The sequence below is a fragment of the Colius striatus genome, chromosome 3 (genome assembly GCF_028858725.1).
Source record: "Colius striatus isolate bColStr4 chromosome 3, bColStr4.1.hap1, whole genome shotgun sequence".
NCBI lineage: Eukaryota > Metazoa > Chordata > Aves > Coliiformes > Coliidae > Colius > Colius striatus.
Window position 1 is genome coordinate 21,269,899 of NC_084761.1, and position 140,677 is coordinate 21,410,575.

The 140,677-nt window shown below is 47.1% G+C and overlaps 4 protein-coding genes and 1 long non-coding RNA gene across 9 annotated transcripts; 3 read left to right on the forward strand and 2 right to left on the reverse strand.

The window, feature by feature from the left end:
• Positions 1-3,536: 3,536 nt before the first annotated feature.
• SOWAHB (sosondowah ankyrin repeat domain family member B) lies at positions 3,537-5,898 on the reverse strand. The gene has a single exon (XM_061993158.1). It carries the CDS (start codon positions 5,847-5,849, stop codon positions 3,537-3,539), a length of 2,313 nt encoding a protein of 770 aa, XP_061849142.1. The 5' UTR covers positions 5,850-5,898.
• A 125-nt stretch (positions 5,899-6,023) lies between these two features.
• SEPTIN11 (septin 11) lies at positions 6,024-65,489 on the forward strand. Of its 3 annotated transcripts, none has more exons than XM_061992029.1 (10): positions 6,024-6,107; positions 39,696-39,810; positions 43,384-43,579; positions 45,595-45,781; positions 48,017-48,178; positions 49,949-50,045; positions 51,800-51,968; positions 56,624-56,756; positions 57,794-57,981; positions 61,738-65,489. In XM_061992029.1, exons 3-10 carry the CDS (start codon positions 43,413-43,415, stop codon positions 61,751-61,753), a joined length of 1,119 nt encoding a protein of 372 aa, XP_061848013.1. In that variant the 5' UTR covers positions 6,024-6,107; positions 39,696-39,810; positions 43,384-43,412; the 3' UTR covers positions 61,754-65,489. The 3 variants fall into 3 exon arrangements, 2 of the variants coding, with proteins under 2 accessions (XP_061848013.1, XP_061848012.1); XR_009818385.1 differs by lacking the exon at positions 6,024-6,107 and adding an exon at positions 10,904-11,035 and having other exon boundaries at positions 57,794-60,153; positions 61,738-61,771; XM_061992028.1 differs by lacking the exon at positions 6,024-6,107 and adding an exon at positions 10,904-11,035.
• An 8,168-nt stretch (positions 65,490-73,657) lies between these two features.
• Positions 73,658-106,144, reverse strand: CCNI (cyclin I). Of its 3 annotated transcripts, XM_061992485.1 has the most exons (8): positions 105,754-106,139; positions 100,362-100,569; positions 89,692-89,848; positions 80,693-80,827; positions 77,197-77,271; positions 76,888-77,028; positions 75,896-76,126; positions 73,658-75,327 (listed from the first exon to the last, which is right to left on the reverse strand). In XM_061992485.1, exons 3-8 carry the CDS (start codon positions 89,803-89,805, stop codon positions 74,869-74,871), a joined length of 1,155 nt encoding a protein of 384 aa, XP_061848469.1. In that variant the 5' UTR covers positions 89,806-89,848; positions 100,362-100,569; positions 105,754-106,139; the 3' UTR covers positions 73,658-74,868. The 3 variants fall into 3 exon arrangements, with proteins under 3 accessions (XP_061848469.1, XP_061848468.1, XP_061848470.1); XM_061992484.1 differs by lacking the exon at positions 100,362-100,569 and having other exon boundaries at positions 105,754-106,138; XM_061992486.1 differs by lacking the exons at positions 80,693-80,827; positions 100,362-100,569 and having other exon boundaries at positions 105,754-106,144.
• A 35-nt stretch (positions 106,145-106,179) lies between these two features.
• Positions 106,180-115,137, forward strand: LOC133625111 (uncharacterized). The gene is made up of 3 exons (XR_009818421.1): positions 106,180-106,580; positions 107,051-107,189; positions 114,058-115,137. It is a non-coding gene; the product is annotated as an uncharacterized LOC133625111 (long non-coding RNA).
• Positions 115,138-121,373: 6,236 nt separating this feature from the next.
• Positions 121,374-128,263, forward strand: CCNG2 (cyclin G2). The gene is made up of 8 exons (XM_061993847.1): positions 121,374-121,649; positions 121,818-121,955; positions 122,930-123,067; positions 124,054-124,304; positions 124,479-124,557; positions 124,637-124,735; positions 125,443-125,648; positions 126,146-128,263. The coding sequence occupies exons 2-8, from the start codon at positions 121,845-121,847 to the stop codon at positions 126,276-126,278; spliced, it is 1,017 nt and encodes a 338-aa protein (XP_061849831.1). The 5' UTR covers positions 121,374-121,649; positions 121,818-121,844; the 3' UTR covers positions 126,279-128,263.
• Positions 128,264-140,677: the final 12,414 nt, after the last annotated feature.

A 140,677-nucleotide genomic window follows, 5' to 3' on the forward strand; every position in this document is an offset into this window, starting at 1 on the left:
CTAGCTGAAGCACTAGTCTTGCAAACTGGTTTAAGAAGCCATTCTGTTGGGCTTGAGGTGACAAAGACCCTATAGGCAAAGAACAGCTGGTAACAAAGAGACTTCATTAGTAGCTGAGCAAGCCAGCTCACCTGTGCAACTCCTGCAACATGAGTCTTACCAGAACCACAATTTGGGAACATAATTGAGACCTTAACACAAGCCTCATGAATGAAGGTCAACACCTAGCTCTGCTGTGCTACCCACTTCTAGCAATTGGATGAGTGGATGCAGAAGTGCCTGGCCTGGGAGCAGGGGAGTGGTAGGCAGCAGGCTACTGTGCTTTCAAGTTTACCTTCACGAGAGCTTTGTAAGGCTCAGAGTTCCCAGGCTTGATGGTAGGTGATGGGCAAAAATCCACCCCTCTCCTTTGTGGGTACAGAGCAGTTGGTTAGACAGAAGCATTGGCAAGCAGAGGGGTGGACTTTGTCATCAGCAGCCATCGAGTGGGAGGTGTATTTCCAAAAGCAATGAGAGGGCAGAGTCCAGCTGCGTGTTAATCCATGCCATGTCCTGCGTTTCAGGGTGGTGCAAAATCAGATGCCTGGATTGGGTGTGAGGCAAGGAGCCACGTTCACCTGCAATCAGGAAAGAGGAGCGTGCAAGGGTGTGGAAGGGGCCAGGCAGGCTGACAAGTAAGTAGAACGGAAGTCAGGAGCACTTTGAAACAGAGATGCACAGGCTGCATGTACGTGTATCCAGAAGTGGATTATTCCTGGGAGACTGGACCTAAGATGCTCTGGGGAAGCAGTGTGATTCTTCCAGGAAGTAAACTTAGAGGATGAGGTTTTCTGTGTGTTAAAGGAGTGATTATTCCCACAAGCAGTGACTGACTGCTCCTACAATGTGTGGTGTGGGTGCTGTGAGGTATTACTAATATTAGCAATCTAAGACCTCTAAAGTATCTTAAGGTAATAAACCAGAGTGAATGCTGGATCCAATAAGGAAAGGGTTTTTTCAGTTTCAGACTTCCTAAGAGTTACTTTCTAATTTTAAAATTGGAGAGAGCAGCTTGTCTGTGTCATCTCAACAGGTGAGCAAACAGTGGCCACAAAATGATTTACCAACTGGTTGTTAGACTGCTGAACTAAATACTACCAAGGAGAGAAAACTGCTCTGAAAAAGATGACAGACAAGGTCTGCAGTAGTGTACAGATAAGAAAGCACTATGAGGTTTTCATCACAGAGACAGGTCATGGAAAGGCTGTAAGATGAGAATCCCAAGGCAGCACTGTCCTTCTGCGTCTTTGTCTTAGCAACACTGGAGACAGTAAGGGAAAAAAGTCTTATTCTTTGGAAGCTGTAGGTGGCTGTGGAACACAAGTATGCACCCCAGCAGACCCCATTAGTCAGCTCACAAATTTCTTTCTTTTGGGGTTTCTTCCCTGAAGCTCACTGTATGTAAAGGCTCGGATGGCATCCCTGATACCCCCTGATACAGATTGCTTTTAACAGCTTCCATCTGAGGCTCATGGAAGGGTTTAGCAAGCTTTCTTCACAAAGGAGTCTGGTGCAAAGAATGAGTTGTGGCAATTCTACTGTGGTGGAAAAGACGTCAGTATAATACAGACAACAGTCAGTTTGCCTGTTGGTGCTGATCCAGGCTATAACCCCTGACTGGAACTAAGAGTGATAGGCAGGATTCCTCCTGCTGGGGGGCAGCTCTGAAAGGCTCTCCAGGTGTCCATGCCAACAGCTCAAGAGGCCATATCAGAGCTGAGTTTCTTGTGAGTTTAAGCTTGTCTTGTTCCCTCAGAGAGGATCATCCAATCTTGTATTGGTCTCGGTAATCATCCAGAGGGTATGCCTTGGCTTAATGAGCTTTTTTCCATGTAAAAGAAGAAAACCAGGCTGGGAAAAGGACACAATCTTTTGTGGCCACAGAGTCAGACAGAGTAGCTTCCCTTCTGCAGGAAAGAGTTCCTCCCTCAAATAAACTCCAGGCAAAGCCTAGACCTCAATTAATGCTTGAGCAAGGACTCAATACATTCTCCAGCATGCACGTTATGCAAGGGTCAGGTTCTGCTGCCCTGATTCCCGTTCCTCCCCGAAACTGCAGCCATTTAGGCACATGTCTCAAATACACGAGCAGTCCCACCTACTGGCCTGCTCTGCCCCGAAATGTGTCCTGCTGAAGCAAAGCCAGCAGCCCTAGTTTAACCAGCACTGACACCCACTGGTCCTGCATCTGGGGTTACCCAGCAGCAGGAGCAGCAACTACATAATGATGCATTGCTGTCTCATGGATCTTAGCTCTCTCCTTGCCTTCATAAAGGATCTATAGGAGAGATAAATTAGATGTAAGATTAATCTATTGCAATTTTTTACTGTTTAGAAGTTTTATGCTAAATCAGAGAACAGAGACATGACAGGACTCATGTAGTCCAGTAGTTTCCTAAAGCCAGCTTATTATTTGTAAGCTGTTGGGGGTTACTACTGCACTGGACATCTCTTCCCTGCACTTGGACCCCCAGTTCCAACCACTCCCATCACATAAACACAGATACGAAAATTTAGGGCTGAGGTCTCTGGGGAAATGCAGCTCTGGTTATGAAACCACCTTCTCCCTACAAGCTTGGGACCTGCACTGAGGCACAGCTCCTTTTCTGCCCAGCACAGATTTCTGCAGCCATGCCTTCTATCCCCAGGCATGGGAACAGGTCCCCAGGCATGGGAACGAGGCTCTAGCCACAACACAGGTACCACTTCCTAGTCCTGCGGTGTGAGGAAAGGCACTGGAGATGCAGGAAGGAGGGGGCGGTATCGGTGCTGCCGGGCAGCCCGAGGCAGCCGTGAGACAAGCAGGACAGTGATGCTGCCCTGCATTCCTTTCTGCATGGGCTGGTGGGCAAGGCAGGCTGAGAAACGGGCTGGGTGTGTTACATCCTCCTTTACTCAGGGCTCTCCTGCTGCTGCCCTCCGCCACAGCCAGTTGCTCTCTGAGGACTCTTGCTGGAAGGCTGGACCTTGATCAGCTGCATTTTTAAAAGCAGGACTCATCCTTAATCTGGTAGGATTAAAAGGGATGCAGTTTTAGCTACTGCCCAGAATTTAGTCGATGTAAACAAGTGTTTTGCAAACCCCAGAACCAACAAAAATCTGTTGTCGTAAGGAAAAACAAACACTCCACCCTGGTTCAGCGCCAGGCTGTGAGCTTCACACCAGAGTCTGCGACCCCAAACCCACAGTCTCACTACTGCTGGTGACTGTGGCTGTGCCCAGCAGCTGCTGCCTGCCCTGAGGGGTGCACAGGACTTGCCTATCCAGGGTTTCACCTGCTTCCAGCACAGCCATTACATCCTCTCACTGGTAGAAAAGCAAGAAATGGGAGAGAGGGCAGAGAAGCTCAGACAACAGTTCATTGGATTAATTTAAAAGTACATTCTTCAATAGGTTGAATCTGCTTCACAGCTTTTTTTCTGCCTGCCTGGCTTCCCCTTGTGGGATGCCCACCAAGGTCCCATCTCCACTGGCAGGGGATGCCAGGGAGCTGTCTCTCAGTGGCTCTTGCCGCTGGTTCGGTGGGATGCTGCCCCACGGCCGTGCTGGGGCCTGAGGCAGGTGGGCAGTGCCGCCCTGCCATGGGACAGAGACACCTTGCTGACAGAGGACACGCTGTGCGCCAGGGGCTGTGTGGGGAACATAATGGTACCCCGGGGTGCCTCCAGGAGCTGCCAGATCTCCCCTGAGGTGGAGCTACCCAGGTACTCCCAGGGCCGGCGCCCGCTGCTGTCCCGCACCTGCACCTTGCACCCCAGCTGCAGCACCAGCACCTTGATGACGAGCTGGTGGCCGTGTATGGCAGCCAGGTGCAGCGGAGTGTAGCCGCAGCCCGAGCGGGCGTCCACGTCCAGGGCCAGTCCAGCCTGCCGCGCTGCCGTCGCCAGTTCCTGCAGGCCTGGCCCGTCGCCGTGCTTGGCCAGCCAGTGAAGGACCGTGAAGCCTGACATGAAGTCCCGCTGCAAGGCCAGCTCCGGCTCTTCCAGGAAGAGCCCCCGCACCCGAGCCCAGCGCCCCTCTGACACTGCCACTAGCCAGGCGTGCTCCCGCCGCCCCAGAGGCACTGACAGACCCCGGTTTGGGACATTCCTAGGGGATGTCCTCTTGGAGGACACGGTGCGGGACTGCCGCCCACAGTCATTTGTCAGTGATGGGGGGATGCTCTGCACCTCCAACAGAGCAAGCTGGCACCTGATGCTCTTGAAGACAGGCAGTGATGCTGAGGAGCTGCTCTCTGGGGCTTGGGACCTGTTCCCTTGCTGTGCTGGCAGCAAGGACTGGGAAGAGGGTGACCTGGCAGAGGCTGGCTGCTGGGACTGTGATGACAGTGGCCGGTTAGGAGACTGATGAAGGGATTGGGATGGGGATGGTTGGGTGGGGGACAGCACACCAGGACCTGATGGCAGTGGCAGGGTTTGTCTTGGATACGGCAACAGGATTTGAGATTGGGTTGATCTGTTGGTGGTCAGCCCTCTGCATCCCTTTGGCAGGGACGGGGACGAGGACGGTTTGGTGGGGAGTTGCTGCAGGGACGTGGACTGTGCCGAGTGCAGCCCGGTGGAGGGTAATGCATCTGGGCCTGACAGACGCGGTGTGGATGAGGAGGGGCTGGAAGGGAGCTCCTGCAGCGACCGGGACAGGGGCAGCACCCCTGGGGCGGACAGCAGCAGCATAGACTGGGACCGCGGCGGCTCGGCGAGGGGTGGCTGTCGGGGCCGGGATAGGGGCAGCTCGTGGGGGGATAGCGCCCTGGGACCCGATGACAGCGACGCAGACTGAGATGGTCCAAGGAGGGGCCGCCCTCCTGGGCCTGCGGAGGGTGGTAGGGCCTTCAGCAGTGGCATCCTGCGGTGGGGTTGCGGCGGAAACCGGGGCTGAGACAGCCTGAGACAGTCGGGGGCCGACACCCCGGGGCCCGATGGCAGTGCGGGGGACTGGGTTGGGGGCGGCCCTCTAGGGCGTTGTGGTGGCAGGGACCCGACCGGGGCCGACCCAGCGGAAGGCAGCACCCCGGGCTTCGGGGGCAGCGGTGGGGACGGGGACCGGGACGGTCTAGCAGAGGGCGGCTGCAGAGTCTCGTATGGGGGCGGCTCGGCGGGAAGCGGCAGCGGCGATCGGGACGGAAACGGCCCAGCGGGGTTAAGTGCCCCAGGACCCGACGGCAGCACCGGTGTCCAGGAGCGCGGTGTCCCGGCAGGATGAAGCGTCCAAGCCCCCGAGGACAGCGGCTGGGTCCGGTACGGGGGCGGCTGCGCGGGGGGCGGCGGCGGGGAGCGGGAGCGGGGCGGCCCGGCGGGGGACGGCGGCCCGGGGACCGGCGGGGGGGCGGCGGCGGCGCGGCGCGCCCGGCGGCACTCGCAGCAGGGGCCGCCGCGGCCCCGGGCGGCGCAGCCCCTCGCGACGGCGGCCCCCGGCGGCTCCCCCCCACCGGGACGACCCTTCGCCGCCGCCTCCCCGTGGGGGCCGCGCCGCCGGTCGGGGTCGCGTCGGGACGGCGGCGGCTCCTGCTTTTCCTCGTCCCGCTGTTCCTCCGGCGGCGGCGGCGGCGGTAGCTCCTCATCGAGGAGATCGCGGTACCTGCGACGGAGGACGATGTCCTTGGAGGCGCCGGGGACGGCGGCCGGGTGGACGGTTGCCAGGGAATTGACGAGGCTCTTGAAGTATTCGCGGCGCTCCCGCCGCTGCTGCTCCGTCAGCGCCGGGTCGCGGAGGAAGCGCTGGAAGTGGCGGAGCAGCGCCGCGTTGGGCGCTCGGCCCCCAGCCCCCCAGAGGAAGTCCAGCACGGCCTCCTGGCTCAGCTCCCGCGCCATGCTGCGCGCCAGCCGGCTGTCTCTCCGTACTCCGTCTCGGTGCTGCACCTCGGTGCTCGGCGCTGTACCCAGGTGCGCGGCGCTGCCGCGGCGGGGAAACCCGCCTCCTGCCGCGCCGCGCCTCTCCGCCTCCTCCTCCTCCTCCTTCGCGGACGGGCCACCGCCCCCTGGTTGCCTTTGCCCGGGGTGGCGGCCCGTGGGGCCGCGCGTCTGGCGTGACAGCGGTGACAAACGGCAGCAGTGAAGGAGGAGAGCAAGGTAAAGGGGCCGGAGGAGCCTTGCTAGTGCTCCAAGAAGTGCGAGGCTAATTTGGTGGCATGTACCAAATTAGCTAGGAGAAAGAGCACTTTATCAGTCATGATGTCAGTGAATGGGCAAGAGGCAATGCGCACAAACTGAAATGCAAGAAGTTCCACTTGTGTATGAGGGGGGAAAAAAAGTGTTTTATAGTGAGAGTGGTTAAGTGCTGGAGCAAGTTGCCTGGAGCAGTTGTGGTCTGCATCCTCAGACACATTCAAAGCTCTGCTGGACATAATCCTGCCCTGTGTGACCCCACCTGAGCAGGGGCTGGGCCAGGCTAGATCCACAGGTGCCTTCCAACCTGAACTGCCCTGTAATTGTGGACTTATGAAAACACAAAGATAAAGATACATGGAGGTGATGTGGTTGAGGGTAGCTGTTATTGCAAACATATGGGATTGTACCGATGTACAAAAACCACATACAAATATTGAGTGCCTAAAGTCAAATTGTATCTCCTGTCATCTGTGTATTCACTGCATGGCTGAGGTAGGTTGGACACGCATTGTGTTAGAGTGAGGATCTGATGTTGCTCTGTATTGCTAGTGCTGTTACCACGTGTGTAACATTCCAGCTGAGAGGGATGGGCAAGATCAGAATCCTGGTGGGCAACGTGACTTGTATACACCAAACAAATTGCAGCCCCTGCCCCAGGCAGTTTGGGAAATGAACAGTGGGTGGAAAGTATGGGAGAGAGGGCATGCTGTTTTTTCTGTCAGGAAACAGACACATGGAGGGACTGAGCTCCATATAGGCTCACTGCCTTTAAAGAGGCCCAAATCAAGCTACAGAAATAATCTCTATTGCAGACTCCAGTGTATCCGTAAATATTTTTTATACTTACAGCCTTCACAAGCCCTGGCCAGAGATTGCAATAGATGGTGTGTACAGGCGTGTGATTTCTGTTTCAGTAACACAAAACCCTAGGACAGCTTGTTAGGTTCTGACCCTGCAAACATATGCAAGAATGGTGGTGTTGCACAGGGCTGTGCTTCTGGATCACTGACAACCCGTATTTTCTGCTGCAGTCCGTGATCCTGCCAGTTCACAGGAGGAATTGCCCTGTGTAGCTGCAGGACTGCTAAACTGTAACCTCCAGAGTGGTGGGAGCAGCCCTAAAATAAACTCTCGAGTTGCTAGGTTAGAAGTTACAGTTTATACACAATATATCAGAAGAGTCCTCCAGCGTGCCAACGTTTGGGCTGCTTGGGTGGCAAAGCAAGAGAAACTGTGCTGAATGCTCTGCCACATCTGGCTTTGGGTTTTCTCTGTGGTGTGTATTGTAGGAGAATGTGGCTACATCCGTATAGGGTTCTGGGAAGAAGGGAAGGTTGATGTTAGTATTTTATCATTTGCATACATTTTTGGTTCAGTTCTTCAAGGCATAAATACCTTTCTCCCTCTTCTTCCCATGAGCTCTGAATTGCAGTCGCAACTCTGCATTTGATAGCAGCACACTTCCAATGGAAGCAGTTGAGAAGAAATGAAAGCAGCATAATGTTATTATTGTGATCACAAATATGAAGGGAGGGTAGATTGTGAAGATAAAAACTCCAAGTAAATAAGTGGCAAATGATGCCACTGTTATGCAAGTGTTGTTTGGGTTTAATGGACTAAGACATAAGCAGGAGGCTTTCCATGACACTGTATTTTCATTTAAACGCCCTTGGAGGTGTTACCTGCTTACTATAAGCTTAGCATTGTGTTAGAAAAAAAATAGAGGGTTTTCTACTGAGAAATGTCAGCCTTCACTCTGTGAAAGATTTTTCTTGAAGCTAGTGAAGTGCACTCAGGTAACATCAAGTAGCTGCTGAAGTACATGCAGGACAGACTGGCACTGAGTGCTGGTGCTTTTACATTGCTGATGTTGGAAAAGCCTCACTGAGCTTGTTTGAGTGGAATAAGTTAAACAAACGTGTCTCACATGACAGTCACTACTGTCTGGGAGCATGTTGCTTACTGGAGAGCTCAGATGATGGACAATAATATAGCGGTGGGCTGTAATCCCTTTGGTTATGGCTGTTGATAGTCTTTGTAGGCACATGCAAAAATCTACTGAAAGAGTAGCAGAGGCAGACCAAATCTTGGCATGTGTCTCTGCCCCTATAGCCTGAGACAGATTTTGGAATTAAAGGGGTGTAGTGCTGCATGGACACAAGGAGGATCACAGCCCTGCTATCTGGGGTTGCACCATTGCCTGCTTCATGCTAAGAAGGTTAAAGAGACTCTTGTTTCCCCTTAGGCTGTAATGATTTACTGTGTCTGCTACTTGGTTGCTTTTGGTTGTGAGTAGGAGTCTTCAGAATGGCTGAATTTACCCTGGTCTCACTCTCTTTGGGCTTTCCAGACACAGCAGGTCTCTTGACTCTTTGGGTGAAATTTGGGTTGACTTTGATTAGCTCTAATCACAACGTGGAGCTAGGATCAAGCATTACTTCAACATTAAAAAAATACTTACCGTCACTTAGTCTTTTAGCTTCCTATTGTTGTGCAGGAAGATGTTGTCTTTAGAGAGTGATATACCTGTGCTTGTTTTTAAGCAGGAGGTAAATTAACCCCAGTTCTGCATCTGCTTGCATATTTGCTCATCCTGTGTAATCTGACAAATTGCCCCATAGCTGACACAAAAGGTTATGAGAGCAGTGATGTACTATATCTGCAAAATGATGGAAACAGCTTTGCAAGAATGGAAACAATTCTCATAGAGTCTGTAAAATGAGGGACTGGCAATTCCCTTTGCACAAGTACCGATTCTTAGGCGACTTTCAGGAGGGAGAGATCAGCTTCTTCCTACTGAACAGTAGGAATGCAGGGAATTACTCTAGCTGAGATCTAGAAAAATTGCAGAACGTTTCTTTGTCTTAATGGGCTTTTTCCCCCTACTCTTTCAGCATGAGCAGCCATACTCAGGAAGGTCTGCATGCATGAGTATCATGGAAAAACCTCAGCCACGGCTCTTCCAGCTTTGGGCCAAGGAAGGACACCATGAGTCACATCTGGGCTTTGCAAATGAAGATCTTTGTGTTAGTTGAACTATGCTGATGCAGGAGCATCATGCATTCCTCTCCTTCAGAGAAGGGGAAGCTGTGGTTGCCTCACCCACAGGGGCAGTGAGGGCAGCTCTGTACATATCATCATCAGAGGCTTTCCACTAGAGGCTGCACTGGTCCAAGCACATTTCACAGCATAGGCACGCTCAGCACCTTCTCACCTAGAGCCATGCTTGCAAGAGGAATTTGCTTACAAGAGCAGGTACAGGAGTCTAATGTAGCAGCCTCCCTAGGATATTACCAGTAACACCTAACGCAATAGTGTAATAAAAGCATCGTGTCAGCTGTGTTTGCAAAATATTCTTGGTAGGAACCCCATTATCATTTTTGGTATAGCAGCTTTGCTGGTGCTAGCTGCTGCAGTGCCCGGCTAAAGGCTGCTGCCCCGGGCACAGACTCTCCTCCTCAGGGAACAGCAGTGTCAGGTAGTGCTCCTGCCCTTCCCTTGGCTCCTGTTCAGCCTGGGGGCTGTGGGAGAAGCCATAGATGACCACTCTCATATACCAGTTCATGAGCCCTTCAAAACACCGTGAAAAGAGATGCAGGAAGGAAACACATGGACTTTGTAGCCCTTTGCAAACAGCCACATGTTTCTTCATAGTGGTATACAAACAGCCTTTGGAATGAAAAGGTGGAAGTTCTAGATTGAGGTGTATATAAATGGTGAGTGTACACCTGAGATCTATTTACTTACTACCTCGGGTAATTTGCTTGTAGGAGGCGCTCTCAGCTTTTATCCCATTGCCTTTTTCATTTTGATTCTGTGGATGTTCACATAAGGGGGTAGCTTTGATATGTCTAATTCAACCTGTCTTTCATGTGTGCAGCACATCAAGTCTGTCTTTTTTTAGCCTTTCGGGGGTTTATGTTTTGCAAAGCACTGCAGGACCTGACCCAGCAGGACCCTTCCTTCACTGCTCCCTTGGCTGAAGATTTGTGAGCAGATGTGTTGAATTTAGCCCCGAGATTCCCCACCTTTGCAGCAACAATGATCCAGCTGTGATTCACTTCATCCCTGGAAATCACTTACTGGAGTGGGAGAACAACTGGCCACCACAGCTGTTGATACTTCAACTTTATTTAAAAACAGAGGCTGGGTGTGTTTAGCTGGAGCAGAGAGCTCAAACAAATAAGAGGAATGTGGTGCCCTCTTGCATCTTTATAGGAGGGCATTAGGAGCTGCTGTTGGCAAACGGCCCCAGTTGTGAGGGGTCCTGCCTTCCCCCCTGTTACGAATATCTCTTTGCCCCATCCCCATCCACGTTCTTAACTAGCCTGGCAGTAGGAAAACCCAGCTAGTCCTTGCTTGACCGTTCCCTTGAAAGGGCTCCCACAGTATCTGGGTCTCTTTGCTTTCAGCTGTACCCTCGCTGTGGGGCTGCGAGAGCTGGAGAGAGTGACCCATTTGAGTGAAGAGAATGGGGACGAGTAATCGGGCTGGGAGCCAATGGACGGGCTGAGCTCTCCCTCCCCTGTTCCTCCGGGCTGGCGGGCAGAGCAGCGCGGCCCCTCCTCAGAGGGCTCTCCAGGAGAGGCGTTAATTGTGATTACTGCTGGGAAGCGCCCGCAGCCCCGCTGCAGCTCCCTGCCGCTCCAGCCCGTGGCGGGGCTTCCCCGGGCGGGCGCGGGGCTGCAGCCGGCCGGGGCGGTGCCGCCCGCGCTCCCCGGTGGCCCCGGGGGGTCCCGCCTCGCCGCCCGGCCCCTTTGCATTGCGCATGGGCCCTCCCCGCCGGGTGGCCATGTTGCAGTCCTAGCAGCCAGCGCAGAGGCGGCGGCGGCGGGTCGGGGAGCGCAGCGCACTGCACCGCCATGGCCGTGGCCGTGGGGAGACCGGCGGTGGGTGCGGCGGCGGGGGCGACGCCGGGGGCCGCCGTGCTGGGGGGCGGAGGGGACCAATGCGGTGCGGTGCTGGGGACGAACCGCTCGAGTGGGGCGGCGTGCGGCGCCGGGGGCGGCGGGGGGTGCGGTGCCGGGGATGCGGTGCCGAGGAGTGAAGGGGTGCAGCGCCCGGGCGGTAACGCGGGAGGCGGCGGGAGCGCGCTGCCCGCGGGCACGGCGGGCTCGCCGGGACACCGTCACCCCTGTCCGGGGCCCGGGGCGGCCCGCGCAAAAGTTTTTCGCCCCGATTTGGGGCCGCAGCTCTTTGTTGCGGCGAGGCCGGGCCCGGAGGCGGGCAGCTCCTACAGGAGCCCTTCTCTTCGAGCCGCTCGGGGCAGCGAGGGGACAGCGGTGGCTGTCTCCAGGCTGCTGCCGCGCTTGGCGGCTCGCCGCGAGTGTTTCTGTCCCGCCAATTCCCGCCGAGGGGAGAACTTTGGAATGGGGAGGGCCGTGCCTCACACAGGGTGGGCAGCCGGGAAGTCGCCGGAGCCCCTGGAGACGGGTTTTGAGCGCTCGGCTGCGGCGGGCGCCAGTCCTGGCAATCCCGGCGTGTTAGTCTGCCGACAGGCACGCGTGCTTTGCATCTTCCAGCGTGACCGTTTTTCTGAGGATGTGGTAGCCGGGAGTTTTTTACATCCATGTTGAGAAAGACAAAGGATTTCCCCTTTGTAAAGAGGAAAGGGAAAAAAACCCGCAAACCGTAAACCCACACAAACTAACAGATGCTGTTCCCCAAAAAGAAAGAAAGAAAGGTCTCTCCCGCATTGAGCTTGAAGAAACGTGAATGAAAGCAAGTCCACCGTGACAAGACTGAATGCACTTTTGTGTGTCGTCAGCCGGGGGAGGGAGAGAGACTTGACCGACTTCCCGGTAACTTTTTCAGTGCTTGCAAGTAAAACAGATGTTGCCCATGAGTGGAGGACTTCAGTGTGTCTCCTTCTCATAATAAGAAAGTAGTCTGTGTTCAAGATGTGACCAGGAGGAGACAGAAAGATTAATTCTTTCTGCATTTATGATGTGCTTATGGATCTGCAGGGCTATATGGTTCCTCTGATGTGGCAAAACAAATGTATGAAGCTAGAGTTAATGATGTTACTGGAGGTGGGGAAGTTGTGCTACTAAGCAAAATAAGAGCTGGTGTTTGTTAACAGAATAGCTATAAATTATACCAGCTATTTGTAAAGCTTCTTCTGAAATGATTCCTTGATCTTAAGGTCTAAAGCACGCTTGGAAATTGATGTCTTTCAGTGTAAGAAGATGCATTGAAATCACCGCTTCAGCTGGTTTTTAGGGCAGGCTGAAGGGTATGACCAAACAGAGCTGTTTGCTTTGTGTAGAGTAGCAACTTCCCAACATGAATTGGCTCGGGAACACGGCTTATTGTGAGACATGATTACTGTTGGTTCTCCTGTATGTGTTTTGCTTTGTTTTTCTTTCACTATATGAAGCTGATGCTGCTATGCAGCCTCTCAATTCTTTGGTTAAAGTCCAAGAGCACTCTCCAAACACCATGCACAGAGGGTTTCATGCCAGTTAAACTAAATTGATGTTCATCTGCCACCGAGTCCGGTCCAGTGGGACTGACTGTGGAATAAAGCATCCTTCAGTGTGAGAAGCATGTGTGTGCAGGAGAGGGAAGGATGTGGGCAATCAGCTCCCTTGTCAGCAGCTGGTGGGCAGACTGTTCATCCTGCAGAATCAGTGCTTTTTGGGGAAGAGAATTGCCTTATCTTGGGATGATAAGAGAAGAAAGGACGGTGGGATGGTAATCAGTAGATATTGAAGGCGTTTCATCTTTTACTTTCTTATCTAATCCTCGCTGCTACTGCTTTGCATGCTGCTGTTGTGTTGCTGGGGGGTGGTAGGGAATTTGAAGAAGTAAAGCAGGGCAAGGCTGATGAACTTTTCCCTTTGAGGCTTTCAATATAATAATCATATTTTACGAGGGTCCTGGGTGGTATGGGTCTTGTTGGATGGAGCATAGGAGTAGAATTAAGGGAAGGTGGAAAGAAAAGGAATGAAACAGAAAGCGAGTCAGTTTGGCTTAAAACTGTGATAACATTCCTGAGTCACAACCTTTTACATCCTGGCAGGGTATGACATTATGTTAATTGTAAAAGCATGCATAAAAAAATAACTTCAGCAAACTGCTCTGAAGTGTCTGTGTTTAATTGTAGCCGAGCAGGGTGTGTTTTGTTAGGATGGGCGGCTTTCATTTTAAGGCCCTTATCCCACAGATGTGAGGACACATGTGTAATGCACTGCCTGTAATTTCATTTGACTTAATAGAGACTGATTTTGGTATGTAAATGTAAAGGCATGCATAAGCAAAGCTTTGGCAGGATTGGTGCTGGGAGCTGCCGTGGGACCTCTCAGCTGATGAAAGCCATGCATATGATTAAACATACATCAGAGTGGGAGGGTGCATATGGTCATCTGGGCTCAGTGTGAGATAAGCCACTTGCAGTCTGGAAACTGTTGAGATGCATGAGATAGGGGACCCCCTTCCTCCTCCTGGGTTAATTCCCAGCATCTTGACCAGTTCTGGATGGTTTCTCAGTATTTCAGAGCCTGGAGGAGGGCTCTGGCCTCCCACTCTTCATTTGTTTATCCTAAGTGTTTACAGAATCACAGCTTGGTCTAGTTAAAGGAACAAAGCTAACATTTACACTCATATATATATGCTAATGTATGTTTCTCTCCAAGTCAAACAGAAACTGATGGCAAATGAAGCTGGAACACAAATTTTACATGGGAACTGTGAAAAATGTTATCTGAGAGATTAAAGCAGCACAGTGTATTCTTCCATCTGTTTAAAATACGTGATAACAAGAGACTGCCAGTTTCCATGGAGGGCAGGGAATGAGAGAGAGACAAGAAGGTGGAGCAGGGCTGATGGAGCTGAAGACTTGACATGCTTTGTCTTTCTCTGAGCAGCAGATGTATCGACACCCGCTGGAGTGAACAAGAGCTGTGGAGTAGCACCTTTGGGAAGCCACATCCATGTGTGGTGGGGAGTGGAGCAGGGCCGCCATGACTGCTGATTTTAGACTGTGAGATGAGTACTGAGGAAGGAGATACACCCTTGTCTCTGTGAGTGTTTCTGTGCTCTTGCTAGTTGAGCATCTGGTTGTCTTCTCTAATGAAGGTGTGACTGGGTAGGAGAAGAGCTGTTGTGGATGGAGAGCAGAGACTGAGAGGTTGAGGGACAAAGCGAGTGGAGGATGCTCCCTAGGGCAGGGAGCAGAGTGTGGTGTGCCAGGCACAGGTCAGCAGTGCCTTGGCTGCTTTTCAGGTTGTCACTTTCCAGGTTAAGTCAAGGCCGAGCTGTTCCTGCTGTTCAGTGTCCTCCAGGGAGCATCACGGGGCTGTGGACTCTCCTCCTGGTGACCATGGTGATGTTGCGGCCTTGGATGGCACTTCTGGGGCTGCTGAGATGGCCAGAGGCATGGGGTTTGGCTTACTTGCCTGCTTTCAGCTACAAAATATGGCTTTTTGAGCCTGTCCAGGCTCAGCTGCCTGTGCCAGGGAAGCAGGCCTGAGGGGCGTGCATAGCAGTGAACTTTAGTTTGTGAAGTCTTCGTTTCCTTTATTCACCTTAAGGCCTTGTTTGCAGTAGGAAATTCTTGCAGACAATTCTTGTTACTCCCATTGATGTTAACAATGGTGGGAACCTGCCTCCTCCTTGCTTTGCTTTTGATTTGTAGGGCAGTTATGTGTCCAGCCCACCATAAGCTCAGGGCCTCTTGCTTTTCCAGTGTGAAGTGAGCTGATCTGGAGTCAGGAGCTGATGGAGATACTTGGAAAATCCTTATTTTGTGAAGATGAAATCATGGGGAATCAATTTTAGTGTCTGCGTAGGGCCTCTGAAATAGTGATGGAGATTGATTAAATAAGCAGCATGAATCTGAGAAGTAAAATATTTGCTCAGAGCTGAGGCATGCTTTATGTATTCCCTTCCCAGCCCTGCAGCTCCTGAGAGAGATGGCTTTACTGGCTGGCTACCTGCTCTGGGGCAGTTTGGGGGTTGTCACTTCTTTTGTGCCCTTGGTACACCTCCTCCTCTCGGAGAGCATGGGCATGAGACTGCCTAGGAGCTCCTGACTTGCTTTGCAGGAGAGATGCCATGGGGACAAGGTCTTCTGTTGGCTTGGAAAATGTTTCTACCTTGTCCAGCCTCTTTGTTGGCTTGGTTTGGCTCTAGGCTTATAAGCTACCGTGGCTCTTGCAGGAGAAAATGCTGAAGCAATTTCAGCTTAGAGCAGTTGGGTGCAACCAGGTGATTTAAAAGGAGGTTAAAAAAAGCCCCACGATAGTGCTTGCAGCTTTTTTTAGGTATAGTATCTAGCTGCCTTCACTTCCAGCTCTGTGATCAGCTCTCCAGCCTACTGTAGCAAGTGATGCGTAATAATGGTTCAGACAAACACCGCGGTGCTGTTAGCGTTCAGCATTAACACTGGAGAACACTCCACACCACAGACAGAAAACCAAGTTCAGGATCTTGCTGTCTTTGCTAAGAGCAGTGGTAACAAAAACTGAACCCCAAATGTTCTTCTTTCTCCCTGTATTATAAGTGCTGGTTTGCATGCTGCTGTGAGGCGTTCAGTGGGGCAGAAGTAAGAGATGGCTTCTCTTGACCTGCTTCGTTACATCTGGATGCCTTTCCTGCTTCTCTGTGCCATGGTGCCTGGTTTAGACGTATGTGGCCCAGGATTAGCAGGAATCCCCAGCGTTGTTTTCATCCATGGTTTGGGCAGGTATGATTAATGCATGTGTAGGCAAGGCCATGGAGTGAGAGCTGTGGGAAGGAGAAGCTCCCTGTGGCTTTCCATTAGGAACACCCAAGCCTTCTGCCAGCTTCCTCCCTGTAGCTGCATTCTCTTTTTGTCTGATATAAGTGATGTCCGCTGTTGGCATGTAGTGTTATTGCCATTTCACCAGTAGTACAATTATTTAGCTGAGCTCTGCAGTTTGTAAGTCTTGAGCTGTCTTTGAGACTCTTAGGCACTGCCTGTATTTCTAAACTATGTTTAGAGGTGGCCAAGTAGCCTTAGGATCTGAGTTTGTAATTAGAGCTTTTGAAGTTGCTGAAAATATGGACGAGATTAATCTTTTACTTGCAGGCTTAGGGTTTTTATTTTCTTTAGTAGCATCCCACATAAGGTGATAGCAAAGAGCAGACTGCTCCTGTGGTTTTTTGGTTGGTTTGTTTGGTTTTTTCCATCTCAACTTATGGCTTCTTTAGATCTTTCTGTTATCTAATTGGATTTTCTGTTGCCATTTCTGCATCCCAGATTTATTTTCAGATGAGATCTAGCTGCTGGAAATATGTTATTGAAGTGCTGTAATTGCAGGTTCTTTCTTTACCAGATCTGATCATGAGTACTTGGCACAAACTAATAGAAAAAGACTTGTTTTAGAAACATTTTGGTTTTGCCACCGATGCTGTCTAGTTTGCCAGTGGCTCCTGAGAACTGATTCCTGTGCACATTGGTAGTTCTAATATGAATTGTTTCTGGAAATCTGTGTGCACCTCATGTATTCCATTCAGAATATATACCTCTGAAATTATACCTCTGTCACATGATGGAAGTGGAGGGGGAGAAAAATGTTTTCAATCCTGATAAGGATCTTCAAAAATGATTTGCAGGACTGTTTGGGGCTGTCTGTGGATCTGAAGGTGTTCTGTGAGGTCTGGGTGCTTTGCTGGAGGGTTAATTAGGGGCAAAGTCAAGTACGATGTGTCCTGTAAGAGGCTCTACAGAATCTATTTGCCAGATGTGTTGAATGCACCAAGTATGCAGAATGCTTTGCTTAAGCGTGTTAACGTGGCTTGAATTAAGTTTCTGTCACTCAGCTGATGGCAGCCTCTGGTTTTGACTGTAAAGAAAATTAAGGTGAGAGAAGGGCAGATTTGGTAGAGAGCTCGTGTGGCTTGTTCAGTGGCAGCACCAGCTTCTATTTTCCCCATCTGTGAGGCAGCACGGTGACTGATTGTCAGTGAAGTGCAGGAACGCAAACTGCAGAGGAGATTGAATGGCAAGTCTACTTTTATTCTTTCAGGTGGAGGTTCCCACTTGAAGCCACAGCCAAATCTTTGCATTTTGAAGCACACAAGTCAACTCCTTTCAGCCCCTGTCCTTCTCCAGTCTGAGTCAGCCTGGGAGCTTTTGGCAGCTTCCAGATGAATGAAGAACAGCAGGGTGATGGTCCTGGCTTGGTTTTTGGCTTTTTCAGGGACAAAATTTGGCAGGCAACAACCTGGCTTGGAAATAAGAAATTTGCAACCTTGAAAGGTGAAGGTTTCTGGTTACTGCTGACATTCATTCTTGGCATCTCCCTACAATAACGTGGATTACCCTACATCCTCCAGATGTGTGTAGGAAATGTATAGGGCTGCCAATAAAGAGATTGTACGTAAATGTAGCTGGATTTTCCTTTTCTTGCTTCTTCATCTGATTAGAGATTTTTCTTTTCTCTGTTGTCTCCTTTTCTTTTAATTGGTAGAATTAAATTTCTTGGTTATCTGGAGAATGAACTTAGAAACAGCATGGCTAGTGATACTTCATCAGTCTGGTTTTGTTCTGTTCCTAGTTTGTGATGTCAAGGCTGATATTTTCAGAAATTGCTCAATTAAATAACTGGAAACTGTACTCATTTATTCTCAGGTTTAATGGCTAAAAGATTAGGTCCTCGCATTACAAGCAGGTATATTGCTAGCTGTAAATGCTAGCAGTGATTATAAGGCTTAACACAGCCATCTGGGACTGAACATATGCACAGTCCTCAAATCTTCATGTCAAGACCCCAAGAGGAGCAGGGATTTTGCTAGATCATCTGGTGACTTGGTCTAGTGGTAAATCGCATCGCTTCACCAACACCTCCTGCTTTTTATTTCCCCAAACCTATTTCACATCCAGACTGAGCTATGGCAGGTCTCATTGTGCCTTTTCTATCTCAGTCACTCAGAGTTCTGTGCTCTGAAGTCTTCTTGCCTGTTTGCAAGCACAGAGATCTAGACATGGTAGAGGGGCAAGTTTTTTTAGTTCCATGTCAGCAGTTTTATCTGTAAAGCTCTCCCTAGTTGTGGCCAGGTAACTTGACTTGCTGCTTCTGTTGTTTTTAACAGAAGAAACAATGAATCGACAATATGATTTTGTTAGCTTACAGAATTAGAAGATGATGGTTTTTCATTACATTTGAAAATGGTTTTGTTCAATTCCTGTGTATTGTATGTAATTTGAAAAATCCTTATTGCTTTTAAATTAAGGCTTTTCTGCCAGAAGATGTCTTTTATCACAGAAAATGCCAACCTAGTCTCCTTCTGTTTCATCTGTCTCATTAATATTGAATACATGGCACTTTAATATGGCAGTCGAAGCAAAGCAGAGAATTTCAGCTAATATCTGACAACAGCAAGCTGAGATTAAATGACATCCAAGTGCAATCTGCTATATATAAAGTAATTGGCATTTTCTAGGAGCGTTTGACCTAATTTATGGTGGTGTTTTTTTTTTTTTTTTCCCTGCCCCCTCAAATCTGTCTTCAGAGGTTGGTTAGTCATCAGGATTTCTGAGTCTTTAGCCTGCTTTTAGAAAATACTTGGTGCCACTCAGTTCTCTGGACAGCTGTGGGATGAGAGGAGCCAAGCATCTTTGGGGAGCAGCTCATTAGGGGTGTGAGGATGCTCCCTCGTTGGTCTCAAGGCTGACATGTGAGGTGTCCCCATAGGGACCCACCATGAGAAGGATCAGAGAGTGCTACCTTCACACCAGTCTCCACACCTGGAAGATGCGTTTCCACTGTGCTGGACCCATTTTGGAAGTCATGAAGTGAGTCTCTGGCCAGAGCCAGGAGCCTTCCTGCCTGGCTTTGAGTGAGCTCTTGTCAAGTGCTCATGTCTTCTACACCCGGCCCAGTCTTGTGGGGGAGAGGAGGGTTTGGTGACTGCAGCACAAGTCCCTAGTGCCCAGTAGAGGTGGAAAGTGGCCACCAGATCTGGTAGCAGCTTCATGATGGGGAGAACCTGTATGCAAGTCTGTGCTTTGGCCCTGGGGCAACTCTTCAGCAAGGCAATGGTAAATCTTTCTTTGTAATTCAAAGCATTGGGAAAGGGAGCTAAAAGTTGAAAATATCTTCTTGAACAAGTGCCTTACCTTCTGGGATGCACAGTTGATGGTCACTGAGTAGTTAGAACTATTTAGTTTGGTTTCTGATATTTAATTGCCAGAAAGTAGTAGTGTCAGGGGTCCCTGGGTTTTGTCTTTCCAGGCAACTGAATATTCATTATGCTGGAAATCACTTTTGCTATTCAGTGTTTGGAGTTATGCAATTATTCATTATTAGACCATTAATTACAAGAGCCTCTTGAGATTAAGGCTTGTGTGGCTGGCATGATGCAAGTATTTCAGCTCCTAATTTGCTGTGTGGTCTTGGGCAGATACCTTCATTTTGGTATGCCTTTGTTTTTCCCATGTGCAAAGCAGACGATAATTCCCTTCCTTGTTTTGTGAGGTGCAAAGCTGTGGTCATAGCACAGCCATAGTCACTTTTGCAAACCTAGCCCTATTGCACCAAGTGTTGTGGCGTAGAAGCATTATGAGACTAATGCTTTTAATTAAAAACACCTATTCAAATGGGGTAATATGCAAGTTATGTTTTCAAGGAGATTTAGCAAGTAGTTTCAATGAGGAAGAAGGGTTTAAAAGTGAGCAGTGTGAGTAACTCCACTGACCTTGTTTCTCTGAGTTTACGTAAATGCAGTTGAGGGCAATTTTCACTTAGAGCATTGCTAAGACATGGTGAGTTTCTCTGTTGTAGGCCAGAACCACTTAAACATCAAAGACAGAGTTGTTTTGGTTTTGTTGTTTAAACAAAAACATTATTTGCAATTGTAGTCTGAATATGTGACTACTGTCTGTTACCCAAGGCAGCTACATTTCCCTGGGGGTTTAGCCTCACCGGGAATGGAGCTCAAGAAAGCATTTTTCTATGGGATGTGCATTACTTGGTTTTCATATAACCTAAGGAAAGCAGTATTTTTTAATAGCCTCACCAAGCAACTTAAAGATTTCTTCCAGTGGGTTGAGACAGAAAGCTAAAAGTGTAAATCCAGGCAGGCTAGCAGTGCTACAGCTTATGTGCAGTGAAGGAACGTGTAAAGTTCACACAGGCTAAATAAAAACTAGCAAGATTTCTGGCACAAAATAGGTGATTGGTTGCTGTGTAAAATACACAGGAAGGAGTCCCAAGAGAAGAGCGTGTAGATGCTGTTTCCATCCAAGCTAACTGGAAATGGATCTTTTTCTCAGTGTGCTGCAATTGGAAGCTGTTGAGGGCAGGGAACCTGGTCTTTCTGGTTTGATGCAGTGCTTTGCAGAGGATGTCATGGCCTAGTGTCTTGAGTTCAGTGATGCTGAGTAGTAGGAAGAAGGATGGAGATGGCTTGTTGAGTGCCATCCTCGTGGCACTTCTATACAAGTAGGAAGACGGTGCAAGTCTGCTCTTGAGGTTTATGCTCCAGTTTGCACCCTTGGGGGCTACTCAGTGTATGAAGGAGATGTGAGTAAAGGATTGCTGTCCTGCCTGTGCTGGCCTGCCTGAGGACCAGGCTCTTGTGTTGTGTTGGTACTGGGGCATGCAGAGTGGTATACATGCCCCAGTACCAACACAGCTCTTTTTCCTGCATAGCTGTGACAGGAAGGGAGGAAGAGTGGGGCATAAACCTTCCTCTTTAGAAGCTTAACAAGTTCCTGGAGCAGTTATTTATCTGTCAGACCCCATCTGCTCTGGAGTCTAAACAACCCATGCAGTGCTGCTTGTGGCTTCGTGCGTTACTGCTTTGAGCAATACAGAAGTGAAGACTGCTGCACCTTCAGCCTTTGCAGCATTAATAAGGAATAGGCAGCAGCGGATCACTTGCTTTGATAGCTCTCATTAAATAGCTTGAGCCAAGGGCAAAAATGTGCATTACACGTGGGAATTTTGTCCCAGTTTTTTGAGAGACAGGTCTGCAGCACTTGCAGTTGTAGAGCATGTCAGAGCAGAGAGCTCCATCATCTGAACTGATCTTGCCTAGTCATCTGTAGGATAAGCTTGCTCAGAGCAGGTTGAATTTGCCTTTGGGTATATTTGTCCTTCTGAATCCTTAGATTTGGCTCCATAAATTTGTGATAGGATCTACCTGCTCTGTTGGGTCTTCAAAGCCTTGCTGCTGCAGAGAGATGAAGCACAGGACAGCAGGGCCTGCTCATTTGGCAGCACCCCTGCACATCTGTCACAGTCGTTCTTGCTCTGCAGATGGCTCATGCTAGACTGTTACGGCGTATGTGCTGACGTAGTTACTTGGCCAAGCTAAACGCTTCAGTGCTTTGCTTACAGAGGGATACCTGGTGTGCCCTGCTGCCTATCCTGGTGCTTCCAGGAAAAAAAGGGAATTGAGAATGAGCCTAGAAAATGGGATCTAGTATGGGCAGCCTATGACCTGTGTGGATGGCTAGCTAGTGGGACTGTGTGCTGGCTCGACAGTCTGTCTTTGCAAATCTGGCTGCAGGAGAGCAGCCTGTCAGGAGTGGCCTCTGCTCTCCTGCTGGGGCAGTGGGATGAGAGGTGGCTGGTTTGCCTGGGCACTAAGTCACGCTTTTTTGGAGGAATACCTCTTAGGGGAAAAAGAATGAGAAATCTGAGTAATGTGAATAGACAAAGTTAGAACGTGAAGTAACTGCAGGAAACGCAGCTACTGGCAAATCCTCTTGTTCATTACTGTTATTTGGAGAAACAGCCTTGCAAAGTATTCCATTCTTCCTTTCCATAGCTGTCCTTGAGGTAGGTATTTCAACAAAGTGGAGTGCAACATGTATTATCTGTACTCATAAGGCTGCAAGACTTGGAATTCTACCACGTATGTGTTTAGCTTGACTGTTTTGGAGAAGTTTGAGCTGCTGGACTGTTCAGATGGGCAATATGGTAGAGAACTTACTCTGTTGGCTTTTGAGGTATATCCAGGAATAACACTGTAAACCTAGGTTTAATTTGACACTAGTTGGTTAGAAGCAGTTATATGGATTGCTACAGCACAAGTCTTGAGAGAAGGGCAGAGATTAAAAGTAAGTCTGTCTCTGACTGCTCTTGCTTTCCTTTAAAGCAGAAATATGACTGAGGTAGACAGTCACAGCAGAACGTGGTGGCCGACACTAATTCATCTGTAGGAGTGGATACTGGCTCTGGTTTGACCTTTCAGCAAGGCTCCACTGTCAGGTAATGGATGTTGCAGCAGTCTGTGTATGAAATAATTTATGGATTTGGAAGACCACAATGCCAGTGGGTGAATGCCAGGGATTTGCAAATCTCTGCCAATGGTCTCGTGAGCAGCAGCCTGCTGCTGGAAAAATAACATTGGATTAGCACAGGGTAATGTTTGGAAGTGTCACACTTAGCTCCTAAAGCCTGTCCCTTCTGCAGAGCAGAGTGAGGCTCCAGGCAGGATATTCTGAAGTAAGCAGAAATGCATTACATGTAAGTATTCTTCATGTGTCAAGCGAGAAGTGGGAAACAACACAGGGAGACATTTTTAGCTACCAGCCTTTCCCAAGCAGCCTTTGCAATAGCTCTGTCATTTGGGAAGACAATTCCCTTGTTTCAAATACTGGCCTGTCTGGGCAAATGCCAGGTCACTTCATCAGACAGCTCCAAGGCAGCTCCGTACCATTACAGACTTGTTATGTGTCTCTGGAAGCTTGGTGTTGGGTCCCTTTGGTGCAGCTGAAGAAATGGAAGCCTTGTAGGAGCACTGAACTCGAGAGCCAGATGTGAACCCAGCAGCACTCCCCTGCCTGTTGCAGGCTTTTCAGCCTCCTGCTTTTAATTAAACTGTAGCGACGTTGCAAGCAGAGCTGGATCAAGATACTTAAAGTCAAAGGTCCAGCTCACAAAGACATTTGGGCAGCTTGGTATGTGGATGGGAAGTCTGTGACAAGGCATAGGGCAGGATCAGTGCCTGCCTCTCACTAATTGTGGATTATTTGCTCTCTGCTCATCTAGCTGCTCTGTGGCAGAGCTGAAAAGCACCGTGGAAGTCTGGCGTTTTCCCTTCATGTTTGTTTTGATAATAAAATGTACCCTCATTCCTGAGGAGCACCCTATATGATAGCTACATCTTTGCAAGCCCTCGGAGCATCTCATTCTTTCTTTGCAAAAGTTCATGTGCACCACTGTGACAGTTGCTTTTAGAATAATTACAGAAAGCTGTAGGGAGACTTGGTGTAGTCAATGCCTCTATGCTGTAGTTTTGCCTCCAGAAGGGCCACACAACAGCAGTGCTTGCATCTGAGCAGCTGGAGTGGATGCCTTCTGCAGGGGTGTCTTGATGGCCTTAGAGCCCAGGAATACTTTGTGGTTCATCGTCAGAGCTACTCAATGGAGGAGGCACAGCCTTCAGACGAGAGGGTGAAACTCCTGTGTCAGGTTTGTTTCAGGAGATGGGTTCCATCAGATATGGAAACTCCTCTAAGACCTGCAGGGGCTGGCAGGGTGTTACTCTCCAAGAGGGGCCACTTGGCAGTTTTGTAGCTCAGCCCATCATTGTCACCTGTAGGGAAAAGGCCAGCAGAGTGGTGCCCACTGGGGCTGCAGGAGCTCTGCACAGGCTGTGCTGGTGGTGAGAGCTCACTGCTGAAGCGGTGGGAATCTCTGCATTGCCCATATGGGGGGGTCGGTGACCAGCCCAAATGAGAGTTCACTGTTCTCTGGTTAAAGACCTTGTGTTCCCATAGAGACTGCAATCTTTTAAGTAAGTGTCTAACACACAGGGCCTTCTCTTTCTTTTGAAGGAGACTGATAACTAAACCAGATTTTTACTGCAGGCCTCTTCCTGGTAAAGCACTGGTGCTGGGAAGCACCATAAAGTCCTTACAGCCAGTGGAGCATTTGCCAGTAAATGTCCCATTTCTTAGGAAGAAAAATGCCATTTGCAGCCACCTCTGTAGTTGTATGGGTCCCCAGCTGACGTGCTGAGCAAGGAGCACTGCTCCTCCCAACTGTGGGATGCCAGGGGCTGCGCAGACCTGGCTACACTGGCAGCTGCAGCTTTCAGAAACTTATCTCTTTGCCTGCTGCTAAAGCATCCCTCCTCTCACTTCCAGACTTCATTGCTCCTACTGTGTAAATGACTGCTTGCTGCCTCTCTTGTTACAAATGTCTGTCTTTCTGTGGACAGGTTCTGGAGCTTTGACATAACTGATGAAGTCATTGAACACACAGCTCTGCCAGGGACTGTGTTGGGATGGAGAGCTTTTGAAAAAAGTAGCTATAGGGAGGCTGTCTCTGCAACCATTGGGAGGGAGGAACCAAACACAAAACCATCTTACTGATGGTGATAGGTGTGGGGGGAAAAAAATCAAGTACATTTCCATACTTTGAGTCAAAAGGTAAAAAGCTCTATGTGATATTTTGTAACATTCTTAGGGGACTTCTGTGTGATGTCCAGAGCTCAGGGAGTTGCTAAAGGAGACCTGTGACTGCTAATCTACATTGCTTCTGAGTGCTGGTCAGAGGGTGTTGCACTCCCTTCCTCTTAAATAGCAAATCACTGATATAATCCACAGGATTACAGGCCTTGGTGATGAACCTGTTGCCAAGTTATGGATGTGCATAGTTTATCAGAGGGCCCTTAGAATGGTCATGGGAAACCATGCAGAACATAGCTCTGTCTATCAGATGGTTATTCGTCATTAAGTGAATTAATTTGATGAAGTGTATATGGTGGTGTTAACACACAACTGCTTCCTCCCTGAGTTTATAAATCACTTTGCTCTCTGTGCCACTGAATGTGTGACTGCAATATCTTTTGTCAGCATGGGTGACACTGGCTGTATTCTTGGAGGGCACAGCAGGGGCTGAGTTCCTTGGCTGACATGAAGGGAAATTCAAGAATAAGCCCACAGAAGACAGAGCTATTTCCTTTCCTGCCAGTGTACCCTGGGACTGATTTCTGAGAATAGATGTGCTGACCAATGGGGCATTTAGTACTGGAAAACCTTTGTGGTTTTTGTCAGGTTAGTGTGCAGTATGCTTCCTGAGGTTTTATGGGACTTTTTTTTGCCTTGTTTTTAGTTTTCCCGATGAAATAGATTTTGTGTGTCTGGAGCATTGAGCCCTGTAAAGTTGATAGTAGGTTTTAGATCAAGGTCTCCGAATTACTTGTAAGAAAGAATAGTATTTTATAATTACAGGATGCATTTAATTAGTGTCTGGAATTCAGCCACCAATCTAAGTTTGTTTATAGAAATACTGCTAGTATTTTCCTTTAGGGATTTGTTTTCTACATGTAGTTGTTCAAAGTAATACTTAGTGTTAATAAAATGTTGCAACAGCCGAAAGAAAAATATTTTCCTCTCACTTGTTTCCTTATGCTGTGTGTTTATACTTTGTACCCATTGGACTTTTTGTGTTGGGATATATATGTTGCTTTCTCTAGAGAAAAACTTAGACTTGTTCACCAAGAAAAGCTAAGCTTGTGAAAGCATACCAGCTGGTTAAAGGTTCAGGGGCTGGTACATCTGAACTTAAACTTGTGTGAGGGGAAGTGTGAGACCTTGAGATCTTACTTATTTTTTGTTTCATGTTGGATGATTTTGAAGAGGTTTCCCTCTTCCCAGCCTCAGGAAAGTATTGTAATGCCTTTTCTTTTTAAGAGTGAACTGGTACATGACTGGAGTTTGTGGGAAGCTGAACGTGGGATTAGTCTCATCTCTTAAAGAATGAGCTTCCGCCTCTGAAATGTAGTTATGCTTCTTAGAAACTTGCTGGAGGTATTCGCTAACAGTGCTGAGCTTGAGATATGTGCAAGCAGATTGCAAAATATGAAACAGCCTGGAGCAAGCGCAAGCTCTAATGATGGTTGATGTCTGTCAGGTCTGGCATAGCAGTGCCATGGTGCCATGCTTCACGCCCAGAGCACCTCAGCCTCCTGAGGCTCTGTGATGGCAGGGTGTTAGGTTTGGCCTTGAGCAGGCAGCTGCTTGGGCTGTGAGAAGCTGTGGGATGAGGAGAAGATAACTGGAGTGTGACTTGCTTGAGCCTCCAAAGTCCTTGGTCTTCACAGAGGGATTGCAGCCTCTTGTTAGGGGTAGAATTTTAAGAGAGAGGAAACTTCAGCCTCTGAAGGTATATCCCTGAATGCGAATACTGGGTTTGGTCTGAAGTGCTGAGCTATCCAGCTAGATAGAGGTGCAGAAGCACCTTTATTGGGAGAGGAGTCAGTTGCTGAAATGGCACCAGTTCCAGCCACGTCCTCCTCACACCCCCAGCCTGGCAATGCTGAGCTGGCTCAGTTTGCGGAGGATAGCGGAGGAGGAAAAGGGTAACCATACAGGCTGGTGCATTATTGTGAGAGATTCATGAAGGAGGGTTCATAGGCAGGTTTTTCTACATGTAGTGACTTATGCCAGTTTTGTCTGGCTTTGTGTTATTAGGATTAAACTAATAAATCTGCTTGAAATCCTTGATTATGAGAAATTGCCATTCGCTAGTGCTGTGTTGCTGAGGAAAGGCTTTCTTCAGGCTGGGGGTCTGGTCTGTGTGACAGATTGTAAAGCTTGTACCACACACTCATGCTCTGTTCTTTTCCTGGTGGGTTATCACCTATGACTTAGCTCTTTATATTAAGCCTGACGTTTGCCTTTTATCTCTCTCTTTAAGAGATTTCTGTGGTACAGCTCTTGATATGAAATGGGTAGTTGTTGGGCAGTTTGCACAGATTTCAGTAAAAAGTTGTTCTACTGGCTTGCATTTGTGTACAGAAAATTTCATTTACAGTGTTGAGCTTAACCTCACAGCAAAGGCAGCGTCTTATTCTCTGGATTTCCAGGGCGCCGGGGGAAGTACTAGCTCTTGAAGCTGGCCTTGAAATTCTGCATGGCTGTACAATCACTTGGCTCTGACCAGGCTCTTGGGAGGCTTGGCTTGGTGAACACCCTGCCATGCATATATGTGCTCTGAGTTGTGCCTTTCCCACAGACACTGAGGCAGCATGCTTTACTGTCTTCTGTACAAATACTGCACAATCAGCAGGCAAGGGACTGAGTGCTGTTGCAGAGGTGAGCAGTAGCTTCCTAGTGAAGTACTGGCACTGAAGAATATTACTCATCTCTCCATCTTTCAGAGAGGTGCTGTTACATGGCTTTTTAATTTATTTTTTTAAGTGGCAGCCGACAGGCAGCTTTCAGATATCCAAAACTTATACATATTTGCTTGGACACCATGGAAATATACTGGAGACTGATGTGCAAGACATGCAGAGGGCTCTGTTTTGAGCCCGGCTGCTTAGAAATTGTTAGCGTTGGAAGCTTGGTAGGGAGTGTGAGCCCTGGCAAAGATGGAGAGAAGACAGAGGCCGAGTAAAAGTAATCTCCAAGCTTTAGCTGAGGCCGCAACAGGTATTAGTCTATGATACCAAACTTTTTAGTCATTGCCAGGCCTGCAGTCAAGTCAAGTGGGTGTGTAGCCACAGCAGTTTTAAAATGATAGGTTTGTCTGTGCTCATGCATTTTGCAGAGATGTTAAGGCCTGTATTTCCCCCAGCTCAGGCAGACTTGGTGTTTCGCTTGCCTCGGAAGCTGTTCCTGGCTGACTACAGGTAAAGGCACAAGAAAATAAAGGCAAATTGTGTGGCTGCCTCTTATTCTGAATGCCGTGGAGTTATTTGTTTTTCCAGGTCCTTTCTCCTCTGCAGCTTTTCCCTTCTAGACATCTTTCACACAGACAAAGTTTCTGCTTTTACTCAAGGTGATAAAATTGTAGCCTTCAGAAATTAAGTTCTATACCTGGCCTAGAACATGAGTTTTCCTTCTAAGGAGCACCTCACTGTGAAGTAACCCAAGTTAAGGAAATCACGACAGCTTGTATAAAAAGAGTAAAGAAAGCTGAGGTTATTGCAGGAATTGAAGTTCCTGTTGTGATCTGAACTTGGTCTGGTGGGAAAGTTTGCCCAGTCTTTCGGAGGCTGAGAGCTGCAAGTTAAAATGCAGCTAGGAGTCATACAAGTGTTGCGTGTGTTTGTGAAGGGGGCATTGGAGGGGGCTCAGAGACTCTGCCAGGAACATGCCATTTGCCAGGGCAAGGCACATGGCAGAAACTGAGGATCTGTTGCTGACCCTGCCTTCCTGTTATGTTTCATAGCAAGCTGGGGGTTGCATGTGAACACATCCCTCTGTGCTGGCCCAGAACCACTGCCTCTTGCCAGGTAGAAGCTGAGGTCCAACAGCTTGGAAGCCTGGCACAGCCAATAAGCTGTGGTGTGGCTTCATTGCCTTTGTAATATATTCCAAATTGTACCAGAGAAACTATTTATTTTATTCCCCAGGAATTCATACCTCAGTAACAGCGCTGTTTGGAAAATAGGTCCCTGCAAAAGAAACTTGTTGGACAAGACTAACGTTACGTGTCATTGCCTGTAATTGAGAGAAGATCCTCTGTTCCCAGGCTCATCTCCTGCAGGAAAATCCCACTTCTGTTTTAGGGTCACAGTGTCTCCCTTAGCTGCCTTTGGAGATGAAAGCATCTGGAGGAGGGAGGAAACAGTATTGCTGCCTGTCTGCTTTGTGGAACGTATGAAGATGTTTCTATGAAAAAACCTCCACTTTTCTAGTGCCTTCAGAGGGATTCAGCCTTATTAGCAATCTGGTTCTTTTTATTCTTGTATGGATCACCTGCAGCTGATGAAGCATGAGGTGAGAACAGTCAGGGCTGCAGGATTCTTTTGCTGATGCTGGCTGGCAACACCGTCAAGATCCTCTTGAATTATTGTACTGTGGCACACCACAGGGCAGAGGGGCAGTACAAGGTTTGTCTACCTTGGCTGTGGTGTCTGCAGTGTATCTAATTCTGGCTTACTTGTTCCAGATTGTAGGTTGTCAGTTTCATTTGGGCTGTCTTCCCTTGTTTGTTGACACAGGCCCTTCCTGAGTTAATTAGCAGAGGGAGGTGATGGAACCCCTGCTTTGCTGTTTGCAGTCGTGGAGGTCTGGTGTATGGTAGTTGGGGAGGACAGCAAAAATAAATTATGTTCTCCCAGCTTTGCATCTAGCTGGGGCTGCCCAGGTTGACTCCAGCGGGATATGTTGATTTCACAGCTCTTGCTTCTCTCTTGTAGACATCCACTTGGTGGAAGATCTGTGACTTTGTGGCTAGCTCCTCTGGTCCAGGCAAAAAAAGCAATAATGGGAGTTGGATTTCTTTGCTGGACTGTTTACAGTGGAGGCTGAGGCTGTGTTTTGGAGAGGACAGAAGTGCTCAGCTTCAGAGGGGAGTTTGGTTGTGCTGCTTAAGAGGTCTTGGTGGCCTATGGTGTGGTAGGGAGTTGCAGGAGAGACTCTTAATGTCCTTCACGTTGTGTTACTTGTAGTTAGTCACAAGCAGCTAGAGTGCAAGGAAAGCTTTTTCCCTTTCTGGTGTGTGAGGAGGAATGACTCAACATAAACTCTGGTGTAGAAAACAAATATGGGGCAGAGTGGGGTTCTTCATGTTTATGAGAGCTAATTTAGGTCTCTGCCACAACCTAACAACTGGAATGTAAAGCTCATCCTTGGATTCCTCGTGATGAGAGAGTTAATGCTTTCTTCTTGTGCTGTAAATGTTTATTTAGCTGTCTCTTTAAGTGTTTATGGAGTTCAAACCATTTTCAGTGTATGTTGGGGAATTGCTGGTGTCCTGTCTAGGGATGTTTTATGACTTGGAGCATCACCAGGATTGTAGTGGCCATCAGAAGTCTTTGTGATCCTGCCCCTTTGCAAGTGATGGATGTAGAGAGGACTGTGGGAACATTCTGTCTGCGGGCTGCATGCAAGAAAAATGTTTTGTCTTGCACTGCCTATGGAATCCAGAAATCTGAAGTCTCTGTAGGAGTCTATCAGTGCAGCAAAACACAGGGCGGGTAAAAAGCCGGGTGTAGAGTGGCCTTCTGGTTCCATCACCTCCTAATGATGCCACTGTTATGACTGATGCAGACCTAGATCAGATATGCTTTCCTCTGGAAGGCCTCTGGCCATTTGACATTTCTGGAAAGACAAAACACAGTCTTTCAAGACAACCACAAAAATTTGGAATTAATGAGGTGGAGGGAAGGAAGTACTTCAGCTAAAATGGGGAATTGCTCCTTGAAGCCAGGGCCTATTTATGAAAATTTTTATATGGGCTTTCCCTGTTAAAGGCAGGAAAATGAGGACTTGCTGAAGGCAAGTGAGGAGCATTGTTGCTGTTGAGTCAGTTGAGAGCTTGAAGTCTACTGACTAATGTTTCAAGACTGTCAGCTAAATAATTCAATAAACCTTGACCTTTTCCTCTGCACGCAGATTCAGTTCAATTTAATTCTACTTTCGCTCCTGTGGAAGACAGAAAACTGCATGCTAAGGCAAACAACATTATTTGTAGTCCTCTATATTCTTCAATTGCTGACCTGTTCTTATGAATGATGAATGAATTCCGTGGTGCCCTAGAAGACCTTCATGTACCATGAGGGGCTATGCACATTCCTTTTTCCTTTTCTAAGCAGATGCAAGGGCTGTGACTTAATACTCAGAAAATGAGACCATACATGAGTGCATTAAAACCTGGTTTTACTGGTTTGTTGTTGTCCTCATTGCTTGGTCAGAGCTGTGCACAAGTATACACGTTACCAGTGAGAGTAAAAGAAATGGCTTGTCTACATCTGAGATGTTTCCTTATGGCTTTTTTTATTTAGTGTCATGTATACATGTGCCTGCCACATAAGAATTTAAGAAGAGAGGGTCTGAGCCAGCTCTTTCAATCCAGCTGATACTGGATGGACGATTCTTGGTGGTGCTGGACCAGTAAAGTTTACCTGAGGAATTCCACTGTGTGTTCAGCACTTGTTGGTTCCCTAAGTCCTGGTAGGGATTTTCCAAGGAGTATATTTACTTGCTTTATTTAGATCCTCCAGTAATTCCAAGTTGCCGGTGCACTGACCACGTGGAATTGCATAGCTGAATGACTTCTAGATTCTTTTTTTAAAGTCCAGATCTGTTCATACTCACTGCTGTGGTACTGGGCATTGAAGAAACTATGCATTCATATCAGCATTGCTTTTGATGTGGAGACTATTACAGTGATAAATCTGAGCTCTTCAATCCAGACTCAAGAGAACTAGTAAATAAATGATCTGAAACTGTACATCTTTGTATATGCAACTCCGCCTGCACTACTTGGAAATTGGTTATATGCAGACAACCGTAGTGTGTCTGTGTGCAGGGCAGCACCATGCTGTGGGATCCCCCACCTGCCTCTGAGCAAGACAACAGGGCACAGGATAAATGCAGATCCTGGTAGGAAGTCCCAGGGCTAATTAACAGCCTAGAGTGCAATATGGGGGACCTTTCAGTCCTGGAGCTTGTGGAATAGGAGCTAACAAAATGTGCCCTTGATATGTGGCTACGTTTTTTTAGGCGAGAAAACACGGGGTTAAGGAACTGCTGCCTATCTCACCTCTTAAGAAAAGCAGCAGCATTTTTATGTTTGGAGTGGCCCTTAATTTGATTCAGATATTGGAACAGTGCTGCCTTGTTAGATTTACAAGCAAGCCCTATGGACTGCTTTCCTTTCTAAAAAGCTCTGTATTTTGCTCTGGTTGTGTTCGCACCCCTAACTGGACTGGTGTTGGTGGAAGCCTGGGGAAGGTTTGTGGAAATTTGGCAGTGGGATGACATGCTCTGTTCCCGAGTTTGTGTTAATTCTCCCTTTTTGTGCCTAGGATCAGTGTCCCAGAGAACTCCCTGCAAACGGCCTCTGTCTTAACGTAACCGGGAATCTCGCCGAGTTCACGTATCACACTTCCCTCTGTGTCGAGTCCCAGATTGTGCTGTGCCTCCAGCTAAAGGCTTTTAGCAAAATATAAATCCACTTATTTAACGGCCTGTGCTGCAGCTGTTTCAGGGCTATTTTAAGTGCATGACAGTGGAATACAGAAGGAAGTGGCTGTTGGTGGTGTTTTCCTCTCTACTGTCTTGCTGGACTATGTCTGTATCTGTGTTGGTGTGGGATTGTGTAGCTAGAAGGGCTGGAAAAGGGCAAAATAACTAGGGAAAAGAGGAAATAAAACCAATAAAAAAAATTCTACTGTCTGTATAGTGACATGCCTTCCTGCCACCTCCCAGTTAGCTTCTGCCTTACTGATCTGAGTTGTTTTTAACTCTTAAGATGACTTGTTCTCAAGCCTAGTAAAAAAACACATGCCCTGTTGAGCTGTGGTCCTCACTAAAAACATTTTGTTCCGGGCTGGGATGAAGGATTCTCCAACTTTCTCAGCTATTCCTGGCTGAGAGAAGATGGCTGGGGATGCTAAAAGGAATATATTTGCCTTTCCCTGCATGTGAGACCTCAAAGACAAAAAGTAGGGAAATTGCAATAAATTGCAAAATACCATTATTTGAAACAGGATGAATAGAACTTTTTAACCTGGGGAGCCTGACACTGAATAATAACTTCCATTTTAGTTCATCAACCTCATAGAAGCAGTCAAAAAGAGAGTTAGTTGCACATCATTCCCCCGTCAGGAGAATGGCCAGAGAAGCAGAGCATCTGTTTCTCATTGCATTCTGCTTTTGGATGATCTTCATTTTTGTTTGTCACATTATGTCTCTCTTTTTCCTCCTCCCTTCCTCCTTCCTTTCTCTCTTGGTTTTTTTTGTTGTTTTTTTTTCCTTCAGTGAGTTTACAGGCCTTGCTGGAATGCACATATGGTCCTTATCATCCTCAAAGTCCAGCTTTTTTTTTTTCTGGTTAGTAGTTTGTGACATCAGGGGCCATTAGTCACTTTTACTCCGAATAGAAAGGCCTGTGGTTTTTGGAAACCTATGGATAAAAGTGTCTTTTATGTTAGTTCTTGGCATAAATGTAACTGTTAGTTCTCTGAGCTTGTGCTGACCTTTAGCCAAACATTTTGCCTGGAAGGCAAATGTTCATTCCCACTCTCTACAGCCACTTCTGAATTGTCAGATTTTGCTGACTTCCCTCTTCCCAGAAGAATGTGACTGTATCCGTTTTCTCCATGCTCCTCCTGAGTTGCTGCAGCTTGCCAATGCCAACATAAGCAATTCCCCTTGCCTCCCTGCCAGTGTGCTTTGGAGGCGTAGGAGCTGTGGCTCGATGGGCTGCAGGGAGGGTGTCCTTCCCACGTGGCAAGGCCTGTGACTCGCAGTTGCAACCTGCTGACAACCAGGACATTTGATTTTAGATGTCAGGGAGATGGGCCTTGTGCTTCCTACCCCACGCTGCATCCATGCTGGACTTGGGGCAGAGGTTTTACTTAGGTGGATTTTCCTCTGGCAGGCATGACCCAGTGTGTGATGCCTGCTCGCTGTGCCTGGTGGTGTCCTGCGATTCACTGAGGGAACCAGCCTGGGAGTCGCTTCTGCCTGTTATCAACCACACTAATGTAAGCATGTCCAGTCTCTGAGCATGTCTCCTCAGGTGAACCCCTTGTTTTGTCTCCCTGGCTGCTACCTTTGGCTGGTGATTCCCTGGATAAAGTCTCATGTATCTGTGAGAAGGAGCAGCACGAGGCCCACACCTACCCTTCCCTGTCTGCCGCTGCCTAGTGCTTTGTTGACCAAGTTGTTTCCAGCCTTCCTCTCATAAAGTGACCTTTGCTGCTATCCCAGTTCTCCCGGATTAAAAAGGAAAAAAAAAAGCATGGTCAAGGAAAGCTTTTTTTTTTGTATTCCCTGGGACCCCCATGGTTACAGAGGGAGGAAGCAAACTGTGGCACAACACTTATTTCTTGGTGCTCGGAGTAGGAAGACCTGGCCCCTTGCTATGGTTTGTGTCATTGTCGGAGGACTGGGGCAGGAGACTGAATGAAGCACACTCTGTTGAGAAGCTCTGTGCCCCTGAGCAGCCACAGCGGGTGCTAGCTTTTATCCTGCAAGAACAAGACGGTTTACTGAGGTCCATCCCTTGGAGGGTGATGGGTGGCAGGCTGGGAGGTGTTAGCCACCCAGATTGCCTAGCTCTGTGATGAATCTTCATGCTTTGTTTGGCACATGAATCTACAAAATGAGAATACGTCTTCCAAAGAGGTCTGTTGTCTCTGTTGAGAGAGAAGGGGAAAAAAGAAAAGGGATGGGGGTGCGTGTGTGAAGGGAAAGACTTCCCAGACCTCAGTAGCTTGCAGACATATCTGCCGAGTCTGCAGCCAGCCGGCAGCAGGGGCATGGAGACAGGAACTCCCCCTCCTCTGCTGGTGACACTAATGGTTATCCTAGACTGAAAAAACAAAGAACTCTTTCCTTTCTTGATTAACTAGTTGATTGCCGTGGGCTGATTTCTTGTGTTATGACTGTTCTAGTGATGGCAAGGAGAGAAAAGGAATTATTCTCTGTCTTCCTCCCATAGTATATTTGAGTTCAGTAGAACAAGAATGAAGGGTTTAACCATCACTGAAGTCTGTATAAGGAAAGAGATGGCTGTTGTGGGTGTTTTTTCAAGGAACTCAAACAGTGAGCTTGGCTCTGGCATAGGCACTGAGAATACTTCCTGCCGTGCTGACAGGGACCTCAGCTCTCAGTTTTAACACAGGGAGAGAGTACGATAGACCCATCAAATGCCAACTGCTCTTTGCTGCTGTGCTCACTGCTCTTTGTTGAGCCACTTTTTTGTCTGAGCAGACTAAAACATCTCTGAGGCCCCTGGCTTTGGATGCAGCATCTAAGATTACTTCAGAAACATGGGAATATGTGCCCAGTAATGGGACAAAAATATAGCTGACCTGAGCTGCTGACAACAATAAAGTCTTTCAGAATTTCTTAAAGGTGCCTCCTAAGTTGCATGGCCTCAAATAACTAAACACTTGGTTCATGTTTGTGGTGGAGTTCAATATTTTGCATACCAGCATTTTTCCCCTCTTGAATTTGAGGCTCATTTTTGTTTTCCTTAACTCTTCAGAGGCCATGTGAAACTGACCCCCAGCTGCCAGGAGCAGGGGGCCAGCAGGGGCTGAAGGGAAGTATTTTGCAGGCAGCCTTAAAGCAAAAGAGGCTCAGCCAGGAGCTTACTTTGGTTGAGGGAACAGCTGTCATCATGGTTAAGTCCTGACCCAAGGGAGCAGACAGGAGCAATAAACGCAGGTGTCATGGTGGACTCTCTCTACTCAGCCTTTTGTGACTGATACTCTTTTTTGGCTATCCAGGAGAAGAGCAACTTGGTTTTATTTCAGAGCTGCTACCAGAGACCTTCTGAAGCAGAAGGACATGGCTCTGCTTTGTGCTGCCTCTGGAGAAGTGATGCATTCCTAATCATGGGCCTCACCTTTATATCCACCTCCCCATCTGTATGCAGACGTACTGCTGCTGACTTCAGTGAGGGAATTCAGTCTCCCCTTACTCCTGCTAGCTCTGCCAAGCCACTGTGGCTTAGGAGGAATGAGCTGATGCTCTGCTTGCACGTGCCTCGTCAGCTGAATTGTTTTAAAAAGCTTCACTGAATTACATCCAGGCAAGCCCACTGTTTACCACAGCATCAATTTCAGCATTGCTTGACCTATAAAACCTTTGCCGTGAGGAGCTATGTATGAAGAAAGCCAGATCCAAAGTAGACTTGACAGGGCTCTGAGGTTGCAACCCCTTTGTTGTCTTTTGCAAGGCTTTCCCTCCTCCCTGCCCCTGCCTTACAATTAAGAGCACTAGGATATGAAATCCTGGCAATTAATCTCTTTATAGTGATGATATGTAGTTGACACTGTGCCTCTGGAGGCCTCTCTCTGCTTTCCTTACCCCTTCCTTTACCCTGCTAGAGTTAAAACCAGCAACTGCGATAACAACATCGGAAAGATTATTGTTGACCCAAGAAATACCAACTGTGGGATGCCTTGGGGGTCATTCTGCAAAGAAAAGTAAAGTGATCACTGTCTTTCCCAATAAACAAGCATTTATTTGGTCACGTTACGCCGCAGTTGTTGCAGGGGTTAGCACTCAGCTCTGGAGGTTCAGAATCGTTTCCTGCTCAGGTGGATGGTATGTGAAGAGGGAGGGAAGATTTGCCCTATAGTGTGGGCCTCAGTAAAGGAGATACGACTGTGTCTTAAGGAAGAATTTAAAAATCAGGGCTGTTCTTGGGATGTCTTACCCTCTTTGACAGCTGAGAACATCCAGATGCTCAAGTCTAGCAGCCTATCTGGTGCAAATTGTCTGATATCTTCAGAAGTCTGGGAAGCTGCCGTTTTACCCATGCTGATCTTGTCTATTGCTTCTAAAGCTACAAGCTAGGAGAGGCACTTGGCAAACAGTTACTCTTTTGACATGCTTGTAAGAGGTCAGTGCTTACATATACAGCTACTTGTCCTTTACTCTGAGTGACAGCTGAGGAATTGTTTCAGTTCAGGAGTGCATTTAGGTGTAATATTGGGAAAGGAGAGGAGGTGCACTGAACCCAAAGGCATGCAGAGCTCTGTCATCTTCTGAGGGAAAATGAGGAGTACCCTTGGGAAGAAGTCAGCGAGACAGGGTGATGATGTGCTTTTCCACTTGGAATGAAGCGCCTGAGCAACACTGGGGCCTTCCTCTGCCAGAAGAACCCTGTGGCAGGAGGAATAAATCAGTGCTGGTAACATGGTCCCACTGACTTGTTGGGTGTACATATGGGGGCTTTGGGCTTGTCTCTGCAGGGCAGGAGCCTCCACCTATGTCAGCCTCTGACCACTCCTCAGCTGGATGTACCTAGTTCACAGTGAGTTGACTCACATGAGATCCCAGTCGACTGCCTCTTCTCTGGAACTTGTCATAGTGATTCACAGCCAGAGCAACACGGCCATCCTGTTGTTTTTCAAATACTTCTGTTTTGCCAGACTTCATGCATGAATCACTTGCCTGTTCTGCTAGTTATACACTGAGCAGTCATGCTTGGTGCTCTCCTGCAAAAGTACTGTCTCTCTAAGTCTGCCTGCGTGCACTGGAACTTTGCATGGTGCTTCTGTCTGTGTGTGGAGGGAGATATGTAGAAACTTCAATCTCTTTGTCTCTCCTGCCTTGTCCAAAGTGCACGTCTGTGCTACTTGTCCAGAAATGCACATATTTTCTGTATCCACTCTACTCAATGAGATGTGCTACAGTCTGGGCAATCCTGAGGGAGGTGGAGGCTTGGGTTTGCATTTCATCTCTGCACGAGCCTTGGGCCTCTGAGCTTTTCATGTGTTTTGGTGTTTTGGGCAGATTACAGACTACACTTCAGCCTCCTGTTATGTAGCACAGCTTGTGAGAAATACTTGGCATTGAGAAGTGTAGAGATAATTTTTGTTTTTTCTACTGTTGATGTTTGCCACTTTCAGGAAAAAAAAGGAAAAAAGAAGGTAACTAAACCAAAGAAGGTATCCAGCAAAAAATAACTGAGACAGATGCAAGAGATGAGTCTAACTCTCCTTCCTGCTGAGTAACTGATGATGAGGCAATACTTGCTTTCCCAAAATATACCAGAGAAAGAGATACTGGTGCTGTGCTGAGAGTAGTTCAACACCCACTGCTTTCTGTGAAGCCTGTGAGTCATGGGCACCTATTGCTTTCTGGGATCTGCTCCGAGCTCCCTTCATAATCATAAACCTCAGCCCACTGGTGTTTTAAAAATACTAATGTTACAAATACTCAATTTAACCTATTCACATCATGCGTAAATCCCAGGGTCTCCTTTCATTGTATTGACTTTTTTCAGGAAAATCACCGTTGCAGGTAAATGAGGTGATGGCCTCTTTTGTTTGTGTTTTTTGAGGTTTGTTTTACCCAGCCTGAGTAAAGGAGGGGACATCTCACCTTAAGCTTCTGTGGTAGGTGTTGGTAAATAGCCATCCACTATACAGAAGTGGAGGTGAACTGTCTAGTGTGTTGGCATTGAGCCCTCAGACAAGCCTGATTCAGATGTTAACAGGAGTCTTAGATATTTAGTACAGGTGTGTGTGCCAGCATGGCAAAAAGGAGTCCTTTGTGCTACGTGACAATGATGGCAGACTTAGGCATTTTTACTTTGAGATATTGCCATTCTCAGAGAATTTGTTTTGAAGTCTTTCTGGTATTTTCATCCATGCTTGCCCCAGATGTAACTTAATTTTTTCATTTCATCAATGGCTGGTCTGTATGTTTTGAGGATGCTCAGCAATTGTGAAGAGAGTGGGAAGTCCTCCTCTGCTTTTGATTCTTATTTTAATAACCAAAGAGTGTCTTTTTCCATGCCTCATCCAAAGCCCACTGATTTTGTGGAAAAGAAGCTGGTGCTTCCAGCATCTTCAAACCAAGCTGAGCCTGCCCACGACTGTAATTTAACACTGGAAGTGTTTGGGTTTGGAGAAAGGTTGGTATCTTAAGAACAACAAACTTTTGGAGAAAAACAGTTTTGTAACAGCAGAGCTGCTCTAGGTCTACCAAGTTGATGGGGGGTTTTTTGTTTGTTTTGTATTAGTGCTTGGGATGTTGGCATAACTGCAGTTTGCTGAGAAAGAAATAGTTGGGCTGGCTTCCTTTTCCTGTACAGCTGTTGTGGAGAAGTCCTAAATACAGTCTCAAAGTTATTTCAAACCTTCTTTCTGTAAGATCTGTGCTGCCCCATACCCTCCACGAAACAGCCTTGGAGTATTTGATGTCAGCTCAGGCCCTTTGGGCAGCCGGAGGAGGAGAGCAGGTCACCAGGGATGACTTGCCTCTCTGGGTGCACGACCTCGCTTTTTTTTTCTTGCTGAAGACACAGAGGGGCAGCACAGTGGGCTTTGTAGGTCACACAGCAAACACAGGGAACGGTGCCCTGCTTTCTTGTCTTGTGTTGGATGAGGCTCTTTGTAACCAAGACATCCACAGAGCAGCACGCACGCTTTTCTCCCTTCCGGTCAAGGCCTGTAAAAGCTGGCAAGAGATTTAGCTGGTTTTAGAGGTAGCGTTGCCATCCAAGCTATGTCCTGCTGTGGCCATGCCAAAGAGTTGCAGCAAAAGGGTTGTGTTTCCCTTGTACTGCTTGGAGAATGCAGCAAGTGGGAGAGAGCTGCTCCTTCCCTTTGGCAAACTGAACCAAGGATGACATGAACTTGGCTCTGTGTTTGTCTGCACAGCTTTCTATAAGGAATAGGTTTTGGAGTTGCAGGCAGGACTACATTATAATCTGGTCTGGGTAACGCTGCTGGGGGAGTCTTGAAAGGGGAGGTTGGCTGGTTTATACCGTAGAACTGTACGGTGGACACGGAGAAGGCAGATTCAGCTGCTTCACCAATTAAGCAGGAATTGGTTTGCTCACAGCTATGTCCATGTTTCACTGAGTCTTCCAGGTGTCTACCTAAATAATCTTTGGGTAACCCTAGGGATGTGTGATGCTGAGGCCTCAGAAACAATGTTTGGGTGTTGCAAGCATGGAGACACAGTCTGGTGGTGTTTGCAAGCCATGGAGCTGGGGACATTTCAGCTCCTGAGCTCCATAGTGAAGAACTAGCTAGAAAAAAAAGGAGAGCACATTTAGGAGGCCACTTAACATGGAAAGATCCTGTGTCCGAAAAACTCCTGTGCAGTTCTGACAGGACTAAGCACAGACTTCCTGCCTGAAAGAGATGTTGCAACCCCATTAAATGCCTTTCTTCTTGGTCTTACAGAATGATGACCTTAGGAACCTGTCCCTCTCCGGCCACGTGGGCTTCGACAGCCTTCCTGATCAGTTGGTCAACAAGTCAACATCACAGGGCTTCTGCTTCAACATCCTCTGCGTGGGTAAGTCACCCTGCGCCGCTCTCAGTAAGATCTGAGCCACAGGATCCACTGCGGCAAGGAAGTGACAGTTTCTTCCCAGTGCTGCTCCAGGGTAAAATCATGGGAAAGAAAACATGGAAATTTCTAGCTGTTAAAATCTACCTTTTTTTGGTAGATCCCATGGTTCTGCTTTCCTCAAGGGCTGCCCTCAAGGAAACTGAGCTAACTTGGGAACTCAATGTATTTTTAAAAGAATGTTAACTTGAATCTGCCTTTCTATGGGTTGGGCATGGAGGCTGTTTCTCAGTAAATTGCATTCCTTCCCTTCCAGGCTTTGCCTGTCTGTCTTGTTATATTCTTAGTTTCTCCAGTTGGAAGCGATGCCATTTTTAGTCTCCAAATGATGTACTTGAGAACAAAGCCTGTCACCTGCTCTCTGCTGGTTTTAATCTGGGTGCTGCAGGTTGGTTTGATAGCCTGAGCTGCTGTGTTACTTTTCCCAAATTGTTCAGAGAGTAAAGTATGGAGAGACAAATGCTTTTCTTGGCTGCAGAGATACCTACTCTCTTGGTACTCAATGGATACTATGCAATGGGAAATCCATTGCTCAGCCCTTAGGAAGTTATGTGCCAGAACAGCTTTGATCTACTTGTGGACCTCTCCAAGATGCCCCCAGAATTTGGTTCTATACATTGACGAAAATGGTAGGTTTTACTTAGTTGGGCAGCACAGTCTACAAAAATCATATTCCCATTTGTTGTTCATTTAAGCCTGCAAGAAGGGAGTATTATCCCTTCTAATTAGTTACATTAATTAGCTGGAAAAATCCCACAGCCTTCTGACTGTGATTTTTCTACAGCAAGTTGAGAATTTCTGTCTGCAGTGCAGAGTGAGCTGCCTGAAAAGAAATCTGGCAAACAAATGAGACTTCTTTCTCTAGCTTTGCATATCAAAGAGTGAGATAAGAGAATAGTTGTACTTCTGCACACTCTAGCTACCAACCCTCACTCTCCTTAGCAGCATGAAACCATTTGAAATTCAGCAGGGAACAGCACAATTAGCAGGCAGCTCTTTGACCAAAATGACATAAATTAATTGCCTTTTATTCTTGTAGTAAATATTCCTCTTTTGATGTGACTTGCTATGTCTTCATTACCACAGCAATTTGGTCCAACTCTTTTCTCTTTAAAAATGTGCTGATCAACCATTTTTCACCCCAAATTAAAATTTCACACAAATTACTGCAGTTGTCCAAGGAATAGAAATCTTACCTTTCTAAAAAAAATAAACCTGCCACGTTTGAAATGGTATTTTGAGAAAGGACACAATTAATTTTGACATGGAATTGTGAGACTTTAAACTGTGGTGTGCGTGGCTAAAATGTTGCAAAGCCCATCTAGGGCAGCACAGTGCAGCGCTGCATTCACATCAGGAACTCATTAAAATATGTAGCTTCAGAGACTAACCCTCTGTGCCACTAGGTTAGGGCTGATCTTTCTCTGTGAGTTGTGCTCCATGAGGACCTAGACTTTGAGCTATAATGTCACGTGTACTTCCTGTCTTGTCCCTATTTCATTTGCTCCTTGTGCTTTCTATTTTGCAGCTTTTCAGGACTGCTTGATTGTTTTACTGGGCTTAAGTAATCGTAGAATCACAGAATTGTTACTGTTGGAAAAGACCTTTAAGATCATTGAGTGCAACCACTAATCTCACACTGCCAGGCCCATCACTAAACTAAACCATATCACTTACAGATCATCTATGGGATGGGGACTCCACCACCTCCCTGGGCAGTCCATACAAGCCTCTAAGTGAAAAAGTTCTTCATAATGTCCAATCTAAACCTTCCCAGGCACAAGTTCAGCCCCTTTCCTTGCGTCCTGTCCTTCATTGCTAGAGAGAGGAGATCGGCCCTCACCTCACTACAGGCCAGGAGGTCTGTCCCAGATCCCAGCATTTCTTTGATTGCAGCAACTTGGAGGCATGACCTGAGCCCAGCCCCTGCTCGCAGCATGGCTAGCAGTAGCACTTTGAGAGTGTAACTGCTAAGCAAACATTTTTTACTTAAAAATGGCATTTAGGCTAATGCTTTCATCCATATTACGAATTGGTCTGGACATTAGTGAACCTGTAGTAGTTTTAAAAATTGGTACTTAAGCAATGTGCTGTTTTAGGGTTTTTTAAAAAAAAAAACCTTTTTACATATTTCTCTCTCTCAAATTGTCACTGTCCAAGTTGCACTGGGGATTTTTTGTCATCCTCTTGAAAAAGGAACAGGAAGTGAGCTAAAAACCAAGAGCATTAAAACACATAGAGAATCAGATATCTCCTTGGGAATCAAACTCAGCATTGAGAGAATTCATCACTTGCTTCTGTAATGCAAGTTATATGAGAACTAGGACTTAGCCTACACCATTAATAAGATAATTAAGTATTTCTTGACTAAGAACAGCTTCTTGCTGTCTGAATACAGTTGTTGCTTAAGGTGGAGAGGCTGGGGTTCTTCATACCATCAAGCAAAAGGAGTGTGTGTCACCCATCAGGTCGTACCAATGTAAAAACTGGGGACAACAGCTGCAGACTGGTGGATGTGAATTCTTTTATGGGGAAAAAAATGAGTGCTTGTCTCTCTTGCACTGCCAGTCTGGCAAGCCCAGTACCAGGGTTCTAGCAGCAGCAGGCATTTGCTGGTTCATCATGGTAGGAGTCCTTTCCCTTTTCTGAGGAAGGGGGATCACTCAGCAAATGTCTAAGTAACTATTCTTAAAACTATTGTGAGGTGGGATTTTTTTGTTTTCATTTTTTTTTTCTTATTTATCCCTTCTAGTTTAGTACTTTCTCATCAGGGAGTCTCATAAGCCCCTACCATTCTATGATTCTGTGATAAGCCTCAGCCCATCCTTTCCAATGCCTTTGTTTCCTGGGGGAAATATTAACAGCAATATTTCTGGAAAAAAAACTCTATGCCTTTGTGTGTGTGTAATATAAGCCCCTTCTCCCAATTAATGAGAAATCGCTGAGGTCAGTGGTGCTTAGTGTCTCTGCTAACGCCCCTTTCACTGTCCTTGCCTGTGATTGTGGTACACCTCTCTTGAAAACCCAGCCCACACATTTCTGTTATCATTCCCAGCACAGCAGCCGAGCTGTTCATCTGCAGGTGATGACATTTAGCTCCGAAGGTATTTGTTTTTTCTTGGTGTCTGACAGGGTAGCAGCTTTTGTATAGCAGGGGCTCATTTCAGATTCACATCCCCAGTGTGCAGTGCTTTGATGAGGTGTGTGTGTGCAGGGCGTGCTGCAGAGACCCAGGCAGTGACCTGCTGAGGAAATTAATCGGAGCCCAGCAGCAGAAACCAGAGCTACTGTCAACTCCCAGTGACCACAAAGTCCTTGATTCAGTCCTGGGGGATCGGTTGAGATGGGAACTGTCTCAAAAAGCATCTCTTCCTCCAGGGACTATTTTGCTTAGCCATGTGCACATAGCCTAATTCCACTGCTACCCAAGTGGCATAACTCCTTAGCCTGGTGCGTGTGCCTGAGAATGAGATGAGGGAAAGCAGTTGAACCATACTAACATTGCCTTTGTCTGCTCAGGTGAAACTGGCATTGGTAAATCAACGTTGATGGACACTCTGTTCAATACCAAGTTTGAAAGTGAACCTGCAACGCACAACGAGCCTGGCGTGAGATTGAAAGCCAGGAGTTACGAGCTCCAGGAGAGCAATGTCCGTCTGAAGCTGACTATCGTCGACACAGTTGGGTTTGGTGATCAAATTAACAAAGATGACAGGTAAATTTATTTCTGTCATGAGAACAAACCTTTGTGCTAATGTGCTTTGAGTTCCGGGAGGGCTTGACCCTGTGTGGGGAGTAGGTCCCTCACTGTTCCTGGACATGTTTCCTGATCCAGGTCTGGCAGCCAGCATCACTCCCTCCATGTGACAGGTAGAAGGAACAAGCAGATCAGCAAGGTTACAGAACAGAAGTGAGGTTTCTGGCCTCCTTGGCTCTGTGAAGCTTAGTTGCAGTCTCTGCTTGAGTTGAAACACTTAAATATGTGAAAGCAGTTCAAATTATAATTACATTGCGTCTGAGCTGGAGCTCAGATCATGGCTCCTATTCACACCATCCTGCAATGTTCAGGTCAAAGTGAGCTTCACTTCAGTGTTTTACCTTGGTGCTGTTTTACATGTTGTATGGGTGATGTAAATATTCAGGGCAGCCTATGCAATCCTTTGTGTGCATCCATATGGACTTTTGCTGTAGTGTCAGAACTAGTCATTCCGTGATGATGGCTAATATGCTAATTAATGTATTTCCTGTGTCTTAGAGCCTTACATTCTCTTGTTGCAATAATCCCAGCTCCCACTGGAGGGTTGTTTGTGATCCTCTTCTCTGCTGCTTGCCTAATGAGGGGCGTTCTGGCTGGCAGAGTGCCTACCGACCAAAAGCCCGTCAGGGTCCTAGATAGATGGCATAAGCTTTTGGAAAACACAGGCTTAACATTAAAGTTTCCCCCAGCATCCCCATGAGCATGAAGATGGAGCAGGTTCTGCCTCTTGTTCCATAAGGAAAATGCTTTAGATTTAAAAAAAAATATGTTTGCAGTGCTTTAATTCTGTAATGTTTCCTTGCTGTTTGACTTGACATCAACCTGCAACTGTTGCTTCTTTGCTGCTCCTGCTCCTAACTAAGGATACAGAGCCCAAACCATGAGAGGCATGTGCTGACTGGAGGGAGAGGTCTGCACCTCAGACACTGCCTGGTGCTCTTGGGCAGGAACAAAAGCTGCTGAGAGGAGGAGCAGGTGCTCAGAGCAGGGTTACTCTACAGCTCATTACTGACAGGTCACTTTGCATTTGCTTTGTTCGGTAGACAAGAAAAGCCAGCAGTGCTGGTGGTGAAGCCCCTCCAACTTGTCTCTTGGACAGTTGGGGAGAGGGGCAGTCACAGGACAGCAGGACTTTGAAACAACTTTTGTTCTCCTGCTGTGTCCTGGTATGTGTGACTGCAGTGGATGGGATTTTCTCTGTGCTCCTGATTTCAATCCTTCCAGTCTTATTTTGCTCTGTGTTTTGATGGTGCTTTCTCTGATATGATCTCCCAGTGTGAGACCATACTGATTTCTTTGCAATGTACCACTGTCTAAAGTTCTGGGAGTCTCATGATGAGAGAGCTTCTTTGGGCTGGAGATCCTGAGGCTGCCTCTGGAGAGAAGAATAAACCAAGAAGTTCCTTTCCAGAAGCACAGACAGCCGGATCAGGGCATGTTACACCACACCAGCTTTTTTTTTTCCTTCAACAAAATGGTCCCCCAAAGTACACAAATGGTGCAGTTGTCTCCTGAGCTTTGCTCACAGGCTTCAGTTTTTGAAAAGTTCTTTTTATCCCCTTGTGAATCTCCTTTATCTCTTTTAAGATCCCAGACAAGCTTTTGGACAAGCTAGGGTAGCTGGTGGTTTCCCATTTAAATTTTCTTGTATGAGATGATTCTCATTGACATTGGCAGTGCAGCAACTCAAACTTTAATTAGAGAGACAGCAAAAACCATTCTTTTTCAAAGTAGCAGCCTTATGTGCTTTCCATGCACCCGAAGTGTCTCTGCCACTTTATTTCGCTAGGGCATCCATAATACTCTCACTATGCATCAAGGGGAAACACACACTTGCTAAGGAGGGGCTGTAGGTTGGGCTTGTCCCATCATGTGCAGAGTACCCATGAGGCCTCCTAAGTGTCCATCAATGACCTGTACTGTTCTCGCAGTGAGTGCCCTGGTTTTCTCTGTGCCGTGTTTTCTCTCTTCAGCTACAAGCCTATAGTAGAATATATTGATGCACAGTTTGAAGCCTACTTGCAAGAAGAACTGAAGATCAAACGATCCCTGTTCAATTACCATGATACCAGAATTCATGCCTGCCTCTATTTCATTGCACCAACTGGACACTCACTGAAGTCCCTAGACTTGGTCACCATGAAGAAGCTCGACAGTAAGGTACTTGCTGCTCATGTTATGGCCTTGCTTTCATGATATTGCCACAGGCTTAGTTAAAGCTGCTCCAAAAAAATACTGTCTGCTTTTAGCAGTGGAGAGCAGCAGAGGTGCTGTGTGAAAACTCTACTATCTTGGGCTAGCTGCTAGAATGGGTTCTAGTTCACTGGTTCACATGCTGCAGAGATCTATTAAGAGTTTGATCCTCCTACTCTGTTCCAGCCTCCTCTTGGGTTAGGGAACTTGGCTACTTGTACCTCCACTATGCTATAAAGTTAGTAATCACAGAGCAGGAAACTCTCTTTATGAGGACACATTAGGAGATTGCTGTTTGTTTTGCTTCGCTGTGGGTTAACTCAGCCAAATTCAGTGACTGGTTTGTTCACAGCTGAAAGATGTGGCTGTTGAAAGAGAGAGAAAAGTGTTTTCCTCTTTCAACCCGTACATAAAAATGAGAGGTTGAAGTTAACTCTGCTAGTTCTAGCACTCAAAGACATGGTTGTCCTCTCTATTTCACTTTGTCCAAGAGACTAATTAGCTTTTGCTACAAAACCTGATTTGGTAAGTGTGTATCAGATGAGAATTACATCTGAACCACTTAAGGTCACCTTACTAATCAATGAAAAACGGATCAAAACACTGTTGTCTGCCTGCTCTGACTGCATCCAGCTAGACACAAACAGTGATTTGATCTTCTATGGCAAATGTAGTGTTTTTCTAACCATGATTTGACAAACAAGAAGAATCTGAATAAATATGTTACTCAGCATGTGCTTTTTCAGTTACCCTCCTGACTAGCAAGATGGGAACTCAGCTTGGTGTAAACCGTGGTATTTTACTAGACTCTTGCAAAAAGATTTCATTTATTTTCTTTTAGGGAAAATAACTAAGGTACAAATATAAAATCTGAGTGTTTAAGCTGAGCTTTCTCCATGCTTCTTTACGTCATGATTAAGCAATGTAAATCAGTCCACCTTATGCCTTTGGCTCATTGTGAGCTGATTCTGCACAAGATTAATGATGATAACACTCCTTATTTCCTAGAGTGACCTATAGGTTGGGTTTTATGCAGTGAGGGAAAAGGATCCTTACTCTATTAAAATAGGGTTATGGAAATTGACCTAAAGTAAGCTAATTGGTATTCATGTTCCATCTTTTGACAAAGGGGGATTTAATAACTCCAGGCCATCCTCTGAACAGAGTTTGGGCCATGTAACATAAGAGGATTTTCTAGTACTGTAGATAAAATTCCTTCATATAGGTCAATGTGAATGTCTTCAATGTGAATTTCTATCTGCTGTTGCAAGGAAAAGCAAGTCCTGCAAGATCAAAAGCAGAAACTCTCCATCTGGAGGGAGAAAAATGGGAAAGAAAGCAGCATTCCTGCTCCTAATGTATTCCTGCCCTCTCCCAGCAACGCAGATGCTTGTGCAGTGCTCACTTGTATCAGTCTGTTTGACTACCCCAAGAGTATCATGCAGTCTTCCCTCAGCTCCTACATGGTGTTGCTGTTTGCCATCCTGCTGCCAGTATTGGAAACAGTCCGTCTAGGGAAAAGAGTCTGTAACATATCTTTCATTTCTGTGTTAACCTCATCAAGTGGCTCCTTTGGATGATTGTCATAGAGCTGTATAGGGAGCAATAAGCCCTACTCCTGCAGTGCAGCAGAGTGTGGGAGCATCTGAGGGCATGCACGGTAAGGAAACATGCCTGTGGCAGCTTCCACCCTCCGTGGCACACGTTTGGGTATGGACCATCTGCTGCCATCTCCAGAGGGGTAACAGCAGCACTGCTGCCCACCCAGGTGTTCCTGAAAACAGCACTCATGCAAATGCCTGTGAGAGGCTATTGTCTGAGCGTGTTGCTTGCAGTAACCCAGCCTTCTATGGCATGGAGAAGTGCCTAGGTGGTAATTTCCATTTTTGGAGCAGTTATTCATAATCTATGACTGCATTTCCTGTCCAGTCCATTCAGATGAGGAGGGTAATACAACAGGACAGGAAATGGCATGTTGCCAAATTGCATTTGACTTGTTTTTAAGACCACAATTGCTGCTGCCTGAAAATCCTAAGGCAGCAGTGTTGTCACCGGCAGCCCTAGCAAAGGGCTTCTGCCAGGGTGGCCGTGGCTGGTGGCACTTACAAAGCCATTGCTGCTGGATGCATGCTGGTCTCTGTCCTCTCCTGCTGACCCGACATTTACAGTCCTATATGCAGAGATACTGTCTTTGTCTTGCAGGTGAACATCATTCCCATCATTGCCAAGGCTGACACCATTGCAAAAAACGAGTTGCACAAGTTCAAGAGTAAAATCATGAGTGAGCTGGTCAGCAACGGCGTCCAGATCTACCAGTTCCCCACGGATGAAGAGACGGTGGCTGAGATAAATGCCACCATGAGTGTATGTTTTTTGGGGAGATTTTTCTTGCCTTGATGGTAGGGCACATTGTACCATGTTTCTTTTGGCTTTAAAACTGTAGCCTAAGAACAGATACCAGACTGGCTGGAAGGCTTTTGGAGCTGGAGGTGCCTGTCACATGTGGGCTTGCCTGGCCTGATAACTCTTCATTGTCTGACAAAGGATTCTCCTCTGAGCATTTGTTCATATCCTTCCCCTGTTGCAGTATTCCTGTCTCAGGAAAGGAAGAGGATGGGAGGCAGGGCCCCAACGTGGTCAGGGCAGAGTGCTGGGGTTTGTGTTTCCTGTCCCAAATGACCACTTGTTGCTTAGTGGGGGTGATTCACTTTGGCCTTTGTTTCGCTTTCCTGTGACAGTGGGGGCGTCGGGGGTGTCGTCAGTGATGTTCCAGTTCTCTGCAGGGCCCATGGCTGTTGGTGGCAAGGGCTTTGGCTTTCACACCCTCCTTTCCTCTAGTGCTAGAAGTGGTATTTGAAGGCAAACAGGGCTAGCATAGACCAAGAGTTTTAGTGAGGTTTACAGAGGGGAAGCAATTGCTTCCCACGGGCCTGATGTGGAGTGCAATGGGGAACCTGAGCTCAGGGTTTCTGGCAATGACATGTGTCATTGCAGTGTTGACAGGACCTTTGGGTGGCTTTAGAGGGCAATGTAACACCCAGGACGATGTGCCGACCCCAAAGCAAGCGCAAGGATGAGCTCTCCATTTTTACAGGGAATAGAGGCATTAAGATTAAGCCATCTCCTTGCAACTTAAAGGCTTTTGTGATTTTTATTTTTTTACGTGTTTTCCCTGCACAACTGCTTGTAGATGGGCAACTGTCACATCCAGTTGGATATCAGACCTTCTCCAAACCTCTGTATTGCCTCTTTTCTCTATGTTGTGTTCTCAGCAGGGAGAAGTTGGCACAGAGAAGGGACATGGCTCTGCCAGGCTGCAGCATGTGCAGTCTGTGTTTTGCCTTCTGGTGCATCCCAGCTGCTGGGAAACTCATTTGCCAGTTAATCACATCTCCTCTGCCACTTAGCATCCTCCACTCCCACCCAGCCTTGGGGAGAGAAGCCTTGACCATGGTTTGGCCGACACAGCACCTGCTCCGGGGCTGATGCCCAGCCCTTTTGGCTGCTGTTGAGGCAGGAGAGCAGGCGGGTGAGGGCTGGGGGCAGAGGCCAGCTCCTTCCTGGCAGCAGCCACGCTTCTGGGAGTAGCTTCCAGATTGTCGCCACCACACCCATGGGGAGACGGGGGACGGAGCAGAGCTCTGTGACTCAGACACCTCGACCCAGGGCTGGGTCGGCTCCACTCTTCCCCTTGGTCACAGCTTTGCTATTTTAAAGAGGAAGCATTGGCAGTTATTTACAGCAGCTGAAACTACCCCCTGAATTTTTAGCCTACCTTCCTTGGGAGGTTGTTCTTTATTTTCTTCATTTATTGTTTGGCAGTTTGGAGTTTTTTCTCAGCTTTCAATTCCAGTTTGTAAGACTTCATCTGTGCTCAAGATAGTCATGCTTTGTAATTACATGGGAAATATGTGCATCTCTTTTATTTTAGGACTTCAGAATTTTGGACTTTAAGTCTGAGCAGGTTTCTTATCCAGATTGTCCTGTTGCTCTCTAAAACACCAGATGAATTGCAAAGGCGTTTAAGCAACTTGAATCCAGCACAGCTGCCACAGTAAACAACTTTCTTCAGAAACAATCCCTGGCAAGGCAACAAAGGAAATCCCTAACCTCATTGTCCCTTTCCTTTTGTAGGTCCACCTTCCCTTTGCTGTAGTTGGCAGCACTGAAGAAGTGAAGATTGGCAATAAGATGGCAAAAGCCAGGCAGTACCCCTGGGGCGTTGTGCAGGGTATGTTACCGACAGCACGAATAAGGCTTTGTCATCCTGGCTCATTCTGATGAAAGATGCATTGATTTGTGAGTGGCCCCTATCAAAGTCTGTCTTCAGAAAGCAAGATCACAGCTCTAAGGCTTCTCCTTAAAATTAGGACTTTGCAGCCTAGATCTAGACACTGCAGGGGAAGTCGTCAGCAGTGTCTTGCCATTGGTGATGGGAGGGAGCAGGGAAACATTACTAGGAGATGTTAAATAACTAGTAGGTTCTCAAACTTGCCATTTACTGTTCCTTATGCTTTTCTGCCAGTGAAAATATGTGAGCAACTAGGAAGACTTGGGCAGCTGAGTGATTTAGTTTGGACCTTGCCCACAAGCCTGAATGCAAACGTGTAGCTGGGGGATATTCCGAGGAGGTCAGCAGGTGCTCTGCCCTCTCAGCTTGAAGTGGCAGCAGAACTAATTCAACACTGCTTGGTGTGTTTTGTCCTGATGTGGTAGACTGTGGACATGTAGCTCCAGTATGCAATCCTTCATAAGGTCAACCAAAAGCTCCTTTCTGTTGGAGAGCAGAGATTGGTTAGAGCTGTGTTTGCAGACTAGGGTGTACTGGAGCTGCCAGAGGTAGGGCTGGTGCTTGCTTTCCCAGCCAGTACTGAGAAGTATGGGGTTGAGATGGTGGTGATCTGCTTGTGGCTTCAGCTGGAGTCCAGTTGGAGAATGGCCCAGCAAGCCTTTGGGGAACATTTGCAAGGCAATTCTGCAAAACTCTCCCAGTTTTTCTCAATAATACAAGCTGACCCTGAAGCAGCTTCAGACTTACAGTTGTCATCTACGTACACCAGAGGATAATGCTGGGAATAACTCACAATTAGAAAAGAAGCTGATGTGTTTGGTAAGTCTTGGACTTAACATACCCTGCTGGGCTCTTCCTGTTCCCAGGAAACTAGGACCAGGTAGTCAAAACTTTGAAGATATGTCCTGGAACTGCCTCTTTACAGAGACAGTTGCTCTCATCTGAAGGGGAGCAACTGGAGTGCTTTGCTGGGTCCCCGGAGGCATGCTGCAGAGCTGCTGCTGCCATCATATCCTAAAGAGAGAACTTCCACCCCTTGCTTTTAATCATACTTAGACTGCTTGGCTGCACCAAAGTGTGCAGCCCTCAAGCCAAAGGCCCGTTGCAGTCTGAGCATCTCGCTCACCCAGGGGCTGACAGTGGCACACCAGACCCTGCTGAAATAGAAGTCAATACGGGAAGCCCTGTTACACCATTTGTGTGCTGCCTCCCTTCAGAAGCCCATTTAGATCTCCTTTGCCAAGTTAACTGGCATGGAAAGGATACAGCATCTCTGGTGGGGTCTTCTCAGAACTTTTCCTTTCACCACTGCTACAAAGAGGGTTTGTTGCCCTCCCAGGTCCCTGTTGGCAACTTGGATTTAGAGTGATTTTGAGTGGGAAGTGAAATCCTTTGTGCAAATGGATCATGACCTTGCTGGTGCAGAACTGCACAGAGATGGGAGCTCTGTGACCCGGGCAACGCAGAGATCTTGCAAATTCAGTGAAAGGCCTTGGAATTTGTGCCTGTGTGCTTCCATGGGGTGGTTTCACCCCCAGTTCAGCAAGGCATTTTGGTGCAGACTGACTCGGGAGTCCTGCTTGTGTGCCTGGAGAGCTCTCAGGCTTGTTAAACTGCAGCCTGGGTCTAGGGAAAGAGAGTACCTGGCTCCTGGGTTTAATGTTATCTCTGTGGATGGTCTCTCCTTTTTGCAGTTGAAAACGAAAACCACTGTGATTTTGTGAAGCTGCGGGAGATGCTGATCCGAGTGAACATGGAGGACCTGAGAGAGCAGACACACAGCCGGCACTATGAGCTATACAGGCGCTGCAAGCTGGAAGAGATGGGGTTTAAGGACACAGATCCGGACAGCAAGCCTTTCAGGTAGGAAAACATAACTCAGGCCTTGTACAAACAAAGAGATTGAAGGTTTTGGGGTTGCTGATGTTTGCAAGAACCAGGGAGGAAGTAGCCGTGGTCACTTAGAGCAGCTGGGATCTAAAGCATGACTGGGGAGGAATCCCCCGTGCAATGCAGTCTTCCCTCAGGGCCTAGGGTTTGTATAGGAGAAGCACAGGAAAACCTTGGGTGGCTAGGAAGGACAATTCTTGCCTTAACATTTTGACAATGTCTGTAACCCCTGCAGCAGGACCATACAGGCTTTCTAGAGCCTGCAAAATGTCACCAGGGTGCTTGAAGGTGATGTGTTTGAGGGCAGAGTATGACCCATTTCAGATCAGCACAGAAAGTTTAGGAGGAAGAGGCGTGTGTCTGTGGATCTGTCTGCACCCTGTTGCTGTTGTATCAGTTTTCTTGGCTTCCTTCTCTAAGCATCTTTTGCTATGCCATGTCAAATATAAGCTGCTGGTCCTCACTCACGAGTGCTGCTTTTCAGTCTATCTCCTGCCTGTTATCTGTCAGCCAGCACTAAAAGGTGTTGACAGGATTGATTTCTAAATGCTCTCCCTGTCACTCAGTGTGGAGAGCAGTTCCTCACTGGACTCTTCAGACTGGTTCTACTGTCCACATTTGAAACTATCCATTGCTCTACATGGCTGAGAGTCTGCTGTACTGCAAAGCTTTCTGTGAGGATCTCTGCTGTTTCCTGGTTCCTTGGTGTCCGCAGCATCGTGAAAGGGGCATGTTTTTCTAAGATGCAGTGAGAGTTGGTGATAGTGTGCGGTCAGGGCATGTCTAACTAACACCAGTTAAGTGTTCACATTGTTGCCTTGTCATTTTTTCATGCTGGGACAATCTTGGTTTGGGCTTGGGAAGTTGATTTTACTTTTTTTCTCTGCCCTTGCACTTGCTTTCCTAAAACCTGTGAACTATCTATCCAGTCTTAAAGGAAACTTACGCCCATCTTCCTGCTGACAATACTAGGATGTTCATGGAGACTTGAATGAATCTGTTAATCTCTTCAGAAATTCCTCCTGTTGCTTGTTGCCCTTGGAGGAGGGCAGGTTATGTGATGGTTAGATGGTAAATGAGTGCCCCCTTTGCTCCACTGCAGACTCAACTGCGTTTTGCAGCCAGCTTACTCTGTGGCAAGTCAGGAGAGTGTACAAGAAAAGTACAACTGGGACAATGCTGAGATGAAGGTGACTCATGTTGAGGTATAACAGGTACCAAAGGGTTGATCCTGGAATAAATGTTCCTCTAACCCTCATAGGGCTTTTCACAGCTGGTCCAAGGTGCACTGTGAAGAGGGTGCATGGTCTGATGCTTGAGGTTTGGCTTATTACTAAATAGAGAGTTTATGCTGTCAGACAGCTTTATTGCTCTCAGCCCAAGTCATCAGCCAGGGACAACAGCTGTGTGGGAATTCAGGAGGGAGTGTTTGTTCTCTCCTTTCATTTCCTGTTTCCCATTCCTCTGCAGCTTTTCCCCAATCATTGCACCCTCTGCTCTAGCTGCATCCCACGCTGCTCTGTGGCCCAGGGGAAGGCAGTCAGAATTCAGTGTGCCTCACCATGAGCTTACCCCCGTAACACGTGTGTGTGTCAGGAGCTGGCGTGCCAACCCCTGAGATGGCAGCCATGCAGCTGGCCTGCATGGATAACCATGGACATGCTTTATCTCTGATCCTCAGCAGGGGAAAGCCAAGGTGAGGGCCTTGTGTTCACGTTTCTGGAAGACAGAACTCCATGGTGAGCTGAGGGAGGCCTGTGCTGTGGCACAGAATTTGCATCCGTTCAGGGTTTTATTTGTGACTTGCTGAGTTTATGCAGCTGCATTGCTTTTACAACACAGAAACTCTGCTGGAATCAGTTGAGCCCAGTTCTGTTACTAAGCCCAGGTTTGAGGCTTTATTGGATTTCCTTTTTGGAGAGCAATGGCTTAAGATGGGCTCAGCCCTTCCCTTTGAGGAATTTGAGGAATTTCCATTGCTTCCTGTACACGAGGCCTCTTTTGACCAAGCCATAAGTAGAAAGGAAATGAAAATGTACAGAATTTCTCCATCTGGTACGTGTTGGTTCAGAGCATTTCACTCTGGGTGCCTCTTCCCTCCAGTAAACAAAGCCTATGATCCCAAGCTGTTTGGCTGAGGCTGATGTATATCTCAAGTGAGGAAAACAGTAGGTTTGGTTCTTTCTGTACTTCCTTCTGAGAGCGAGGATCAAAAGCATGCCTGTCCCCTGAGGCTGGGCCCTGGGAGCCACAGGGACCATTGCTCTTCAGCCAGTTTGCATCAGCCAAGAGTAGGGAGCTTTTTGAAACTCTCAGAGTGAGCTGGGCCAAAGACCCCAGTAAACCGTTGGTGCTCTGTGGGTGCTTGTGTGAGGTGCGCAAAAGGGAGGCTGGAGATGCTCAGGAGACCCACGTTGCTGGCAGAACCCCCACTGCTTGTCCAAGCTACAGGTGAGGAGGGAGCACCAGTACTCCGTGACATTAAGTTCTCTGTTGCACAGAGACCCTTCTGCTGTCCTGTGTCAGTTACAGACTCATTTCTCTGTTACTCAGGTTAGGGGCTTTTTTAAAAGTGGGTTTTTTTTAAAAGACAATTAGTTGCAAGGGCATCATTCAGTGTGTGGGTGTGTGTTTGGGAATCGAGTTACTCTTATAATCTGTGTTCATGTGTTTGTTTACTTAAAAAGCCAATTCACTTGTCATCTTTGTCTGTGAGAAGCTGCAGGAATCCCAGTTGGTTTAGACTGTTATTCCTTAGGGCTGTGAGTGGTTTTTTTCATATGCAGCTGGAGTTGCTGGGCCAGTTTCTCTGAGAACATTGCTTCTCTGGAAGTTGGAGTCACTTCAGCAGAGAAGTAGCTTGCAGGCTTTAGGTTAGTGGCAAGTTTTTACACTTGAAGCTGGGATTAGCATTGAACCTGAGACAATTTAACAGAAAACCCTGCCACCCTTGCTCCTACGTGCCTTTTCCTGCTTGCCCATCACCCATTGTGGTTTTGAGCTTTGCAAGAAATTGTTTGCAACGCAGGATACGATTAGCAGTGTGCAGAGTTTTCTGTTTCGGTCCGCAAGGCTCTGCTGCTCCCTAGTATAATGTCACTAATTGCAGAGGCAGTTTTTGATCATCGATCAGTGAAGGCTAATCTTCCTTCAGAGTTTTCCTAGGCTCTAGCCAGGTGCTTCAGGAGGGTTTATCCATTTAAGTTGCAGTGTCTGCAGTCAGAGGATGAAATCCGTGATTGAATTTCAGAGAGGTTTTGATCAGAGTTCCCAGGTCTCTGTTTGCTGGGAGTGGACTGGCTCTTGATTTAGTTAAGAATCCAAAGATGCTTCTTGCCACCTTCTTCCAGGAGAAGATTTTTGACATTTTTAGGATCAACATTTTGGCTTCAATGTGTGGGAAGCTGGTGTGGTCAACTGGAATCGTGATTCCTCCAGGGTGGCCAGTGCTGTGCAGCAGCAGCTTTGGGCATCCTGTCTGACGTATTTTAAGAGGCAACTGAAGTGCCCATCAGTTAGCAGTGTTAAACCCAAGACTTGCATTTCTCTGTATGGTTTTGTTCCTCAACTCAACACTCCCACCCCAACAAGAACCATGCAACAAAAAAGCCAACAAAAATCCCACCATGTGCCAGAAAAGGCAAAAGCTCAGCTTTGATGACATTGAGATGTTCCACTAGACCAGTGGTTAATGCGTTCCCTAAGGACACGGGTGCCACGTATCTCTGTGATATCAGTCGAGTTCTCATTCAAAAAATGCCTTTTCAAAAATGCAGCTTGGGGGAAATAGTTCTCATTCCCACACTATCATTATGGCTGAAATATCCAAATCCATTTAAGGAATAAAGTGAAGAGGAATTTGGCATCCGGGGTTCCTCAGAGACTCTGAAAATCTCAGAGGTGCATGGATAACATATTTTGTGTCCCAGATCTTTGCTGTGGTATCTCAGTGCTGGGGAAATAAAGGAATGCCAAGAAGTAGAGGGGGAAACAAAGGAATGAAGGAATCCAGCGATGTGGCTATTTGGAGGAGGAACGCTGCTGCTCGTTTGCAAAGGCTTAGCCTCCCTTGACAGCTAAAGGAGAAGGAAAGGTCTCCCAAGGTGACTTTATCTAAGCAAAGCCCCTGATCTGAATCCATTAAGTAGTGAAAATTAATTAATTGTGTCAGTGTCATGCTTAATGAACTACTTAAAGCCATATTTTACACTCTGATACGTCTGTCTCTACCCCGTGAATCTTCAAATGGAGAGATTCAGGCCAGACGGGTGGAGAAGTGACAAGGTGTGACTCAGATCACAAGCCGTGTGAGCATCAGGGATTGCTGTAGATGCTTCGTAGTGGCCGTTTATCTTTGAGGACAGTCGTGCTGCCTGCAAAGTGATCTGCAGGATCCTGAACAGAGTGCTCGGGTTTGTTTGCCAAATTGTGTCCCGCTGCTGCCACCTAGCACAGTAGCGCTGGGCTCGGTGGAGGTATCATGTCTCTGTTGTGGTCAGAGACCTCTGACGATGTTTTGTGACAAGGCCATGCGATAAGATCACCAAAGGCTGGAAACTCATGACTCTGCCTGAAACACAGCTCTGACTTTTCTTCTGTTTTGTTGTTTGGGGTTTTTTTTTTAACAGTCTCCAAGAGACTTACGAAGCAAAGAGGAATGAATTCCTGGGTGAACTCCAGAAGAAAGAGGATGAAATGAGGCAGATGTTTGTCATGCGAGTGAAGGAGAAGGAAGCAGAGTTGAAGGAAGCAGAGAAAGATGTGAGTATACTGTAACTCCGAGGGCTGTGTGTGAGGGTTTAGGCTGAGGCTTTTCCAAGAGAGCCCTGGGAAGGTGACCATCCAGATTCCAACACCAAGCCTACAAAGGTGCTTGTTGTACGTAAACAGTCTCAAGAGGCAGGTATGAACTCAACTCTCCGTCCTGCCTTTTGGGGTGATCCCGTCATCACATAAGTCTCTGCCACTTTTCTGTGCCTGTAAACTGGATCGGGAGTATCCCCTGGTGTCGGGCAGCTGGAGGAGGATACGTACCTTGGAGCATGCGGGAGGTACTGCAGTGTGACAGTATCAGCAGCTGTGGCACAGAGGTGTCAGCCTTGCAGTGCCCTGGGAGTCCTCGCTGCTCTCTCACCTCTTCAGTCCCACCCGAAGGAGAGAATATGTTTGCTACTCAGTGTTATGTTGATTTGTGGTGGATCTTCAGCTATGGTACAGCCAGCACTGCCCTTCAGCGGTCTCATCTTTCTGGAGACTTTCAGCAGGTAGAGGGCAGTAAGTGCTATTTACTGTAGTTGTAGAGCTCTTTGTGAGCTGTCCTACTGTGATTTGCTCAGTGTGTAGATCAGCACTTACTGCTGTTGGACAGAGTATGTGCCCTGTTAGGGAAGGGAGCTCTTTCTGGGGGCTCACCGAGGAGTGTGTGCTTCTGCAGAGGTACAGAGAAGAGCCCCCAGAGATGGATATCGCCCTGAATGGCCCTGTTTTCTTGCTTTGCACGAGCATGAGAGAGTCCACCAGGTACAGAGCAATGAGGTACAGAACATAGGGGTTTGGAACTGTCCCAGAGGCCTGTCATATTCCTACAGCAACTTAAATTCCTGCCATCTGTTTGTGTGTATGTGTGTCAATTGCAGGGCTTTTCTCACTAAGTCAAGTGTGCTCAGTACAGGCCAATGACTTGGTGTTAACACAGTGAGGCCTCAGTGCCAGCAGAACTGCTTTGGGCATAATTACCTGTAATTGGAGTGAAACATTTTTCTCTTCCCATCCAATTCTCATTGTCTCTGTCCTGGCAGCTTCACGAAAAGTTTGACCATCTAAAGAGGACTCACCAAGAAGAAAAGAAAAAAGTGGAAGACAAAAAGAAGGAACTTGAGGAAGAGCTGAACAACTTTCAAAAGAAGAAGGCAGCAGCTCAGCTATTACAGTCACAGGCTCAGCAGGCAGGTTCTCAACAAACCAAGAAAGACAAGGACAAGAAAAAGTAAGCGGATGTCACCCACATGCTTTGTAGGGCTTATTACAGTTTGGGAGGTTTTTTTCTTTCTTGATGCATGTCTGTAACTGCTTTTCCCCATTACCAGACTGGAAACTGGGATTTTATCAGCCTGACAAAATAAAATATTTTTTTCTAAAGGGTGGGCCAGGGACATGATCTTAATGGGAGAGCAATTGAATGGTGGAGGTTTGACTTTTGATCTGTCTAGCATCTTCTGGAACTTTCTGGGCTCAGACTTATCTGCCTGAGCCAAAATTATTAAGGAGGTCTCTACCCATCCTTTCAGCCAAGAGTAGTCTCCAGTTCCCATTCCTTGAGGTTATAGTTGTACATAGAAGTAGATTAAAAACCAAAACCACCATGTTATTTTCACATGGGAAATGCTAGTGCCAAAAGTGAATACTGGGAAGCTTGCTTTAAAGACATGAAGTTCTGTTTATTTTTGTTGGGGTTTGGGTTAGTTTTTTTTCTAAAACCGAGCTACTATGGTACTGTGAGTGCAGGTAAATGGCATTTGTGGTTGTGTCGAGATGGCATGATAAGCCAAGAAACCCATAGTTTTTAGTAAAGATGATGGCACTGTTTTCTACTATTTTATATTTGTATGCTAGGATATAATCCGATACCCTCCAGTACTTTGAGACTGTGGCAACTTAGAAGCTGGAGGAACATTGCCATTAATTTGAGGTCGGAGTTGAGTCACTGCAGAGTGCTTGCTGAAAACCTCGAGCTCTCAATTGGTTCACGTTCACAGAATCTCCTTCTTGCAGCCTGTGCTTGGAGATGGCTATGTTTAGCTTGCTGTTAGTGCAAGAGCCCCCTATTTATTACATGATACTGGCTACTTCACCGTGTTTGAAAATCCACAACATGAGACCTACTTGGGTGTGATACACGTAGTGAAGCCAGACGAACCTTGCAGAGGTGAAGCAGACAGCACATGGCTTGTCCATACAGAGCAGCCAGTCAGATTACTGTAACTGAGGCTGCTTTGAGGCCTCCTGTCATCATTTCCATTGGCTTTTCTCGTACCTAGTGAGGGGATACACAGATCCTTTCTGGGTCATCTGTGCCAATGGCACTAGTTGATAACTGCGATGGGGAAAGCTGTAAAGATGGTGGTGCAGCAAACCTCACTAGGAAATGCTCCTTTCACCCCTACATGAAACCAACAGTTCCACGCTTCTCTCAGCAGCCAACAGCAAAGGCGTGCATCCCTTATAGACTCTGGCAGAGTAAGCTACTTGAGTAACAGTAAGCTGTCGCTGCTGGGAGAACCCAAGTGCTGCCAGGGATGTGGTGTAGTCACTTCTGTGTCTCTTGCTGATCTGTGAGCTGTCTTACGACGTGAGCCAATGAGATTCAGTTGTATTGCATATATGCTAGTGTATTTTTCTACTTTGGGAAGTTACACTGATGCTCGCTGCATGGCCCTTGTCTCCACTGCTGGTTTGATACCCATCACGTGTTGCTTCTGCCCCGGCTTCTCTGGGAAAGGCGGGGAGGGCCCAGGGCTAGTTCCTCAACTGATGTAAATTGATGTAGCTCCTATGGAGCCGTGCTGCTTTGAGCTAACTGGGAACCTGGCCTTTGGCACTCCCTGAAATACAGGGAGTGATTGTGTGCTGCATGCTCTGCTTGGGTAAAGAAACCATTCCAGACCCATCACGTGTTACGTAGAAACAGTGACTGTCGGCAGCTAACGTCCAAGTGTGCCGAAGTGCCGTTCTGCAGCGGTGCCTGTAAATAGGATGGGCTGAAACACCAGTCCTCTCTCATGTGAGAGTTCACACGTGGTGACCCATTTTCTAAAAAGAATAGAAAATTTTCAAGATTCTTTCTCTTATCTCTTAAAAATGTTAAGTTACCAACTCTGTTTAACAGCTCTGCAGTTGGGGTTTTTTTTCACCTTAGATCTGAGACCAGTGAGGTAGATAATGGACCGGGGGAGTTTTGTAACTTTTGGTAGTCAGTGTTAGCTACTGGTTGCTTCTATGAAGTTGGCTGGCATGTGCACAATGCTGTGGGTGTGATACATAGATGTTTCTAGCAACCATGACAAACACAGTTTCTGCTTTGCTGATGCATTCACAGAAATCCAGTCTTGAGGAACTTGCACGTGTTTTAGTGTGTCCTTTCAGTGTCGCTCCACACCAGGTGCTGTAACTGCTTCACTTGTTCTTTAGTGTCTGAATTACTAACGGAGGCTTTAAAAGGAAATGCTGATGCTTCTGCCTTGTAGCACGCCTTGGTTTTTCTAAAGGCTTTAAGTTCTTCCTTGTGCTCTAATGACAAGCTGCAGTTTATTTAGGTAAGGCTTTCAACCTTTCTCTGTGCTCATATGGACTGTGGTGGTTCTTGGGCAGTGGCCAGAGGAAATCCTTGCCATGCACGATCCTTGTAGCTTCCCTTGAGAGTAATTCCAGGGAATGCTGCTTTCTCAGGGTGGGCTCAGATTTCTCCAACTGGGACAATGGAGACTTCCCACTGTGCTGTGCAAGCTGGAGGGAAGGCTCAGGGTGAAATCTGCTGCTAGCCTAACTCCATGAGGGAGAACTTGGCTCTCTTGGCTTCCAGACTATTTTTATAGGAACAATTTGTCTTTTGTACTTTTTTTTCTTTCATAATCTATTTCTCAGATTCCCGTAGGTTATATGTTTTTCATCTAAAATTATTGCAGCTCTAGCCTGGTGAACAGAAGTGTGCTGCTTTCAGGGCAGCACATCTCTCTACCTCAGGCACCCGTGTGACTGTAGAATAGACATATGCTCAAGTATTTTCCCGAGTGTGGGGATGAGCATACTTACCAACTCCCTGCCGTAATTTTGGGATGGGACTGTGCTTCAAACCTCAACAGTCTGGAGATGGTTCCTGGCAATGGACTTGGCAAAACCAAATGGGAGTAGCAAATAGCCTTCTGGTGCTTGCCTGTTGTTTGGTAGATGGCCACATGCATGCCTCAACACACGCTGTTCTGTTACTTGCTCATCCTCAACCCGCCCTGGGAGCTGAGACCATCTGTCTGGGCTCTGTTTCTGTTTATTTCAAGCTACTTCTGAAAACCAGATGAAAAACTTTTTCCAGTTTCCTTTCTATATAATAGTTTCCAGTCCAGTGTGACTGGTCTGGCCATGCTTAGTCCTAAATCAGTCCCTGAGCTCTACGACACAGCTACAACCTGAGCTGTAACACTTACATCAGGGCCCAACCCAACACCTGTAAAAAGATGTTTGATGGTTGTTTGATATCTGAAGGATCTGACTTGGATCTGGAAGCCAACGTTTGAAGTGCTGGGAGATGTCATGGTGCCAGGTCAGAGATACCTGAGTTTGGGTCAAGGCTAATGACACGGCCTTCTGTGAGAGTGCCTATGTAAAGTAACCCAAACCAGACACCGGCACCCATACCCCTCAGCTGAATGCACCTTCTGAAAAAATGCAGCTTAAAGACACCAACCATGGACAGACTGTAACCTTGACTAACTTATGTACTTAGTTCTCCAGTAGTTCTGCTCCCTCAGTTTTATTTTGCTTCTGCTTGTCATAGGCTAGAGTAGAGCTCAGCCCTGAGGCTTAGTTTCGTAGCAATTCCACAAGCCATCTGCATGCCCACCCACCAGAGCGGGTTGCTGGTGTTGGCTCTCCCAGCTTTCTTTGATTTGGTTTGGTTTTTTTTTTCATTTTGAGTTAAATCATTGCTAACTTTTTTTTTTGTATTTTGTTCTTTTTTTTTAACTTGCAGTGCAAGCTTCACATAAAGCCTGTCAAGCCAAGGATGTTCCTGCATTCACCTGCTTTTGCAGTAATGTGTCTCTGTCGTCTGTTTTCTTTCTTTTTTGTTTGTTTTTTTCCCCATTTTTTAACATGAATAACTATTAACTCATCTAATACCACAGTGGGAACAAGAAGGAAGGATTGGGTACAGGACTGTATGCAACTGAAATTCAGGGGTGGGTGGAGGGACAAGGTAATGATGGCACATATTTTTCTCATCAAAACAAGCAGCATGAAATCACTCTTGGCCCCAAATTTGAGAGTCAGGACTGGACACCAGCAGCTCGGGTGAGCGTCACTGCCTGGATTGGGTGCTCAGTGCCGCTGGCCTGTGTGGCCCTCAGAGGACCAGCAATTGCTGCTGTATGAGGGTCACAGCCCAGTGCCCACGTGGCTTAAACCCAGGAGTTCAGTCCAACCCATCTGCCTTCAATAGCTAATCTGTTAGAGCAAAGTGAGTCCCGCTGGTGGGGAAGAGGGAGGGGGATGTTGTGTGTGTAATAACAAAAGTTTAACTGACCTTGCATGCCGTTACATTTGCATGATATTTTTTATTAGTTCCTGTTTTTGTTGTCTGACTTGATCATACTAGTTGGCTTGGATTTATTGTCATGTGCTGGCCTATCTTTACAGCCACCCTTCCAGTTCAGTTAGTAGCTACCTGCTGAATGCCACGGTGTGAGCCCAGCGGCGCTGTGGGTGCCTGGGAGAAGGACCATTTCTCCTTCCTGCCTTCCTTCTTTTACTTGCTTGAACACAACCTTTATGGTAGCTGGCTTCCAATGTGCATGATCTTAGCAAGACTTAGCAGCCCTTACAGAACCAAACGCTTGGGCAAGGGGCAAGACAGAACCTTCCACATCTCCTTAGAGCCCTCGGGAGGATTCCTGCATGCACTTAAATACAGCCTGGTAAAGCAGAATTTCATGTTGAGGGAGTGAGGGTGCCTGGACACACCTCCCCACACTCTCCAGCAGCTCTCCTGCACCATGCACAAGGTGTCCTTCAGGTGGCCCTTGAAACGTGCAAAGGAGATGTAGCATAAGCTAGGCCTGGCCCTATGGCCAGCACGGCGTGGAAATGGATCTGGTTAATGTGTGTTTTCTATACCATTGCTTTTTGGACAGAATTTTTCCCTTCCTTCCCAAGAAGTGGCAAGCCATGCTTAACCTTTGACTTCTGGATTTCTTTCTCTTCTGCTGATGTACAGCCAGCATTTCCACTGCTCCTGGCTAGGTAGTCTGCTCTTCCTTTCTTTAGAGCACTCTCAAAAGTAACTCCACTTAAGTCTCATGCACGGCAGCTCTTTGCTCATTTCTGGGTTGGAATTTCTTTCCTTTCTGGGGGGAAAAAAAACTAACCCAGGGAGAGTTATCACTTTTTATGACATGTTCAGTTGGGAAAAATGTGTTTGTGGGTTAGGTTTTTGGGTTGTCTTGCTTTTTAACCCACACTGCTTAAAACATGGCCATGGGAGGAGGTGATCTAAACACGGTGTCAAAGATTGATCAGAGATAAATAAGCTGGAAATAAAACAGCTGAGCTCTTTCTCTTCTTTTTTTTCTTTTCTTTTTAATTTATAAATGTCACCACCTGGTCTTATCAACCATGATGCACTTTTTGTCAGCTTAAATAGGTTTGCTAGGGGGTTGTTTGTAAAAATGAAACTATGGGTCGTGTTGCTTCTGGCAAACCCAGCTTTAAAATCTTGAGTTATCAAGGAAGAAGTTTGGGCTTTGGCATGAGTGTTTTACAGTCACATCATATGCACATCACAGGATGCTCGTGGCAGTATGCTTTGCTCGTGGCAGTATGCTTTGCTTCAGCTGTCTCTGTGCATGTCTTCTTCTTAACCACCAGCATTTTGTGCCAGGAAGAAGACTTAAACATTCATTTGTCCCACTACATTTAACAGCCCTTCAAGGTACGTTTGGCTGGGGAAATTGGCTGAGTCTAGCTTTTTTCCCTTTTTTTTTTGGGACAGAAAGCTGTGGCCAAGTACATTAATGTATTTTTGGTTGAGTTTTTCTCCAGCAAAAAGCAAGCTGTTTTGGAGAAAATGGGAATAAACCCTAAACTTGCAAAAGATAAAGGTACTGTTTTGGCTTTTTGCCAAAGGAGGTGCTAATGGGTTATTCTTTTCCCCCTCCTTAAACCCCTGGACCATGTTTAGCTTGTTCCTGCTGCACTTCTTTCTTTTCTTTACTTATACCTTTTTTCACAGTAGCCCCTGACTCTGCATGAAGTAGATGAAACACTCAGATCTAGTTGGATGTGCTTTCACCTCTGCATGTAAGTACAGTAGTAAGAGACTCACTTTTTCTGCCTCACTACTGATACGCAACCAGTTGTGGTTTTCTGGAGGGTGCTTTAAGTCCGCTTACTTACAAGTGGCATGGTTAAAACTTTCTGCAACCATCTGCTTTGGCTGAGATGCTGAAAAGATGCTGTAGGGAACACGACATGCAGCTCCTGTTGAATGCCTAAAGCAACCCTGTGCAGCTGCTCTGCATGCTTGAAGCCAGCTGGTGAACCTGCGGGCAGAGTCAGCAAAAGCCTTGACCATGCATTAGATGGCAGTGCCAACTAGATGGTAAAGCTGCACCTTCCTGACCAGTGGACTTCAAACCTTAGAATGATATGAAGGAGCAGGAAAGCACAGTGAAATGTGTGTTTCTGGGATGGTCTTGTTCCCAGGGTATGGAACAAACCCCTAGAGTGGGAAAACAAACAAAGCTCAGGTGGCTGAGAAGGGACCATGATTGCTCCATAGAGGTGGGCACGTGTGTGCCTGGCAGAGGGCTGAGAAGACAGAGGTGACCATGGGCTTGTTCCCCTGAGGCCTTGCTGGGCTTGCCCCGTTGCTTTCCGGGAGGGCAGCAGGCAGGAAGGCACCCTTTGAGCTCATGATCCTTAAATGCATCGCCTTGTCCCTCTTCTGGAGTGTGGGGCTACCAGGAAAGCAGTGACACCCAACCTGGGCTCCTCTGCAGCCCCAAAACTGCAACTGCAACTGGTGTCACTCCCTCCGTGTGCTTTTGACAGCTTGAAATCCCGTCAAGCACATCTGTATCTCTGTGTCACTCTTTAAGCATGGCTTTAGTTAACGTGACCAGTGTTTCTCAGGTGGCTCTCACTGCGCTTCTGAAAATCCCTGGTGAGAATGGAAGTGTCTTTTTGTGTGTGATCCTATCAGATATGTCCATTTGACTCCAGTTCCCACTCGCCCTTCTAAGCTGTTAGAAAGAGTGTGTGTTTGCCCCTTCTCCGAGGAGCCTGGTTGCATTTGCAGTGTGTGATATCCATGACGCTCTCATCACCGTTCATCAGCATGGGACTGTACAAATATGAAGGGTTTTTTAATTAATGGAAAATAAAGCTGTGAACAGCGGTAGAAATATTGTATTTGTATACATTTTTAATATCCTGATTGCCTTAAACTATAGATGTAGAACTTTATTACCTTGCTATTTGGAAATAACCCATGTTTGTAACTAAATAATTGTGTAACCTACATACAGTGTTAATGCAAATCATATGTATGCATCTGTTAGATATTGTCACCTTACTTGATGGTAAAATATTTCAGTTTTTGAATTACAAATTGAATAATAACCTTCTAGCATAAGCTCAGTTATTTCTTGTATGTGCTTTAGGCTACGTACACAAATAGTGCCAACACTTGAAGTGGGGAGAGGAAATATATTTTTACCCAAAAGCTCTGGTCTTGGCGTGGCCTCTGTGACTCTGTTTTGCTGCTGCCGTGTTGTAACGGTGCGACAGGGAAAACTGGGGAAGTGCGAGGTTTCCCAGCAGGCCGCCTCGTGCCCTTGAGCTGCCTCTGTAGGTTTGTGCTGGCCTTTGTCACTGGCTTTTTGTGGCAGTCGTGAGCTTGTTCTCCAAACCAGCTGGTATGTTGGAGAGGCACAGGCCTCCGTGGTGTAGCTGGTTCGTGTGACCCAGTGCACTCCCTCCTTCATGGTTTCCTTTCTTGAAAATGTTGCTCCTCCTTTTTTTTTCCCTCCTCTCTCACTCTTTCATTTCAATTCTGAACCTCTGTTTCTTTTCTTTTCTGTTTTTCTCTCTTTCTGTAGCTTCTTCTTTATGTAACCATCACCTTGCCAAAGCCCCCACACCCCCTCTCCCTGTGGACGGTAGGGCACTGGAAGAGCCTGCAGCTCCGGGCCCCCTGCCAGAGAAGAGCCACCTCATTCTTCCGTCGGTCTGCCCTCCTGTCCTTCCCCTTTTGTTTCCCACCCGTGTGTCCGAGGGTGCGCTGTGCTGTCTGTCTCTGTGCGGGATCTGTCTGCTCCCGGCGCATCTCCGACATGAGCCAGGCTACCAAAAGGGCAGAGGTAACGGCTGGAGGAGGGAGCTGGGCCGTCGTCGGGGCCATCGCGCTGCCTTAGGTGTGTCGGGGCTTTTCCCCCTCCCCATTTTCTTCCCTTTTGCTGCGGCGTGCACGGGCTGCTGCTGCCACGTACAATGACAGACGGTGGATGCGGGTGAGTGTGCGTAGCCAGAGGACTTCATTTCTGCCTCCGAAGATGAGATCTGGCTGCTTTGGACGTCATCCACAACTTCATCACATGCCATGCTCCTCTGCTGTGTGCTGAAGAGAAGTCCCTGGGCCCAGGTGACTCCTCATTCCTCGTATGCAGGGGCACGGAGCGGAGCTGGCTGAGCTCTGAGTGGATGGAGCCTGTCCTGGATGGCCAAATCTGCCATATTTCCTAGCTGATCTGCCTGTGTACGAGCAAAGTGGGTATCTCTTCTTGTCCAACTGAGCTGCACTGACTTGTACTTAGACTGAGGGCTTCGTTTTATTTCCATAAGGCCTAATTAGCAATTCTTTTTTTTAGACAGTCTTGAACGTGGGGTAGTTGTTTCACTTTCTAACTTGTTTACTTTGGAAGTGAATGCAGTCAAAAAGGCTTGAAAAGTGCTCTGGTCTTGTTCGAAGACAAAAACCAAAGCTTGTAAACTTGGTGTGTAGTGACCTCTAGCTGGTGTGGGACAGATGGACGGAGACACCCTGATGATCCTTGGGTGGTTTTTTTATTCCTTTAACCAAATACTAGTGATTTACTCATCTGTGAACCTTCATCAAGGAATTCCCCTCCTTCGATCTGCTGCAGAAAAGATCCTGTTGAATCATCTCAGTTTGGTCTCTTCCCGTCTGTGTGTGAAGCACAAAGCTGCCAAAGGTCTCTGCTGAAGTCTGCTGGGTTTTTTTCAGAAGCACAATATTTTTCAATGCTCTTCAATGACAAGAAGCTCCCTCCAGCCAGGTGACTTGTTTTCTCAAGTGGCAGAAGTACTTTCTCCTGGAAACCTTTGCAGCCAACTAAGTGATTTTCTAGACAGAATGGGAAAGTTTATTGAGTGTTGGCTTTGTGCGTGTGGCAGTAACAGTTCACCTGGTATGTGAAGGGACTTGCTGAGTGTTGCCCAGACTGGAGGGATATGAATATTTGCACAAATGTAGCTTAGGACATAACTTGCATTAATACTGAAAATGGAGCCTGCTCCACGCTGGAGGCTTCAGTGGGCTCAGGCAGTCCCTGCTGAGGGGCTGCTCTCCAGCCACCAGCGCTTGCCACGAGAGCCAGAGCTGGAAACCTTCCACTGCCAGCCTTCCAGGACAAAATAGGAGGCGATGCCTCGTGGGCTGAGGCTGGCAGACACGGCTGGATTAAATCCTGCCTGCATTAATTCTTCTCTTGTTGTGGGAAACTCTGTGGGTGCTCTGCAAACTGGGAAGGAGGAGCGTGTGCCACGTGCAGGACGGGATCCTTTCTGTTCCGGTAGTGCTGGGGCAGCAGTGCTCTGTGTGCAGTGGCCCACCCAGACTTGCCAAAAGTGATGGGTTGAGCCACACCTTTTCTCAGATCAATTAACCTTGCAGCCAGGGGCTGCTGTGGGACTGGGGCACACTGGTCCTTGAGCCCTGCTCTGCCTCCTGCAGGGCCAGTGTCACCTCCAGCCAGGGTCTCTGTGCCTGCAGGTGGTCACTGTTTACTCAGAAGCTGTCTTGCCCATTAAAATGCCCCATTTGCCAGTGCTGTGTCTCTTTTTTTCTAATGTTGGTGCTTAGGCCAGTCTGCAGCATCGGGCCCGGGGGCCTTGCTGGGGCTCATCTGTACAACTCTCTCTATGGTAGACTCCAGCTTGCCAAAGTACCCTGCTGATTGTTTGCTCAGAGGCCAGCCCACCCACCGGTGGCTCCTGCAGTATCCTACATGGTGTGCCCTCCCCATTGCCCCTGTTTTCAGGAGGGAATCCTCTCCTTTTGTTTCTCTCATTCCCTAGACTTTTCTTTGGGTTTTTTTCTGTTAAAAAGTTGTAATACAGGTTTATTTGGTGGTAGCAGGAGCTTAGCCTGTAAAATCCCACCATTGAGATTTTGTCCGTCATGATATATCTATTGTTATAGCCTCCATTTTTTTAATCCATCGTGATCATGGCTGGGCACAGAGCTGTTCCTCTGGGCTCTACCTCGTGTCAGGTCACCTGTGTTGTGCTGGTGACAGTAGTTTAGGACCCAGGATCAGTCGTGGGCAGCTGGGCATCACTTACTGCAAGTTGGAAGGTAAAAATCCAGATGATGGGGGGTTTTTTTTGTCCTGTTCTTAAAGAAAGGCTATCAGGCACTGCTAACCTAGTCATCTGGGCCCTGTGACTCTCTGAAATCTGTGTGTGATAGTAGGAAGTCATGGCCAAGTCTGCAGGTTGGCAACACTGAAGAAGTATCCTGATGGATTCCATCTGTCAGGTCAGCCCTGGGCCTTTCAAGCGCCTCTTGAGACCTTGACTGTGAGAGCATTTCTTCTGTCCTTCACAAGTGCTGGACTCTACTAGTGGAGGTGGGATTCAGAGGGATCTCGACCAGCTTGAATGTTGGGCAGAGAGGAACCTCATGAGGTTCAACAAGGACAAGTGCAGAGTCCTGCATCTGGAGAGGAACAACCCCATGCACCAGTACAGGCTGGGGATTGACCTGCTGGAGAGCAGCTCTGCAGAGAGACCTGGGAGTCCTGGTTGATAATAAACTAAATATGAGCCAGCAATGTGCCCTCGTGGCCAAGAAGGCCAATGGCATCCTGGGATACATCAAGAAGAGTGTGACCAGCGGGTCAAGGGAGGTTCTTCAACTCTACTCTGCCCTGGTGAGGCCTCATCTGGAGTACTGTGTCCAGTTCTGGGCTCCCCAGCTCAAGAGGGACAGGGAACTGCTGGAGAGAGTCCAGTGCAGGGACATCAAGATGATCAGGGGACTGGAGCATCTTCCTTATGAGGAAAGGCTGCGGGAACTGGGGCTGTTTAGTCTGGAGAAGAGGAGACGGAGGGGGGATCTTACTAACATTTAGAAATATCTAAATGGTGGGTGTCAGGAGGCTGGGACATCCCTTTTCTTGATGTTATCTAGCAACAGGACAAGGGGTAATGGGATGAAGCTGGAACAAAAAAAGTTCCGTTTAAACAAGAAAAAACTATTTCAGTGTTCAGGTGAGGGAGCCCTGGCACAGGCTGCCCAGAGGGGTTGTGGAGGCTCCTTCCTTGGAGGTCTTCAAGACCCACCTGGACGCGTTCCTGAGTGACCTGATCTAGGTGACCCTGCTTCTGCAGGGGGGTTGGACTAGATGATCTCTAAAGGTCCCTTCCAACCCCTACCATTCTGTGATTCTAAGTGGTGGTTCTTAACTAGAGGGGCTGAGGGCTAGGTGTCCTACCTGTACTGCTGCTGTGTCAAGAAGGTTTGAGGAGGGGCAAAACCCTTTTGTTGGTTGACTTCTAAACTCAAACAAGTATTTTTTTAAAAGACCTACGTATAGAGAAGCAGATAGACACAGACCCAACACTTACACATCTGCCTTTATTTTGCAGATGTAGAGTTTTGCTGTGCTAATGTTTTGAGTCCTGCAGACAGCTCTGGACTTGATGTCTTCAGAAGGACATAATGGAGTTAGAGAAGGGCACTAATGGTAAATGGGGTGGAGCAGCAGCCTGCCAGGTGCTACCGCAAAGGTTCGGAGGCCTCCGTTTGGCGAGCAGGAGCGGCTGTAAGCTGGAGGTTGCAGCAGGTGTCCTCTAGAGGTCCCTTGCAGCCCAAGTTTAATTGTGATTCTGTTACACAGTCCACCAAATTGTGATGGTGATGAATGTCGACCTGCTGGCTACCAAATCCTCAGGACTAGAGCCAGAGGGGCGCTTAGTTAGAAGGAAGTCGGCTCAGAACATAGAGGAGCTTTCTTACAGAGTAGGTAGGAAGCTTCTGCAGTTTGTTGCCTCAGGTTGTTGAGGCAGATGGTGTCAGCAGAACGCTTTGGGGTTTGTTTGGTTTGTTGGGTTTTTTTAAAGTTAATTTAATGGGGAAGAGAGCCATAAGGAAGTTTAAGGGGGGCAAAATCAGGATGGAGCACTGGACACCCATAACCTGGTGGTGGTGGGCGCTGGGGCAGAGGGAGGGGAACAGGGAACAGCAATCATGTATGGACACTGACAACAATATTTGTGCCTAGACAGGCATGTGGGACGAGGGGCTGAGTTGAGGGAGTGGTGCTGAGGCTTCCCCACACCTCGGTGCTGGGGGAGGGATGGTGACCTGCCCTTGGGCTCACTTCCTCCATAGCCTACACCTGCATGGGGAGAGGATGACAGCACAAGAGCTGTTGTTGGACTGCCCAGAGAGCTTCTTTGTCACCTGGTGTCACCAGATGTCCCCAGCAGAGCTGGGAAAACTGCTGCATCCACAGGAGTGAGCAAGTACTCAAGTTTAAAATCATACTTGTGGGCTTAACCCTCTTGTCACTGCTGGAGACTAACAATGAACTTTAAGATCAGCTCCCCAAATGTAGAGCTGGGAACAGCTTCCAGGCTGGACCCATGGCACAAGATGGAGATGTGGGTTGCCTGCAGAGGGGACTCGCCAGTTCCTCACAGGTGGACAGCTGAGTCCCCTGTGTCCGGTGAGAGAGAATTACTTCATGAAAGGTCCCCCAGGCTGAGCAGGGCATGTATCCTTGTCTCTCTGAGGCAGCATTGTGGAGAAAACTGCAGAGAGGTTACTGCTGTCATGTCTTTGAAGCAAACCCTTCAGGAGCAGAGAATAAGGGCTATGCAGCCTGTGAGGGTGAGCTGGGGATTACTGCTGGAGAGCACTTGAAACAAGCAGCAGTGCTCTTGGGTGCTCCCCAGGTTTTGGGAGGTTGCACTGAGTAATAACATGTGTGATTTTATGCATGCTGTAGTTTTATCCCAGCACTCGTGAGGGAGTTGAGGCAGCAGAGAACTGAGCCTGTGTTTGAAGCTGGTTTCCCTTCCAGCTGACTGTCCTTCTGACCTGTGCTCACTGCCGGGCTCCAGCCTTCCCTGCTCCAGGCCCCACTACAGCGGGCAGGCTCTGCCCTCAGCTTCTGCAGCAGGCCCTGGGCAGGAGGCACTGGGATGCTCTAAGTTGTGGGAAGGCTACAGGCGTATGAGGAGTCATGGGCATCGAGGGATGTTCTCCTGTGGGTAACAGGGAGCCCTGGCAGCACTGCAGGACAGGCCAGTGTTCTGGCAGCTGAATGACACACAAGTTGGCCTGCTGTCATAGCGAGGCGATGGCTGGGGGCCATGTTGGGCTGTGCCATCACCTGTGGAATGGGGAGATGGTTTTTCTCTCTGGTGATGCAGGTTATCTCTGAACAGGCTGGCCCTCGCTAGGTGGGGGAGCTGATCTGGCTGGGATGTGCTTCATTTTTCAAAGGCAAGGCTGTCTTTTGTGACTAAAAAGGGGATGCTCAGGCACCATCAGTCTGCACAGTGCAGCTGTGTGTTCCCTGGGCTCCCTGCTGGCCCCAGATGTCCCGGGACACAGGCAGCCACAGCACCAGCAGCAGCAGGACAGCTGTAAAGCTGAAGACCACCTTGTCACATCACTGTGGTCCCTGCAGATCTGAACCTTGGTTTCTTTTGTTGGTGGGCTTGGCTGGATCCAGGCAAAAGATAATTGGTGTGGATTTGTGCATGGTGCTAACAAAATCAAAAGGCAATCTGCTGCCACTGGGGCTGGGGGAGGGACTTTGTGTTTGTGACTCAGGAGCAGGAGGCTTCCTTGGCAGTGGGGAGGCTTTGAATCCTGCCTCCTGGGATGTTGGCCTCGCAGATATGTGTGGAGCCATGGCTTTGTGCAGCACAGCAGAGCTGGGAAGGTCTCTGGGCAGTGACCCTTCCCAGGGTGTTGTTCTTGACCACCGGAAGGGCCCAAAGTAAGTTACCCAGCACAGTTCTGAAAGCCTAAAATTAGGTTTGTGACTCTGGTGAACTATCCCCCTGCCCCTCTGCTGCCAAGAACCTTGTGGCTTTTCACAAAGCAACAAACCCAAGAGGCTCCTCTCCTCCGGCACACCCTGATTGAGGGCTGGTTGAGGCTCAGCAGCGAGCTGGGTCACCACAGGGCTGGTCTAGCAGGGCTGGCACAAGCTGGGGACACGCGTGGTGCCCTGGCAGTGCGGGATTGTGTCCTGTCACTTTGAGGCATGGAAAACAGTGAGACAGAAAGCTCTTACCTTAAAGCAGCTTGCAAACATGGTGGCAGCACAGCTGTCCAGCTGCTCCAGCACCACCCACACCTCTCCCTAGACTCGGCTTCCCTCCTTCTGCTCCAGCCAGGCCCCTGCCTGCTGGCACAAGCAAATTCTGTCCTCTTCCCAACCCCATGCCAGCTCCCCTCCTTGTGCATGTCTACAGGTGAGCTTGGACTGTAATCCCCACAAGCCCTGTGAGATGCTGCTGCCAAGCAGGGTGAGGGGGATGAATCGTTTAAACCAGGAGTGAAGGAGCCTGGCAGGGAGCAGAAGCCAACAGAAGGCGAGTCTTGTATCTATTGACTTGGTCTCCATCTCTCTTTTTTAAACCCCCGGTGTGTCTCATACCATTGGAAGCCAACTAAAATAAGCTATTGGCACACAAAAAATCCCCAGGGTTTTGTACCATGCAGACCACTAGTCAGGTGAGCCCTGGCTCACCTCTCTCTGCTGCACCCACAGCCTCTTTCACTGCTCCCTTCAGGGTAAGCTGGAGGAGTTCAGGGGCTGTGCACACAGACTCGCTCCCATGCGAAAGCGGCGGTGCCCAGGTTGGCTGCTGAGGGCTGTGGAAATCACCTGACTCTCATGATTCCCGTGATGATGTTGTTACACCTCATGCTGGAAATGGGGGCAGTTATTTTTGTTTAGAGCTATTTCACTGTGTAATTGAGCAGTTGTGTGCCTTGAGTAGTGAACACAGAAATCCTGCAGGGACAGGGTGTTGGGCGAGGGCTGTGCTAGGGGAGAGCCAAGCAGTGGGGCCAGAGAAAAGGTCAGGGACTGGTTATACCATAAGGACAACACAGAAGAAGGTGCACACCCCTTCCAGAAATGCAGCCTCAAGAGGTGATTTCCAGGACGTGGGCAGGAAGAGAGCAGACACCCAAGAAAAGCCTGTCCACAGCAGCCTGTGCCTGACATAAAGGGTGGCATGGGAGGCCGGAGGGGCTGGCTCCTCCCACAGGGCTGGGCAGGGACGGTGGTGAGACTATAGAACAGAATCCATGCTCTGAGCTGTCAGCTTACAGGCATGGGCAGGAACAAAGGCTGCACCAACTTTCTCATCAAGTCCACACACAGAGTGTCCCATACTCAGCCTGGAAGGGGAACAGCCTGAGAAGGGCATGAGGAGCACCAGAGCTGGGGCTCCAGCTGGAACTGCTGCAGAGACAGGGAGTTGTCTGGGCAGCTTCCAGGGCTGCCCCGCACCCCTACAGCCACCTTCTCCCAGGTCTGGCATGGAGCAGCTCCCTTGCAGCCACCAGGTAAAACGCATCCAGGACTAGGGTGAAAAGCACAAAACAAGACTTGGAATCCAGGACAACTTTCTTTATTGCTACCAGAAGGCTTTCATCAGTACAATGGCTCCAAATATGATACCTTCCTCAGGGCTGTGGAGAGAGCTTACAATTGGGACAGGTCATTCTGAGAAACAGAGGTGTAACATTTAAGAGAAGTTTTTCAAGGTTTTTACTCTTGGTTAGAGGTTACATGAACACAAAACTTTAGGGTTTAGGGTGTTTTGGTCTGGTTTTGTGGCTGGTAATTCCACACCTTTCAAAGCTCGGGCGTGTGCAGCCGCCCCAGCAGCTCCCCGAGCAGCGCTGCTCGCGTGCAAAGCTTATGGACACGGGGCAGAAAACACACTGCAGAATTTCAGGTCTACACTTGATGTACAGTCAAGTGTTGGTGAAAATCCACACTGAGTGCAATGTTTCTTGGTGCAAACGAGGAAAAAAAATATATTGTTTTTACTCAAGTGAGACAAAAACCTGTGAACTGCTTTCTGTGTTTGAAACTCCAACTATTCTAAGGGGAAGATGTCTCTGTGTCAGGTGCAGCTGCCCCAGCCGTCTGCCAGGGGATGTTCACGTTCCCCTGGTTATTACTGAAGTGGGGAGCAGCTTGCAAGCGTTTGCTTGGGGCTGGTTTGGTTTTTTCCTGACTGTCTTTTAATTTAAATCCAGTTTTTAAATATTCTCACGTTTAAACACCAAAGTGCTAACAAAACAAACAAGAAAGGTCTTTTCCTTCAGTAAGGAGAAAGCAGGCCGTGGTGAAGGGGGGGTAGGACAGAACATGGTGCACGAGACTCGCCGGGAGTTCGGAGGGGTGAGCGGAGAGCGGGCGAGGGCCGGATGGAGGTGGCAGGGAGAGGTGTCAGTGGCTGGGAGACCCGGGACAAGGCTGCACAGCTCATGTGAGCTCTGGGACACGGAGATGGGTTACAACGCACAGGAGCAGGAAAACAGTGGAACCGACAACACTAGAAAGAAACAATTTTTGCTACTTTTTTTGTTTGGTTTTTGGGTCTTTTTTTAGCTTTTTATACTTTTTTGTGTTTTTAAGTGCTGAAATAGTGGAACTAGAATTAAGCCGCACAAGAAAATTAAAATCGAAAAAGGGGTGGGATTTTTTTTGTATCCTTTTTTTTTGGCTCCCTTCAGTTCAGCCTGACAAGGTACGGGCCCTGCTCCCCCCGCGGCCCCAGGGGCTGCAGCCGAGCGGCTGGCGCGCGCTCACACCTACATGACAGACACCGGCTGCAGGGGTGGACACGGGGAAACGCTGCCCTCCTGCCTGGAGACATCGGCGCCACAGACAGAGCCCACGTTTTCCAGAGCCACTACCTCTGGGGCGATGTCTTCGTTGTAGAGGCGCTTGATACCGTCGTAGAAGTCGTCCACTTCCATCTCTTCCACTTTGCGCTTGGCAGAGGCTTGCTTGGAACCGCTGGACGCCGGCAGACGCTGGTAGAGCGCGGCTGTACCTGAGACTGGCACTTCTGGCCTGCCGTTGTCCTTGGAGAAACCCGGCCCTGGGACAGAGGAGGGCTGGCATTTGAACGCTCCTCTGTTACAGGTCACCAGGGTATGCTGGAGGGGACTGTAGACATATACAGGATTGGGCAGCAGAGAAGACTGCAGAGTGGAAAGGCGATGTGCCACCAGCTCCCGGCAGTGGATCAGCTGCGAGCTCTCCATCTGGAGGGGGAAGACAAGCACAGAGAGGGATGTTGCAAGATGTCTGCCACAGAGAGGGGAGCTGTTGGCCAGGGCAGGGCTAAGGCTCTGAACATACTGGCCACCAGTTCATCTCCTTTCCCGGGGACATGCTGGATGTGGGAGAAAGAAGGCGATAAAGGACCATGAAAGACTCCCAGCATGACAGCTCTGTAAGACATGGACCCCTGCTCCTCCTTGCACTCCTCATGGGAAAAGTAAGGGGAAAAAAATTGGGGAGCTTCAGGGTCTTTCTAGTGCTTGTCAGGCCACTCCATATGCTCAGAGGGACTGGCTCAGCAGCTAGGCAGGCCTTGCTCCCCCGTGTGCTATTTTCTCCCTGGTGCAGAGAACACCCATACGTGTTGGGGCACAGCTCCTCCCGTGCCACCCACTGGATGCATCAAGACTTTGGAGAACTGTCCCAACAAGCCATCCCCCGGGGCTGAAGCACGAGCATCCTCATGGCAGTGTGGCTGTGGGCAGCAGCAGGACGGCCCCAGCTAGCACTGGCGTGCGAAGCGCCAGCTCCTGCAGCAGCACCCCTCACCTGTGCCTTCTGGAGCAGCTCGATGATGAGAGCCAGCCAGTCGGGGAGCAGCTTCTCCAGCTCCAGGCTGACGATGGCCAGCGCCAGCATGGAGCCCTTGAACTGCAGCAGCTGGTAACAGGCCATGCAGTGCAGCAGCTGCTTGGTGAGTGCCGCCACGTGCTGAGAGGGGCTCAGCTTGGGCAGGACGGTCAGTAGCTGAGGCCTGTTGGACACCGCAACCGCGTGGAACTGGGGGGGAAACAAGCACATGAGGCAGTTGCTGTCACCAACGGGCCACCCCACAGGCACAGCCAGCTGGGACCTGAGGAAAGGCATGTGACATCTTGCTGGCGCACGAGGGTCCTCCAGCTTCACCTTCCAGGCAATTTCCACACCGCAGCAAAAACACCAATGCACCAAGTGTGGGTTCCACAGCTTGGCACAGCCTTTCTGGCAAAGGCTGCCATCTGCCCAGGGACCAAGCTTCCCAGGGCTCTGCCAGAGGCTGTCCCCTCTACCCTTTGCTCCCAACAAGGCTGGTTTGGCAGGTCAGCTGTCCAGACAAAAGCTCCTTTTTGAGCAAGCAGAGAGGAGGAAATGCAACAGAGAACCATGGACGCTTTCATTTCCTTTGTCTTATGTCATCCATAAACCTGGTTCTCTAGCAGATGCTTTTTCCTTGGTTCTGCTTACTGGTCTTGTGCTGCCTGGCACTTAGCTTTGAGCAAAACCACTAAAAACCAAGACTTAGAGGCAAGGTCTTCAGGAGCCCTGAGTCTTAGCATGTGGTTTAACGTGCTTCAAAGCAAGCCAAATGGCAGGCCCATGTTCTGGAAATTGCACCTGAAGTGTCACAAGTTTCCTCTGCAATTCTCTGGCAAGGCTTATTCTTTCCAAAGCTACTTGTATGGACAAACCATCCCAAGATCTTCACTCCCCTACAGCTAGAGTTTTTGTCTAGGTACCTCTCACCAACATACCACAAAGAATGTAAACAGCCCCTTACTTACAATATAAAGGAAATCCAGTGGCGTTGCCATGTGAAGATCCCAGTTCAGTTTATCCAGGATAATCTTCTCCATCCTGCGAATTTCAGCTGGAGAACAACCACAGAAGCTGTCCCGAGCCAACACCCTCAGTACTGGAATCCTCTGCAAAAGCCAATGCAAAAAAACAAGCTAAAGAACCAGTCATTATAGAAATGGCACAAAACACTTCATTCCTGCCCTGGCAAGTGCCAGCCACTGCCTGCAAGCAAAGGCAGCACTGGGGGAGTGTGGACTCAGACAGTGCTAAGGCAGGAAGAACCAAACAATTACCTCATCTTCCTCAATGGTCTTTGCAGCGAGGAAGAAGCAGCTGATTGCAATACAGTTCAAGTACTTTGGACGGGCCTACGGTAGAGAAGAGCAGAGAAGTCTCTGTCAATGTGATGCAAAAATTCTCCATGATCCTTTCTGGTCAGCCTCCCCTGAGCTCCAGGGTGCCCCGGCTGCCCATGTGAAGGGTTCTGGCTCAACAGGCTGCCCTCTGAGGTGGCGGCAGTGGTGGCAGCAAGTTGGGCCGAGCAGAAATCCACCCTGGTGGCAGAAGGCAATCCTGCCACACCACCCGCCGTGCTGCTCCCCTTGCTTCAGCGGAGCTCTGCTGGCACTGCTGCTGGGAGGCAGATAGACAGGATAGGAAGGGAAAGAAGGGGGCTGACAAACACTGTCCTTGCCTAGGGAAGTACAAAACACCCCTAAAAATCACATGTGTAATTTCACCCTGCAGTTCTCACAAAGGTAGCCCAGGGATTATCAAGGTAGAGCTGGTCCTTTCTACAGGGAGTTGTTTCAGGCAAGTTAGGTGAAATTTTGAGGGAAAAGGTGATTTTTCATGTGCATCACAAACTCCTTTTATGTGCCTGGCTCTGGGGTGAGGGGGGCACGCAGGATGGACTGGGCCAAGCCCACACTCTGAGCATGGCCCATCTGCTGGGGTTGGGCTTGGCAGCCACCTCTGTCTGTCTGACAAAGGACCTCGCTCCCAGTGTCAGCTTAAAAACCACAGGGCGCCTCCACCTGCTCATGGTGGCCAGGGCCAGGGCATGCAGCCAGCTGCAGAGCCTAGCCCCCACCTCCAACAGCCAACTGGCACCTCTGCCTCTCCTGGCCACAAAGGGGAAGCTGAAAGCAAAGGTAAGTGGGAATCCTGCACTGAAAGTCCACTTACAAGCTGAACTGTTGCTATGATTTGTCCTTGCTGGGTGAATTTTGGCAGGCACAGCTGTGGCTGAAGGGTCAGACACTGCATATTACACTTGTGCAGCAAGCTGGTAAGAAATCCTGAGCACTGTTTCCAGAAAGCAAGAGACTTTTACCTACACTCAGCCTCAGTTGTTTAAAAAGGACCATGCTATGCCTAGAGCTCTGCCTCTCTGGTTCCAGTTAAACTTCAGCTTGTTTAGGTGTAGAGAATCCCAGCTTGGGGCGGGGCATGTGCGCACAGGTCTGCTTGGGCATTCAGGTATCCCTGAAAGCAAAGACAGTAAACGCCCTTGGGGCAAGACTGAAAATTGCTCTGCATCACGAAGGGAAACCAGGGAGCACAAAGCCCCGAGCTGTTTGAACAAGGCTCACCTAGACAAAACTGTCTTTCCACAGTCCTGCGCACTGCCTGAAGCACACAGGGGACTCCTTTGCAGACTCCTTGGCTGCTGCAAATTACTGACAGAGCAACTGTACCCAAGGGCATTGGCTGGTGAGGTATTTAAATCTACTTCCCACCTCAGTGTTTCGGTACATCAGCTGCTTAAAGATCTCCTTAAACATAAGAACTTCCATGGCTTGTAATTAAAACATTATTGATATTTATTAATAATTTAAAGGGTAGGTTAATAGATGATGTCGCTTTGTCTAACAGATGAAGTGACATGGAAATGTAAGTGCAGAGGCTGAACACAGGCTCCTGCCGTGATGTGCCCAGCAGCCCAGAGAGGGCCGGGAGGGGACTGGGCACACACACAGGGATGCTGCAGCCTGGAGAACACCAGGAGGGGATTGGGCACACACACAGGGATGCTGCAGCCTGGAGAACACCAGGAGGGGATTGGGCACACACACAGGGATGCTGCAGCCTGGAGAGCGTCGGGAGGGGATTGGGCACACACACAGGGATGCTGCAGCCCGGAGAGGGCCGGGAGGGGATCGGGCACACTCACAGGGATGCTGCAGCCCAGAGAGCGTCGGGAGGGGATTGGCCACACACACAGGGATGCTGCAGCCTGGAGAACACCAGGACGGAATCGGGCACACTCACAGGGATGCTGCAGCCTGGAGAACACCAGGAGGGGATCGGGCACACACACAGGGATGCTGCAGCCGGGAGAGTGCCGGGAGGGGATCGGGCACACGCACAGGGATGCTGCAGCCTGGAGAACACCAGGAGGGGATCGGGCACACGCACAGGGATGTTGCAGCCTGGAGAGTGCCGGGAGGGGATCGGGCACACTCACAGGGATGCTGCAGCCCGGAGAGTGCCGAGAGGGGATCGGGCACACACACAGACATGCTGCAGCCCGGAGAGCGCCGGGAGGGGATTGGGCACATGCACAGGGATGCTGCACATCTGCCCAGCACGGAACGGAGCTGAGCACATTTGGGAAGACATGAAGCCACCCTAAGTCTGACTGCACAGCGCATGGCTGAGGAACGGCTCCCATTTGGTTCAGTGCCTGGTGCAGGTGCAACACCAGCACAGCCTGTGGAATGAGCCTCAGTGGCACATTTACGGGGAGCAAAGAGCAGCAGGGCCCAGCTGCAGGGAGCCCAAGTGCTCAGTTTTAACTTGGCTCTGTTAAACAGTTTCTGTGGCATAACAGTCTTACAACCCAAGGGGCAGGTCATTCTCCAGTGAGTCAGTACAGGGGCAGGGGACAGCCTGCACCCATGCCCACCTGCTGCCTCTCTCTCACGTCCCTCTGGCTTGACATCAGCATTAAGCTCTGTCTGTCAGACTGCACTAGCACACTTGCCAGGCCCAAAACTCTCTTCATTTATTTGTTTCCTCCAGCTTGTTCGCTGCCAGCAGGTGCTCCCAGCAGTTCTAGGTGGTACAAATGAGACTAAATGCAGTTGAAACACTAGAGAAATTAAGGGGTGAGCAGGGATGTTCCCTGTCTTTTCTATCAGAGGGGCACTGGGCCTAGGTTTCTAACTGTGGGGTAGAAGGCATTTGTTTTAGCTTGTTCTGAGTCAATTAAGGTTAAGGTAGAGAGTTCTCTATTTATCTAAAGCCTAAGCTCTACACAGCCTCTTTTTCTGATTGCTTAAAGGAACAGGTGCTGTGCTGGGGCAAGTTCAACACCCAAACCATGTTACAAGCAGGCATGTAGTTGAAGAGGAAAGTTCTGCTTTTCTTTTGGGTTAATACACATTTAAATTGATGAGCTGCATTGAATGAAAAAAAAAGAGGCAATAGAAAGAGGGAAAATATTCTTGGCAGATACAAGTACTGGGTCCGTTCCCCATGTTTGCATTAAAGCAACAGCTACTGTCACTGGGTGAAACATGACCATGTAAAGAACCTGCCCCGCAATGTTCCCAGGAGCAGAAGCAGCAGCAGGAGCAGCATGTGGTGCCAGTGCCACCACCAGCATCAGCCCTGCAAGCGCTGCAGGTACCATCCGCCCCGTGCCTGGCTGGGAGCGAGTGGGGTGAGAGCAGAGGGAGGCCGGGAGTGTTCTAGACAGACCCACCACTCACACTGTGCACACAGATGCCCGAAGGGGTGCCAAAAATCTACTTCTGTGTATGTTCATCGGCCAATATTTACCTTTACTGCAGCTAAAAACCTGTCCAAAAGGCTGATGGCCAGGGCGAGCGTTTCTGGATAAAGGTGGAACTGGTATTTGAGCTTGGCCAGCCACTGAATGACCTCATCCCTCTGCTTTGGAGAAATGGCTACATCCTGCGGGAGAGAGAAACAAACTGTGCTTACACACAGCCTGAGCAAGTTGGAAGAGACCAAGCGTTTTACCTCCGCAGGCGTTATGCAGCGTGGAAATAAAGCCTCCTGTGGAAAGGGGGGGCCTCGAGCCAGCCTGAATCACCGCTTTATTCTTGCAGTTACTCACCCCATCCCAAGAAATCTGCCCTGGAAAAGACAACTTTCTTTACAGTAACATCAGACCTCACGCAGAAATTTCACTCTAGGCTGGGGAAAGAGGAAGGATGTCTTACACTTGCTTCTCCAGTACTGATGAGGTATTTTCCAGCTTAGCTGCAGGAAGTTTATTGATTTTTTTAACCTTAGAACTATGTAGCTACAGAGCAGTGCCCAGCTTGAACACAACCACACATGCTGCGGGAGCCAGGCGGGTGCTCAGCTGCCTACACACAGAAGAGAGGAGGGAGACAGTTTATGTTTAGAGAGGAAAGGAAAGGTTTCTTTTTCCTTCAAATTATGGCCTCGGTGTATGATAAAAAAAATCCAAACAGCTTCCAGGAGCCCTTTAGCAGTACAGTTACCTGTGAGCTGGGGTAAAGCTGGTACAATTTCAGCTAAAGAAGTTTGGGTTTGGGTTTCTCTTTAACTTTTGGGCCCAAGTCACCATCACTGATCCGTTTGGGGAACAGCTGTATTTCAACCACTCGTACACATCTGTCATTGATGTAAAATCTTTTTCTCTGACTTTCTTCAGAAATATTTACAGCTTGTGTGGAGCCTTTCAGTTCAACCAAGTAAATGTCTGCTCTCACTCCAGTGGGATTATTTGGGGTGATTAGTAAAGATGTGTGCAGAAATGAGAAGTGAAACCAAACCCGTTTCTCTGCTACACTCGGGGTCCTCGTGCTCTTTTGGCTCCCGAGGAGGTGGTTTAAGAGACAGAGACTGAATGAAGTGCTTGGCTGAGCAGTTACTGTGGAGAAGGAAGTCAAGGTTTGTTCAAGTAACCGCAGCTGCTGGGCTGGGATGTAGCTGCCCTCCCTGCAAGAACACAGGGGAAAGGTAGCCAAATTTTAGAAAACAAACACAGCCAACATTGATGCAAAGTAAATCCTGTGGGCTGCAGCTCTCACCAAAGTACCGTGTGCATTGGGCTCAAGGACACGTGTGAAAGCAGGGCGCTGCGGACACACCTGTGATGGCACCAGGACCTCTGTGAGGACCCCAGCTTCACCCCTTCCTGGGTATCTTGCGGTTGGACATCTTCAATCTGTGCTTCGCTGACTTATGCCAAGCTCCACCTTCACCCCACAGGACAAAAGGGCAGGGAAGGTGGCTGGGCTCGAGTCCCAGGGCTGAACTGTAGGCTCTGGGGGCACACAGCCTGTTACTGCTGCTCACAGACACACATCCCACCCAAATGCAGCTCCTCAATTCCCTTAGGAAAAGTCCAACAGTGACAGTGCTGCCATAGCATGGATCTGGTCTGAAGCCCCAGGGCTGTGCAGTCCAAACCTGTCTCTTCCCACTGTCCTAGCAGGGCTGACACCACGATACCACCTCTGCCTGCAAAACCTGCCTCCGGTGCGTTACCAGGTGCTGCCGCAGGGAGAACAAGCTCCTGCCTTGTTCCCTCTCTTGAAGGCCCCACGGTGCAAGGGCATTGGCGGGACAGTGGCTGATCCAGATGGCCCTCAATTCCACTTGACTCTAGCAGAGCTTTTTAAAGAGCACCTACCATTTTTCAGAAGAGAAGAGAAAACTTGTTTTCTCAATTACAAAAAACAATGATTCCTTTTTAGAATTGCTGTGGCAAATTAAGGGTGAAATGTGAACCCCAGCAGGGGCAGGACACCCGCTGCCTGCAACGTGCTGCACTCCTTCTAGAAATACTAGTTCTTTGTACTAGTACAGTATAACAAATGCACCTCACCGTGGCAGAGAGTTTACTAAGTGCTCTGCTAAAATCATCTTTTGGATGGCAAGATAGGGAGTGAGAATGTATCTGGGGAGAAAAATGGGCAAGGCTGTGTCAAACATGGGCTGTCCTTTGAGAGCATACAGCACCGCATAGTGCACCCACACCAGGCAGGACAAGGAGGACTGAGGGCCGAGTGAAGCTCCTTACTGCTTCTTTCATTGTGGCTGTTTTTGAAGGGAAGGAGACAGTCACACACAGACTTACGGCCACAGACAGAGTGGGACAACGTTGTGGACTTAAAAGGTTCAAAGCAGCTGAAAAGATGGGCTTGGAAATGCATGTCTGGGTGGCTCCAACAGGTAAGCTCTGCATGTACCTGCTAAAGCCAAACTAAAACCACCACATTTAACAAAAAAACCTTGACTTTAAAAACCTGCCTCCAGATCTTCCCTCACTGCCCTGGTCCCACAGAGCAGCTTTACTGGTGCAGCCTGCAGGAACAGGGAGCTGTGCCCTCAGTGCTGCACCAGCAGGGCAGTGGCTGCTGCCCCTGTGCTGCATCCTGCCGTGCCACGGCTGCAACCATGGCAGCGGGGCTGCAGCGGGCCTGCTCCTTGCCGGGAGGCAGGGCCCCGCCATGGCACCACTGTGGGATTCTTCCCATCCCCTTCCATTCCCAGTAAACCCCATTCCTGCCAGATCCCTGCAGAAATGGGCATCAGCCTCAGCAGCTTCTGACAGTGTCTGTCCTGGCCTGGCATTGTTTGCCCTGTGTCTGCCAAAGGAAAAGGTGAGGCCTTCACCTAAAAACAGCACGTGTCTTTCCATGCTGCCTCAGTCTTCAGCCTATCCTTGAACCCTCACACTCTGCATGGGCAGTGTGAGGCTGAAAGGCAAAATTGGAGACTCGGGGGTTAGCTTTACATGGCAAAGCCTTAACACAAAGACAAGCAACTGCTCCCTCACACCCTAGTAACAACCGTCCTTCCCATGTGACAAAGACAGGGTGTTTAATCTAAAGCACTGAAAAAACGGTGTATCTAAGCAAGATACAAACCTGAACAAAAAAACCTGCCCCCAGATAGAGCACCATGTTCCTTGAATGTGAAGGAACAACTGCAGAGTGAAGTCACCTCAGCACGTGCACAGCAGAAAGAAGGCTTAAAAATAAAGTCTGGCTTCTTAAGAACTATCTGGGGAACCAAATGAAAGGAGGGGAATCTCCATCTCTTTTCTGAAGTTACATCAATCCTATAAAAAGTTTGTTCTAGTCTCTAGCTGCAAATAAGCACAAGGGCGAGGAGAGAACTACCTCAAACAGGAAGACGTGGGGAATTTAAACCTCCCACCAGCACTAGGAAAGTTTTAAGAGGCCAGCAAAAGGAACGAGGGCTGGTCCCACTGCACCCCAAATCCTGCTGCTACATCCAAGCAGGGCAAGGAGATGCCCCCACAAACATACCAGTCTGTATCCCTCTCCTTGAAGGTGTACCTATGCTGTCCTAGGAATGCAAGTAATAAAAGGCAGTGCTGAAAAATTAATTAAGCAGCAGGGTCACTGCTCCTCAGTTACAGAAAATTAAAAGCAAAACTGATACACTATGATAGCTGAAAGTAAGAAAGTCCCTGCAGGCTGGAAAGGAAAAGTTCCCCATTGGGGCAGAGGTTCTTTCCCACAGACGTTGCCTTCTGCGACTCACCGTGTCTGCATGTGGCCAGCTCTGCTTTCTTGCCACAAAGCCACTGCTGCAGAGCTTCCCCCCGGGCTGGCAGAGCAGGCACTAGCCGAGCGTGACAGCTCTAACTGGAACCCGAGTCCGGCAAGGGCAGGCCCTGCTCACACAGCTGCAGCAGGTCGCTCCCAGACAGACCTATGTCTGCCCTCAGCCCCAAAGGACAATTCATCTCCTCTGGCTGGCACTTCCCTCCTCCCTTTATTTTGGAGGGGAGGCCGGATCAGAGCAAGGCCCGACCAGCAGATGTGGTTGCCCATCCTGGCACTAAACGTTAGCAGACATGACTCCTCACATCAAAAAAGGAACAGTGCTCCCAGCTCTTCCCCATAGTCACCCCCAGGATCCAGCACCCGACTGAGCCGCAGCCCTGCTTGCTGTGTACCATGGTGGGTGCAAAGTCCTACCCTGTTCCCTGCCATCCCCCCTCAGCTGCTGCAGGCCAGGCCGTGCAGGTATTGCAGCTGCCACAGGCCGAGTCGTGCAGGTGCCACAGTGCTTGTCTCCACCCCGGTGCCACATAGGGGTTTGCAGAGGTGCTGCTCAGCTCAGCCACGACAGGAAGGCTGTGGGCAGCTGCACTGAAGGACGAGGGATTTCAGACCCAGGCTGCTGTCTGGGAAACATCCTTCGGAGCAGAGGCAGGACTCTACAAAAGTGCCTGACAGTGTCACTAAGAGTGACAGCGCAGTGCCGCCACAGCCTCAGAATAACTCCTACCGACTGCCCTGTGCATTCACAGCCCTTTGCTCACAACTGCTTCTTGCTGTGCTGCTGTCAGCTCACAACAGACACCCGGGGAACCCAACAGTCTGTCAGATCTGTAAACCTACCAAAGCTATTCCAAAACCACATGTGAGTGACAGACCTCTATCTCCTTTTCCAAGTGGAAGACATGATGCCAACTCCGACCTTTTCAGAGTACAACAGCGTGTGTAAATCCATCGGTTTGGTTTCAGCATCAGCACAAAAAAGCCACCTTGCAGGAACTACAAAGGATGTGTTTGGGACACAAATGGGGATGCAAAGGGACATGGACTTCTCTCTCCTCCTTGTGTAAAGCAGAGTACATCCCATCACCTTACCCCGTTTCTTAGGCATTTTGTCCAAAAGCTGCCTGTAAAGCCTTGGTGATAGCAAGAGGCACACAGAGCTGTTGTTTCCTGTTTACTGACAGCCAAATCACCCTGTTACCATCCCCAACACCTGGACCCTGCTGCATGCTCACTACCTGAGACAGGAGGGCTGGAGGCTGCAACTCAGGCTCCAGAGCAGAAACACCCTACAAATCACCCCTAAGAGCAGTATGTTGAGACTTTTGGAAAATGCAGTCTGAAAAAATTCTAGCTGTGAACTCAAACATGACTCAATTTTATTGCTACCTAATCTAGGAAAAACACCTCACCTGACAATTGTTTTTCTTTAATGTCTGCTGTCCCAGAAAGGGAGGGATATTTTGCTCTTTCCCCTATTTGTCTCTGCCTAATACCGCTGTGGGCTCCTTGGGAAGCAAGCAGGTGACCTCTGTCAGGGCTGGGAAGCTTTTGCAAAGGGCATCTGTACACACAGCAGCCTGACCACTCCTTCCTTGGCTCTTGAGATTGCTCAGTTTGGGCCAGAGTAATCCCCAGCTGATGCCCACTGGGTTGCTCCTCACTTGTAGCAGTTGGGAATTGGAGGTGCTCTCCTGACACCTTTTTTGGCAGGGTTTAGCAGAGCAGCAAAGAGCTGAAGCAGCACAGCCCCTGCCATCCACACGGCAACAGGCAGGAACACTGGGGAGAGAGCCTGCTGCTTGGCAAATCAGAAGGGCTGGAGGCACAAACCACACCGTGTTTTACAAAAGTGGTGAGGCAGTCCCAGATTAGCCCACAGGATAAAACAGGCACCAGGCAGCTGAAAGATCGACCCACGGTGACGTGGTGGAAAAACTGGAAAGAAGCTGAGGTCTCCTGATTTGTCCAGAGGTGAAAAGAACAAATGAGAAGACAGAACAGAGAAATGAGGCAGAAGAGGCAAGAAAGGAGAACTGATAGGAGTGACAACTCTGCTTCTATAAAAAAAATAAAAGCAGAAAGCTTGGCTTACACACTGCTCTGCTGCAAGGCTACTTGGTAACATGCAAAAATCAACCTTTGACCAGTCTTTACTGCTTGATTTCTCAAGCCTTAATCACATGAAAACTTCTAAAATGCTATCTGCCTATTGTATAACCCAAGGCAGGGGAAAGCAGGAAAAAGGCCATATGCAGTCAGAAGCACCAGGAGGGTTCCAGACTCAGCCCACCTATCTTTTTTTCAGGCTGAAAAGGCTTTGTGAGATCTGGTGTTGATACACTGCAAAGAGCTATTTAATAATAGGCCTACACTGAAAGGAGAGAAACTAAAAGAAATAAGACATGTCAGTAGGAAATGGGAGTTTTCAGGAAAAAGGTAAAAAAGAAACTGAAAAAAACACATACATGAAATTACCAGGACCAAAGTCCCCAAAAGAGTCTGTACTAAAACTGTAAAGGTCTTCCTGTTTCCCTAACTACGAGTTTCCTTCTTCCTTTCAAACTTCTCCACTCTGACACATATTTAGAAACTTTAGTTTGTTCCGGTTTTCAACATTAGAACCAAAAATGTCTCCTAAAGTGTAAAAACTCAAAGTTTACTCCTGAAAAACTCTGACAGTGATTATTAGATTTTTGTAGATCCACTCAACGTTTTCTCATGTGCAAAGCAGGTGACTTCATTAGAAGCCTTTCTGTGGTCAGTCAACCTTTGCAGGGAGGAATGGAAAGTTACACATGCCTCGGGCTGCCAAATCTGATACACAGAAGGATGCAGATTTCCAGACTGTCATGGGAAATAAACAACAGTTTCCTACAAGTGAAGTTTTAGGCTACTGCAGCTGTTTTCAGAAAGCAGCAGTAGATGTTAGGGAATGTGACCTTGTTCCAGATACTACAGAAAATACGGTAATTCAATCTGAATGGACGTCAGTGATGGCAACGCTGCCAAAATGAATGCTGCCAAAATGAATGCTGCAGAGGGGAGGAACACGCCACAGTTGAATAAGTCGGGGGTCACAAACTGTAAGAACAGGAGAAATAGGTGACTACAGATGCAGGGTTTTCAGCTGCACAGCGGCATTGCAAGGCAGGATTTTCCCAGAGCAGCCAGCTGTAGTTACGTTCTCTTTTAAATCTGACCTTGGCACATCTTACACACACATACACAGGGCTTTCAGTCCCATGTAATGATTATTTACTACTAGAAAACACTTCATAGTACAGCATTCTAGTAGTTAATGTCTGAATCGACACGTAGGAAAATACAAAGAAAAAAGACAAACAGAGTTTTAGGGGTGTGAGCTCCAGGAGTAGAAACCGGGGGGAACAATCACAGAGGGCCAGGAAATGCCCCTAAAGCATGGAATTGTGATACTGTCAAAGCGCAGGTGAGGAGCAGGCCAGACCTAAGCCTCTGCTGTTGAGCAGACTTTACACTGGCTTTAGCCATCAGGCTGCTTCCATTCTTGATCCTAGTCTTGATTTCACAGCAGGCAACAGATCTACCTCCCAGTTTCACGTCCAGCTGACTGTCAAAAGTCCCCTTCACTTCTCTATTTACCACTGCAGACAACACTTTGTGAGGTGTTGCAAACCTCACCTGCAGTGACATTAAGACCCCTTTGAGGTCCCTGGCAGCAGGACAACTCCTCTCCACCGCAGACGGTTCTGAGGTTAGTCCTTCCGCCACAGCCACGACTCGAGTGAGGCACAGGAGGGGAATCTCATTTCCCAAGGGTGACAACTCAGTCCTGTGAGGGAGAGATTGCCAGGAAGTCTGTCTCACACAGGTGGTGGTGTCTGAGCCACTAGAATCAACTTCACTGGGGAAAAAATGGAAGTGCCTGGTCCCTGTGAAAGCCTCTCACAAGAATCTGGTTTGGATACATGCTCCCATTCCCTAATCTATCTTGTTATACTGTCATCTTATCTCCTTACACCATAATCACTAACCCCAGGACTACTGCCAGCATGGAATAACAGGCCAGTTTACCATAAACAAGGGTCTTAAATTGTACGTGCCCAACAGCCAGCCAAGCTACAACATACTCAACACCTCTGACAACCAGCATAAACATGGATTCACGAAACTAATACTGATCCCCTTAAAAACATATTTGTCCCTACACAATGGCCACAATTTCTCATTTGCCAGACCAAAAAAGCCAAACATCACACTGATCAGCTTTGATAAGAGCTGATGTGCCTGAACATTTTATAAGAATCAGGAACAGCAAGTCTGGATCTGAGCCCATTACTGTGGTTATTTCTGCCCAATTCAGCAACGCAGTACCAGAAACTCTACAACCATTGTCCTCAAGTTCCACGTTTTGTTTTCAACAAAACTTTGTGGGGTTCATAGGCATTTCTGAGTGCATGTGCTAGATAGACACCTCCTCCACAAGGAACACAAAGGCAATTTAGGCAGGGTAAGGTCCCGAGCGACTTGGTCCAACCTCCCAGCCTGGCCCTGCTGTCAAACTCCAGTGGGAGGTTGGACCCCAGACCCCCTGCAGTCCCTTCCACTCTGAATCTTCATCCAGTCTCATGAGAACATTCCTCACTGGAACAGACCAGTGCCTGGCTCTGTTTTTCTCAGCATGAGCCTGCACCCTGCTCCATAAATAGCCCTGTTACAGTCAGCTGGGTTCTTCCTGAAGCAGCTGGTGCCATACCAAGTCAGATCCTCATCTGGGCTCTGCTGACAGAGCTACGGCCCAGCCTGCAGAACTGGGCTGACCGACACTAGGGACGGCTTGGAAGGGGAAGAGATGACCCAGTCAGGGGGAGATCTCAGCTCAGCCAGCCACAACAGTTCATGTCAGAAGACATCATTTCATGTGGAAAGCAACCGGCACTTCAACGCTCTTATCAGTGAACTTAGTCCCAGCTGCTTTTGAGAACTGTTGCATACTCAATGCCCACTAGAGCTGTGTGCTCACTATCGACTTGTAAAATTAAGACAATACGTGTACATGCTCTGACAAGCAATGTGTTCTGTACCCGTGACTGCAGGTACACCTCTCCAATAAAAAAGGAATCCCATATTTCAGAGGCTAATTTCCCAGCAGAAAAGTAGCTTCTCATGCAACTGCTTCAGTTCTCCACATAAAAACAGACTAGAGGATACTCTCATGCCTTTATTAAAACGAATGACGTGAAGAAGAAACGTTACCTGATTGGGCTGAATTTTCGGCACATGTGCTTTCCACATTTGAGCTTCCCTAGAGATTGCCGTCTCCAGGAGGAGAGACAACCTCTGGCTCTCCAGGGGTCCTGAAAACTTCATGGTAACCCTTGGATCCACCTGCCACCCAGCTGGATACAGCTACCTGCAAAACGAAAGAGAGCCTGGTGAAAGACTGAGCTGTGTCTGTTGGCTAAACTGAGCAAAACAAAGCACAAAGGGGACTAAAGCTGCAAGAAACAGAACAGGCTCTTCTGTAATGGAGAGTGACCAGGTACTTAGCAAACCAGCCCAAGGAAACCCAAACCAGTAGTCTGGTCCATGGGTCTGCAACACCTCCATGGGCTGGAGAGTCCTGCCACTTGGAGGTTTTCCACTTCTCTGTTCCGTAGGCGACCAGACAAGACACCTCCTGATTCAGCTGCAACAAAAAAGCAGGGGTGCTTTAGGAAAAAAACTTGAGAAGAGGGAGGAGCTGTATGGCATATAGGAAGGAGACTTCAGTAAAGTTGGTTGTCCTGGCCCAAATCTTGCTGAAGTTAAAACCAGATGACCTGTGACATCGAAGGAAGGTTAGACTGATATTCAACTGCTTCTCAAAATTCCAAGCCATGGGATGGGGTTGGTGCCAGCCTTATCCAAGCACTCTCAGTCACCATGGGAAAGTCTGTGCAACACAGAGGAACGCTTGTTTGAGAATTCAAATGATTTACAAGCTGGAGCCTGAGAAAAAGATCGATGTCTTCCCTCCCTGCACAATATGGTTCTCATAGAAGCTGCAACCTGTTTTATGTGCAATGCAAATGTACCAGGGAGTTCAGGAAGGTTCCTCTCAGGTCTCATCACTCTGAAAATATTTTAGATCCACAGAACTTTAGGGGACATCTCTAATTTTAGATAGGAAATGTTTTTTAAAGGAGGAAAAAAGCAGCAAACCCAGTGACAGCCTTTGCAAAGCATGAATTGACTATAAGCCAGGTAAGTAACACAGAACATTTCTGGAAGGGCTACAGTATTCAGAAACACCCCCTTCCATGGGCAGAAGTGATGGCAAAAGCATGCAATTCAAAGCAAAACAGAGAAAAAGGAGTTCTCCTGGCCTTAGTGCAGCCTCACTCAGCAGTAAAGTTGTAAATTTGAAATCAAAAACAAAGCAGAGGCAAGATTTTTTTTCTTTAAAGACAACAGATTCCACCGTGTGCTTTCAAATGGACATGATGGAAAAGCTCACTCAGACTGTTCTAATGATGCCTAAGACAGTATTTAAGCATTCAGGCAAAACAATTCAGCCCTGAAGGGTAAATCCAAGGGAAAGTTACTTAAACTTTCAACTCCTTCTGTGAGCTCTTGTGAAACCCACAAGAGGTGGATATGGGCCAGCAGGGCTATTTTATGAAGGCCAGTTTGTCAATGCAACAGTTTAGGCTGTACTTGCAGGAAATAAGGCAGCATGTTGAATTAGAGAAAATAAAATCCACAGTGAAAACAATCAGTGTACTATGAACAACAGAGGCAACAGCTCTGAACAAATGAAGATTCAGCGTGCTTTCACAGAGTTAAAGGGACCCGTAGAACAAACATTTGTATGAATTTACAGGAGTTTTTCATGAGCATGATTCATATAAAACCTTCGTGAGGCATAAAACCACCATAAGTCCCACTTACAACCAGGGAGGTTTCAAGTGGCAAACAAACGTCAAGCCTCTTGGTCCCAAACAGAAAGCCCTTTTACATTAGACTTTTATAAAACAAATGCTTCTCCAGGAACAAAGGAGAGGCTCTGCTGCCTTGGCACACCCCTGCACATCGTTTCCAGCCTGTCACTGTAATGACCTGAGGTGACTAGGGCCATATATAGATTTTTTTGGACCCAGGATTCCTGAACTGGCTCAAAATGCTCTGTGATGTGTCTCAAAGTCACTTCCCACCAGCCCCTAAATGGCTAACCAGGTATCACTGTGGCCTGAAAATTCAAAGGATCCTTACTTGACAAGGGAGGCTTTGCCCTGGGAAGGGGTGAAATGAGGTTTCTCTGGCTTGAACTGCAGCTTATTTGTGTGCATTTACTTTTTTTTGCATTTCTTTTTGAAACCTGGGGGTGATCCTGACACTCACACCACTGTAAATGGGGCTGTGGATGGGGCTGAAGGGGAAATAGGGATGCATATTCACAGCCTCCCCTCCAGCTCATTTCCTCAGGGGCTTCATTAGCATCTCATTATCCTCCCATTAGATACTGCTGGTCTCCCTCTGGGCTGGACTGGTTCACCATTTCCAGAGCCACCAGCACTTCCAAAGGAGGGGTGGGACCCTGGGAAATGAGGACAGCAGTGATGAGGGTTGGATGGTTTACAGGGTTTTTTTAATGTATTCATTATTTAACTGAGCCTGCAGATCACCAGTTGCTCTGTACCACGTAATGCTAATTAAGTTACATCCAACAGGGTATTGGCTACAGTCTCTCAGAGCACACCTGAAGAAGACAATGATTAAAGGTGTGCACAGCATGACAGCCTGCAGAAGACGACACACGTGCATGGAGGAACCAGTGAGGCTGGGTCCAGCCCCAAAGTTCAGCCAAGGCTGTGGGGAGGCCAAAGCTGGCACCAAGGGCCAGGACACTGTGAGCTTGTCAGAAAAGAGAAAGAAAGGAAGAAAGAAAGGAAGAAAGAGAAAGAAAGGAAGAAAGAGAAAGAAAGGAAGAAAGAGAAAGAAAGGAAGAAAGGAAGAAGCAGTAGCTCTAATTTAGCCCCACCACGCCCTCTAAGATGAAATATTGTTGGTCTTTTCTTAATTTTGCAGGGAAGAGAGAGCCATTAGCCACCGCTCAAATCACTGGATAACACACATGAAAAACATCAGGTCAAACTGAGCATCCTCAGGTGGCGGGGGGGGGGGGGGGGGGGGGAGGGTTCTGTTGTGACTGATAAATATTCCCAGCCTATTTACAATAGGCCTCTGGGCCCAGAAAAGGTCTTTTAGTTACCTTAATCCCTTTTTAGGTTGTCCCTGTACTGCCTGGGCAAAGCGCCCAGGGGTGTCCATGGAGCACCCTTGAATACCAACAGCCCTGCAAGGGGCATTCTTAGTGAGCAGTGATGGCAACTCTGCTTGCATTGCCAAGGGGAAAAGGAGAGGGGAAAAACCCCTCTGAACTAGAGAGGTAATTCAATGAGGGCTGAGGCACAATAACCTTTATAAGGAGAAAAAGACGCAGAATGACGCGCTTGAAAGTTTCCCTTAGAGCAACAGTGGTGCGCAGACTTTTCCAGGACCAAGAGCAGGCCAGGCAGCTTGCCAGGCACCCCGAGGGCTGAAACGAGTTTGCATCTAAGTTTACATAGCTCTCCATCAGATAAATGCAAGCCATTAAAATAAAAAAAAGCCAGCATGTTCCACATGTACTGAGCACTTCGCAAAACACAGGGGAACCACAGCAGAGTGCTCCCAAAGGGTGGGAAACAGGAAAGCCAGCACAGCTCCCCAAAATCCAGTGCACTGAAGTCAAGTGAAGACCATGAAGTGCCCAGACTCTTCTCTCTGCTCAGACTGAGATGCAAAAACCCAAGCATCACAGAAAAGCAACACCAAGGCTTCCATCAGCAGTGTACTTGTCTGTGTAGCAGGCATACCCGCAGAGAACAGCAGTATTAAGAGGAAGGCTGATTTGCTCCAACCAAAATCTTGCATGCGTTTTCCCGTGACTGAGCCCACAAACTAACTGACCCTACCTGTCTGCTTGTTTCCCTGATTTCAAATTGGGGAAGAAAACTAAACCTAAGGATAAGCTAAACTTTAGCTCCAAGGTGGTGGTGGCTTGTTTTTTTTCCTATGGTCACTTTGAGAGGTTTTACACCACCATTCTAACAGTTCCTAAGCTTCTTAATGTTCACTGGAAGACAAACCAGCTACACAGACACTTCTGAAAAACCAGCCGGAAAGTTAATAAAGGAGAAGTGAGCCAAGTCAAGGCATTGGCTTCCTTTTGACGTCTCCTGTGAGCAAGGTCACAAGCTGCAGGTTGAATCCTGCTCTGAAATTAGAGTCAAAACTCTGGTGTGAGGTTTTCACTTGTGAGAGGCACTAAAAGTCATCTGCTTATCCACTAAAAATACCCCAACTTGGTCCATAAAATGTAACCCATCTCATAAAGATGTCTCTTTTTGATGCAAGTTTATGGCCAACTTTACTTAAAGAGCTACTTTCAGTTTCCCCAGAGGAGTTTTACTCAGCTAAGTGCCGCAGGCTAGGGCTTTCAGACCCAGGTTTGTGTTTGCAGTACCTGGGGCAACTGCCCACCCAGAAACACTTTTTGTTTTTGGGGGGACTGTGCATTTTGCACAAGATACAAAATAATCGATTCTTAAAACTTTTTTTAGGCTTTGTAGTCACTTACATTGAGAATAAAAAGTGCCTCCTGCAGATAAAAGATGCAGTTACAGGAATGTGGTATCCACTGGCAGAACAAGCTCATGATTTTCCCCTGCCTCTAGTTGCTATTCCAACTGTGCCAATAAAAACCTCTTTGGTTTTGGTTGTGGCTTCTTTTGGGTTTGTTTTCTTTTTAAATATAGATCATTTCATAAACAATTAACAAGACTTATAGGACTGGTGACAGCTCGAAAGCTGCTATCTTTATTTTGTGGACAAATCCAGGTGGGTATTCTGGGCACGAGGGGTCATTCCAATGGAGCTTAGCCACCAGACACATTTCTGCAGATCTTGGAAGTATTTGCGGTGCCCAGGGCAGCTAAAGCTGCTTCAGCTTTAGCAAGCAATCATACAATCTTACAGATGACCTGAAAACAGACGTCTCTGGTTGGGGGAGGAAGGCAAAGCAGAAGGAGGAGAGGAAGGAGACTGAATTCCTCTGAGCTCCAGGCAGCCATCTGTGATTTCAAATGATCAAAACATAGTTTGCACTGCTAGAAGAAATCCTCCAACTGCAATCTGTGATTAGAAATTTCAAAGCTGGGGGTGGGGGGGCGGGATGGATGTTAATTTTAGTGTATGGGGCTTTCTCTTAGCTTAACTCTTTCCTCAGCTAATGTCAGTAAAGTAGTCTGGAAATTTATGCCAGACAGGGGTAAATGCCTACAGTGTTGCTTCCATCTGAGAAGAAAAAGGCATGAGGCATAAACTGCTTTTACAATTGTACAGTTCTGTGCCACAGTCCTAAGAGGACAATGTTTCTGTGGTTTCATTGTGGTTTAGAGAGTAAAATTTACTACAAATGCCTCACTACTGGAAATCTTTCTGGAAGATTTTATGTCTTTTCCACTTGCCATGGCATGACGTGATGCAATAGTGATAAGCAGAGGACCAGTGTGGGTTAATATCAACTGGTGTGAGTTGCAGAGAGTAAAGCGTCTTGCAGCCTGGTTAGCAGAAATAGCTGTGAGACAATATATGATCTTTTTGAAGTTAAATGGCTGGGAAAAAGACATTTGGGAATATAGTTTCAGTAATCTAAATAAGTAAGTGTATTTGATGCGAGGAACTGACTCCTATGGCATGAATACAAATAGACAAGGAATTAAGAATGTGTCCCCCACAAGAAATGCATTTGTATCAAACACAAGTATGCCACAGGTACAACATGCCAGAGGTACAACCAGCCAGATGACAGACCTGAACTGGGAAAGAGGGTATTTTCTTCAGGCTGGGAAATGTAGAGGGCCATCAGTTTGTCAGTGTGACTCACCGAGAGCTAACTCCCACAACCTGCCACAAAGGCAGGCCTGTGAGAGATTTTGGCAGCATCCCTCAGGCAGGCTCACGTACATCACACACTCGCCACTTCTTTTCCTCCAACCAGATCTTTTTCCTGGGAGTACAAATAAAGCTGACCTCATTTTAGTGCTGCTTTTCCAAACTGAAGAATTTTTCCAAACACTTTAAAGAAACCTGCCAGTTAAAATCATGAGTCTGTAACTGCAGAAAGAGAAGGCAGAGCAATGTTGTGATGGGAGGAAAGAGAGACTTAAAAGTCTGCTTTGAAACAGAGGAATCCCAAGGCCTACTTAGCAACTATGGAGGAGGAGCAGGAGCCCTTGGGAGAGGGCTGTAACAAGACCAGCAGCAAACAACGGATTCTTCTCACCACCATCTTCTGTCTCTGTTCAGTTCAAAAAAGGCAACCTCATATGAAATTTTTCACAGCACCACAAACACTTTTAGACACGTTGAGCCATGTGGTAGAAAACATAAACATCTTTGGTTCTTCATGATATTCCCTAAGGGTAGCAAAAAATCAAGAAAAGGGGAAATAATTCAGGAGGGAAAAAAAAAGACATTTTAAATAGGAGGGTGCCACAGAGCACTGGTGAGGGTGGTGGTATAAAGCCTTTGTGTGATGGCTGTCACTCAAGGCCTTCCTGCAGGTCTAAGCCTCAGCTGTTTTGTTTTTCTACAGCAGCCATTGCTTTGTAAACTCAATGCCTGCTGCTCAGCCTTTTCCCTCCTGCACCTGGGGACCATAAACCAGGCTAATTGTGAGAAATCTCTGCTGCACTTCATTCCCCAAGTCTCGTGATTGACACCAGGCTTTTGCTATTTAAGAGAAGCTTAAACGACATATTCCAGAGTAGGGACTTCTAAAACACAAGGTAGAAGATGAAGTCCTGACTGAACTTTCAGACAATGTCACCATTCTTCCCTCCTGGCGAGACAGGCATGCTTCCAGACCCGTGCCTGCCCTGCCCCCTTTGCTAATTGCAACGACAGAAGAGGCTTGTGTTTCCTTTTCGTCTCAGCGACCCAAGATGAGTCTGTTCAAGTAATGTTTGCCCAAAAAGGCCTTTGGTCAGCAATGGCTTAAATTTGTGATGCCACAGCTCATGAGTTTGTGATACAGATAAGCCTTTTCCATCACAGCTCCTCTCCCTACACCAAGGCAGCTAGGGGCAACCTATGGAGTAAATTGTGGATAAAAGGTAAAGCCAGAATCTAGCCGTAGGAGACCAGCTCCAGCTGCACAACATATGTGTTAGATGCAAAGAGAAGATGAAACTCAATACACTGTAATGAGTTCTGTTTGAGATTTTTGGTTTATTTGAACCTAAAAATCAAAGGAAAAGTTATTAACTGATGGAGGCTGTTGGCTTGCAAGGACTGAATTAACCAAAAACCCTTGCAAACCAAACCCCATCCACACCATTTGATGAACACTTGCAAAAGAAATGCTTACATTTTGTACTCTTTCAACACTGTGGGCTTATCATCTGGCTGCTGATGCGTGTGCAAGACGCCTCCTGAAGATCTGAACTCCTCACAACCTTTGTTAAAACCAGCCAAGGGACTCAGCTAACATTTCAGATAGGACCAGGCCCTGCAATTGTTGGGTGAGGAATGTGAGCCCTCATTGTGTGCATTGGGGTGTCACAGAGAGAGCAGGCAACCTTTCCTGGGCACACGCCAAAAAGATGGTGTTACCTCCTTGTTTGGAACTGAAGCACAAGACAGGCACAAAGCAACTACAGGTAAGCGGTTGGTGAAATGATGCACAGTATTTTTACACTGTTTCCAACCTAAATGATGGGTTGAAAATCTGCTTGGTAAAGCAAGTTAGAAATCTTGGTAAATCCAAGAAAGCAACGGCTGAGGCTTGTACCAAATTGTCTGTACACTGCTGGGAAAGGACCAAGCACAGCTCCCAAGGGCAACCAACCATGCCTTACACAGCAGTCCCCTGGTTCTGCTTTGGGATCTGCTGGATCTTTTGGGGTCCAGGATCATTGCGAAACATGCAGGAACTCTGAGAAACTTAAGGGTGCTGCTGTTACTTGGTAAGGACAGGGTAAGGCATGCTTGAGGAAGCTCCAGCAGCTTCTAAGGAAGGAGGATGACCAGCTGTCATCCAAGGAGGGTCAAGAACCCTTGTAGACAAGTCAAATGGCAGACCACCAGTAAATATAGATGATGCAGAGGGCTACCATGCAGGGGACTCAGTGTGTGCTGATCCAGTGTAAGCCATCTCAGACATGGTGGTGGCACACTATAGAGCAGTTACCCCAGTAGATGCTGGAGCAGCTTACCCCCTAGAGTAGAGGTTTTGATGCAGGCAGAGCTTTGGATGATGCGCACAGGCCCCAAGCTCTAAGGCCTCTCTCTGAGGCTGGGAGAGGTGGCCCTCTGCTCTGCAAGAGGTATCTTGTTTTGGAGGAGCTCTAGTGTCAAGTGAATGAGTTAAAGCAGGATATAAGCAGGTTGCTCAGCATGAGAAAAGTTTCATGGGAGACAGACAGGATCTTTTCTAGGACTCTGCAACTTGAAGAGCCTCAGCCCCCATCTGCAATAGAGAAGCAGACAGTGTCAATCCCCATCAAGGTAAGTAAAACATCTGGGGACAGGAAAGAGTGGAAGCTGGTGATGTCTGGTGCTAAAAGTAAGGTTCCTGCCCTGCCTAAGGACTTTTAACTACAAAACACAATCACTGTACTTGTTAAAGAGGAGCTAGACATGCCTTAAGCAAAAGATACGGGCCATCTGATCCTAAATCTGGAGAATGTCAAACGACTATGGAGATCTGGGGGTGGCAGTCAAAGGCCTGGGGCACTCCCGAAGCTCTCTTCAGAGTGAGTCAATAGCTGGCCATACCGTGGTTGTTGGCAGCACAGTTTTGTGTTCCATGTCCCCAGGATCTTGCTCGGGGAGCAGTATCTGCTTGGGAAGGCTGAGATCCACCTCACCAAGGTGGGCAAAGGTATCTCTGCAATAAGATGGCTGGCCTCAATCAGATACCATAGGGCAGGGGTAGTTCTAGGGAGCCCTGCAAAAGTGATGGACAGGGCTGATAAGCAAAGGGCCTAGGGTGATATGACAGGAAGGGATCACAAAATTAACAGAAAATTAGGTTTAAGTGGTGTCACTTCTGGTATTTGCATGTAAGCAAGGATGCACCTAGGTGGTATCATTCAGAGAAATCCCCCTAAATCCCTTCTAAGAAATAAGAGTGGTTGAGGTATTTCTCCACAGTATGTGGATGCCTGTGAACACAGTGAGGGGATGAAACATGGTGACAGAGACCAGTGTGCAGTTGGAAGGCTATAGTCTTGCTGGGATTACAGATATGTGGTGCAGTGATTCCTGTGATTTGCAATACTTCACAGTGTTGCAATGGAGGGTCCCAGGCTCTACAGGAAAGGCACACCACAAAGAGGAGGGTGGTGGGGTTTCCTTTGATGTAAGAGAACAGCTGGAGTGCATGGAGATGTGCCCGAGGATAAATGAGGAAACTACTGATGGCTTATGGGTGAGGATTAAAGAGAAACAGATAAGAGTGATACTGTAGTGGGTGGAAGACATGTGGATGAGGCCTTCTATAGACGGCTAGAAGCAGCCTTATGTTTGCAGACCCTGGTTCCTGTGGGGGACTTGCATCACCCTGACATATGCAGGAGGGACGACACAGCAGAGCATAAGCAGTCTAGGACATTCCAGGAATGCACTGTTGATACCTCCTGACCCAAGTGATGAAGAAACTGGAGAGGTGTTCTGGAGGGACCTCACACTTGCCTACAAGGAAGGGCTTGTTGAGGACGTGAAGGTCAAAGGCTACGTTGGCAGCAGTGACTATGAGATAGTGGAGTTCAGGATACTAAGGGCAAGGAGCAAAGTAAGTAGCAAGCTCACAACCCTGAACTTAGGTGAGCAGGCTGTAGATTCTTTCAAGAGCTGCTTGGAAGTATGCATGGGGCAAGGCCCTGAAGGGAAGAGAGTCTCAAATTTCAGTATTCAAGGATCACCTCCTCAAAGCTCAAGAATCCCATCCCAACAAATACCAAGTCGGGCAAAAATATCAGGAGGCCTGTGTGGATAAATAAGGAGATCTTGGCCAAGTTCAAATACAAAAAGTAAGTGTTATAGAGGGTAGAAGCAAGGATGGGTAATGTGGGAGGAATACAGAAACACTGAGCAGCTGGGGATCAGGTTAGGAAAGTCAAAGCCCAGTTGGAATTGTACCTGGTGAGACATGTCAAACCAGAAGTGCACACAAAGAAAAGGAAGGATGGGGAAAATCTGGGTATGCTATTAAAGTAGCGGCTGGATAAGCAGTGAGGTGGATTGAGAACTGGCCAAATGACTGTGTCCAGAGGGTGGTGATCAGTGGCACAAAGTCCAGCTGGAGGTGGTGACTAGAAGTGTTCCCCAGGGGTCAATACCAGCTCCAATCCTGTTCAACATCTTTATTAATGTCCTGGTTTTGGCTGGCACAGTTATTTTCTTCCTAGCAGCTGGTTCAAGGCAATGTTTTGGATTTGTGCTGAAAACAGTGTTGGTGACAGATGTCTGGTTACTGCTGAGTAGTGCTTGCACAGTGTCAAGGCCTTTTCTGCTTCTCACCCTGCCCTGCCAGTGAGCAGCCTAGGGGGAGTGTGGCCAGGACAGCTGACCTGAACTACCCACAGGGCTATTCCAGTCCATAGGGCATCATGTCCCATACAGAAACAGAAAGGAGTTGGCAGGGAGGGATTGATCACTGCCTGGGCATAGGTCAGTGGGTGGTGAGCGATTGCACTAGGCTTCACTTGGTTTTGGCTTTTGTTTTCCTTGGGTTTTATTTCTCTCTTGCTGTTATTTTCCTTTTCATTACAATTATTATATTATTATCGTATTTCATTTTAGTTAGTAAACTGTTCTTAGCTCTTGAGTCTTACCTTTGCCATTTCTCCTCCCCATCCCACTGGGGTGTGGGGGTGAGCAAGCAGCTGCGTGGTGCTTTGTTGCTGTCTGAGGTTAAACCACAACAGTTAATGATCTGAATGAGGAGGTAGTGATGATATACCAGAGGGTCCAGCTGCCATCCAGAAGAACCTCAATATGCTGGAGAAACGGGCTGACAGGAACCTCATGATATATAAATACCTGAAGGAGGATGCCAAGAACACAGAGACAGGCTCTTTGCACTGATGCCCAGGGAGAGGACAAGAGATACAAAATGCAGCATGTTCCCTCTAAACATCAGGTATACTTTACTATGAGAATGACAGAGCATTGGGAGAAGCTGTGTTGTTTCCATACTTTGAGATACTGACATGGTACTGCCATCTAGACATGGTACAGGGCTACTGCCTTGAACAGAGGAGCTGGACAAGATAACCTTCAGAGGCCCCTTTGAGCTTCAATCAGTCTGATCTTGGGGGCTTTAAGCTCAAAGGAGCGCAGTCGTGGGGATCAGTTGTATGCCCAGAGCAGCTCATCAGTTTTTCAGGCTACAAAGATGAAAGCAGAGCAGGAAGGCTTTAAAAAAAGGCAAAGCAAACCTGGCATTATGTAATGTCTCATTGCTAGTCTCTAAAAGCAACAAACGCAGGGTATGATTCACTTCTCCTGTCACCAACACTACCTGCTATAAATCAACAGTAACTTGAAGGAAGTCACTCTGAGGAAAATCAAGCTCATAAAGTGCGAGAGTGAGCAGTAATTTCATAAAATAGGGCCAGAGGCTTTGAAGCTCATAAAAGCTAACTCTACGGGCAAGGGCCAACAGGCATTCAGAATATGAAGCATCGCACACCACCTTTTGAGCAATATAATCCCCTGAAACCAAACAAATACAATGCCTCTGTGGGCAAAAACATGGAAAAAGGATTCAGCGGTAGTTCTTTTTGTCTTTCTGCAGTAGTCAGTCATTAGCATAAATGAACAGCAACAAAACCAAACAAGTTTATACCCAGTTGAACACCCACAGCCAAAACCCATGCAACTATAATGGCTTCATTCCTCGTGACAACAACAAAAGAGAATTCTATCTGAAAGCATAAATGCTCACCGAGGCCAATATTTTACTCTGCAGATTCTGATTGGCTTCGGGGTAAATTATCAGTGATTACAGCTAATATCAGGATACAGTGCGAGGCACTAAAAAGAGGTAATTATGAGGAAATGAGGAATTATGTGCTGTTGAAACAATAGATCAATTATGAAGTACAGCACAGTAGCTGCAGAGCAGCATTCTTAGGCTCTGAGGGTACAGTCTCCTCTTTCTCATCGATTAAAGAGAACCCACAGTTATAAAGCTTAATTATCCTCCAGGATCTTGAGCTTGCTGACTAATTAGCCTCTTGTTGAGACAATACGGAGAAGGATATAACCCCAACTGTCTGCAAAAATAGGATGGCACAGGCACAGCCCTGGCTCTTCCCTACACACTCATCTCTCCTGCCCAACCAGTACAACGGTTACGAAGGCCTTGATAATAGCCCCAGTTCTGGACACCTAAGAACAGTCCTCAACTTGAAAAAAATAAGCCCAGGGAAGGAAACTCCGGTAACTGGAGGTACTGATAAACACAAAACAGTGTCTGAGGCAGTATGTAATGGCAGTCAGCTCTCCTGCTGCTGCTTTCACCAAGCACGTTGTGCCAAGTCCCCCTGTGCTCCTGACTAAATGCAAGCACTGACTGACACAAAGGCAGCGCTTTCATAAATGGAGACTAAGCTGCATTTGATGGTCATGTTATTGCAGCAGCTGCATCCTTAAACTGCATGGCAGCAGTTAGGAAGTTACACTGAAAGATTTACTGTCAAAACTCTTAGCAAGGTAAAGGCTGAAGTTTTTGGGAGCCACTTCTTCTTCAACAGACCACCATATTCAAGAGCTACCTCAGCTAAGAAACAGGATCTTGCTGTAGACAGCAAAATACTGCCAAAAAGGCAAAAAGCCTGTGGCAAATGGGTTCATCCCGCTCCTGCCATCATCCTGGTAAAGAATATGTTTGATGTCTGGGCTGATGAACAAAAGGCAGTATCTGCACTAACATGTTATTCAAGAGTGAGCTTTTTAGATGAGTTTATTGCATAGCAAGTGCATATATCCATCATGGTTATTAAATCGGTGCTGATAAATATTTCCAGCTAGCAAACACACAGGACAGGAACATTTCAGACCATGTCTGCTTCATACTAAGGTGGGAGGCACCTGAAATTTTCCTTCCATCTGAATAACTTCCCTTTGTTTTGGGGTTTTTTTTTGGCATTTTAATATATCTGTTATTGTGCTGAGCTCTCAAAGGAGCTACTTCTCACTTCACTTAGTGAACCAGAATGCTCCTTGAAATCCACCTCCTCAGTGGCCAGCCAGGATTTCCTGCAGCTTCACAGGAGTGACCCGGTGACAAGGACCCAGGTTTGTACCTTCTCTAGCCTCACTGAAAGTCATGGGATCAAGGGAGAAGAGCCACATCTCGTTCCTGAGCAAGTGATCTCCAGACACCCACTTTACATCTTGCTGGGGAGGACCTTCAGATCCACAACTGTTTTATTCAATCCAGAGACAGAGGTTGTTTTCACTTACATTTTGGTCCCTGCATGGGCAAGAGCCCTAAGGCTCATCATCTGGCAGGTAAAATACAATGGCTGGTCCTCCTGAAGCCACTGTTTCTGCCCAGCCTTTTAAAAATCTATCTCTAGCAGTGTGAAATAAACTGCACACTGTGTCTCTATCCATTCTCTCACTCAGTTCAGATGGGTCACGCCAATGTAAATTACAGCTGCGCCAAATTTATTTCCTACAGTGTGCCACAAAGATTATACCTGTGAATATATGTGCTCCCAAAAGGCCAGTTTAGTGTGAGGTCAAGATTAATTACTGCTTTAACCAGAGCATTGCTCTGGGTATACAAAGCAAAGCATCTTTCATAGAGGCTCTGGGGGAAGGCATGCTCAGCCACAAACACAGCTCATGTTCTCATTTCTGTTGCGTGCCTGAGGTACGCTAAGAAGCAGCTGAGCACTGAAAAGGTGAGAAGAGAAAATGTGAAAGACTTTAATTACAGAGAAGACGCTCCAAGCTGTTAAAAGCTAAACACTTGGGTCCACCTACTGACTTCAACTTTATCCTGGGGCAATGACACAAGCTAATGCAGCCATGCTGAACAGCCTCACGTTTGGACTTAAGTAAATTTCAACTGATAAATATTACTATAGCAAATAATACAAAAATAGGAAAATAACATGTTTTAGAAAGTAATAGTTGATTGCATCAAAGTATTAATACAAGATGGCAGACAGACGGTTCTGGATACAGCACTGCCCTGGAAAACACAGGTCTCAACACCTGACTTCTCCATTTGCTCAGACAAAGTCATCCCAAGGTCCCTAGGAGGCAGGAATAAGGACCCCAGAGCTATGATTGTGTCCCTAAAACAATACCTAAATCAACCCAGGCTCACCTTTATGAGCTGGTTGTGCAGAAGACTCCAGAAGGAAGGCTGCACAGCCAGCTTAAATAAGCCACACAGCTGGCCCCGACCTGCACTTCAATAGTCCCTTGAGGGGATAATCAGCAAAAAGCAGGGCATGTGGCAGGGCCAACAAGGGAGTCTCTTTGCCCTGCAGGGCTGAGGCTGGTCTCTGAGCAGCCCACATCCAAACTCCAGGCAGCGCTGAGGCACGTCATTGCCCTCGGCTCCATCCAGGCATGGCTGCCTACGGCAAGACCAGAGCAGGAACAACCCTGCATGAGCCCTCACCAACACCAGCTGCAGCTCTGTGACACCCCAAACACGAAAAAGGGGAAAAGGCCAGCCCCAGCTGGTATCCACTGAGCATGACCTTTTGTGGAGAGGGTCCTACCAGAGAAAGGCTTTTATCATGCAACGGCAGAAGCGGTCCTGGAGTATTTCTAAATAAGAACCCTGAGCAAAGAAAGCACAGGACTAGGTAAGAATACAGACGCACATAGTAAAAGGAGAGTCTAAGATCATTTTTGCCATACCAAAGCATACAAAAGCTCTAAATAGGGGTAAAGGATAATTAGAAGAGCATATATATACCTCATGTGAAAGTTAAATTCCTGATGGGATGAAGCCAAAAGATCAGCTTCCCACATCCCACGCCAAGGTCTGTGCAAGCATAGATGAGAGCAAGCCACCCCCTAGCTTTACAAGCAAACTTAACTACTTCAAAAACAAACCTGAATCACTTGCAGGGATAGAAAAAATCAAACCCTCTAGACAAGGAAAAGATGCCATGATTTTCTTTTGGAGATATAAACTCATACCTAGCCCCATCTTGCAAAACCTGGGCTCTGCATGCACAAGCATACGCATCTCTCAGCTTTAAATCAGGGAGAGGTCAGCTCCAGTTGGGGAGTGGTCCCAGGGCAGAGGGGGCCACAGTAACATCTGCCACCATTGCAGGGAAAAGGTGAGATATATTCCAGAAAAGAGAGCTTCACAACCACATCTGTTTTGCTCAATTTAAATATTTAGTTAAGAAACAAGTCTCATCCTTCTAAGTGTAAGAGGGGCTGTGTCATGTACAGGCTGTTGCAGCACACCATGGGAAGAATGCTCTGGGAGCACACAAAGGCTGATGCTGAAAAGCACTGTTAAATTCAGGCTCAAAATAGCCTGCCTTCAAACACCCTTATTTTTAAAAGCTAGCAAATGTGGTATTGCTGCTTTTTCCCTCTTTTGCACGGTCACAGAATTTTCTGTGTTTGATGGACCAAGTTTTCAGAAGGATTTTTTCAAGTCTGCTTTCTACCACCACCATGAAATACTGGATAGTAACCCCACTCCTTTGGAGATCGATTTATGGAACCATAAGGACGCTTTTCCTTCAAAGAAACTTCTTCCATTGCGGACAGGAGGGCAGAGCCTCCCCATCTCTGCAAATGAAGTACAACAAGACAAGAGAACAAACCCCAACTGCCTGCGCCGTGAAGAACCATGGGACCCAGCGCCGTGACAGGATGTCACACGGGGCACGGATGCGCTGCTCGGCCCCCCTGTCCGGGCTGGCACACACCTGCTGGCACGGCACACCAAGGGGCTGCACACACACGGCTCTGCCCGCCCGGCGCACTGGGCACACACACACACAATGCACGGCTCGCGGGATGCGCGGCGCCGCTTTGCACACGCGTAACACACCGATGCCGCGCGCGCATCGTTACACACAACGGGACACTGCACACACGCACTCCACACCCGCGAGGGGCACTGCCCGCGCACCCCCCGGTGCCTCGCACACCCGATCCTGTCGCGGGGACCTCCACGACCCTCATCCCCGGCTCCCGAGCCGTTCCCGCCCCACGACTCACCTCCCCTGCGCGGCGGCGGGGTGCCCGGCGGGGCCCGGCCATCAGCACCCCATGGCGGGGTGAGGGCGGCGGGGCTCCTCCGCGGCGCTTCAGCACCGTGCGGGCCCCATGTCCGGGGCGGCGGCGGCGGCGGCGGCCGGCGGGCTCATGTCGCCATGGCGGGGCCGGTGCGGGGCCGCGGCGACGGGAGGTGAGGAAGGCGGGCCGCCGCCGCCGCCGCCGCACGGGGGGGGAGGGAGGGGAGGGGGGGATTAAAATAAAATAAAATAAAAATGAAAAGGGAGGGGGGGGGGAGCGAGAGGCAGCCCGCAGCCAGCCGCTTCCCGGGGGGAGCAGGGGAGGGAAAGAAGCGCCGGCGGCGCCGCCTCCCCTCAGCCCATCCCCGCCTCCGTGCGGGCGGGGCGGCCACTGGCGTTCAGCACCACCGGGAGGAGGGGGGCTCCCCGCCCGCCCGCCCGCCTGCCTGCCCGCACGCACACATACACACACATACTGCCCTCCGCCGCCCCCGCCGCCGCGACAGGGAGAGTCCCGGTGCGTGAGGCGGCGCAGAGCCCGCCGGCAGGGCGGAACGGAGGACGGAAGGGAGGACGGACGGACGGGACTCTGTGCCCTCGGGCCGCGCAGCGGAAGGATCGCGCGGAGGTAGCGCGGCCCCGTGGGCCCTCCGCGGCGCCTGCGCGGCTGTCGGACGGGCGGGCGGTTGAGCGGACGGTAGATGCGGCCGTGTCTGCGCTGACTGAGGGGCGGCTCCGGTGAACGGCTCCCCGCCCCGACTCCTGCTGGGACGGAGCCGCCGGCGCCTACGTGGTCGGTGGCCGCGAAAGGTGAGGCGGTCACCTTCTCGCCGGCCCGTAGAGATGATGCGGCAGGGGCCTGCCGGGCAGGGACGAGGAGGCGGCCGGCTGTCAGCGCCGCACTCCGCACACCTCCCCGCTGCAAGCGGGTGTACGGGGCCACGGAGCCTGTTTGCTGCTTCCAGCAAAGGAGGCTTAAGTTCGCCCCCATTAGTAACAGGTGAACGCTTTAAGGTTTCATTTAAAACACGAAGCATAAGCAAGGATAATTGTCAAAAACCCTCTTACGCAGACGGTCAGCAAAAGCATCGAGTTGCTGCTTTTATGTCTGTCCCTGCGTTTGCTGGGACAAGGCTCCCTGTTACCCCGGACTTCATTGCGGCTGTTCAAGATGCAAACAGGAATTTACCGTTTACTTACTTTATTGACTTACTTAGGCCTCGCCCCAACTTCAGAAGCCTGAATGAGGGATGCACTCTCCTTTTTCTTCTCGTTTTCAGCTGGCAGGCTCTGTCTAGCAGTCCCACTGACGCAGCAGAAGACACAGATGCTTGAAGTGCCAGGGAAGCCGAGATGTTTTCTCACAGCTCCATTTATTCCTTTTTGTTCACTAGACTTGAGAACTGGACAGCTAAACTTGTGAGTGTTCACATTTCTTTGTAACGTAAGTCTTTTGAGGAGGCTGGGGGTGTGTTACGATGCTGTACCATTGTAACACCAGGACCAGGAACAGAATAAATACTTTGCATGGAAATCCTGGCACTGTGAAGATGAGTGGCAAAACCTTGCTATACCACTATGGGTTGAAATTGGCAGATAAAAGCAAGACGTTCAGAGCAAAGGCAACTCATTTTCTTTAAACTCCTTCCAGTATCTGTAGTTATTAGCTGTTCAAACAGCACCCAAAGGAGGATTTCCTCTAGAGATAACAAGCACAGTGACATAAATCAAGTGCAGAGAGAGCATAGGGTTTTTTTTATTGTTGTTATTTATTTCCCACCAAATAAAATTCTGAATCTATTTGCTGAAAAAATTATCTGTCATAAGTTTTCTCCAGTAACTTCTTGGGCTTCCCTTCTAAGACTGAAATGAAAGGCTATTTTGGCTGCAGCTATCCAGCTCCTCACTGCATAGGGCAAACTGCTTTTTTAATCTTACTGTGTGCTACTCCCTTCTGGTTTTCTTACTTTTAATCTTGAAGTAGGATATGCCTTTTAGAACTAGGAAGGTGCAGATAAGGGCAAGTCTCACTGGAATTTTATCTAACTTTCCCAGTGTCATTCTAATTCTTCCGTGTCTCATTGTTTAAGGAACACTGGTTAAGAAGTTACGGTTTTCCAAAATCGATTGGCCTACTGGTAGTTTGTGGCAGTGGCCAAGGAAAATAATTGAGCTGATGCTCCTAGCTGGGAAGTTCTTGCTGGAGGTCTGACTGACACTGTCCTGTAATTGTTCCACTCCCGCAGTTACAAAAGTTCTTGCATATTCTACTGTTTGCTCCAGTGATTTCCATCAGGGCCCTTCCCAGAACATTTTGCATGTCAGTGCTGGAAGCTCAAGGCAGTTCAGCACATCCTCAGAGCAGCAGGCTCTGGAGTTGATGGTTTGGCAGGATCTTCTAGTGCTAACATACCACAACAGAGTTCATTTTATTCTTCTTGTGCTGAATGTGCCCTCAGCTGGATAAATGTGATTACAGTCCCTTGTCCTCAGTAACAGTCAGAAGGGACAGTTGAGGTGGCACCCAAGTGAGTTGAAACCAGCGCAATAAACTAGTCAGCTCCTCCTTACAAAGGAAATTCTGGAGACTGAGGGACCTTGTGCAGGAGGGACCTCAGAGCCTGTAGTCCTAGCAGAGTGGTCAGTTGAAAGCGAGGTCTCTCAGGACCACCTCAAGCTACAGAGGCAGGAGGTGGCCCAGGTTTGGGCACAACTGCCCAGCAGTCAAAATAGCAGCACAGTTGTACGCACTCTGAGAAGAAAGGCACAGCATGTACCCAGAGCAGCTGAGGGTATGGTGGGCAGGCTGCCATAATTAAGTGTCTGCCAAGGCCAAGGGATTTAGAGAGCCTGCTGAGACGGAGATGGAGACACCCAGCAAGAACTCTATGTGTTTGGTCCTGTGACCCCGGATAAAGCAAAAGAGGCAATATTACACGTAGAAGAAAAAAAATAAGCTGGTAAATGTACAGTAAGTGTAACTAGAGGAGGACTACTGCACCAGTACAAGCAGGTGTCCTGCATGCAGGGACTTGATGCCCTGTTCAAAAATCCAATGCCTTGGAACAGTATAAAGACCTCTTATGCCATGTCAGCCAAGGAAGAGGAATGTTTTGGTAGCAAGGAGAAGGCTTATTCATCCCCAGGGCAGGAGATGTTTTAAAAGAGACTCAACAGGACGAGTGCATTGTCACAGGCAGCAGGTACAGTGGACTCACTTTCCAGGTGTGCAAGGGGCTTACAGCAATACAAGTTGCTCTGGTCACAGCAAAATAAAGTGTGTCCCAGCCTGACTCCCAAGACAGTGTGATGGTATGTAAGTGTCACTATGCAGATAGCCACTGCCTTAACACAAACTGTGCTCTAGGGAGGTGACCAACCAGTAAATATCAAAACCATGAGAGATCTGCATTAGTGGAAACAAGAAAATCCCACATAAAAGACATTTGTAGTAGTTGCCTTTCAGCTCACACAATGCCTGATTTTTTCTACCACTGAGCAGAGAGAAAGATGAGACGCTACAGGATTCACAGCCAAATCCCAGTAAGTGGGAAGGGGAAGGACATGTATCTTTGCAGCAGAGGTTGGTATCTGTGCTGTTTAAACACCCTTCAGAGGGAAAAACAGATGTCTTGTGGTTTGGCTCTATGTTCTGCTTTGGAGACCCAAGTACTATTCACTGCGTGACTTTTGATCAGTCAGTTAAACCCACAGTTGCAAAGGTTAATGCTGATTTTCATATCCACCCAACTTAGGTGCACACAAAGTCCAGCATGGGTGAGCAAGCTTGATGAGTTCAAATATGTATGCAGACAGCCACTTCAGAACAAGGATAAATTTACCCTCATGCCAGCTTGGTTGTGAGGCTAAATTAAAATATTTTGTAAAGCATTTTAATATCTCAAGGGACTAGAGGCATACAAACCTTGACTACTAATTGCTATTTGGATTTAGCTGGTTGAGTTTAGTTTGGTGGGTACAATATATCTAGTTATTCCTGTGGATATGCTTTGGCTCCAACCACTGTATAACTTACCTGTATTTCTTGCTAAGCTGAGATCTTTAAAATAGCAAGGAAGTTTTGATCAGGTCACAGAAGGTAACATTAACATTGGTTTAAAGAAAAAGCCACACAAACCCTTAAAAAATTAATGAAAAAGTCCTATTGTTCTTTTCTGACCCCATCTTGGGCATAAAATTGGGTGAGCAACTGGGCTCTCATCAGAAGTCATGTTTATTGGGGCACTGGAAGCACCTGGAGTATCTCTGCTGCCTGCCTGTAGGCAGGCTGGGCTTGGGCCCTTGATAGGGAAACCCTCCACAAGGCATGTGAGTGTTCATCGAGGCAGTCAGGAGAGATGTGTACACTGGTGGCACTAGAGAAATATCCTGAGGCTTGCTCAGGCCTTGGAAAGGCTTCTCCTCTTGGAGGGAACTCATTTTTTCAAAGACTGGAATGAAACAGACTCTCAGGAAGCAATTTTTCAAAAACTGCAAAGAAAGTTACACTGTTTTCTTTGTCCAGAGGCACAGTTTGCAAAGCAATATTGTGGAACACTGGGAAAAGCAACAGAAGGAAACAGGAGAATCTTAAACATAGTTAATGGCAAAATTACCTGACAAGACTTTGCTGAGCTTCCTAGGGGTAAGCGGACATCAAATACAAACCATTAGCACATAGTAACTCTCAAAGGGGAGTGAAATCAGTTTGAGCACTGAACTGTCTTTGACCTCTGTGAAGGCTCAACCATCCAAAATGGCTAGTTATTTTTGCAAACCTTACCCTTTCTGTGCAATACATCAATAAATGGAAGGATGATTTTCCAACTAAGTTGTGTGGAAATCAGTACATACAAATTTTAAGACTGCTCGACCTTGTAAGTACATTAGCCATGCTTGTTCTTCCAGGCAATAATGATTTGCCCTTTGAAAAAAATTAATCTACTATTCCCAAAGTATCTGGCAAACGAAAAAAAGAAACTAGATGCAGGCTCTTTGATTCTCTCAGCTTAAAATGTAGATTTCCACTGCAGCTGGATGGACAAACCCTGGCTTCAGTTTCACAAGCAGAATTCAGCCGTTCCGTGTCTGAAACTGAAGCTAGATTGTTGTCCTGGCTTCGGACAGGAAGAAGCATCTGGCCAGTAAGAGGCTAGCAGCAAGTAAGCCCCCTGTCCACAGTACTCTGTGTTGACTATTTTTTTTTTTTCCAAAATAGATGAGGAAAAAAAGCAACGTAAATTCTGTGTTCAAGTACTTGTCAGCTTTGGGAAAGAAATAAAAAAATGCTCAACAAAAAAAAACTAGGTGGCCTGCACACTAAATGTCTCAGGTACCTAAATCCATTTTAAATAAAGATAACAGAATGAGCAGCTATGTCTGCATGTAGCATTCACAGCCAACAAATTGTGCAATTATGCAATCTGTTCCGTCCCTTTTAAATCGTCAGTTTTAGTGCTCTCCCTTATCAGAAGCTATCACCTGTCCTGCAGGGAGAGGCAGTCTCTCAGGTATGTAGTCACTTGGTTCTGATTGTAGGTCTGCAGCACAGCATGTTAAATGAAGTCTGGTGACACTAGATATCATCAGAAGCTGAATCATAGAAGTGCCAGATCAACTGTAACATCTCCACAGCCTCTTAGGACTTCAGAGCTGTTACTGTGCTGCTTTCCTGACAGTCTCTTGCAACTTCTTCCTAACAGCAGGAATGTAAATTATTTACCAGGAAAACAAACCCTGCTCTTTGAGCTGAGGAAGATTCCCTTACTATCTGTTTTCACCACAGGGCTTCTCGAAACTGAGACACACTTCTGCTTTCATCCAGAACAACAAAATACACACTTAGGTTTAGCAAATGAAGCACCTCTTTCATATTCAGTGATTAATTGGGAGAGGAGGACTGAGGGCACTAAATTAACCTTTTTACCCAATGTATTTTTACTAAACGTCCCCATCATGTGGTTTTCTCAAGCATAACAGATGTTTCCTGTGCTTTGCTTTACTATTTGGAAAATGTTCTATTCCATTTACCTTGGTAATAGCAAAAGATTCAGACTGTGTTCCTGTGCCAACCTTTGGGTTGGCACCTGTAAATCAGTCATTCTTCCTAGAAAATAGATGGCTAGTCAAAAAGGCATGCTGCCACACACCAGAACACCCACAGCAGATAGGCCTGTATCTCTTCCTCTACAGCATTTCCAGTTTCACCCATTTAGTATTGGCAGCACGAAGGATACAGTGGGACAGCTAGCTGATAATATTTCATGCGTGTTTCTCCTTAATTTTGTTTCATATATATGATCTACATCCATGAATCCACATTACTATAGGGGAAAAAAATCCTTCTTAAATTAACTATCTGCATCCAAACATTTTTGACCTGCTCTTCTAAAGAAGAAAATGGGGGCTAGTTTTCAAAAAACTTTTTTCATAGAGTCATCATCTGCCATTGAGTTTAATTCTTGTCTAACTTGAAGAGATGTGTTTTCTTGAATCACTTTCTAAACTAAAAGATTAACTTTTACGGACTTTCTTAATAGTGCTGGAAGCAAAACAGGGTGGTAATACAGCAGTACAGGTGAAGCAGAAAATTACCTACTTTCACAATCCCAGATCAATAAATAAGCAGGTATTATAAACACAAAGATGTTAAGTGGAATAAAGAGTCATAAAATCAAAGAATAACTGAGACTGGAAGAGACCTCTGGAGGTTTCCTAGGCCAAATTTCTGCTCGAAGCAGAGCTAATTTTTAATGTAAATGATGTTGAATAGTTCTTCACACTGTGCTTAACAAAGATGATGTGGAAGTGTATGGGGATGGCCATCAAGGTAAATCAAAACAATGACAGCATTCCTACTCCAAACAAACCTTCTGCTAAAGCACCTTTAGTGTGGCCTTCAAGAAGAGAGAAAATGTGACGGTACCTTACAAATTCATTCTGTCTGGCTCATTTAATACAATTTTTCTTACCTTTTTCCTTTCCGTGACATAAAAAATCCTTTCTTTTTTCTGTATCTACATAAGGGCAGTTCACATTAATTACCTGGCTGTGGTTGTACTTCACTGTAGACATCATCATCTGTCATTGGATATTTTATGTCCTGGAGAGTTCTTGTCAGCATTGTTGGAGTTTATAATCTTGCAAAACATATAGTATTTGTGGGACACTTGTATAAAGGCAATTTTAAAAGGATAATTTGCTGCCCAGTGACATAATGACTTGCACTTTTCTATGTGGATCAGGATCACATTTGCTGACACTCTTCTGCATCGAAGAAAGGTAGCAGACTTTACAAAAGTGACATACACTCTCATTTGCTGATATACACTTCCATTTGCTAAAAATCATCTGGCAGCTCAACTGGGTACAGCAGTGTTCATTTGCTACCTTTGCCGTACCACTAGGGCCTGACTTTTCTTCCACTGAAGGAGAAAGGAGCTTTCCCACGGGCTGCAGTGACAGCAGGAGAAGAGCAGACACAGATGAGGCTAGGTGTTGGAGAATTTTCTGCATGCTCTGGAAGTGTTTAGGGAACCGTGTGATATGTGATCCTAAATACAAGGACAAGTAGTTTGTACTTTTGAGTTAGATCCAGATATTTCCAGACATGCAGAGCTACCTACTGACTGTACATCTGAGAAAGTACATCTGAATTAGTTCTTCTGGCAAGTATTGAGAGAATGTTGGTGAAATGTGCCTGGATATGGTAGCTTAAGATAGAACTATGCTGGTAATGTTCCTGCAGCTGTTACTTGGAAAACATCTGTGGTGCTGTGCAGGGGAATCCGTACATCTCTGTTCACACTAGCACAGAGCAATTAATCTTGTGAAACAAACTAGAAACTACTATTGGGAAGGATATTATGCACCAATGGGCATGAAATGACTAAAGGTAATAATCCTTTGGAAAGAAAGGCAAAAAATGGAATATTCTGTTTCTGGCACAGAAAATAGAGTAAGATTGGCAGACTATGTGAGGCTTCTGGGACTCCAACTGCTCGTTATTTGAGAAACAATAACCAATCCACTAGATTTGAGAGGTGACATTTTTTACACTTACAGTTGGAAAAAAACCTTCTGTCTTTGATAATTTGTGACAGTTTATATTTGTGTAGTCTGATAAAAGGAAGAATATACTGGTTGATATGTTATTTACAGTTAATGGTTATCCCTATGCAAAGTATAAAAGACATTGCCCCAAATAACTCAATTTTAGCAGAAGAGATACAAGGAGGTAAACTTAAGAAACCCTGGGAAAGGACAATGTGATGTATTTTGTTTACAGGACGTGGGATAATGAAAGGAATTTTCATCTCCTGAGGCTTTCAAATTAACCCATGGTCATTAGAAGGTGTGCTTCCTGAAATGGAATGGCCCGTTGTATTCAAGAGCTCAGACTGGGTAATCTGAGAGGCAAGTGCATAAGGAACAGAGAATGCCTTTGGGAACACCACAGAGAATGGCAGAGTGAGAAATGAGACAGGGGATATCTGACTGGTGGACAGAAATTTGTCACTCACTGCTCCTGAGGCAGGGTTTGTGCTAAGAGATGGTGAAGCATAAGTTGCAGTGTGTGACCTGACACATCATCTCCTAGTAGCCACGTATGAGCTCTGTGGTACAGAATATCTATACTTGGCTGTTTTACCTGTTTTCTCTCATGATACTTGCATTGTGTGATTAAAAAAAAAGGGAAATCAAGATGAACACATCTTTCTATTGTTTCAGAGATGCTTTTTGCAAAGGGTGCTTTGGCTTCTTGGTGTTTAATCCAAACCACATAAAAATGGATTTGCCCCATCTGAAGTATGAAAAGAAATTTAAAATATCTGTTCCCAGTCCTCATAACTGAATGCCTCCTAGTAAATCATTTTACTCAACAGTTGCCTGGTTCTACTGTGAGAAAAGGGACAGCTCTTTTTTTCTTGGTTTAACTTTTAATGACTAATTTAAATCCCATTTATATGGAATCCCTATGATTTTGAAAATGCCTTCCGAAATTATCCACAACTACCTTTCTAAAAAAAATACTTTAAAGAGCCTTACCTACAACATTGCCTAGAATTATCTTGTCAGTTACATAAAAGAACCCACTTGAAATAAGTGATAAAAATATACAGGGAAGGAAACGCACCTTCCAGTAACAAATCATCATTAAAAGAGAACTTGAAGCAAACTGCTAGTTACCTGGTCATGCTTAGACAAGCACAAGGTTATTGAAACATACAGCTTCCTTTCAGGCAATTTAACTTGCACTGAAGGCAAATTATTGCCATAAAAGCTCTGAAGCACGTTGCTCAGGCATTTGATACAATTCTGTTGACTTCTAGAAGATTACCCTGCACAGCGATGTCAGTGGGATCAGAATAGGGTTTGCATTTTCAGCTGCTGTTACAAATGCCTCCTGCAACGTCTTCCTCTAGAAAAATGATATATGCATCTGATATTATTATCTGAAAAAGACAGGAGGCAAGATTTTTATAGCCTTGAAGGTGCAATATAGATATCTGACAATAGCTATAATTGAAATTGGTGAGACTGAGCTGGCTCACAAAGAAGCTTCAAGGGCACTAAGACAAAAGGCACCTAAACCCACTCAGTGCAGAAATCATGAGTAGTAATTGTGTTCACTGTCTAAAGTATGAAATATGCCACAGATTTGGAGTCTTTGCTGGCTCCTTTGTTTTTCTCAGTGCATAAAGAGTGGAATTTGAACAAGGTGGGGCAACAGCAACCTGTGAGAAACAAAACTGCAAATATTCTTGACGTGGCAATGGTGAAGTCATCTGCAAGTGCCTTCCCCTTTTCCCTGTCTGTACGTGAGGGTTTGCACGGGGGTGGGGTTCACTTCCCCCTTCCTCTTCTCATTCCAGAACCATTTTTAAGGCCTCCAAAATGAGATTTGATGACGTTACAAAACCAGGTTGCATTGAATGCTGTGCTTGCAGGCTTAGCAATTAGCTCCTTAACACCACTCTAGATCTTTTCAGCTCTGTGTAGACAGAGGCCTTCATGAAAATGCAGGCAGAAAATGAGGGTCGCTGAAGAATGTTGTTCATTCCCCAGCCGTTTCCTCGTGCTCTGTCAGTATCAGAGGTTGTGGATTGCTGTGGTTACCAGCATACCTACATGAGCTTGCTCAGAGCAGTGAAATAATAGACAGGGGCCTATCCACAGGGTTATGTCTGGAACAAAATCCTTTTGCATCAGTGAAAATTCTCAGTGAAGACCTGGAATTTCCTTCATGAATCAATATTTTAGCACTACAAACAAGACAATTTTTAGCTCTATTTTACAAGTTTTGTGCCAGTTATTGCACAAGGAATAAGAAGACTTTCTAGGAAAGACCTCTTTCCAGTAGACATTTTGATCTCTCTCTTCTAGTATCCTCACCTAGGCAGTCAGAATTTAGCCGTCTTTATTGTCAGAGGGGATTCCAAAATGCTGCCTAAGAGGGCCTGACATGAAAAGTGTCTCTAATGAAGCCAGGTGAAATGGATGGAGCGGAGAACACTGCATTAAACCAACCTAAATTGGATAAAAACAGACCAAATGTTAATCAAGGCAGTCAAAACGGAAGTAGTCCCCTCCAGCGCTTCACATCAACATTTCATCTCCAGGAGCCTGATGCTGCACCCTTGGTTGTTAGCTGTAGATAGGCCTTGTTTATGCTAGGAAGTTTTGCAATTTAAGTTACACAGATGCACTTCCTCTTGTCCCAGGACTTTGACACAGCTGTGCAGCTCTAGGAGTACTTTCACCAATATAATGGCTTAAATATGGTACGTTTTTTTTTCCAGTAAACAAAATAGGTGGTATCAGTACATGGCAGCTTTATACAAGAATGATACATACTTCCTCTAAATATAAACCACAGCTCTTGGTTATATATAACCAACTTCTTTACATCTGGCCTGTCCCAAAAATGCAGGCTGCCTGGGTGAAGACACCCTGCTGTCAGCTGTGTGTGGCAGGCCTAGAAGCTTCATAAAGAGCCCAATGGAGAAATGGTGCTTCCAGGCTCACTTTCTGCAGCATTTCTGGATGCCCATCAAAAAACGGTGTAAGCTTTGCCTGTGCAAAACAAAGCCATTCACCTAAAGAGCCAAGCTGTGCCGTTATCAATTTTCTTCTGTAGGCTAACTTGCATTTTCCTTTGTGGTGAGCTTCCCCTTCTGTGGAAATTCCTTTCACCTACCCAATTAAGATGCTATTTCTGCACTGGCTTGCCGTATGTTGCAGCAGCGAGACAAAACATCACCATCTCTAACAGCTTACTTATTAAGTTTCCATTGATTTGTGTTGGGGTCTGGTCAGCTCAAAATATTTTCTGCTAAATATAGCTCCCTTCTCTTGAGCAAACAAGCTGGGCTTCTTTTTTCTGCAGCCTACCTCCCTAATTTCACCAGCTATTTTGAACTCGGGGTGTGGTCACCAAGACACTGAAGCACTGTCACTGCTTGTCTCTAGATTTGTTCATGTTGCCAGCGAACCCTTTCCCCGGCGTCAACTTCATGTTTACATTAATCCTCAATCAACATGCCCTGTTCCCCATCCATCTTTTAATAAATGTAATAAATCTGAATGTATTTATTTATTTATGACTTCTGAACTTGATCAACTTCCACAAGGACAAAGTGAAGAGTGTGAAATCACACTCCTCTGTGCTGAAGATGGGAGCTGTACCAGTGGGCACGTTTACTCCTGGGGCTACTAGAGGATCAAGTGTCACTCGCTTTTAGGGGCTTCTGCCAGAGGAACAGGTTTTAAATTCTGTCACATTTATGAATTGTTTCATCTCCTAGATTTGTTCCCTCACAAAGGGCCTGGTGAGGGTAAGCCTATGCAAAGGCTTCAGTTTTTGTAGCTTTTGGTCGCCAGGCACTGGTCCCACTGCTACTAAAATCAACAGAATCTGCAAAATATTTCTCAGATCCATCTGTCTATCTGTACATCTATGCATGTATGTAGCCTTTATGTGTGTTTTCTAACATGTATAATTCTGTTAAAAAATCAAATGTAGACTCTGCGGTTATTTACTTAAAGAATCAGTTAAACTGAAAACACACAACTGTCAAACCATCCCATTTAATTAAAATAGAGATTGGGTTTTTTTAATGTGATGCCTCTTAAGGAGTTATGAGAAAATAAGCCAATCTCAACGGGGGAAAGGATTCTCTTGGGCTAATCTCTTTGATTCAGGCTTTCTTGATGTTTGAAACTTCACCCGTGTTCTCAGATGAGCTCAAATTATGTTTGAAGAAAACGCTAATTCAAGCATGAGCTGTTGTCTCTTCCAACATTGCAGAAAATCAGGATGACAGCCAAACTAGACACATTTTATTTCCTCCCAGAATTAGGTACTAAGTCCCTAATCATGATATAGCAGAAGTTTGGTCTTTTGGTAAGAGAACAACTCTGTGACTTCTGCCCCCCAGTTTTCAGCATTGCTGCTTCCTTGGTGCCACTATCTTCCTTACCAGGATAATGGGATAGCAGTGAGCCACTTGGATTAATTAGTGGCTATAAGGCATGTGGAGCTCTTTGGTGGAGTGGTTCAAAGGGAAGATTGCTATAAGTGACCCCTGTTGTTCTTTCCTGGGTGTCCAGTTGCTGCGTGGGCAGACTGCTTGTGTGCAGAGTGTTAATTATGTGTCCCTTCATCATCAAGGTTTGTCATCCTATTTTGGTTTGGAAATCCACATGCCACAAGGCCCAATTAATATCTCTGATATCATCACCTGCTAGTCAATACACAACTATTCACCATCCATAACTATTACCGATGAGTTGCTGTGCAGACGTCCCAGAATAAGTTTTGCCAAGGTGTACTGGAAGATCATTTAGCAAGTTTAAGCAATAAGTTAGTTAAAATAATACCGGTTTAATTTGCTGGCATTGGAAATTCTCACATCACAACTTACTTTGGTTTGAACTTTTGTCTTGCAGAATTCAAGGCTTCAGTATAAATCTTTGCTTTTATTAGGATCCCAAAAGATTTCAGATGGGTTCTCCTCCAGTTTTAATTCCTTTTGTTATTTATTTCACACCAGCCTTCTGGTTCAGTGTAACTCAAGATTTTCCTTGCCAAAGGCTATTGTCACTGTTCCTAAACAATGAGTGCTATACCATCTGTAGCTAAGGAATGTATAGCTTTATTTTCACTTACTGCACCTTTAGGTTCCCAAAGAATGTCAGGAAGGAATTGCTATTCTGTAAAGCAGAGCATGTGACAGGATAGTGTTTTCTCCTAATACTAGAAACATTTATTTCTCTCTCCATGTACACTCTTCCCTTAATCACAAATAAATGCCATACTGAAAGAAAAGGATTCCCTGTGGAAATGAAACAAACCCTAGATTTTCTTTCTAGACTTTGCCACGACTCCTCCTTTGCCCACAACATTTGATGGTTCTGACAGGTCCAAACAGCACAGGGAACAGACCAATTTTCCATTTATTATCCCAAAGATGATCCGTGCCTCACATACAGTAAGGATCCTTGAGGTTTGAGGTAGTTGGTTTTTTTTTTCTCGATCCTACTCAGGTCTTTGTGACAGATCTCGTTCATTACAGAGAAAGTTGGTGCAGCGATCCTTCTCTCCTGGTGTAGGAAATGGGCCCTTCTGCTGCAGAACAGCAGAGAAAAGACTGTTGAGCCAGGCTCTTAGCACAGTTTTTTTCCCCTCAAATTACCTGACATTTGGATGATCATTTTGCAGCGTGTTCTGAGGAACGTCTGTGTTCAAGCAGATGTCAGAATTAGCATTTTTAGAATTGTCACCCAGTGTGTTTACAAAGTGAACATTTTTGCCATTTAGGTAAACTGAGATTTGTTCCACTGTCAGGCTTAATACAGCAGTCACAGGAGGAAGAACATCCATACTCCTCTGCAATGGCAAGATACATTTCAGGATGTAGGGAGGAAAAAAGTGATGATTTCCAAGGTTATTTGGATAACAGAGACTGGAGCTTAGAGCCTCATCCTGTAAACATCACCTAGATGATGCCACTGCAGGGAGTCAGTTTGAAGTTAGGTCCATTAATCACTAAACAGTAATCACTGTTGTTGAAACTGGAGCATATCCACAACTCTTAAGAGAATATGTGTCAGGAATATCCCCAGGAAAAGTTGTACGTTTATGGCAAGTTAAGAGCGCTTGTCATCAAAATAAACTCAAAGAAGTCGTTGGCCGTCACCACTGGCATAGCAGACAGGAACTGTGCCTAGAAATAGAGATCGGCATAGCAACATTTGCTGACTGTTTTGTAGGGAAGGCGGCTTGTTTTTCCAGACTGCGACATTTAATAAACATTTTCTGTTTGTTAGAACTGCGGAACCTCACTAGATCAGACTGAATGCTAATCTGGTTTAGTCGCCACCACAGACTTTTGTCTCCAGTATGTACACATTGCCAGTCATCGTGGTTTCATTGGTTTTGTCCTACGGCATTGGTTCCTTTGTGTTTCTCCATGAAAAATAGACAGAACATGGACCACGATGAAACAGCCCCACAAATCCTCTAGACGACGATTTATTTTGCCAGATCCTGTTGTTATCTTGTCATTAGGGCTCCATTAAGCTGCAGGCTGAGAAGCTCTTTGAGGCAACCTCTGACTAGCAGTCAGCTGGGGGAGGGTGGGGTGTTGCAAGCTGGTCACGCGTTGCCTGTGTTCTACCTGAAGCGTTGGACTTTGGATTCACACTCCAGACAGACTGTGATTATGAAGCACAACTCCTAAAAGCTCTGAACCACTAGACTGTGAATAAATCTGATTCTCATTTTGAAGCTTTTACTGACGTTTAAATCGAGATGGGTGTCTTAAACCCTTAAGAGACAGCATGAGGAGAAGGGTCCCACACAAACACCCGGGAGTTACCCCCAGGGGAGCTGAGCAACCTCAGGCCACTCTCCTCGGGGAAGCAGCTCAGCGTTTGCCTTTATTACAGCAGGAGAAGGCTGTAGGGACGGGAGGCGTTTCTGGGCGGCTGCCATTGGTGTGAGGCCGAGCGACCCACAGCCGACCCCGCGCACCTTCCCCCGAGGAGCGCCCCCTACCGCGCGCGGCCGGCGGCGGTTGCTACGCCCCGGAGCTGTGGGCGGGGCAGAGGCAGAACTCATCCGGCCAATCCGCAGAGACCCGCCCTCGGGCGCCGGCCAATCGCTGCGGGTAAACAACACGCCCCCGCGGGGTGGGGAAGGGGCGGGGAGAAGCCGCGCCGTCGGCCAATCAGCGGCTGGAAAGCGCGGGCCAATCAGAGCGGGGAAGCGTTTGGGCGGACTTTTCAAAACAGCTCAGCGCCAGAGCCCCCGCTGCCGCGGCCCTTTAAAGGCGCGGTGGGGCCCCGCCTTGGCTCCCTCCGCCGGCACCTAGGCTTCCCTCGGCGGGAGCGCGGCTCCGCCCCGCTTTTCGGCGCGCAGCAGCGCCGCTGGGTGTTTGTGTCTTGCCTTGAGCTCCGCGCCCTCTCGAGGCTCCCCCTGGGTGCTCGGATGGGGGCGGACTACTTTGTTTCTCCGCGGCGCCTCACCGGCCGGGCCTAGCAGAAACCGCTCCGCGCGGGCCCATCTGCGGGCCGCCAGAACAAAAACAAGGGGGCGGGGCCGCGCCGCCTCTATTTTGATGCGGGGCCGGGGCGGCGGCGGCTGCTGGGGCCGGGGATGGTGCCGCTGCCGCGGGCAGCGCCGTGACTCGCTGCGGGAGGCGAGCAGGCCCCGGCGCGGGCCGGTGCGCAGGCGGCCCTGCCTGGATGCGGGGCCAGCGGCGGTGCCGATCCGCGTCCGTGCGGTGACGGGAGCCGGGCTCGCCCCTCCCCGCCGCGGAGAAACCGAGCGGTGAGGGTCGCGGGGGGCCCGGTGCCCCCTCAGCACCGCCCCAGGTGAGTGTACTGGCAGGGACGGGTCAGTTGCCTTCTGCGGGTGTCTTGTCGGGCCCCTTTGTTGCCCTCTGCGCAGCTGTGGGTGTTCCCCCCCCCCCCCCGGCCCCCGCCTTCCTTTGTCCGGCGGGGGGAGCTGCCAGCTGTTGACGACGTGCGTTTGCCTTGAAGGTAAAGGCTCCGGAGGCGGGGGAGAAGATGAGCAGCGAAGCGCTGTGGCTTTTCAAGCAGCTGAATCTTCATTTGGAGCAGGAGGGGCGGTTTCAGCCCCGCGAGAAGGGGCTCAGCCTCATCGAATGCGCAGCCGAGGTGAGGGGGGCCCGGGGAGCTGGGCTGGGGTGGGCGCGGAGGAGGAGGAGGAGGAGGAGGCAGCTCTCTCAAGGTGCGGAATAGGTGGACTTTTTTAAAAAAGAAGTCTTCGTGCGTTGACTTCGGCAACTTCTTTTCTCTGTAAACACCACTGACCTTTTGTTTTTACTCTGTCTTAATTTGTAGTTATTAACGTGCACTGTATTATCAAAGAACTGTGACCTACAGGGCAAGTTAAATCTTTTAAGTGTTTCATGTTTCTCTTTCACCTTCGAGTGAACAGAGAATCAAGAGAAGTGAATTATTTTCAATCTCGGGAAAGAAATTTTCAGTTTCTTTGTACTGCTGCGGGAAAGCTGGGATGTTAAGAAGGCAATTAACAAACGGGGAAATGCGCAGCTTTTCATTACCAGTGTCTAAGGGAATTAACCTAGAATCACTGGATGCTTAAGAGCAAAAATTAAACTGATCATTAACGTGGAAATGTTTATGATGTGTTTAGGATAGGCTTCTGTTCCTTTGCTTGTGAGTTTTTTGGAAAGGACTTTAACATTTAACAAAATAAAGTCTCTGAAATCAGTCTACTCATTTGTTGTGAAAGCAGAACTTTTGTTACTTAAACATTGACATACAGGCAGAGGAGAGAATAAGCTGAGTTTGGTCATCTCTGTTTCCCTAAGGTCAGGAGTCGCTGTGTATGCACTCACTTGGTAACTGATGTCTTAAAATTTACAAGTGTGTACTTGGAAATGTGATCGTGCTGGGTATTGCATCAATGAGACTCTGGAACTAGCTGTAATCCATGTAGCTTACGTGTGATTGGAGTCTCAAGTACATAAATGAAGTTGAGAAATAATTTAAGGAAAAAAAATAACTTGTTCTCTTTGAATGAAGTAAAAGGTGACTCGGGGAGGGGGCAGTCAGAGTTGTCACTGCTGCCACCGAGTAATTCTGACTTTGCTTCTCTTGCACAGAATGAAAATACTCTGTGCCCGAGACAAAGGAATGCCAAAGTGGAAGATCTTTGGAGTCTGACCAACTTTTTCGGTTTTGCAACGGAAACCTTTGTTTTGGCTGTTAACATTCTGGACAGATTCTTGGCTCTTATGAAGGTATTTCATGGGGAGAGTTTCTGCTGTAGTGTTAACTGGGAATATGTGAGCTTCTTGTGAACTCGTTAGACAAAAAAGGGGAAAGTTGTGATTTAGGACATATGTAATTGTGGCTGTTTACTCAGTATGTGCTAGCAAAGTTTCTGAAACCTTCCTTTGTAAAACTGAAAGGCAATACAGTAGTTTTTATTTCTAAAAGCAAGTTAACAGCATGATTTATTTCCTCTAATAAGTCTGTAGCCTTCACCAGGTATATGCAGAAGAAAGGAGGAGTTAAAAGGACTAAAATAGTATTGCGAACAATGTTGAGGTACTGTATTAAAGCTTAGCACTGGAACTAAGACTGTGATCACTTACTGGATGTTTTTCTTTCAGTGTTTGTGCTGCTTTATTGGCAGACAATCGAAACTAAAACCAGCTCCCCATTATTAAGTTGGCAGAACAGCCAGAGTTGCATCAGTTCTCTCCTCCGACTGTCCTTGAGGTTGCACAAAACGTTAAGCTGGTACACAGGAGAGAATAGCAGAGGTAGGAGCAAGTTGTGGAGGGATAGGACTGCCTAGAACAGGCTCAGGCTGGATTTGTGTAGGCTTTAAAGGAGGGTAAGTGAGCACTGTCGCTTGGAGAAGTGGGGTATTACAGATCTCAGTGCAATTTACATGTTGTGCAGTGATGTGGAACAGTTTCAATAGAGGGTGCTCAGCTGTCAGGCTTCCCTTCTCTCAGCTTAGCTATGGCAGATTGTTATTGCTTTATTGACTCTGCCAGCTGTGTTTTGCTGAAAATTCAGTGATGAAACTAGTTGTAACTCAGTGAGGTATATGAGTGGATTGATATGAGGTCTAGCAGAGATAAGCAAATCTCTTCCTAAGTGAACTGTGACGATTCCAAACGGCTCACGGAGGCTGGGTGAGCTGTTGCTGTTCAAGAAGCACAGCGATTATGGTGGGAGGTGAAGTGTTCATAGTGCTGCTTCTTATTTTAAGGTGAAACCGAAGCATTTATCTTGCATTGGAGTTTGTTGTTTCCAACTGGCTGCCCAAGTAGTCGAAGAAGAATGCAATATTCCATCTGCTCATGAGATCATCCGGATAAGCCAATGTAAATGCACTGTCTCAGACCTGAAACGGATGGAAAAGATCATTTCAGAAAAGTTGCACTTTGAATTTAAAGCTACTACTGCCTTAACCTTCTTGCACTTGTACCATGCTATTGTACTCTGTCATACCTCAGAAAGGTGAGTTGGACTGCACGTTGGCAGTGGTCTGTGTGTTTGCTAAGCCCTTTGGCTTCTCAATTGCCTCTTAAATGATTATGATGTCGGCTGCAGAGGAGGCATCTCCTTAGTTTTTCCTTCCTGACAAATGAATGCTTGTTAATACACTTCCTGCTTCTCTTGGGTGTCTTACAGGAAAGAAGTATTGAATCTTGACAAATTAGAAGCACAGCTAAAAGCTTGCAACTGTCGTCTAGTCTTTTCTAAAGCAAAAGTAAGTAGAAGTAACTTGCTTGGACTTCTGGGTGGGTTTTGCTTCATGTGATGTTGAGTGGTGTTTTTTGTCCTTCTAGCCCTCTGTCTTGGCCTTGTGCCTTCTCACTCTAGAAGTTCAGACTTTAAAATCGGTTGAGCTGTTTGAAATCCTTCTACGTGTTCAAAAGCATTCTAAGGTAAATACTCTCCGTGGTGTTAAGAGACTCCTGCTGTCAGTGTATTCTCTTTATGGGTTCTGTTTGGCGTCAACTGAAATAAGCACTGAAATGGGTCTTTAAGCATCTGTCTGTGACTCCTGGAACTCACACCTTCACTGGTAGAAGGTCAAATGTAAAAACCTGCTGCTTCGGGAATGTGGTCAGGCAGTTATTTTGCACTGGCACACCTTAGCAGCTGCCTGGCAAGCAGAAGGATTGTGGTTTAAAAGACTTAGCTTAAATGTATAAAATCAGAAGAAATGCTGACCTAATGCCTATGTGAGACATGCTTTAAGAAGCAGCTGCTTGGACTTGCACAGTTTTAGAGATACTTCCAGTTGTTTTGCAGGACTATAGCGACTGCTGGGCTGCTTATTCTTTTGGCCTGAATAAGTAACATATGGAATAATCCTGGCTTTGGTTTTTTTCCTTTGGAAGTGATATAAAAATATTAACAGCAACTATAACAAGCCAGCTGTCAACTCAGACTTCAGGGTGGACATTTCTAGGATGTGTGTGGGAGTTCACAGTCAAGGCAACCCAGCTTTGACAAAGATATCACAGTTACCACTCACTTATATCTCCACTTATTTTTTCAGCCTTCTCTAGGATGGTAAGGTGGAGAGAGGGGTTATCTTTAGAGGCTGTGTGTAATAGGCTAAATAGGTTCTTTTTTCACTTTTCAGATAAGTGATAGTGACCTACTTTACTGGAGGGAACTGGTCTCAAAATGCCTGGCAGACTATTCTTCTCCTGAGTGTTGCAAACCTGATCATAAAAAGCTAGTTTGGATTGTTTCAAGACGTACAGCCCAGAATCTACAAAGCAGTTACTACAGTGTTCCTGAGCTGCCAACGATACCAGAGGGTGGATGTTTCAATGAAAGCAAGAGGTTGGTAAAACTTATACCAGGTGGTTAATTTATTGGGAATCCTCATTTTCTGGAAATGTTAATGGCAACTCTAAAACCAGCCTTATCCACTACCACCTGGAAAAAGAGAGGTAACTTTGAAAGTACCGATTGACTTAAGATATATCTTGAAGGAAAAGAAAATGAGGAACTGCTCAAAAAGTACAAGTGCTTTGCAGGGTGGGGGGAGGCATTCCTTTTTTTTTTTAAGGCAAGGAGTCTTACAAAGCAAAGCATTTAAGTCTTTTAAAGCAATTTATCTTGAATACCAGCTTCTTGGTTGGCAGGAGATTTTTGGCATTAGAAGAAGGGAAATTGTACATTGTTATGATTCGAGCTTTAGTGCTGAGAAGCATTTACTTCAGTGATCTTAAACTAGGAAAAGTGTGCATGAAAAAAAACCAGAGGTTTGAGGAGTACTTTACCACTTTCAAGGGGCTGTGCTTTGTTGAAATTACCTTTCCTACTGTTGCTTCTAGTGAGGACTCCTGCGGAGACATGAGCAGCGGTGAAGAAAGCCTTAGCAGTTCTCCTCCGAGTGATCTGGAAGGCACCTTCTTCTTTGAACTCAAACCTAAAACAAAGTGGCAAACTCTGAGCTGTTGCTCTTAGCATGACGTCTTGATTGTGTTAGGCTGAGATTGTTTTTTAATGCACCATAGGGTCTTTTGGCAATAATAAATGAGGTGATATACTGTAAACTGTATTAAGGCAAGAATTGCTGTGATGCATCAATGCTTTGAATGCCTGCCTTGGTTTTTTTGTTGTAATTTTAAGGAAGAAAAAAGTCCCATTCAGGTCCCCAGTTCAGCGAAAAAGTTCCTGTATAGTTCTGTTGTCAGCAAACATAAATGTATTCCTGTACTTGGTGTTCCAAAATGCTCAGCAGTGAAGGCTGACAGCACTCTGGACTGTGTGAGCAGGAGCAGAGTCAACAAATTGAGGGAAGTATTCTTTTGCCTCCCTTTACTGGGCATTCATTCTCATTTGCAGCAACGTTCAGTTTGGGGCTCAAGACATTGATCGACTTGCGCAAGTCTCACAGGAAGCTGCCAAGGTGGTTCAGTGATTTGGGGCACAGGACCTGTGAGGAGAGGCCAAGCAAAATGAGCTTGTTCAGCCTGGTAGAGTAGCCTTTGGGAGGGGCAAGGAAAGTGGGGTTGAACAGCAGCCTTTTGGTATTTAAGAGGAAGACTGCTGAGGATGAAATGATTTCAGGGGTCTTGGCTGAGAAGCATGGAGCAAGAACAAGAGGCTTTCATTAAACAGAAATGTGAAGCTCTTGGTTTGTGGGAGAAGTTTGCCCAGTGGTGACAATCCAGCATGGGAGTGGATCTAGAGGGACTATGCAATCTTTGTCCTGGGAGGTTCTTGGGATGACAAAATACTGAGCTTGGTTTGAATTCAGCATTGACTCTGCTTTGAGCAGGAGGCTGGGCTGGAGTCCTCTTGAGGGCACTTCTGCTCTTTGGTATTTTGAGATTAGATCAAATGGTCTGAGTAGGTTGTGTGGAGTCATAATGTAGTACCAGGCTGAATTGACTTGGGCCAAATCCTGAAATACTTTTCATACTGCTCTCTTTTTCAGCAGGATCTTGAGTTGCCCACTCCAAGCAGGTTTTTTTTCCCTAAAGCTTTGGGAATCCCTATTTTACAGTAGAAGTGTGCACAGCAAGAAGGAGGTTTCTAGTCTGTGCTAGTTGCCACTTAAAGGATAGTATAAAGTGTGTGGCAGAGAGTAATTTCATATTTTCTTTAATACGGATGGCTTTACACCGAAATTCACACCTTCAGTGTGTTTCAAATCTTAACTGGTTAACGTGTCAGTCCATACTGTTAGCTTAGACTTATTAACACGGTAAATCTTAGTAAGTCTACATTCCTTTTCCTAGTTATCCCTTGTAGTTGTTTTTTGGTATATTCATGTTATTGAGTCATAATCAAGACTTGTTTGCATGCTTATGTAAAGCAGTTAGTGCAGGAAAAGTTGATATTATGCAGTAATATCAGGTAAATGTGATGTTGATGAAGTAGTTCATGTAACAGGCTTTTTCTGAACTCTCTTCTTGAAGCACAAATTGAAGTATGATTGTGTATTAAGAACATGGCTAGGTAGCAGTGGACTAATTAGCTCAAAATAATGATTGTGAAGCGTGTTGGTGCCAAACTAGAAATGAAGGAGTAAACGAGCTGAAGGCTGTTGTCCTGTAGAGCCAGGCATTGTTCTAGAGCGGTGCTGTAAGTTCACAACTGTTAATGTGATTTCAGTTGTATAAACACACAAATAAGTTTACAGAAAAATGTATATAAAAATGTAAATTGAAAAATGTACAGAAAAAAATTTAAAACAAAAAATGAGCAGAAAATACTGTATTTTTCTACATTGTATGTAACTTTTTGTAGGTATGTGGCATGTAGATAGTAATTTATTGTGTACTCTGTATGATAAAAATACTGTACACCTGAAGATTTCTTACTGCAAATCTCTGCACCCGGAGGCTCACTTCTGAACTGGAGTACTTGGGTGGCAGGTAACAAGCCTACTGAGTCTTGTTTCAATTGAGAACAAAAATAAACCAAGTGCTGTGTTTTATTAACTGGTGTGAGTTATGGTTGGTTACTAGAAGCTTTTGCCTGCCCTTAATTTTTGCTCTATGTCTTATATGGTACTGCAGCTGTGTTCCAGCTTCCTTAGAAGTTCTGTTTGCAAGGAATAAGCAGAGCCTTCTAGATGGCTTGCTCTTGGATACAGATCTCCTCTCAGCTTTGCTCCCATCAGTTTTAGAAGCTGTTGGTGAGGACTCCTCTGCTTATCACCCAGCTGCAGTGCTGTGATGAGTGCTGTGAATGGTGCATTTGCACACCTGGGGAGTGAGAGCTCCTGCCAGTGGTCAAGTTAGGGGTCATGAAAGGCGAAGGGTTCTGGGCTTTGCTATTATTTGTAGTTGCTGCTGTTCCTAGTCTTCAGAGCAAAACCTCTGCTCCGGATGTGTCTGTCTTGGCAATCCAAAACACCTACAGTAGTAACTCAAAGGCAAACTGGAGCTTGTTTCCTTTTTATGTCATCTGCCCGTCTTGTCCAGGTGTTTTCAAATGATGCCTATGTTTACAGCAAGGGCTGTGAATGGTTCATGCTGTAGAAATGTGTTCTGCCCAAGGAAGACCAAGAGGAACCAGGACCTGCAATTAGGTACCTGCTGAGACTGTCTGTAAACATGATCAACCCATTGCACCTTGTAACTTGTTCCCTCCTCTTGCCCTTTGTCCTTCTTGTGCAAGGGATGGAGTGAGCGAAACACAAAGGTGCTCCTGTGGCCTGACCAGCCTGTCTTCCAGCTGCCAAGGGAAATCCTGCCTTGGCTGTTTGAGTGCTGGGGCAGTATGTGTAGACTGGGAATGGATAGAGAGCTGTGAGGGTGACAATGAGGGCTGTCTGAATAGGGAGGTTCTTGGGGAAGAGTCGGGCCACTGCTATGTTTAAAATAATCCTGAGTGTACTAACAATATTTACTTTTTTATTTAGCACCTTTTAGTGAATTTTTTGTGTGTGTGTGTGTAAAATACAGAACATACTCCAAAGCTTCTCCCTTCCCCCAGATAAGGGATGGGCACTTGATATCACCAAGTTTGGCATGAAATGCCCTTCCAATTCCTCACATACACCCTCAAAGTCCATTCAACAGACTGGAACGATTCATCTTGAAAATATGCACTGTAATGTATTTAAACATTGAACATGAAAGCTATTGCAGCAGAAATGTTCAGCTTCTAACTTCAAAGGTGCCCCCTTGAGTTGCTTCACTCAAGCAACCACCTTGCTCCAGAGGCTGCAGCTGGTGCGTGCGCTGCGTAGGTGGGCTGGGAGGAAGGCAGGAAGCCATTGGCAATGTCCCTGAGTTTACTTGTGAGGTGAGTTAGTTTATTAAAGCTTGAGGTGTACCATTCAGCCCTTTTCAAGTTTGTCCCAGCATGAAAAGAAATTTGCTAGCAAGAACATTGTCAGGCTTACTTTTGTGGTTTGATAATTTAGACTCAACTTTGATTTTGCCGGGTCAGATAGCTGCCGATCCCTCAAAGGAGCTTTGCCTGGCTTTGTTCAAAGAATGGGGCTCTTGCTGGTTGGCTTATTTTTAATAGCAGAGGTGTGTGTGGTTTTTAATGCTCTTTGGGACTTGCTTATACAAGGAGGTAAAACTTTGAACACTTTCAGTCTCAAGTGTTTAAAAACGTTCTCATTTTCATAACTGTCTTGTCAGTAAGACTGGTTTGGGTGGGCGCCCAGGGGGCTGAAGGGGAGTGTTTCTGTGAGGAAGGCATCCCCTGGGACAGCTGCTAGCTGGAGGGTTTCTTTGAGAGCTCTGGCATGTGACTCCCTGTGCCTTTGAGGTACCGTGTTGTCTAACCTCTTTAACATGTGGACCTGAAGGTTCACGTTGGTGTAGATGAGCCCTGGTATCTCAGAAGACCTTGAGATGTTACTGTACTGCTCGTTTGCTCTCCTCTCACTGAACTGGGCTGTAAGTGATGTGTAGTGGAACCGTCTCTGTTCCTAATGAATTTTCATTCTTTAATTAAATTACAATAATCTTTTAAACAGGAAACTTGAACTTCTCCACTGCTTGATTATGTAACAAGTGACATGGAGCAATAAAGTTTTTCAGCATAAAACATTTGGTGTGTTCAGGCCCTGGTCTTTAACAGCTCACTGTTTTTTCTTCTGGAGGCAGAAGTAATACGTTTCTGTGGGTCAGAGCTTAAAGCAGGCTCTCTGCTTGACTGTAGCGTGGAGGGCTGAACCACACGGAAAACTAAATGGTTGATCTCAAAAGCTGCCTCACAATCTCATACCATTTCATTGCTTGTGTGTGAAGGGGCTGGGCTAATAGGTGAACACCTTATTCTTTTGGTCCCAGTTAGCTATCAGGGCTTTGAAGCTCAGCCAAATGTGAACTGGTAGATACTGGGGCAAGACCAGAAGCCAGCTTCTGCAGTTTCCAGTTCAATGTACCTTGAACATGGCCTTTAACAAGGGAAAACGTCAGTGTTTCCATTTCCAAACAATGTTTCCATTTCCAAACAATGGACAACTCAGCTGCTGTCTTCAGCTCCCTGAAAACTTGATGCATGTGAGCCAGATGACTCCCAAGAAATCTTAAGGCTGTACTCCAGGGACCAGCAAAATGTGCTTTGCTAGTATACATAGTTGAAGAGCAAGATGCACGTGCACAAGTTGGTGTATATGTTTGCATAAGCAGCAGTTTAACCATCACTGAGGAGAGAAATAGGAGTGGATGTCTAAGTAGCTGAGTGAAACCTGTGCAGGGTGCCTTTGTTCAACTGAACTGCATACCCTCTAAACAGCAAAAAGCATGGTTTTGACTTCAGATTTTGCCTGTCAGGTTTTGAGTTGTTGCTCTGAATTGCTCTTGTGTAAAAGAGTCAGAATATAGAAGAGATCAGCTGACAAAAGCTGCTGTTGCTATCTGTCCTCGTGACGAAATGGCCACCATTTTTGCTCAGAATGATGAGTAGTGCAAACAGAAAGTAGTTAGTGGGGGAGACAAGCATGGAAGTCAGCAGTTGGGACAGCTGAGAGAAGCTGCGTATCGTAATTCAGGCTGAATATGAGGAAGAACTTCTTCACTGGAAGGGTTGTCAGGCATTGGAACAGGCTGCCCAGGGAGGTGGTGGAGTCACCGTCCCTGGAGGTGTTTAAGAGGCGGGTGGATGTTGCACTTAGGGAAATGGTCCAGTGGTCGATAGGGCTGGGACAAAGGCTGGACCCAATGATCTTAAAGGTTTCTTCCAACTGAAAAAATTCTATGTTTCTATATTAGAACACTGGACTAGAAGGTGTTAGACAGCTCTAACTATGGTCTGTGTCTACTGTGTGTACATATGTGACTCATATGAGCAGATAGTACTATTTATCTTAAACTACATGTTGCAACTGTGCTGTGTCACATAGCCTTACTTCATGGCTTAAGCCTGTAAATGTCCAGTGTAGCACATACATTAAAAGGAGAAAGTTACCATACCAACTGAATTAAATCAATTAGAGTAATAAGCAATTAAAATCTCATCCTTAGTGTTGCATAAACATAACATTTTGCTCATGAATTATTAGTAATCTTGCCTCTAGACCTGTATGTTCTGTTCCTGATTTGCAATCTCAACAATTTTTGAATTAATGAAGCATTTCATTTCTCCTACAAAAAGTGCTGGTGGGGTTTGGTTTTTTTTGGCTGCAGCAGTCTTCATCAGAGAGATGTGAATGCTATTAAAACATCTAAATGAGGGAAGCATTCATAATGGAATTTCCAGAGCACTCGGCACTGGCTTTGTGCCCACCCAGTGAAGGCAATGGAAGAACTAGCCAATGGTAAGAAATTTTGTCCCAGGCCTAGAAGGGCAAATGCAACTCATGCCTCTGTCACATGCTTCCTCCTTGACCTTCTGTGTATTTCTGAATCTCTTGCTTCCTTTGTTCCCTCTTGGTAGACTGAAGATAGGAATAGCTCCTTATCGTTTTTCTCAGTTGTCAAGGGTAAATAATCTGAAACCAGAGAACTCTGTAGCTGTTGTGGAAAGGTAGCATGTGTAGGGGCCCATGGGAAAGCAAGGCTTGCAGAGAGTGGTGGGAGTGGAGGCGGGCCACTTGTTTATTCCCAGTGGGGCATTTCACTGTTCATGTATAAAGATGTGCCCAGGCAGGGATTGATACTCAAATGTCTTGCAGCCTTTGCTAGCACAGCAGGAGAGGTGTTACAACCAGTTGTTTACATCCCCGGTCTGCCCCAGTTGCTGTGGGAGGAGTTATTCGTTCATTTTCCAAGTGCAGATACCCTCTGTTTGCTGGAAAGGCTCCTGAAGGGTGCTGTCACCTTGACAGCCATGTGTATGCACCTAGAGCTTCGCCTGCTGTGCACTGCATGTGGGTATGTGGACCAAGCTAACTAGAGTTGCAGTTGTGCAAGTTACGCAATGGTGGAAACACAACACCTCTGTTTACTTTGCAAGGGCCTGGATGCTTGCTCCCTGAGGATTTCATGTAGCTGTGGGTAAAATGTTTCAAAGGTTAGAGTTGAATTTATCATCCCAAGTCTCCAAGGAACTTTGGAAAGCGTTACTGTGGTCTAAATAGGAGTCTTTTTATCTATAGTGACTGAGACAGGAATCTAGGGAGTCTTTTTCATCCAGAGCTCAGTTAAGAACTGTGTTAGGGAGTAAAAGTTCTTGAGCTGATCCCTGGTTTTGGCTTGCTGTCCTGCCATGATTACAAAAGCGAAGGCCAGCAGTCCCATGGTTTGTACTACAGATGATCAGAAGCTAGGTGCAGCTTACGTGCCAGCTTCTTGCCCAAGATGTTGGCAGAGCGTCAGACAAAGAGGAGAGAAAAACTGTTCTGTGACAAGGAGCAACATAGTACGCTCCTCCCTCGCTGCATCAGGAGAGCAAAGGGACTCTGCAGGCACCAGCTGATGCTCTGTGCTCCTTCGCATAGAGCTGCGTGCTGTCCCTCACTCAAACCATGCTGGAAGAAGCAATTTTGGTGCATTGCTTATGAGGCAGAGATCTCCTCTTCTTGGAATGCTGCTGATCAAATTCAGCAGTGCCACCTTCCCAGAGGCACTGCCCAGTGCATCCAGAGGCGATCTATCTGATGTCTTTCGCTTTTCTAAGCTTTTCTTTTTCCATTAAATATAATCCTGTCACCTTTATCCACTCTGGGCAATCAGGAAAAGCCACATACTCAGTGCTCTGAGTGCAACATGAGCTACTTAGATCAGTTGTGCAAGCAACCACGGCTCCATTGAAGGCATTTGGATTTGTTCTGTTCTGAGGATGTGTGCTTTGACTGGTTACCTCCACAGCCTGCTGTTGCCACTGGAATAGCCATCGTATTCTTACAAGCCCAAGTTAGGGATTCACCCTTGTACCCCAAACTCTCTAATGCCACATTAATTCTCAGGATGTTTTCTTTGACATCAAGTGGTGGTGACAGCACATGTTCCTCTGACCTGTGTGTCTGCGCTGGGGGGCTATGAATGCTTTTGAAGACACAGATTTCTGCTTCAATGTGAAAGCCACCTTCACCTTATGCTGCCAAGCAGGCACAATTGTGTAGCATCAACTGTTTGCTCATAGCCAGCTCAGTGTGAGACAGCTGTTACGTGTGCTTATTACATGGATGGCAGATGCCTTTGCCCAAGGTGTGTTAAAAAGGGAAATGTTGTTTGAAAACAATCCCTGGTGTCAACATTTGACATGAGGGGTGGCTTCCACCTGAAAGTCTGGGTCCTGAGATGTTCTTGCCTGGATGAACAGCACGTATCTCATGGATTTGCTGCAAAGTACGGTTAGAAATTAGTACCATTTTCTTTTCTCCACAACTTTTTCCAAACAAGGCAGCTGTAGTATTAAGATTGGGACTGTACTAAAAACATTCTTTCTTTGGTTTTCCATTCCCGTTGCTCGCTATTAAGGCTGATATGGGGGCAGAGACTGAGGCATTCTATTTTTACAGTCAGCTTGTGGGCTATTCTTAAAGTGTGCCTTAAATATCCCAGGGTGGGGAAATGCACTTCTACTCTTTCTGCACATGGTTTAGTTCAGGAGCTGATAAAGACAAGGGTCATCAGTGCAGAATGGAGCTTTTCCAGTGATGAGCACAACACTGAGGCTTTCTGGTTTGCAGTGAGGCAGTGCAGAAAACATTTGGATACTGGTGATTTTCCACAACTTTCCAGTGGGAAATGACCTTTTTTATTTCCCCTTTAGCAGTCTATGGGATTATTTCGTTTTCTAGAGGATGGTTTTAGAGGCAAGGGGTTAGGAATTCTCTTTCCACTCTGCAACTTTTCACCTTTGCACTCATAAAAGGGATGAGAGAAGAAGGAATACCATCCTAAGTGATGGACCTTGCTTATAACATCTTGATTGAGATACCAGTTGTGTCCTGGTACAGTCACTGTTGCAGCTAAGTTTCCTAAGGCTGCAGCCATGGTTTGCTAGAAAAGGGCCCATCTTCTTTGCCATCATCTGTGGCTGTTAAGGGTTTGCTATGATCTGGAAAGGTTGGTTAAGGTGTTTGATGTGGGCTGGATTCCTAGCTTTGTCTTGGTTTTTCTACATGACTTTTGATTAGCTGCTGTCCCACCGTATAGAAATTGAGCTAATAGTTGTCTCATTTGCAAAATAAGAAGGATAATCTCTCCTTATCTCTTTTTTGTGTGCTTGACATGTTACTGCAGTGAACCAAGTGCTGTGCACTTACTTGCTGCTTATGTAGAATATCTTATTTCCATTCACATATAGCAGTCTGACCTAGTATCTTTGGGTACAGATTAAATACAAACAATTACTATAATGAAGGGCTGTTTTGTTGGCTATAATAAAGTCTGGTTTCTTATCCTCTCATCTACTAGCTGATTTAATAAAGAAGAACTTATCTGCAATGGTAGCTTAGCACTCTTTTCAGATCTCCAGGATGAAGGTAGGTTAATTCCTTCTAGGGGAATAACAGCAGCCTTAACTTCACGGGTGTCTAGCCTCTGTGACAGTGCATCTGCTTTCTTCAAGTAACCAGGCAGCAAGACCAGACCCCTGAGCACCTACAGACAAGTGTAATCCTTCAGTGTTTCCCACCTGGAATGATTTAGTGAACTTTCCTTCCACAGCTCCTGGTTACATGGCACTGTGCCTCCTCCATTGTTTCCCCCTTCCACCTTTCAGCTTCTCTTGTTTGGGTGGACAATCGTGCTTTCATTGTCCCAGAGTCTTCAGCCAGATTCAGCTACCAAAGACACCAGAAGCTGGGCCTTGTACTGTTTTTTATTATCCCCTGCTTTGTTGCTTCCCCAAGGACTGTTCAGCATTCCTGGGACATTAGGATCTGAAAGAGAGGAAAACCCAAATGGCTGACTGTGGGCTTAACAGGGCCAAGCCTGCTGCTCAGCTCAGCTAGGTCTGGTGACAACACGGGTGCTGCTGGCAGCTTTTACTCAGCAGGGGATTTGGCCCAGGCTGTTTGCTGAGAAGCTTTGAAGCCACAGCTACAAAGCAAAAAACCCGTTGGATCTCAGCGGTGTAGTTAAAGCACAAGCAGGCTGTTAACCTCTCTGAAGAACAGAAAATGGTACTGGAGAGAGAGAGAACCTTTTTATTCTCGCTTGACTGATTAGATAGGCCGCTGGCAGCTGCACATGCAGTAAGCACGTGTTCACAAACGTAAGTTTGGGGAATTAGATGCAATTAAGCAGAAAGTGGGACCAGCCATTCCTGTGAAGAATGCTGCTATTCAGTGTCTGGGTTTAGAAAACATTTCTGTAGGAGATAATCTTTCTCTTCCTGAATGAACCACTTTGGATCCCTGTCTTTCGTCTCTCCAAAGAGACAATGTCTGCCTGAGACAGTGATTGCAAATGGCTCAGCGTATTAGTTCCTTTAGGGTGACTTTTAGTTCCCTTCAGAAGGAAAGTTTAGTTGCAGAGGTTGCTGGATATGCAACTTTACAGGTATGTCCTGCTATTAAAGGCAATCAAGGCATCTCTGGGCCTGAAGGAAAGCGGGGGCAGTGCCTGTGGGTCCAGGAGCCCTGTGTTGGAGTTACCGGGAGAGTCAGTGAGAAATGCCAGCTGCTGCCAGTGTGGATATATGGAGGACACGACCAGTGTGAGATGCGAGCCTTTCTCTGCAAATCAGGAGCCTGGAGAAAGGTCCCAGTAGCCAGTATTTCCAAATGTCCTTGGAATGAAAAGGAAGCCTCGTAGTCTTCTCAGGAGTTTATGGAGACTGACGCAAGCATTAGAGAAGTTGGACTGTGGCAGGAACGAGAGTAAATCTACTCTGCAGCCATCTGAGCTGGCTTTGCCAGGTGTATACCCTGCAGGGGAACTTACTGCTGCTTTTTACCATTTCTTACCATCACTTTCAGAGGAGCAGGTTGCAGTTCAGGTGAGGGCAATATTTCTCTCCCAACTGCATAACCCTGAATTAATTTGTAAAATCTCTCAATCCTTTCACTATTTTCCCTTTTCCCTTTTAATGTTGGAAGAGAGAAGAACCAAGCCCTTCAGCATCCCTTTTTCTAGAGTTCACTTGACTGCCTTGAGCAGGATCTTCAGCCAGCCTTCTTGTTAGAGCACTGTTCTTCAAACACAAATAGCAAGCTGTGTTTGTGTCTAAATGAGGCCGAGTGATGTTCTTAACGTTTTGCAGGGATGAACTTTCCCCAAGTGCCCCACTGTCCTCGCTGATGTTGCTCAGGGCTTTCTCTCTCACCTTTATAGGCCTAAATCTGCCTCCATAAGAAATGCACTCCATTGCACATAAATGCAGAGTTGCAAGAAGGTTGTTGAGGGGTTTAGATTTAATGTGAGACACTCTGGAGGCTGACCTGTAACTGACATGTAATTCTCAATGAAAGAAAGATTAGGACAGCTTCAGACTTGTACCAAAAGCAGCCCAAGACTTGACTGTGCAATGAAGTCCTGCTTACACTGTGCCGGGCGTACTGCTAGATATTTTAATCAGTGTTTATCTGGATGGGGTTTTTTTGTACTGCCACAGTTGTTTGAGAGAGACTTTGTGTAATGGAGAATCTGCTAACTCTCCTGCTCTGTTTAATGGGCTTTGACTGCAGTTGCCATAGGAGCCTGCCTTCTGAATGCCCCTGGGATTCCTCTGTTACAAAAGGTCCACCTGAAGTCACAGGGCTGAACTCTTTTTCTACATAGCTTTCAGTCCTCAGAGAGTTAAAACCCTGCTGGCTCTGGTCATAAATCATTTTCTGCTTCACTGAGGTTGAAGCTTTTATGTTATTGCTTTCTTTAGATCTTTCCAGGTCAATCTTTGAGATACTGCGGTGTGTGGAGCATTTAGGTCTGCACTGGCCATCACTTGATGGTGTTGCTCTGTGATCAGTTGATATATTTTGGCACAATTTCTTGAGCTGTGAGCAGGAAATAACTCTTTTGAAAATAAGCACTAGTAGATGACAATGCTGTGTATCTGGTACATATCCCTCAACTGACATCCTGAGTGCCTTACATTATATAAAAGGCAAATAAAATGCTTTGTGACATGTATTTCTTCTTGGAGGCATTACGTTGTCAGTTCTGGAGATCAAAGTCCTTTTTCAAGTAGCAGCACACACTTTCCTGTGCTTCCTCTTGTCCGTGCTTCAAACCTGACCTCAAGAGGCTGGTTTTTGAGAAGCATGTTTATACTGTGGAAATTTTACCCAGCTGAGTGAAGCCACTTTCCCGCCCGGCTGGAAAACCCCACACATCTGCATGCAAACGTCGGCCTGGCTGTTGGCAGAGCAACTACTTCTGTATGAAACAGCCCGCACATCCACGGGCTGCTGCCGGTGTTATGGGTGTCAGGCTCGGTATTGTTACACCATCTTGGCTATCAAATAGTGGAAGGACTGGAATAGTCCTTGTGTTATTGTATTGCTCAAGGATATCCAGGATTCACCATTGCTGGAGAAGTTGGAGAAGGGGATGTAGGATGTACAGTGATGTAATTTTGCAATGGTTCTTGTGGCACACGAGATAAATCTGAAGAGTAGAGCACCACTGGTCTGCTCTCTGACTGCCAATCCACCTGCACTGGATCTTGTAAGCACCTAAGGTAGGCTGGCAGACCACCCTCTCCTCCACACTGACAAGGGCCAGGCTATGATCATAGAGACTGCTATTGAAAGAGAGACTGCTCCTTGGACAGGATACATACATGTTACATGTAACTCCTTGGAGAACACTATTCAAGTAGGACCATTCCAGCTCCTGGCAGGGGAGATTTACAGAGGCTATTTTGATATGAAACAGGAGCAGCATTTTCCCACCTATGTGCAGAGAGAGTAATTTTTTCATTAGCTGAATGCCCCCATCTCCCGCTGCTTTCTGAAGGAGTTGAAGACATTCTTAAGCTGAGACTTGGGTCTCATACATCTTAAGGTAATGCTGGAGGGAAAACTTTGGATATAAAATACCCAATTAACCCTTGAGTTTTGCAAATGCTTGCCTCAGTTCTTATCTGTAGTACCAGGTTTTTGAAAACCAATGGGCTAGCAAAACTGTTCAGCATTACTGTGGGCTGAATTCAAAGTCAGATGCTCCTGAACTTCAGGAAGTCTGAAATTCAAATCTGCACCTTGAGACTTGGCCAGTCTTTTAATTTCCATTTCAGAAGAGGAAATACCCTGCAGCAGATTTAGCCAGGAGTAATTGGCCAGACCTAGCTTCTTAACAGAAAGTTTTGAGCAGACAGATGTAAGGAAACATCACAAAGTCCAAGACAGAGAATATCCGTTTTACCGTTTTCTCTTTAGTCTCCAGTGTTTTCAGAGCTGACTAGCAATGCTGGTTGGTTTGTGTGGATATTTAGGGGGGAGGAGGAGCACAATTTCCAGAGTGAGAGCTTAGAAGAACATGACAACTCAGATTGGGGTGAGCACCTCTTCCCTCATTTCTAGCCTAAGCAAGGCACGCAAATTTTTTGGCACGCATTTGGAAAGGTATCTAACCATGATTACTTACTTGAACCTCCTGATTGTATTGCCATGCCCTTCTAGGTAAAAAAATCAGGTTGATTTATGTCCTTGGCAGCGGTTTGAAACTCTGACAATGGTTTAAGTTGTTAAGGGCAGCAACGTTTTCATCTTGCCAAATGAAGAGAACAAAAAAAAAAGGTGAGATGAGAGCAAGAACTTTGTGGGTTTTTTACCTTCCTGGGGTTGGGAAACTCTTGGAGAACAAGTTCCTAGGTGACAACAACAAAAAAAAACTCAATGGAGGATTCCTTTGCTGGTTACGTGGGCACTTGGTAATGGCAACATACCAGCACTTGTCCATACAGAATGCAAGCCAGCAAAGTGTACCTTGTCACACGCTACCAGTAGTGCCTGTGCTCAGCCTTGGAGAGAAACTCTTGTCTTTATACAGGGCTGTTCTTTTATAGCCTTTCAGTGATAGCTGGGAAAGATTCAATCTGGTGTTGCCTGGTGCTTTTCAACCCCTTCCTTTCAAACACACTTGATAACTCAGGCACAGCCACTTGCAAAACCAAACCAATCCCTTGTTTGGAGTGTATTACAAAGATCAGAGGCCTTTCTAGTCCTCCCTGCTTCCAAGTTTACATCCACAACCCACTCAAACCTGTCTTGAGCTTTTATAGATGATTTGAGTCCTTCACTCATACTTACCCTTTGCAGAGACTGGCTGAAACCAGACAAGAACAGATGACAATGCGATCACAGAAGGCTCTTTAGGGGATGTCCTATTCACTTTGCACATCTCAGCAAGATTGATACTGGCAACATCACCTCAGCTCAAAACCTGCCAAAGAGTGCAGGGTTAGTCCCTTTATAAGACAGACTTTTCGGTGTCCCCTCACACTGATACTCAGCCAAATCAATCCTCCTGATTTTGAAACAGCTTAGATAGTTGAGTCTTCCCCAAGCTAAGAGCCAGTCAAATGATGCCCACAATATCTTCTTGGTGAAGCACAACATGTTCAAGCTGAGGCACAGCCATTTCCTTTTTGCTTCTGCTTCATTCTGATGAGAGCCACTTCTGCAGGGAGATAGAGGGCCAAGTGCTTACGGCCAGTGGTCATACAAGGAAGAAATGCTGAGTGACAGCTGTTGCTAGTCTATAACATCGTCTGTTTGTGGAGGGAGAGGTAAAGAGAAGTCATTCAGCCATCCCACGTGCTTAAATTTAGAAGAGGGAGCTGCAGATTACACAAAGAGGGCTGTGGCTATTGACAAGTTTTAAATAGTGAGGGATAACGGGAGGGAAGGTTAGGTGGAAATGCAGAGAGGCACGACAAAAATGGCAGTCTTTAATTCTCTGTGCAGTTGACGGGAAATGCTGCAGGGAAATGCTTTCACGTAGAGAAGCCTGTTAAGAAGTTGTAGGAAGAAAATAGATGTTGAAATAAATGATTTCTTAGCTGACATGACACTGGCTCTCTAGGGAGTTGGACAGCTTGATAGAAAT

Bases quoted from the DNA above. Each gene is read 5' to 3' on its own strand.
- CCNG2 (XM_061993847.1), top strand. From the start codon at position 121,845: ATGAGCAGCGAAGCGCTGTGGCTTTTCAAGCAGCTGAATCTTCATTTG. The intron at 121,956-122,929 runs GTGAGGGGGGCC...TCTCTTGCACAG, and splicing joins TCATCGAATGCGCAGCCGAG to AATGAAAATACTCTGTGCCC. The intron at 124,305-124,478 runs GTGAGTTGGACT...GGTGTCTTACAG, and splicing joins CTCTGTCATACCTCAGAAAG to GAAAGAAGTATTGAATCTTG.
- SOWAHB (XM_061993158.1), bottom strand. From the start codon at position 5,849: ATGGCGCGGGAGCTGAGCCAGGAGGCCGTGCTGGACTTCCTCTGGGGG.
- CCNI (XM_061992485.1), bottom strand. From the start codon at position 89,805: ATGAAGTTTTCAGGACCCCTGGAGAGCCAGAGGTTGTCTCTCCTCCTG. The intron at 77,272-80,692 runs GTAAATATTGGC...TCTCTACCGTAG, and splicing joins GGTTTTTAGCTGCAGTAAAG to GCCCGTCCAAAGTACTTGAA. The intron at 76,127-76,887 runs GTAAGTAAGGGG...TTTCCCCCCCAG, and splicing joins CACTGGATTTCCTTTATATT to TTCCACGCGGTTGCGGTGTC.
- SEPTIN11 (XM_061992028.1), top strand. From the start codon at position 11,009: ATGGCCGTGGCCGTGGGGAGACCGGCG. The intron at 50,046-51,799 runs GTATGTTACCGA...TCCTTTTTGCAG, and splicing joins CCCCTGGGGCGTTGTGCAGG to TTGAAAACGAAAACCACTGT. The intron at 51,969-56,623 runs GTAGGAAAACAT...TTTTTTTAACAG, and splicing joins CCGGACAGCAAGCCTTTCAG to TCTCCAAGAGACTTACGAAG.